We start from the raw sequence: 116,475 nt of genomic DNA, 5'->3' as shown, positions 1-116,475 counted from the left end.
AGTCTTTCTGAATAAAAAATGGAGACATCTGCCTTAAGGGTTTTTCAATTAAAGAATGTATAATTAAAAATTGCAGGACAGATTGAAGTTGTGAGTTTGATCTTACAGAGTCATCAATGCATGATCGTTTACCAGTAGTCAGATTTTTCTCTATGGTGCCATGCTTGTTTGTTTTTGAGAGGTATCCATAATAATAAAAGAAAATGTGCCCATTGACCCCACCCACCATGGAGCCCTGTGAAGGGATGCACTACAGTGCCATATAAGATCACTGTAGCAATGCCAGGGTTTCATGAGCACTATACCCAAACATCAGTATCAGACATAATGTCCACTACACCTGTTGAGGGCATCCTATGCTGGCACTCACTTGATCCTGGCCCAAATAGACTAGCCAAATGATTTTGAGGGAGCCATCCCAAGACTGCCCATCTACAGGAATTCAAGGCCAAAGTGGTGTGTTGGAGTTAGACCTCTCAACCACCAGGATCCTCTTCTCCCTTTCGTGGGTCACTATGCACGGCAAACATACAAGTGGATATTTAGATCCCAGAGGAGGTAAACAGAAAGTACAGAACACTCTCTGAGAGGTCCCATCACCATGTACAGAAATCCACATAGAGGGGACAGTAGGGGACTCAAACCTCATAGATAATGATATTTTACCAAAATAAACTATATATAATAAATTATTTTTTCATGTACATACACAATCTTGCTATTATAATAGATATCAGTACAGTACTTACTATATGTAATCATTTAAGAAATGTATTTTTTTCCTGTTTCTATTTTTTTTAGCAATTGAACTCATTCATCAATGTTAGAACTTGTACAGAATAATTTAATTCACATGAATTAAGAAAATAAATATTTACCATTTTCTTTTTTCTTTCTCAGTAGTAGTTCTTAATAAAGCATGTTTATTGTTGTTCTACAAGAGTTTTGATTGTTTTAGGTATTTGCACAAAGCTCAGAAAAGGCAGTATAGGCTAACCACCTCCAAAACAGGAAATACAACCAGTCAGCAATGTCTACAGACCCAAACTAGGAAGAAGTTTTGCAATACCAGTAAGTAAAACACAAACTACGAGGAAATGCAGATTCAACAAGTTTTGTAAATTATTCCAAACAACTCGGAAGCTAAGATTCTAAATGTATAAGGCTTAATGATAAACATATGGCATGCTTTAATCAATATATGCAAGAAAAGATTAGGTTATGCATGCCTACTGAGGGTATATCCCTTTTTGTTATGAATACAAAAGGATGAACAATGAAAGATGTGTATTATTATCTCGTCTTTTATTTAAATGTTTGTTATACAATGTTTTAGGTTCATTTATTGCTTTGATATTCTTTTAGGGTGGCATCTGTTTCTTTTTGGCCGACCCCTTTGTAAAAGTTTTTCACAGTAGCATTTAAAATAAAATAAAACCTGCAATTTTAGACTAAAAAGCTGGAAATACATTTGGAAAGTTATTTTTACTTTTATTAAACAGCATAAAAAATAGAAAAAAAAGCTTCTAAACAAATGTTTCTTGTAGTCTTTATCTGCCCCACACTAACATTATTCTAGCAATGCAATAATACTTCTGTATTTTTCTCACTGAATACATTCCATAGTATATTTTACATTAACATCACTTTCAATCTAGCTACTAGTCAAAACCTGATTCTCCAGCTGCTGGTTTAATATTTAATTAAATATTAAGTATATTTTACAGCCAAAACATTTTTAATCTGGCTACTAGTTAAAACCTGATTCTCCAGTGACTACTTTAATATTTAACTAAAACTTTTAAGAATCATGTTGTATTAGTGGAACTTATAACACACTTTTCACTAAAGCTTCCATGCATTTTCAAGTAAAATATGGCACTGAATGATTTGTAAGTGTTACTCTAATGTGTTGTTTTACCACAATCACAGTAATCCTGCTTTTATTGTCCTCCTTACAATTGTTTTATAACTTTTACTCAGTCAAGAATGATTACTCACAAAACAATTATTAGTATGGAAATATTACAACCTTTTAAATTAACCTTAGATATCCATTTGAAACACAAATATTACATACTTTCATGAGCTAATTTCCCAATATTTTATAAGTATAAAATACACTATTACTCTACATATACATATTTCATGCTTTCAATGCATTATTGTTCACTATAATTAAGACAGAACAATTTTTATAAATCCAAACTAACATTTTATAACCATTTAATCATTTTTCATACTGCTATGACAGTCACTCTCAACTAATATATGATTCATGAGAATATTTTTGTTGTACCAACATAATTTTTGTTAAGCAGTTATTTATGGTTTCAGAATTGCTAAATCTTTATAGTTACTTTTTACATTACAAATGAATCCTTCCTGGAAATAAATAAATGGAGATATACAACTCCTAAACATCACATATACTTGCATTTACAGTGATTCTGCCTGCAATGCAAATAGCAATCCAACAAGTAAAACCATCTCAAAAGATACATATCATAGTTTTGATGTAAAAAAAAAAAGTTTTTTTTGAAATTCTTAATTGAAATTATGTCAGTTTTTTTTATGCATGCAGTCTGTACAGTTTCAAGGTACGACTACAGGAGTTAAGTTTCACTGAAGTGAAAAGAATATTTTCTAAGCCTATTTTTCATTGATAGACACACAACTTATACAATAATCTTCAGAAACTGTTTATTCAGAGCATTTTTATCAACTGTGCATTCAACTGATTATGTACTATTCTAATTCCCAAAATAATTTTCATATAATTCCTTAAAGTTACAACATTTCTTTAATTATTTTGTTTTATAAAACTTCCATGTTTTTACTCATTGCCAAATATTTTCTTAAAAATATAGCTCTAAAGCTGAAACAATTCAGTTACTTTTGTCAAATTTTAATTAAAAATGTAGAAATTAATATGGTCATAAGGCTTTCTTATGGGTTTTTATTAATTTTGTACAATTTTTTTTTTTAAAAAACCTTCACTGTTTTGAATGCATTTTTATTCAGTATCAAACATGTATAAAATATACTATTAAGACTTAAAATTCATTGTCAGTTACTTTTCCTGAAAACTCAACCTAAATTAAAAATGGTTGTATAAATATATAAAACAATTATAGTATATGCAGTTTAATACAACTAACTGTATAACTAAATATACCTTTATTAATTAAAAAATTATTTCATACAACCTCCACTGTTCTGTATAACTTAAACCAACATAAAATGTATATAATGTAAACCATTGCTGAGGTAGAAAAACAGGCATATAATCACTTAGTTTGCAAATTCAATTTTTTTAAAGATAATTTTAGAGTGAATAATCCAAACATTAACTATTTTTAATGCAAATAAATTTTTTTGTAAAGAATAGTACAGCACTGAAAAAGCTGATATATGTATTTTATCTGAATCTTCTAAAAGAATTAGCATCTACATTTGCTTAAAAAAACCAGGTACAAAGGGCACATTGAATTTTATTCTTCAAATTATATATTAAGTACTTCACATTTGGATCTTAAAAGGTTGAAATCTATACAGAACTTCAAAAATTAGCTTTCATTTTACTTCAGATTTTTCCACATTTATTAAAGTAGTGCTTTTAGAAATAATACAATATAATAGTGTATTTACTAATTTACATTTTTATATGACATATAATTTCCTTTAAAAAGAATATACTGATTCAGTGATACCAGAAACGTCTATTTAAACACAAGAGCCCACTTCCTTATAAGATTTTAGAATTGAAATAATCTGTCATTATTTTTTAAAAGAGTTTGTAACTTAATTATTTTAATATTTTTTGTTTTATATCACCATTTATTTCCCTTATAACAGAATACAGAATATTATTACACTTATCTAACCTATTAAAATCATGTACCACGTCATAATTATTGTTCTTTCATCTTACAAAAACATACATGCACTGTATGTACATGTACACAAGTTAAATAACCTAAAATATTTACGGAAGTTTACTACAACCATAATAAGTGGAATCCCAACAAGATAAAAATTTACAGATTTAAGATTCAGAAAACTGTGCCTTACGTCATTACAAAAACAACCAATCAACGTTAAAAACCATCAGAACAAAGGTTCAATTTATTTAGTTGGTTTCTTCAGAACAGCCTGGAAAAAAATAGAGAAACTAAGTAAAAGTATATATATATTAATTATTCTTTTCAGAATTTTACAAAACCTTAAACAGATCTCTAACTCTCAAGGCCTTACAGATTAAACAGTGTAACTCTAATAAGCAATTAAAATGTAAAATATCACATTAATGGCATATTTCTTTTAATGAAACACATATTCATGAAAAAATAAAAATTTTAAAATAAGGGTAAAAATTACCTTTTGGTGTTTTCTTATAGTACACAATTTTAAACAAGCAACTTTTTTTTTTAAAGAGAGGTGCATGCAATATGACAGTCTTAATACAGATATTTTCAATACATATGAAATGATCTCTATAAACATGTTCATTTATGGAAAAACAAAATCAAAAAACATTTTTGAATTATATGTTTATCAATAAGATTTGTTTAAATATCAGAATACTTTACTAATTATTAAATTATATATGATACAGCTGCCATAAAGTTAATAATGAAGCCTTACACATGAAGAATGTGACAAAACATTGTGTAAATACTCTTAAAATTGAAATGAAATAGCTTAATTACAAAATTTCTTTCTACTTAACATGCAAAAATGTACTATAATGCAGTGTTAGTTACAAAGAAAATTACTGGCTTCACATTTTTCACTTTGGCATGGAACATGTATTACTTTACTGGTGTGAAGCCAGATAAAGTATTACATCTGGTTTTAAAGTTAAAAAGGAATCTAAGCCACCTGTTAATTATTCTTTATGCAAACATTTGTTAATGGTGGGTACAATTTACATTCAGAGATCAGAAAGCATTAATATTATCAATTAATTCCCTAACAGTTTTTAATTCAATTAACACATCAGCATACAACATTCCAGATAAGCTAGTAATATGAAAAAAAAGGGGGTTACCCATATTTTCCATAATATTTGAACAAAAATAAGAAGTAAATAAGAAGTGTTTCTCCAAATAAAAAAATAGCAAACAAAAACATTTAATTAAATGAACTTTGAATATGGCAGTAATGAAACCTGAAGTTTTGCTCTAAAAAACTTGATTTACAAGTCGAAATGTTTTTTTATCAACTAACAATCATTTCCTGGCATAACAAATATGTTATTGATAAGGAAAAACTATAAAAACATTTCTTCAGCAATATGTTTTCCAAAATGATGGTTGCTTTGAATTTCCCAGGTACTGCCTTTCACTAATTCTATTTCCATGATTAGATTATATTTCTAATTTCCTGTTTCTAAACAAATAAAATTTTGATTTGATTGCAAAGGAATAGTATACATAACAAAATATATAATCTAACTTGACAGTCTATATTTTCAACAACATGCATGGAGTTTGATTTTACTTGTAACCTTTCAGATAGAGTAAGGATAACCATTTATATTCATATGCTTGCAATCTACTCACTAAATTTGGTACTATGATCCAAGACCATATATAACCAACCTACTTAACCCACTGGAAGATTTTGACACCTTTTTATGAAATACATGCAAACACACATCCCATGGGTAAGGAAAGCATTATTAAACAAGAACAATCCAAAAATCAAAATTCTGGCTTTCACACACTGTAACCCATTCATGAGTTTACTGTATAAATTTGATTTAATTTTTTTAAATCACTTATTTTGCATAAAACCTAATAATAGCTAACCAGTTTGACTGCTGTGTAAATAAAAACACTGTACAGTATTGTGCAAAGGTGATCTAACAGGGTCAAAAGTTTGACTTCAGACTACTGTCAAAGAACACTGGAAAGTAAATCGCAGATGAAATGTCAAAATTTAATTAATTTTTATAATTTAGTACAAGAGAAATTTAGTGGAAGTATTTGAATTCATAAAAGTTAATATCTGGTGCGTCTCCCTTTTGCTTTAATAACTGCATATAGTCTTTCAGGTATTGTTGCAACATGTTTAATTAAAGTGTCCTTTATATTTTTACTCCAAATTCCTCTAATACATTCCCATAAAGTTTCTTTGGAAGTAACCTCTGATTTGTGAAGTTTCTGATCTACCAAATCCCAGATATCCTTAACTGAGTTGAGATTGGAGATCTGTGAGAGTCATTGCATCATTTAAATTACTCCAGCATCTTCTTTCTTAGCTAAGTAATTTCTGCATAGGTTGGATGAATGTTTGGGATATTTTCTTCTTGATAGTAGGATCCTTTACCAATGGTATGTAAACTACTCAAAATATCTGATAGTAATTGTGTTGGTCTATTATTCTATCTGTTTTGCAAATATTTCCTGTTGCCTCAAAAGAAAAACACCCCCACAACATCACACTGTCTCCCCCATACTTTATGATAGGTGCTGTGCATTTAAGTATTTTTCATCTTTCTTCCACCAAATACACAACATACACTTTGAATGAAATATTTCAAACTTGGACTCATCCATTCATAATATCCGTTTTCAATCATCAACAGTCCAAATTTTTTTTTTACTTTTTAGCAAATTTCAGTCTCTTAACAATATTTGAAGATTGAAGTAAAAGTTTTTGAACTGCCACATAACCAAATATTCCATTCTTCTTGAGTTTTCTTAATACTGTAGATCTGGACACTTTTCAGTCATTTGGTAAATAGTCATTTATCTTGCTATCTTTCTTCTGTCCAAATGGTTGCATAAAATAAAAACACTCAACATCAATATCACTGCCTCTTCTTTCCTATTTTCAAATTTACCTGTCTCAGTCTCATGATTTACAGTGTATTTGACAGTGTTTGAAGAGCATTTGAAGTTTGCAGCAGTTTGTTGGAGACCCCACCCCAAACAACATTGCATTAAACTTTTATGCAAACTTCCTGCTCTAGCAACAATTCTCTATGCTTTTTAGCATGAAAACAAAAACTTTATATATATATATATATATATAGTGTTAAACACTGTTTTTTTATCAAGGTTTATTTGTGAAGTGCTATTATATTGATTTATAATATAAATATAGATATATGCTAGAATATCTTCTCTTCTAGCATATATCAGTACCTTATTCTAGCTCCTTGTTAGCTTCTTTCTACATAGTTAAGGCAATGTATGGGGTACCACCACAGTTATTTCAAAACCTAAATTTAATCATACATTCATTCAAGCAAAACCATTAAGACATGCCCTTGGTACAAGTATACGAGAATTCTAACAAATGACAAGAATTCTTATCCTGACTCACTCAACTGTCAAAGGGATCAGTGAAGAGTTCATAATGTTGAAATTTACATTCTGTAGTGGCACGCAAGAATTAACCCCATAAAATGGAAGGAAAAAAGGCAAAATATTCTCTTGTCTTAATATCTTTGTACAGCATTGTATGTGGTTCTTAAAACACCTTACAACATACTCACATTAAACTTGAGGGGTTCTTCTTGAACACTACACAAAACCACTTCCACTAGCATGAATACACTGATAACTTGGACAAGCTTTTCATCATTTACCCTTTCCGCTTTCCATACTAGAGTTAGCTTTGGTAAGTCTTGTTTCTTTTTGTACTCCACTTTTTGTAATGGCAATTTCTAAACAAAAAGTAGTACAAATAAAAATTTAGAAGTTATACAACAATCAGACAATAAAAACTGCATTCCATATCTCACAACACCTTCTAGCATATTCTAAATATCTAATAAATACACTTTTAATATAGTTAACAGAAATATCCAAGCTGTGAATCATAAATTTGATGGAGATCCTTTAAACAAGATGTCAATAGCTTGGTTGTTACAGCTGCAGTCAATATTAATGCACTTATAAATACTTTTATAAAACAACAAATTTTATGTAAAAAGTTATGGAGAAATGTATTTTCATGGAATTACAACAATTAACATTTTCATGTCACTCAAGAGGTTTAATGTGAAATGTTTAATCTATCATACACTTATTACATAATTTAATTTTGAGATTCCTTTTGTACTGGGTGTTGCTATATATTATGCAAGCTTAGAAGTACAAAACATTCTAAATGTGATTAGTTATAAATCATAAAATTCAGTATAGTCTTCGTTCGACTGATTGTTATAAAAATACATCTCGTATCTGGTGTAGATTTAGAAATTAAACAAATAACTACAATTTGAAAGTGATTTTTAAGTTATATACTGGGTTGTAGAGCAGTTATTGACACCACTAAAACACTCCATTTCAAATTTCTAAAAAATTTAAAAAAAATGCTAGAAAACTGTTTCACTTTCTTCTCCAATTATTCATCTGTGCATGTAGATTTCTTTTACTGTTTCAACCCACACATCCTGTACACACAACTTTTTATACTGTTTTAAATTCTGCATCACATCTATATGGGTAATAACTTTCTTTTAATATCTATCTTACACATCCTTACACAGATGACTTTCTTCTAGTTCTTTAACTTCCACATCCTATGTACAAAGAAAATAACTTTCTTCTAGTTTTTTAACTAGCACATCCTACGTACACATATAATGCCTTTCATCTAGTTCTTTAACTTACACATCCTATGTACACAGATAATACTTTTCTTCTAGATTTAAACTTGCACATCAAAGACCTTAATGACTAAAATATGTACCAGGACATGTATATAGATGTTCAGACAAATGAGAGAAACTAACCCAACTACACTTTTTCAGATCATTAAATAAACTCTTTGGAGATGGATGTGTCTGAGAAACACATTAGGTATATAATGCTTTACGAGTTTAAAAAAGGCAACAGTGGAACAGAAACTATACAAAACATTCAAGGCGTTTATGGTGCAGTGTCTCTCAATGATAGAAAATGAAGTTCAGACCAGATGACTACAGCCTAAGCAATACAACACATTCAGATCGTCCTGTTGAGTTTAAAAATTACTTGTTGCTGGCTGCACTTGATGAAGATTGTGCTGTAACAGCTGAAAAACTAGCACAGAAGCTTAATTCAGCCCATTCAACAGTTCACTGTCATCTGCAACAACTTAGAAAGATGTCAAAACTTGGAAAGTGGGTCCCCCCATGATATGACAGAAGCCAACCTTAGAGTAACTCTTGTGAACATAGCTCACCTTTTTTGGACAGGTTAGTAAATGGAGATGAAAAATGAATATTTTATAAAGATGTTAAGTGCCACATACAATGGCTCAGTGCAAGTAAATTGGCTAAAGCACAGCCCATAATGGAACTTCACCCTAAGAAATTCTTGTTAAGTGTTTGGTGGGATATTAATGGTGTGATCCACTTTAAGTTGCTGCCACTCAATGTAATGATTACATCAGACTTCTACTGTCAATAGTTAGAGCACTTAAATGTTGCACTGAAAGAAAAGAGGCCTACTTTGTAGATGTAATTCTTGTTGTATGGGGCCATGCACTGATCAAAGACTGAATAGCTAGACTGGGAAAAATTTCCACATTCTTATTATTTTCCAGATGTTGCCCCAATCTGATTATCATCTGTTCCAAAGTTTGCAGAATAACCTTGATGGAAAATAGCTTGGAACACATAAAGATGTCAAAACTACACTGTCTACATTTAAGACCATACTGAAACAAAGCGTTAATCGGTAAACACGTAACGAAAATTAGTCATTTGTGTTCAAGTATTAGCATTGTCAACATCTCCCACTGATATCTCCTGTGTTACATTGGGTAAAAATATGGCAAAGGCTAAAAAGCTGGCAGAGTTTGAAAGTGGCAGGATTGTCCAGCTGCAAAAGCAAGGTCTCTCTCAACGTGCCATCACTGGTAAGATTGGGCATAGTAAAACTGCTGTTGAAAATTTCTTAAAAACCCTGAGGGATACAGAATGAGAATTTCAAGCTGTTGGCCAGATAAAATGTCACCGGTGTTCAGCAGGAGGAATCGACGGGTTGTCCAGCAAGACCCCAGCCGATCGTCGAACCAAATTAAGGCCCTTACAGACACAGAATGCAGCTCAAGAACAATAAGACGGCATCTACGAGAGAAAGGCTTTAAAAACCGTAAACGCCTTCAAAGGCCATGCCTCCTTCCACACCACGAAACAGCTCGGTCAAACTTTGCCAGAACTCAGAACCAAACATGGGACGTAGAAAAGTGGAGGAAGGTTTTGTTCTCTGATGAGAGAAAATTTAACCTGGATGGTCCAGATGGCTTCTAACGTTACTGACACAATTTAGGATATCCCACCAGAGACATTTTCTACACGACACAGTGGAGGAGGTTTCATCATGATCTGGCATGCTTTCTCCTTCCATGGAACAATGGAGCTGCAGGATATACAGGGGCGTAAAACAGCAGCCGGCTACACTGACATGTTGGAGAGAGCATCCTTATTGACTGAAGGCCCTTGCTTGTGTGGAAATGACTGGATCTTTCAGCAGGACAACACTGCAATCCACAATGCCCACATGACAAAGGACTTTTTCATGGCAAATAACATGATTCTTTTAGACCATCCAGCGTGTTTGCCAAACTGAACCCCAATGAAAATGTTTGGGGGTGGATGGCAAGGAAAGTCTATAGAAATGGACGTTAATTCCAAACAGTGCATAATCTTTGTGAAGCCATCTTCACCACTTGGAATAACATTCCAGCCAGCTTTCTGCAAACACTTATATCAACCATCCCAAAGCGAATGTTTGAAGTTATTTGTAATGAAGGCCGTGCAACTCACTACTGAAACCTCTTGTTGGGCATTTCCTACCGTGTTTAGGACTTCTTTTTGGTATGGTCTTAAACTTTTGATCAGCTAGTATTTAGGCTAATTTCATAGTGTTCGCATTTTCCCTATTAAATGCTAAAAAGTTTATTTTTATTTTCCCTTTTCTTATTTTCATCTTTCAAAGCTATACTCAAATAAGTGGTCGAGTCTAACAATGCAAAATGCATATTTTTTCTTTATGTTCATTGGCCTCAGGACTTTGGGCAGCAGTGTATATATATACAAAGTTTTTCTTTACTTGTGATTGATCTTTCTTTCAAGACCTAAATGCTATGTTATTCTTCAGTCATTTTAAGTATCTTAAACAGCTTGTTTACTGAGAGATTTACAAAATAAATCAGTAGCATCAATGTTACATACTTTTAAAACTACATATAAACATTAGTTCATGGTAGTGACTAAAAAACAAATACATAAGATATATAGTCTACCTTAATAAGAAGAGGTGTCTCATTTTTTCTCAATTTGCCCTTGTTAAAATTACTGACAAGATATAAAATTCTCTTTCACCAGTGTAACTCAGTGACATGCAGTTTATTGAATGATATACTGGGCTTCATATATATTTTTAATATTTTATTATTTATGTCTTAAAATCATTACTAATAAACAATGTTTATGCAAGAAAAAAGTTATGCTGTTTTGTTTTCTACAGCAAAATAAAAATAATTCAGAGCTTACATCCAAATAAACTCTCTTCAAGGTTCCCATCCTCAAAATCAAAACATCAAAAGAGTGATCCATTATACTCATGACCATTGCTCGCTCTTCTAAAGGACCACATTCCTGAGGGCAAAAATCATAGTAGTAGAAACAAAATTGATCATATTTGTGCAAGAAACAAATTTACAAAATCACAAAGAAATGCTTTATCAAAAAATTCATATCATAACCAAAAAAGACAATTTGGTCAAACATATTAGTGAAGTACTAAAGAACATATGTTTCAATGCATATTTAAGATGACTAAAAACAACAAACCACAATAACTTTTCTTTATGTCAAAGTTATCTTCCTCTATTCCTTTACTTTGAAATGTCAACCAGTAGAAAGAAAACTGGCTAGTGTCACCCAATTCCAATGTCTGGGCTACTCTTTACAATGAATACCAGGAATTGACCATCACATTATAATGCCACTATAATCTACATGTTCAGTGCAAGGTTTTGATCTAAAATCTACAAGTTGCAAGTTAAGTGTTCTAATAAAAAAGACAAATAACATTCAAGATCATACATGTAATGCATGAAAACATGTACCATAAAAAACACTATATCATGGTATTAAAGCATGTTTTCAAATGTAATTCCATCATTAATGTTTGATTAAAAAGGAACATGCCTTTTAAAGGAATATTATAGGTGTTACAAATATTTCTAATAATCGTATAAATACAAGCATTACAAATTAGGTTTTGTAGTCAGAAACAACAAACAAACAAAGTATCTTTGTTTTAGGCATATAAGTAAATAACATTAGTTCACTTGAGATTGTACAATATGCAGTGGAAAAGCTTAAAAAATACTGTACTGTACTGAGTAGACTGGAAATAGACAACAGTTTTGAAAGTAAGCTGATACGATACCAATGTGGTAAACTTAGTGGCAGTATTGTTTAAGCTGTTATTTTAAGTGTTTTGCTGTTTTTTAACTTTGTTTTACAATCACTGAAAAGTTTTATAGTACATTCAAGATCATACATGTAATGCATAAAAACATGTACCATACAAAACACAAAATGAGAGGAAAAATATTACTAATTTAAATTTAATCTCACCTATCACATAAAGTATAATTTACAATGCACCAGCAGTGGAATTTTTTCAATCAATGTTAATGGTATGATTTTTGTTTTACATTTATAAATATTATAGCTTTTACTACATAATGCTCATAACCAACAGAACCTATCCAACTGTTCTAGAATACAACACTTTATTGAAAAATTTAACAGCTTTACAACAGATATTTTTAAGGCTGCTGTATTTAGAGTTACACAATCTGCAGAGTTACAGTATTTTATTAACATTTTAATTGGTCTAATGTTGCAATCACATAATAACATATTTGATTGATATTTCAAATGTAATAACTAGAGTATAAAGCCACTTTTAATATCTGTGATTTAAGTTCCAATGATTTTTAAGGAAGATTAGCTATCATATGAAACAGGATTTGACACACTTTTGACTTCAATGGTAAATAAATGAATCTAGTAACTTTTCGAAATGTCTGTATATTGTCCACTATTTGTGTAACATGTTGGTTTGAATAGCTGCATCAATTCTCACAGGTGATAAATTATTTGTACAGTAAAATCTGTCTAAGGTGGAGTCACATGGGACCAAGTAAAATTTCCAGATAACATGCATTTCCTTAATTACATATAATTTTTGAGCATAATGTTATACTTGCTTAACTCAAGGGCAGTAAGATGTTTGTGAATAAGGTTATCATACTATTTATGCTATATTTATTAGAAGAACAACAAAAATAGACATTCAAAATACACACAAGTACACAAAATCTTAATCAATTTATTTGAAGTGTCCAATTTCTACTGTTTCGTTTTTTTAATAGACTTTCTCATGCAGTTAAAAGAGAATGCCAATTCTACAGCCTTTTCATTAAGTTCATTTTTCCCCCTTCATTTTTGCATATAATTTGATAGTGTTAATATAACTTAACGCTTGTGATGAAGTAGGAATTTCTATTTCCTCACTATCTTTTCCATTTTGTTAAACTTCTGAATCCCTCACATTGTTACCATCTTGCAATTCTATTACAGATTGTAAATCAAATGCACCAATTTCTGTTAAAACATTATTGTTAATGTTCACAAAATTTTCCACATTCACAGAATCATCTGCACCAATCTTCTCAATCAGAGTTTGGATTTCTCTAAAATCGTAATAACAAACAACTTCTCCACAATCTCTGCCATTATCAAAAATAAGTCCACAATTTTGAAAGCACTTTATTATGCATTTGATTGAATGACTTAAAAATGCAATTACATCTTGCATATCAATTTCCATGGTCATTTCACATGCTCTCTTGCAGTTGTCAATATTTGCAATAATATACTGAAGCATCAATTTTCTGTATTTTAATTTTATACACTGTATAATTCCATTATTTAGTGGCTGTAGAACTGATGTTGTACATGGAGATAAAAAGACTAAACAAACATTTGAAAAATTGAACTTTTGGGTGACATATTTTCTTGCTCCATTCTTTTCTTTAATTTGTTCAAAAATTCCACTTGTTATCCATGCTTTAATATTCACTTTCCATTCCACAGGAAGTTAATTCTTCCTTAACTTTTTGAAACAGCATGGATTTTCACTTTTACCTATTACCCATAGTTTCTCTAGTTTTCCATCAGCAAATGCGACCAAAAGTATAGTCAATCGTTCTTTTGAATAGTGACTTCCTGAATAATGACAGCAGAAAAAAGAACAGAATATATTTAGCCAATACTTACTGTAACAAAATATCAGAGAATTTATTGATATTTAAACAAATTATTAATTAAACAAGAACTTATTAATATAAAGAAATTAATATTCAATAAAACATTTGTTTGTTTTTTTTGCCTTACTCAGGTTCTAATCTTACTCGTTGATAGATGAGGTAAGTGAAAGATAGTTTCCTGTCCTTGTTATCCATGTTCTGCCACAAAGAAGGCCATTTTATAAGAGAAATCTTAAGATAATGCTGCAAAATTTTGATATTTATGGCTTGTACAGGTTTCTGTTCTATGCAGTTTCTGGCTTAGACAGGTTTTACTATATTACCCACACTGTAATACATTTAAGCATGAGCCTTGATGTGAATAACTATTTTTATTCTGCAAAGTATAATCTCAGACTCCAACAGGTGTCTGGTATAATTTCTATGTTGTTTTATAAGCTTAGCCAGATGCTTATGACTGCATAAATGTGGTCAAATCCTGTAAATGAACCTCACCAAATGATCCCAAAAATGTTCTATTACTTTGGACCAGTTGCTGCAAGAGATTTACAATATTTCAAAATCTGGTATGATATTTGGAAAAACATTTTAACCTTAGGTCACAGAATATGTTTATTTAAGATATCTACATATACACAGGCATTTTGATGTGCACATACTTAACAGAAATGTTTAATGGTAACTAAGCATAGTGGTGTTCACACCATACACCTCCATTACAAACCTTCCTATCTGAAACAGTACAATTGTTAAGTATTAACCCACTTTTGTTTAACCAACTGTTAACTTAACTGTTTCCTTCAGTGCAAAAAAATTGAAGTCAAAATCACAGTGCTGGCAGACTTAAACACAAGTTGTAGAGAATTTTGAGGGTTATTTATGGTTCTATTGCATAACCCAGCCTTTTCAAAATACCTATATTTCTGAAGTCACAGCAGCACAAACTTCAGATAGTACCTATTCACATGAAGCCATAGTAGATACACTAGAGCCATTGTGATTTTTTGGCAAAGATAATTTTTGGTATTTTTTCACAATCCCTACATTTGTAATAGAAAACCTGTCAAAACCTCCATGTAAATATATAATCCACCTCTAACCATTACTTTCAATGAAGTCTTAACATTGGCAAAGGAGGTAATGAATATTTGTTATGTTCCAACAGCACTTTGAACATCCATTAGATATTTTACTGATAAGTTTCTAATGCTGTTGAATGGTTTCCTGTTCAATTCATGATATTTTCAAATCTTTTACAATAATGATGTATCACAGATGTATTCCTGTACTTATATTCACCAAATTTCCTTGCAGAATACATTCGCTTGGCATTGTCACATGTTTAAGGAGAGTCAAGATACTTTTAAGAGAGCAGCATATATTTTGCCACAAGAATTTTTTCATCTCTACACCATTTCATGTTTAATAAATCAATCAAGGATCTGACAAAGTGAATTTACTTCATCTTTTACTTCTAAAGACTTGAATATGTTTTTCCTTCTTTCCACTTTTCCTGTTCACATTTTGAAAAGATCAATACATTTTGTGCCACCTCAACTTGGTAATCAGGAAAACACTGTTCCTGAACTTGATAAAAAAATTAGTAATTCAAGTTCCTTCCCTAAAGTCATAAGTTGTAACCTTTAATTTAAAGCATGTATTCTGAGATGAAACTAAGCATGATCTCTGTATTCCAATATTAGTCACAACTTATCACTATAAAATTCAATTCAAAACAAATTATTTATGTGACACTGTTTTCTCTTTCATTCTAAAAAGCAGAAGCAGCTCTTGGACTAATTACGTGATATTGCCCTAAAACTGTTTCTTAATGAAATAGCAGTATCTCCCACTCCTTAAATGGCATGGCTCAACTTTAGCATTCAAATATAACTTTGGGCACAGAAGTAATTTCTCATTATTTAAACCTCAATGTATTTGCAAACTAAGTCACACAACTACTACAATACACAAAACACTAAAGTACAAAGTTTATTCTTCTTTTATCATAGCACAAATTTATTAATCCAGCTAGATACCTAATTGCAATTTTTAAAGAATCATTATATATTTATGAAAAAAATACCTGATTATCACAAAACACAAATACAGAGGTATAACTGATTTGAGAAACACTTTTATAAAAACAATTTTTGACTCACCTTGACAAAGATGGAAAGGAATAAATCAGCACTGAGCTCCTGAACCCGTTTTCCTGCCAATTTCTTGTCATTACAGTGACTGGCTTGTCTTTGAAGATCCTCAACACTGATGCTGGGAGGTGACTGGTAGCCTAAATTTTAAACAAATTACATGTCATACTTTTATATAATCAAATATTTCCTTTAAATCTTGCACAAACTATATTTCCCCTATGACACTGTTGTTTTATATGCGTAGTCAGATTTATTGTTCTGAGAAAATGTTAGTAAATATTTTTAAATCCCAAACATACTTTCAACATATTTCAGGTGTTGTATGAAGTTCTTGATGCTGTTGAATGGGTGCCTTAAAGTATATAACCTGACACTCTGGGACAGAGATATTTTTTTGATAGCTAGAGTCAGTATACTACAATCCTTGGAAGCTATAACTGTAATAAATGCTTAATAATCAGAAAAGTACAGATATTTTGACCAGGAATGTTTATAAATTTTGAACATTAGAAATTTCAATGAATTAACTTCGGATGTTAGTATTTCTAGGAGGACATTAAATATCTTCATCGGTAAAAAGGCAGCTTGTAAGTAGTATGAGAGTAGCCAAGAAAAAAAGCTAGCTAGCTAGCTTAAGTGAGGCATAACAATATCAACTTAGAATTAATTTGCTCGTTGTGGACCTGGACCATCAATAAAATATTCAATTCTAGACCAGATAGAAAACTCAGTACAGTTTGTAAGTTTATAAAACTCTCCTATATATAAACCAATAATTGTAATAACAGTTTGTAAAAACCATTATTAGAAGTTGTATTATTGTTTGTATATTAAAATGTATTTGTGTTAAGAAAGAAAATTGTGTGCAGCCTTGTTGGCAATTATCATATATTTGATACATATTGACATTAAGTTAATTAACTTCTAAATTCAAATTCAAATTTCCAGCTATTTGAAATCTCAATACATAGTTTACACAATATAATAAATTGAAGACTTGTCAAAAATTAATTATAACACGTAACAACATTCACAACTCTGGCTTGGCCTGCATACTGTATTGTATGCTCAAATTAATAAATGAATAGCAAGCATTACAGTAAAGTTAAAATATATAAAAGCACATGCATATTTCATCTGTACCTATCTCAATGTATATTATTTTATAGGTATGCCCAGGTAGATATTCATATTAAAATAATTCTGAGTTGAACACACTGATATAATGCTATCCAGTGTAGCTGACTGTGGAACAAATTTTAAGCTATGTTATGCTGTACAACACATTTTCAGAGGTATTTTTGGATAACTAAACTGTACAAGATTGTGTAATTTTGGACTTCTCTGATAAATGTAAAAATAAAAAATGAAAATATAAACAAATATTCATACATACCAAGGTTTTTAAGGGCACCTGGCTCTATTTAGCATACTTTTAAAATTCAAAGTTTGTAATTCATGTATACTAACATGCTTTTTTTTCTGCAAATTAACAGTGATATAAACACATATTTCCTTGAAGAAAGAATGAAATATTTATTGACAAAAGTCTCAAACTTACCTAAAGCAGCTGCCAACAAACGATGGACAATGACATCTGCATATCGTCGTATAGGAGATGTAAAATGTGTGTACAGTGGCACATTAAGAGCATAATGATGAAAACATTTAGGGTCTTTAACCCAACCACAACAAAAATACAGGGCACGCTGAAAAGAAACACTATATGCATCAATTTCTTGACAAGCTAATTACTATAATCAAAAAGTAACTCTTAAATACAACTCACACATTTTTTTTGCTCTAAAAAATTTACCTTTTCACAACATTCAAAAGCTTTACACTAGAAACTCACATTATCTTCTTCACATCAAAATAAATCCTTTTTTTACAATTCAACTTAGAAAAAGTTATCACTAGTTTATTTTTTTTATAAAAATAATTACATGCATCAATTTTTTTAAAATTAATTCAGACCTAGGTACAAATTATAAAATGTTTCATAATGATCAATCTCCCTTTGAATAATTTATTTTGGGAAATAATTTGTCCATTAAAATAATAAAAAAAAAGTAAGTGCTTTAAAAATTATGGATTTGTTTAACATCTTTATTTCCACACAAAGGCACACTGCATTGTACTCATGAGTTGTTGACACAAATTTTCAACAGATGTAAAACCACCAATTATCAGCAAAACTAAACAAAATTGCCTTGCATCAGAACTAGGCAATTAGTAGAATTTACTAAATGATTAATTATCTGGTTAATTATTGATTACATTCAACTAACTGATTACTTATAAGGCCTTTGATAGTTGGAATATTGACAATTACCAATAATCTGAAACAATTTCTTGATCAAAGCATGTGGTCTAACTTCTATTAATAAAGCTCAACTCTGAAAATACCTATAAGCAAAGCTTAAATTATCTTGAATAAATCAGATAATAAACTATTTATGTCAAGGTAAAATGAATATACATGTGTGAGAAGTAATTTATGGAATCAGAAGGAAAGTTCAGGTAACCTAAATAAGAATAAACCACCAATCTAGAATTTTTTTGTTTTTTATTAGTTCTCTTTGGACATTTTTACTGTTTGTGAAAACATTTTAATGTTAAGGTATATCTGTTTGAAAGCTACAAAACTGCATTACAAGATAATATAATGATTCACAGAAGCATCATATGGGAAACACCAACCTACATTATCAGTTTCACTGACATACAACAAAAGCCTCAGTTATAGCAGTGAATCCATGCTGAGTTTATAGGCTTACAATGCCAAGAAGTGGATCACAATACCTATGATGAGCATTTTTATAGCTTTGAACTCTTTCATTTAATTTTTATAAGTAGTAATTATCTGTAAACTTCCATGGCAACCAAAACAAACCATCAGGTTCAAAGTAAAATTAGTTTCCTCAAAAGAGGGTCAAAAGCCACCTAGAGGGATCATGTTTAAACTGCTCTCACCATTATATAGTAGTGTGATGTTTGTCAGTCAATCAGGAGACATAAAAACGATGTCACAAAGGATGATTAATGTTGCAATTTGTACAGCTGTAATGTCAGTAAAACATAAGCATGTCATGAATCGAGAAGAATTATGCACTCTGGAGGCTACAAAACAGCATGACATACAAGCTTCAAAACAAGAATTAAAAATATTTGTTACTCTTAACATAGTTTTATTCACTCTTTATGGACATCTTGCACAGGTACATCTAATATAAATGTTAGTTTTTAATGACCAATCTTTAATAATGTGATTGCATATTTATACTCCATCTGACATTACAATAAGAAAAAAGAACTTGGCCAAAACATTTTATACTTGTATTTATTTTGATTCACATTTTACTAAGCTACACAATAAACTGGTATCCAAATACCACTTCTCTTTATGGAAATTGCCACAAAATCAGCAATGTCATCACATCAAAGATTTGATTGTTTGTAGTTAAGCACAAAGCTACACAAAGGGCTATCTGTGCTCTGCCCATCATGGGTACTGAAACCCAGTTTCTAGTGATGCAAGTCCACAGACATACCACTGTGCCACTGGAGGGCCAAATCAAAGAAACCACCTACTGTTGCAAAATTAATTCCAGGAACAATAATTAGAGTTTGGTCAATGAAACCTTCTTAGTGAGGTATAAATGGCCTCTCAGTTGTGTTGTATTTATCAGTAAGACCAGTCACTACTGCTGTGTGATCTTTTCAGGAATAAGATAATTATCTAAAACTCTAGATAACCTCTAGTGTAAATAATTGTTTTGTATGTATGTTTGACTTGTTTTCAATATATAGTTTAAAACAAATATATTGTGTGGTGTATCTCTTCATTTATAGTACACAACCAAACAGCAACTTGTTGTTATAGGATTATTTGATTACTAAACAAAAGTAAATATGAGAAAAAATAATATCAAATAATACCTGTGCTCTTTACTGTAACTTTTATCTGCTATCATAAGCAGTTTGTACAGGATACTATATATTACCTTTACTGTATTCTGTGTGTACATCATCATATGATAATATACACACTTAACCTGTAGTGTGATTTATTTACATTTTGCCATAACTAATTTATACACTTAAGTCCTATTACCCTTATGAGTATTTGACCAATGACTGAAAACTACATAATTCATAACTTTTTTCATGCATAGCATAGCAAATACTTTGCAGACTTACAGCTGCATAGTTGTACATTTTGGCCTATTATCATTGCCACTATTTTTGTTTCAGTTTTTTCTTTCTATGAATAGTGCACAATATTTTAGTCACTTTGATAATATGCTATCAGTGAAATTTTCATTGCCTAACACAAGATGCTAAGGATTGTATTTAACAACATCTCTTGCCTCAAAACAGATGTACATTTTCTTAGTCATTATGTATCTAGCACCATTTTCTGGTGATGGTAAAGAATATTTACCCATTATAACAGTTTTTTAGATGAACAACATTTATTTCAATATTTTCTTATTCAATGATGTGGAAACATGTCTGTTTCATGTCTATTTGTTGATAACCATTCAGTTAATGCTCCAAATTTCAAATATTATTCATGCAAGTTTTATTTTAACAGTATAGAATAGATAGATTTTTTAACAATTTTCTAAAAAAATCAATTTCACCAGAAAAAGTTCTTCAGTGTACAATTATTTCCCTTTTGAATAACCATGTTAACAAAATATATATCCTGAAAAAAAATGAAACACCAACAGGTTTAATCATTTTACAGAAATATGTGAAATCAGCTATAAATTTTGACTTTAAAAAGCATAAATGTTTATTATTGTATAATGGATTTTTTTTAGGTGATGTACATAATAAGACATAATACAGATTCTCAGTTATAGTCATCATGTTTCCTTACTGAATAACCATCACATCAATAAGTTATGTGAAATGAAAGTTCTGAGTTTTAGCTGTGGTAAGCCAAATCATAACCATAAGTTATCTTGAAGTATTATCTGAACTAAGGTTTTATACATTATTAATTGCTGTGTTTCTAAATTTAAAGAGCTTGGATGTGAACATTTTGGTTGTTAGACAAAATATACCACTTATTTCCACTTTTCTATTTCTCATAAAAAGTGTATAAAGTAAATGAAATTCTATGATATATCATTTTGTTCTTTACTTTTTTTGTTTGGTAAAAAGATATTCTATCAATACTTCATACTAATTCAGAAGTGACAATATTGTATTTTAGGAGCTCCTTCAGCTAATTTTACAAAATCTTCAATCCCCCTTCAGTTAGCATGTAAAGCAATGAGTGTCAGAACATTTATTTATCAAAAGAATGAAATTAGTAATTATATTTTAACTACAGAAACCCATGTCTAACAATGCCACAGGATAAAGAGCTTGAACATTTAATATATTTAACTCTTTGAATATAGGGAGGAAGATAGGTATTCAATGTTTATTGGCACAAAGCTACAAGGTTATCTGTGCCAGACAAGATGTGGTACAGTATAGGTATAGGGCAATTAAGGTAAAAAGTAAAATATGTAAAATTAGGAACTGCAAGAAAGACTGAAGCAAAAAATACACCCTTGCTGTCAGTCACCTGAAGTTGGCTTTTCCAGTCCTGGGTTTGTTCAAGTCAAAATAAAAATTGAAATGTGTAAAAGAAATGAAACTGTGTTAAAACATTAAAATGTGTAAAAGAAATCATGCTAAAACACTATGTAGTCCAATAAAAAACCTTAAATTAAGTGTAAAAGACCAATGGCTCTTAAAAATGTAAAAACATGAGTGAGATGGGCAGTATCACCTATAACATGAGCCAAAGTCAAGAGCAAACCTGCCTTAAAAATATCTTTAAAATGGTGTCATCGTTCTAGGGTGTAACGACAGCATGATAATAAAATGTGGATGATTGTGATCTGAGTGCCACATAGATCACACATTGGTGCAGCAGTACCAGATAAAAGAAAGAGGTCATAGTTTTTTAACCCACCAATGTGTAGCTTTGCCAAAACAACCTCCTCTCTTCAATCCTGACAGAAGCGAGAGGGCCAAAGACCAAGAGAAGATTTGATTTGAAAATGCTTGTTATTGTATTGCTCATTCCAGATTGCCTACCATCTGGTGTACAGTCTGGATTTGATAACTGGACCATAGTCCATGTATGGAATGGGTACTGGGATGATAGATCCAGAACAGACACACATTGCTGCTCTGTCGGCCAGCTCATTCCCACAAATACCAACATGACCTGGTATCCAAAAGAATTAGACGAAAACAAATGAGAGAGTAAGATGGTCCAGTTTGTTTTTGCTATTGATGAGAAGAGGGTGGTGACTATCATGGAATGATTCCAGGGCCAATAGACAGCTGACTGAGTCCGTACATATTGTACAATTTGTATATTGCATTAGTTCAAGGGTTTAGTTGTAGGGCAAGAGAGATGGCATACAATTTGGCAGTGAAAACAGAAACTGTAGGGGGAAATCTGTGTGCCAGAATCAAACTGTCACAAACCATGGCAGAGTTACCCGATTTGGAACCATCTGTATATATAGGAATGGATGGATCATATGAAAGATGTTCAGCAAAGAAAGAGTGATATTTCCAATCAGGTGTATCTGCATTCCTCAGATGAGTCAAAAATAGGTTACAATTGGGGACAGTAATTTGCCATGGTGGAACAGGCTGATTTGAAGAAACTGCAATGTTATTCAAGAAGAAATCCAATTCTTCTAATTGTGCCTGGATGCAGAGACTGAAAGGAACAATGGCAGGTTTTCTGTTATTAAAAAGTGTGGTCCATTGTGGTTGGAAAACACAACTCCAGGTAGGATACTGTGGTAAAGATCGAAGGTTGAAAGCATACATTAGAGACAGTTGCAAATGGCAAATATATAGGTGGGTTTCATGAGATTCTGCATATAGACTTTGCACGGGAGAAGTATGAAAAGCTTCAATGCAAAGCCGAAGCCCCTGGTGATGGACAGGATCCAACATTTTCAGTGCTGAGGTTCTGAAAGAACCATAAACCATAGACCCATAGTCAAGTTTAGATCAGACAAGGGCATGATAAATTTTGAGCACGGAGTATCAATCTGCTCCCCAAGAAGTAGAAGAGAGGACACGGAGAATGTTCAAGGCTTTTAGACATTTGATACAAAGTTGCTTGATATGCAATATAACATTTAATATACAATCAAGTATAAGACCCAAGAACTTTGCCTCAGGGACGACAGGAAGTACAACATAATCAAGACTGAGTTCTGGATCTGGGTGGATTCCCCATTTGCAGCAGAAATGTATACAAATGGTTTTAGAGAGTGAATGTTTAAAACCATTTGCTGTAGTCCACTTCAGTATCTGATTGATTGCAGTTTGTAGCTGCCATTCAATAAACCTCATGTTTGATGATTGACATGAGATGTGAGAATCATCAACAAAAAGTACCATTTGCAACTGTAGGTGGTAGCTGTTCACTGATGGCATTAATCTTTATAATGAAAAGTGTAACACTCAGAATACAGCCCTGAGGGACCCCAAGTTCCTGTGGGAAAAAATGAGAGAGTTTTGAGCCCACATGGATTTGGAATCGGCGCTTCATTAAGAATTGCTGGATGAAAAGGGGTAAGTTTCCATTCAATCCATACGAGTGAAGGTCTCGTAAGATGCCATATCTCCATGTTGTATCGTAAGCTTTTTCTAAATAAAAAAAACAGTAACAAGATGTTGTTGCCTTAAAGAGGCTTCTTTGATTGATGTTTCAAGGCAAATTAAGTGGTCTATTGTAGAGCATTGTATTCAGAACCCACAATGAGTAATTGAGAGGAGGTTGTTTGATTCAAGAAATCAAACGAGGCAGGTATTGACTATCCTCTCTAAAATCTTACTGAGACAACTTGTCAAAGTAATGGGAATCATTGGATCCTTCCCAGGTTTAAGAATAGAGAGTATGATAGCTTGTCGCCAAGCATCTGGTTAGACATTTTCCTGCCATATCTGATTAAAGACAGCTAGGAGAATAGTAAGAGAGTTCTGGGAAAGGTGAGGTAACATCTCATAATGTACATTATCAGGTCCGACTGATGTATTGCCAGACCAATGAATTGCAAGTTTGAGTTCCATCAGTGTAAGAGGGCAATTGTAGTCATAGGAATGGTCAGTTGAAAAGGAAATAGGCAGATGCTCTGCCTGTGTTTTAATGACTAAAAAGGAAGGAGATAAGTTCGAAGAGCTAGATAAACGAGAGAAGAAGTCCCCAACAGTATTGGCAATGCTCTGTGCATCTGTAACTTCGTGGCCATCAGATATTAAGATAGAGAGGGGGGCAGAAGTATATCTTCCACTCACTCTTGGATCTTACCCCATACAACTTTTGTGCTGGTGGTTGAAGAAATGCTGGAAGTGTATTTAATCCAAGATTCCTTCTAGCTTTGACGTCTAAGCTGAGTGTGTGCATGGGCTTGCTCAAATGCAATGCGGTTTGAGAGCGTGGGATATCTTTGAAATTTATCCCAATCACGTTTCTGAGTTTTTTGTGTTATAGAACAGGCAGAATTCCATCAAGGGCAGGGATGCCATGGGGAACATGTCAAGGTTTTAAGGATGCATCGAGTAGCAGCTTGTATAATACCAGAGATGACAACTACTTCAAATTACTTTAGACACAAGCTATTCAAAATGAATACTTAATTTATTAATGGACAAATTTTTATTTTTATTTATTAAAAATATTTCACTAAAAAACAAGATTTTTTTTATAAGTGAAAGATTGCCAAACTTAGTGAAGATATGCACACTACATTGACAGAGATGCCAACTATTTCAAATGACTGAGCGTAATGATTGTAGACAGAGCCCTTTCACAGTTTTAGTCCTTTTGGATTTGCCATAAACAAGACAATCTGGTGAATGAGGCTTCTTTTTTCCATCTTGTGAATGATTGCATTGGTGTTTCAATGCTGATTAGAAAACGAGAAATACCCATCTACATGAGCACTAATTGGCTGACAAGCACTGATGACGTAACTATGGATTCCCCCTCGTACTCAGTATGGAGAAGCACCGCACTCAAACTATTGTTAGACGTTAGAAATACAAATATTTTTTATTATTTCAAGCACAAACATGATCATTGCAAATAGTAATTTGAACTATGTCTTTTATTTATTATCAAAATTTATTTGTATCTCACTAGAAATTTTCTTTTCACCCCTTTCAAGCCCTGGGTGAACAATTTATCACTTTATTGTATTGGCCTATATAATATATAATACTTTGGGAGTTGCAACAAGTCATTATATTTGTCTGTATGAGCATATAGTCGTAATGTATACACTAAAATCATAATGATTATGCTCAAATTGTGATGGTTGGCATCTCTGTAATACTGTTGGTTACTGCTGCTATACAATCACCTATGGATGATTTACATAAGATGACAGGGTCAAGTTCCAAGAGAGTAGTGAAAAAGGGCCAGTTGGCCTGGACCAACTTCCACCAAGGTACATGGGTCAGGTGGTACTTATCATGGCCAATCTCTTGTAAGATGATGGGAAAATTTTCACTACCTCGTGGATTGATGTCAAAATCCCAGGAAAAGTGAGTGAGTAGCAAAGGGGAACAGACAGAAAGATTTATAGCTGTAAATGACTGATGAGGTGCATTAAAATATGTGTAAGAGCCAGTATTGAATAGAGCCAGGTTGTGGTTCAGGAGCATATGCTCTATGATGCATACTCTCATATCAATACTGGAGCCACCCAAGAGGGGATTATGCCTATTGAAATCTCCCAAGATTAAAAAGAGGCTTGGCAGTTGCTCAATGAGGGTTTCGAGGTCTGATTGATAATAATGTGTTTCAGGTGTAAGGTATAGAGAGCAAATAGTGATGGTACAACCCAAGGAGACACGGATGGCTACAGGCTCCAAGGGTGTGGTCAATGACAGGGACCGGGTGAGCACATGCTGAGCAACCAGCAATGCAACTCCCCCATGTCTACCGTCCCACACATAGCCTGTCATTCTGGTATAAAGAATAGTATTGGATAGTAACTGTATTTGTAGGCTGTAGAAATGTTGCCTGCAAAGAAAGACATGTGGGATGATAAAAGTCAATCAGATCTTTGATATCAGTCACATTTGATTGGAAACCTTGAAAGTTCCTTTGGATTAGTGTGGCCATGTGTAATTATTTCAGAGGATAAGACAGTACAGAGTCCTTTCGCTTATGACCACATTTTTTTCTTTATTGTATGTTGGTCTATCGCCCTCCATGGATCCTGCTCTAGTTTGAATGGTCGGGTCGGAATTTATCGGTACACATACTAATGATTGAGGGTGCAGACAAGTTTTTTGTTTAATTTTTGGGTTATCAAGAGAAGGAGACCCCATAGAGACATCTTGACTTGAAGAAGGTGAAGTTCGGCAATGACTGAAAGGTGTGGTCAGGACAGAGATGGAAGGAGACACATATTCGTGAACTGTGTTGATTTTGGGAAGTGTTTCATTAAGATATGCTGGTGAAGATTGTGTAGGGGATATGGTAAGGTCTGTGTGGACTAGGTAATAATAATATTTGAGCCTTTGTATTAGTGAGATTGTTAACTGTCTTGAGACATTGTACTTCTTTTTCTTCTACCCATTTAGGACAAGAGGTAAAAATAAGAAGGATGCGTACCATTACAGTTTATACAATGTGGTTCAAGTTAACATTCGGTAGCATTATAGTCTTTACCACCACAACAGGCACAGGTCAAGAACCACAGCAAGGTTGTTTTGAATGACCAAATCGTTGACAATGGAAACATCATACAGGATTTGGAATTTAAGGTTGCACCTTACAATTCAGATATTCTGCTTTTATTCTGGTGGGAGGATGTGGTACAATGAATGTTAGTATAAGAACATTTGTTGGTTTCAGAATTCCATCTTTTTAAGTGAAGATTCGGTGTACTGCTGCGACACTTTTGCTGGTGAGACCTGCAATGATCTTCAACTCGGGGATATTCCTAAAATCTCTTTAATGGGTATGTCCCCAAGGCCTTTGACGTCAGGAGGTGTTTGGAATGCTGTGATGAAGATGTTTCCACTAAGATGTCTCCCGAACGTAGCACTTTACCGACTTAGGGGAGCCAGCAAGCCCTTCTAAGTCCTTCTGAATAAAAATGGGGACATCTGCCCTAGAGATTTGTCTCTTAAGGAATGAAAAATTAGGAATTGCAGGACAGATTCAAGTGGTGAGTTAGGCTGTACAGATTCATCAATGCACGGTCGTTTTCAAGTAGTCGGGTTTTTCTCAATGGTTTCAAGTTGTTGTTTTTTTGTTTTTTTTAGGAGAATCCATAATAAATAGAAAATTTTTCAGTGCCCACTGACCCCACCCAACATGGAACCTTAAGGGCACTGCAGCAACACCAGGGTTTCAAGAGCACTATACCCAAACACCAGTGTCAGACACAATGTCCACAACACCCGTTGTGGACATCCTATGCTGGTACTCAGTTGACCCTGGCCCAAATGGACAAGCTGATTGATCCTGGGGAAGCCACCCCAAGACTGCCCATTTACAGGAATTCAAGGCCAAAGTGATGTGTTGGAGTTGGACCCCTCAATCACCAGGATTCTCTCCTCCCCTTCACGAGTTACCACGCATGGCAAACATGGAGGTAGATGTTTAGATCACAGAGGAGGTAAACTGTAATATCAGAACCTTCTCTGGGAGGTTCCCCAACTACGTACAGGAATCCACATCGAGGGGCTTTAAATATAAACTGAGTCAATTTGACCAACCACATGATCTCTTTGCACTTATTTAAAGTATTTTTAGATTTAATACGTGTAACTTTCAATATAGTGTATGTTTTCACAAAATTTGGCAATCTTTCAGATCATATCATACGTCTTTCATATATAAAACATCATATTCTTAAGTGAAGTATTTTTCATAAAATTAAATTACTTAAAGATTTGTCAGTGAATACACTGAGAATTTGTTTTGCATTGTCTGTGTGTAACTTTCAATATAGTGTATATTTTCACAAAATTTGGCAGTCTTTCAGATCATATCATATACGTTTCACATATAAAACATCATATTCTTTAGTGAAGTATTTTTCATAAAATTAAATTATTAAAGATTTGTCAGTGAATACACTGAGAATTTGTTTTGCATTGTCTGTGTGTAACTTTCAATATAGTGTATATTTTCACAAAATTTGGCAGTCTTTCAGATCATATCATATACGTTTCACATATAAAACATCATATTCTTTAGTGAAGTATTTTTCATAAAATTAAATTAATTAAAGATTTGTCAGTGAATACACTGAGTATTTGTTTTGCATTGTCTGTGTGTAACTTTCAATATAGTGTATATTTTCACAAAATTTGTCAGTCTTTCAGATCATATCATATACGTTTCACATATAAAACATCATATTCTTTAGTGAAGTATTTTTCATAAAATTAAATTATTTAAGATTTGTCAGTGAATACACTGAGTATTTATTTTGCATTGTCTCTGGCACTGCATGAGTCTACTAATCTCTCGAGTACGTCACAACTTCTTGTGTTCATTCGTGGAGTTAATTTGGATTTTCAGATCATGGAAGAGTTGGCATCAGTTTGCAGCATGCACGGAAGAACAACTGGAGAAGACATTTTCATGGAAGTGCATAAAACTTTGCAAGACTATAACCTTCAGTGGAATCAGCTCAGAGGTGTAACAGTTGATGGAGGAAAAAACATGGCTGGAGTAAAGAAGGGTCTGGTGGGGCTGATCAGGAAACAGTTGGAAGATCTTCAACTCCCAAGCACTCTGTTCATACACTGCATCATACATCAGCATGCACTCTGTGCTTAGATATTTCTTGCATACTGAAACCAATCATTTCTGCAGTGAACTTCATTCGTGGTCATGCACTTAATCATCGCCAGTTCAAAGAGTTTCTTGAAGAAATTGATTCAGATTTCTGTTACTTGCCTTATCACACGACACTGAGGTGACTCAGCTGTGGTAAAGTCTTGTCTCATTTTCATAAGCTGAAAAGAAAATAGATATATTTCTTATTGAGAAATATACAGCCAATCCACTTCTATCGGATCCAACCTGGTTGTCAAAGTTGTCATTTTTGGTTGACATCACATCCCACATGAATGAATTGAACTTGAAACTTCAGAAGAAGAATAACTTTGTCTGTGATCTCTATAGAATCATTAAAGGATTTTGGAGAAAGCTGTCATTGTTTGAAGCACATTTGGAAGGAGGAAACCTCTCTCATTTTCAGTGTTTCAATGAGTTTCATGCTGGAATCACAGAAGATGTCAACTTGGAGTTTCAGAAAAAGATTATTGGTGATTTAAATAAGCATTTTTAGAGAGATTTTTGAATCTCGATAGAATCGAAAGTGACATTCTCCTTTTTCAGAATCCTTTTGATTGTGCCATTGATGACGTGCCAGTGGAACTTCAGCTGGAGGTCATCGATTTGCAAGGAAATGACTTGTTGAAAGCAAAACACAGAGAAGAGCAACTTACTGAATTTTACAGCTGGATACCTGAAGATGATTTTCCAAAGCTGAAGCAGTTTGCATCTGGTATGGCATCAGTGTTCGGAACAACTTATATCTGTGAACAAGCATTTTCAAAAATGAAGTATCTGAAGTCGGTATATCAATGGTTGACTGATGAACATTTCAAAGCAATTCTAATGATTGAATGCAGCAATTCAAAACCAAACATTGAATATATTTTGAAAGCCAAATGCCAATTTCATAAATCTCACTAACTTTTTTGTGGCTTAGTGAAATTCAGATATGTACTCACTATGTGCAATGTGACAATTGTTTTTGCTAATGTCACCTTCTTTGATAACCTTTTGGTAAATAAAAATGTTGGTTGTACTTCTGTTTGTTTTTTATTATATGTGTGTATTGCATGCTACTCTCACATGGCTAATGTGGCATCCTAAACTTAGTGTTAAGTCTTTTACAGAGAGCTTTCGTTCTAGCTTATGAGTACTGAACATAATGATCATGCGGCCCACGCTTCTCATTCCCCAAGTAATCTAGCCCCCTGTAAAGAAAGATTGGTGACCCCTGATCTAGACTAAAACATCCAAAAAGAAGACAAATTCCTCTACCTCTCAAAATTTTTCTCACTTTATAACTATGTGACAAAAGTTGTTAAAAATTTATCCAAACTAGTTGTTAACTTTTTCACAGGTATAATGTTGGTACTCTGAGTGAAACTGATATTTAACCATTCAGAATGTAATGTTATTCAAAATGTTATTTCATAGATGAAAACATTGACTTTCTATTGGTTACAGGTAATATATAATTAAATGTAAAAGATAACTGTTAATTAGTTTTGAAATAGAGGATGTAACACAAAGATGTGGCAGGAGAAGTCTATTTGTCTATTTGATAGCACTTTAACCAAATAAAATGGAAGACTACAAAAAAATGTGGGTTGTCTGAGCAGTGACAGCTTTATAGAGTAACTTATATTTAATTTCATACTTTTTGGAGAGGTTGTGGATAAAATAGAGAAGATGGCATGCTAAGAGATAATTTGTCATGTATGTCACACCAGGAGATATTTGGGATTTTTCTTCTTTTTAATATTGTCTTGTAGAATTAAAAACTTAAAACTTATATGCTATTGAAATATGGCTTATTAGCTAAGATTTTATGCTATTCTAATTGGTATAATATAAAAAGTAGTTTAATAATTTATTTAATTCAGTAATGCACAAGAAAATACAGAATAATAACAGAAAAAGGCATACAATGTTCCACAACTCCCACAATTATTCTGGCTTTCTAATTATGTGACAAGCATATTTAAAAATTCAACTAAGCTCATCAACATGTTTCCCATGAGAATAAAGTTTGAACTTGACAAAATAATGTACTTTAATACATCATTTGATAGGATAAATCTTTGGCTTTTGATTGGTTATAAATAACATAGTCTGAAACAACAGATATAACTATTGGACAACTTGTGAAAAAAGGATGTGACAGGTGTAAAAGGCAAGAAGAGTCTCAGTTTCTAGCTCATGGTTCTGTAACCAACTATAAATGAAGACTATAAAAAGTATTCTTTGCCTGAGTGATGACAAAAGTAAAAATGAGTAATTTATGTTAAATTTCATCTTCCTTGGAGGTATGGTAAACAAATTAGAGAACAAGGGACGTCTAGAGAGCAAGTGTCATTATTGTCACATTAGGGGCAACACGATTTTTTTTTTTTAAATATTGCTTTATAAAATTAAGAATGTAAAACTTATATGATATTAAAATGTGGATTATTAGTTACATTCTATGCCAAGCTTATTTACATACTGATAAAAAAGTAGCCTAATTAATGTTTGAATGGAACTTCCTAAAAACTCATGGCATGCTCAGAAAACAGTGCCTGTAGTTAAAATGTTAAGTTTTTTTTAACCCACAACAAAAATACAAACAAATGCACAAAAATAACATTTTTTCATACATAGCCAAAGGTGTTATCAGAATTAAAGTATTAATATTTTCAGCTTGAATGACATTTTTATACATAAAGAGGCTTCACAGTCAGGTCAAAACCCTTTACTGTTAAGATACAGCTAATAATCCAGTTTTAAACTTCTGACCAGAATAATGACAGCATATCTGTAGCACCTGTCACCACAAGGGTTATGTACAACAAAATTATGTATAAGCTACAAAGTTAACACACATTCAAAGTTTCCAAACAGAAGACAAGAAATGTAAGATTGTAAAAGTTAGTGCTACCACCACCAAAAATGACATAAGTGAAAAAAACATTTTACTTCAGTTAACTACTACTCCTGATTACTTGAAAATCAGATAGTATTCAAAGAGTAATTGCATGTAGACTTAATCCATATTTTAATACAAATCAAAAAGGACTTTATTGGTCGAACTAATGAATAAGTAAGAGTTTCTCACATAATATAAACAGTAACTTCACTTACATTCATAGGTTTGGAACACAAGGCTGTAAGAACCTGAATTCGAGCTGCAGAATATAGATCTTCACCATAGTATTCAGCCAAAGAAGCCTAGAGTAAAAGGAAAATATGATTATAATTGCTAGCACAAATTTTAATACTAAAAAAATGTCAACTTTTCATTACACAAATTTACATAACTTAAAAATAGTCTCACAAAAACATTAACATTTATTAAGAAAAATGTAACATGATGTGTAGAATACAAGGTTTTAAGTTCTTTTTGAAATTATGAATACAATAACAACTCAAATATTTTATTACTTCATACATTTCAAAATGTGACAATATCAAATTGTCCATTATTCTTTTACACATATTATTTCACACTAAAAAAAACATTTGTACTAATATTCAAACAAACAGATAACTTTTGGCATCTTTTGTTTTTCTTTTTTATAACTGAAAATTAGTTACCTGATAATCATGCAGCAAATTAACTTGTTGTTAATGCTTATGAAATATCATAACTGAATTACACATTACATAGTGAACTAAGCTCTTGCTTACTGTTCCAATTAATTTTCATACTTGTCATTACTACATTTATTTATAAAAGTTCAGCTTATAACTTACTACAATGATATTCCCTATTATGTTCAATACAGATACATCAATGGTGTTCCTATTAAGTTAATTATTTAGTACAAATACACAAATAATACTAGTTACATTACAATATTCAGTACAAACATACAAATCACTTGAGCAGTTTTTTTCATTATAATGTTCAATACAAATAATAAACAAATGATGAAACTTCAAACCTACCTCGTCAGGAATTTCAATACACACATTCAAATGTAAAACCTTTGTGATTAATGTAGATAAATAGTTCTTTAAACATTTAGTCACATATGCATGTAAAATACTTCTTGTGAATATCGATTTGTCACTAGGTAAAATCACTAATAAAATATTATTAGAAGTACTTATTTCTTGTTTTCAGTTTTAATTAGATTTAAGTTTTCAAAAGTTAAAACACAACTGAAATTAATACCAAAAAATTCCTTATGCCACTAAATTTTTGTATATACAAGTATGTTCCTCATAAAAAAAACAACACCCCAAAAACATACTGCTGTTATTCTATCAGAAATACCTTTGTACATTTTCACAACAGTTAATAAGAATACTAAATAGGGAACTTCATGCAATTGTATAAAGTTATTTAGTACAAATACACAAGTAATACCAGTCACATTATAAAATGTTACAAACATGTCACTTGCATGGAGAAAGGTTCTAACTGATTACATCTTCAGTTAATAAGATTGCATGAAATAACTCCTATGGATCCTTTCCAAAACATTTGAAATAGATTTTTATATATAATGTGCTAACAAAATTTTTCTAACTCATTTGTATTTTGTTTTATTGACTTTTTACATAATTCATTAGTTGTCATATGATAATCCTCCTGCACTTAAGTCTTAGCTTTTTCTCACTAATTTATCATTCTTAAATATTTTCATTTTCATATCTCTTTATTAACCTCACAATTCTTCTTCCTTTTTGATATTAGCTGTTTTTGACTGATCTGGCCCACATCTTATATTTGGAAAGTATTAACTAAAGTTATGTATTCTCATCAATGATCTATGGAGTGGATTATATTCTGTGACAAGCAATTAATAGTAAAAAACTGTTAACAACATAATTATCTAACAGAAAAGTTTCTACTTTAGAACAATATCTAGTACAGACTAGTACAGATCCAACAAAGCAATTACTAATTTATAAGCCACTGGTTTCCAATGCAGTGGTGACAGTATCTAGATGCTGAAAAAATGTGAAAAGATGAATGAATGATGTCATATGAATCAACTGGCTCCCTCAGGAGTTGTTTCTGGTGCTCCTTACAACATGGGAATTTGCATGCAGAATAGACTGTTCCTACCTGTATACTGCATGGGATGCAATGAGTTTGTGTCACATGCATTCCTGGGATCACACTGTTCTTTCCAGCATACTGCAAGTAATGCATTGGTTGGATTTATATGGAGTGCATTCCTCAGATTTAGATAACAACACAATTTGATGATCATTAGTTTCAAGAAAAGATGCTATCAAGAGTATTAGTTGGTTGCCTATTTCCTAGACATGCAACTACTGCATGTGATTTTTGAACCAAGCCAAAGTGTATTTCCATTTTGTGACTATGTTTTAGTCTTTCAGTATCCTTGCACATCTTTTTCACAGACTACAGATGAATTCAAGATGTGGTATAAAAATGTCATATACCCATGTTAGAAAATTATGCCAGCAATTGTGTTCTTTCATCAGTTTCATTCTGTCACTGCAGGTTTAAAGAACTGAAGCTGTAAAGCATGTACTTGGAGTAACTATTACATACGGTAATTCCTCTGATATTAGGAAGGAAAAATGGAAATGCCTGAAAGACACTTTGAGATTAATACCACTTTCTTGTCCTCTGCTCAGTACATCTTGTCTATTTAGACTTTCTCATTTGCACAAAGAATGATAACTGTTTTCAAGCTGAATTATTTGATAATGGTTTTACAGTTGAGCAACTCATAAGCCCAAAAGAGTGGATAAATGTGGCCCATGATGTGACTGAAATTGAGCAGTAATGAGGTTTTACCAGTGGTATCAATCATACCAGTTTTTCTAAGTGTAGGTTGGACCTGAGATCTAGATATTAGAAGAGTTCTTTGTTGAAATATGGTTTGTAGACTTGCAAAATGGTAAAGTGTCATCCCCCACTGCTTTGATTATATTTTCATTGTAAATGTTTCACACAAGAAAATATCTACAATATGTACAGAATATTAATACTTTCCACATGTTCATGCCCTATTTTGTTAGTTTGGATTTCATACAAGTAAATAATGCTTCTCCCATAAAATTGAATTCACCATTATTTCATTGAGATCTTAGACAGGTTGTAGAATCTTTAGGCTCATGTTGATTACTAAGCTTTGTTTCAAATCATTCAGTAAAGGGACCAATATTGACTTATTACGTAGTTTAAGAACCATTAATTTAGCTATCCAGGATTATGACTACAACTTTGTAACTTGAAGCTTCTGATTGCAAATGTTAGAAAATTGAAGTTTAAATATTTTTACTGTTATTGTTTTTAATTACAAAAAATATATATATTAACTACAGGTTGACAAAATGTATACATAAATATTTAACTTATAAAATTGTTACTTTCAACCCTTTTGCTGGGGTTGCTTTAAATGAATATAGATTTTTTGGGAGCTATACACAGCATATTTGCATTCAACTGCCAGAAGACATATCCTATATAGCAAATCAGCAGTCAATGGGCTAAGAGCACTAAGTTATATCAATTCCACTTTACATAAAAATTCAAAGGCTATAATAAATTTCAAAAATCAAATAGATACATAATTTATGTTTCATGTACATTATTGTAATGCATATTCAGAATTTGTCCCACACTTTTTATATAACTAATATATATGTAACATTATAAACACTCTCAGAAAAAAGTTTATGGATGACCTTCATCTTTTACAATTCACCTTTATTTTGACAAAAATTATCAAAATTAAAAGAATATCTAGCAAAATATTAGAAAAAAATTAATGTTAATTATCAGTGACCTTACATGCAAAAGTAAGTTTTCTCTAACATTTCATTAGAATAAATAAAACATAGCATTTAGAACAGTATTTTTCATACAAAAACAAAATATTTAGTGATAGTTCCCAAATTAAAACATGTTTTTTGTCTGAGGAAAAAAAATATTCATAAAAGTATTTCCCATACTAATTTTGTTTTTCAATTCAAAGAATCAAGCAGATATTTCAGTATAAGTTTTAGTTTGTTTACTTGATGAATCACTTTGAAAAAGTGATTTAATACAGTACAAAGAAATTGTTACCTGCAAAGTTCCAGCTGAAGAAGCATTCAGATGAATCCCCACAGCAGCACAACTATCAACAATATCTTCCATCATTTTCATTTGAGGTGGTGGATGGCATCGAAGAAAGGCTTGCTTGGGAAAATGTTTGTAAATCTTGTGTGCCACTGCCATATTAGCTAGTAGCATGAATTCCTCTATTAACCTAGGTAAACAAAATTATTTTTCTAAATCTAAAATCAATACTTTTTATACCAAACAAATATGGGATAGATGTAAATTACATTCTTTCTAATGAATTGTTGAAATGCTACAATGATGGAAATGAAATAAAATGCATCTACCATAAAACCTTTTGAAACCTCATTTTGATATGCATGATGAATGTGAGATTGATTGCAAAAAAAATCTTTTATATTTAGTCAAGGTTCATCCAGTGTAAATGCATCCCAGATCCATAACTTATTAGTTTTGGACTGAAAAATATTTTGTATACTGCTACAGCTCACAGTAACCAAATTGACACACACACACTTATAAAACAGTTTATTTATATTTATTAAACATAGTACGGCTTCTAGATAACTGAAAAGTATCTTAACCTAGAAACGCTGTTGTCAGATTACAATATATATATAACATACATATGCTTTTTCCTTCCTCTCCTATCTCTCAAATAACAATAAGATATACTGTGTAAAACTTGATAAGTGTTATTCATATTAAAAATAACCTATGAACTTTCTTGAGGGGGGGGGAGAAGAGTTAATTTCCTAGGTAAACTCAAGTTTAATCACAAACTAGAATTCAAACTTAACAAGATATCTGTTTTGAAGATTTCATGCAGAGTAAAAACATTCAGTTTGATGTCTAAGTATTTTTAACAGCTTCAAACATCACATGTAATTACAATGAAACTTGTGTATGTACAACAAATTACTGTTAAAGAAATATTAAAGTGATAAAGGTTATTACATAGTCTGCTTGATTCTATCTTACCGGTTACTATCTTTCTGTTCATAGACTGAGTAGCCAGAGGGAAGTCCTGTTTCTGAGTCAATGGAAAACTGTAGTTTTGTTTGATCTAGGTGAAGAGCTCCATCTTCAAATCTTTTTCGTCTTAGATTGACAGCTATGCTATGAAGTGTACATATACTCTCTTCAACGTCTTTTATCGTAAATCCTCCACTAACAGGAGGAAGTTCACCTGGACCCCAAGTTTTTCCAGAATGTTCAATCATGTCCTGAAGATAATGAAAGGAAGTTTAGATTACCAAATATATTTTCAATATTCCATTAATAAATACCAGCAAACATTATTTTTAATTAATAAACTCAATAGTACAAAGTACTTAAATAAAGGGGTAAATTTTCTTTAAGTCTTTCTACAAGGGCATCCTTTACTTCACGTCACAAGCTTTTAGTGACTGTCATTGACAGTTGACAGCAAAACTAAAAATAAAAACCTGGTAAGTACTTTATTTCTTGTTTTTTATGTTTATTCTTTATTTATTATAAAAGTAGCTAAAATATACAAATATGAATATCTTCAGTTAAGGTTACATCAGGAAAAATAATCATAATAACAAAAAAATGTTTCACAAGGCATGTACACAAGCAGCTTATGCTACTGTAGTGAATGATGTAACATACAAGCTACTTGAAGCATAAATCACAGTGTGACATTTTTGCATTATATATCTTAATCCAACCTAACAAGTTCCCAATGTTTACAGCCTAGTTACATTTATAATTGTAAATAAAAAATATGCATAAAAGAAAGTAACTTAGTAGCTATGTTTGACCTTTTTTGCTGTTGGCCTACTTATGAAACCTAAACCTACCATTTTGTTTTTTGTTATGATAGTACTAGTACAATCTTTTTCTTTTTCCAAATATGCATTAAGAAATCAAAATAGTAACATGTAGAAAGCAATGTCATGTAATTAATTAAGTTGGCTTTCACACTAAGACATAAATGGCTTAAAATAATTCCAAGTTACTCAATATGAACTTGGCAATAACAGCTTTTATTCTTTGTGCAAAATAACTAAAGATGCCAAATGAGAAAAAGGTAGAATTATATATAATTTAGTATTTTAAAACCTTGTCTTTCTATTGTTTATTATGTAATACCAAACATCGAGAGAGTTCTCAACATTTTCTAAAAGATAGTATGTGATAAAAGTTGTGGTATGTGTGCTGGGTTTTCTGGTTTGTATCTAAATAGAGAAAGATGAATAGAGGTTATAAGGTTAAATCATTTCTTAACATATCAATAATATAAATTTGTATTCAAACACAAAAACACAGACAAAGGTGAAAACATTATCAAAATTGTGCAAGTTACACAAACAAGCATCATGTCCTACAAAAAAGTCAGTATTGACAACTTATTCAAATATTTCCAATACTTCAAATATATACTATGATTTGATTTGTTAACTATGTTTTGATGTCAAGTTTATCCATTTACACAAATTAAGTAGTTTAATTTAACTCTGCATAAAAGTCCACATAACTTACACTTCGATTTACCTGTAACAAGGTTTAGTTTGATTGGGTTTGAATTTTGTGCAAAGCTACATGAGGGCTATCTGCATTAGCTTTCCCTAATTTAGCAGTGGAAGACAAGAGGAAAGGCAGCTAATCATCACTACTTAGAACCAACTTTTGGGCTACTCTTTTTCCACAAAATAGCAGTTGGTTGGTTGATTTGGTATTTTATGGCACAAAGCAGCTAGGCTACCTGTGCCAAACATCCAGTAAAAAGTTAAAATCAAAGTAAAATCAGGAAATTTCTAAAAGGAATTTAAGGTAAAATAAAACAAAGTAAAAAGCATAAATCCTACATTTACATCTAGTCTACAGCATTAAGAAAAAAACTACAGTAATACAAGTTGTAAAGGACTTTCTGTAGCATAACTGTAATAATCATAACTCGCCAGGAAGACTAACAGGTAAGTATCAAAACCACCGTTAGTCACTTCAAGTTGGCCTATCAGTCCTAGTTCCGAGTTATTTGATGTTATGGCCATTTTCAGAAAGTAAAGTAATAAAAATTTTAAAAGACTTATAGCAAAATTTTAATAATAACTTGCCAGGATGACTAACAGGTAGTTCAAACAGCAGCATTAGTAATCTGAAGTTGGCCTTTCCAGTCCTGGTTTTGAGTTATTTGACTTTATGGCCATTTTCTAATTTCAAATCTAACTAGATGAACTATGATTCTTAAAAGGGAATCTTATTTAAAAAGGTCTAATATATAAATTAAAAACTTTAAGTAGCATAAAAAGATTGATGGCCTTTAAAAAACTAAAAACATTTCCAAGGTGGACAGTGTCACCATCACCAATAACACTGTCTAACATTATGGACAAACCTTGGGACAGAATATGGCGAAAATGGCACCATCGTTGAGAGTCATAACAATGGCAAGACAGTAAAGTATGGCTTACTGTGACCTGAGTATCAAACAGACTACACATTGGTGCATGTGTTCCTGATAAAAGAAAATGATGAATTAAACATCTGTGACCAATGCATAGTCTAGTTAGAACAACTTCCTCTTTCGATCCTCATGGAAGCAAGATGGCCAAAGTCCAATATAGGGTTTTATTAGGAAAAGCTTGTTGTCACATTGCTCATTCCAAGTCAACTGCCAACTGGTACGAAGCCAAGCATTGAATACAGGATCATAGTCCATGTATGGAACAGGCACAACAGTGATAGTGCCAGAGCAGATAGATTTTGCTGAGGCATCGGCGAGCTCGTTCCCACGAATACTAACGTGGCCCAATATCCAGAAAAACTGGATAGAAGTACATGTTAAAGAGAAATGGGCCAGTCAGTTTTTAATATGGACAAGAACAGAGTGCGAACTAATGTGAAGCAATTCTAAGGCCTGTAGAAAACTGAGTGAGTCAGAATAAATAGTGCAGTTTGAGTACAGCTTAGCTTCTATGTGATCCAGGGCAAGAGAAATGGGGTACAGTTCAGCAGTGAAAACAGAAGCTGTAGAGGGGATTCTGCGCACAACCACTGAACAACAACAAACCATGGCTGAGCCCACACAGTCACCTGATTTTGGACCATCTGTATAAATGGGAGTGGAAGGATGATTCAAAAGATGTTCAGCAAATAACAGACAGTATTTCCACTCAGGAATGTCTGTGTTTCTAAGATGACTTAAATACAGGTCACACTGAGGAACTGTAAGAAGCCATGCTGAGTTGGGCTGACCAGTGGATACAGCAATGTTATCCAAAAACAGACCCAATTCATCTAACTGCGTCTGGATATGAAGACCAAAAGGAGCAATGACAGATTTCCTATTCTGAAAAAGTATGGCCCACCAAGGAAGGAAAACACAATCTCAGGTGGGATGCTTTGGTAACGAACGAAGTTTTGAAGCATATAGTAAAGACAGTTGCAGTTGGCGGAGGTGCAAAGAAGGTTCATGACACTATGTATAAGCTCTGAACTGGAGAAGTACAGAAAGCTCCAGTGCAGAGCCCAAGTCCTTGGTGATGAATGGAGTTCAGCAGAAGTCATGGCAGAGCCATAGACCAGTGTTCCATAGCCGAGTTTCGAATGAATAAGGGTACAATATATCTTTAGCATAGAACAATGATCTGCTGCTTGAAGTGTGGTATAAAGATCAGCTTACAGTAAAAGATAAGCCCCAAGAACTTTGTCTCATGAACCACAGGCAGCACAACTCTGCTGATACGGATTTCAGGATCAGGGTGAAGACCCCATTGGCAGCAAAAGTACATGCAAACAGTTTTAAAGAGAGAGAAGTTAAAGCCATTTGCCGTGGTCTACTTCAGTAAATGATTGAGGGCAGTCTAGCCATGGACAAGGATGACTGAAGACGTGAACGAATGATCGTTATGCAACGTGGAGTGGGAGAAGATGTATCCAAGAAAATGCCTGTATCCAAAACCAAAGGAAGGGGATCTTGGAATTTGTAGGAATGTATGAAAGGGACAGAGATGGGTGTTGAAGTTGATTCATCAACCTTTTTAACCATGGAAGTCAAAACACTTTTCATTTGTTTTGTAAACGATTCTTTTGGAGGCACAAAGAGATCCATTTCCACTCCCAATATAGTAGTGGAATGGAGTGCAGCAGTATATGTTGGAGATGAAGTAGTGGATAGCAATTTCCGAGCCTTAGGATAAATAATGTTATGAATCGTTTTTAAACGTTGCACCTCTTTTTCTTCTGACCATTTAGGGCAAGAACAAAAGTAGGACACGTGACAGCCATTGCAACTGACACAATGAGGGTCCATTTCACACTTGTAGGCATCATGGTCCTTACCACTGCAACGAGCACATGTCAAGGAACCACCACATGATGTCTTCGAGTGACCGAACTGCTGACACTGGAAGCATCAGAGAGGGTTTGGAATGTACGGCCGTACTTTGCAAATAAGATAGCCTGCCTTGATGGTGGTAGGTGGACATGGTGATGTAAATGTGAGAATGAGGACATTGGTCAGCATCATAATTCCATCTTTGTGAGTGGATATATGCCTCACTGCAGAAACTCCTTGGGTGGAGAAACTAGCGAGAATCTCTGACTCTGGGATGTTCTTCAAATACCCCTCAACAATAACTCCTCATGATAAATTCAAAGTAGCATGAGGTGTAACCTCAATAGGTATATCCCACAATTGCCTTTGAATGCAAGAGGAGTTCAGTGTGTTGATATGTGGATGTTTCCACCAATATGTCTCCAGATCAAAGCTTCTTTACTGACTTTGGAGAGCCAGCAAGTCCCTCTAGTCCCTTTTGAATGAAAATGGGACACGCTTGCCCTAAAGGCTTGTCTGAAAGTGAATGCAATGTAAGAAAATGAGGTGGTACAGGTGGTGAAGATTGCTGCTCAGAATCTTCAAGATGTGGTCGTTTACCTATAAACTATTTTTTCACTATTTTATTAAGATTTTTAATTGGAGTATCTATAATACAAAAAGAAAACTTTCAGTGCCCACTGACCCCACCCACCATGGAGTCCTATGAGTGGAAGCACTACAATGTCAAACAAAGACACTGCACTAACGCCAGGGTTTTGTGAGCACTATATCCAAACACCAGCATCAGATACAATTTCCACAACACCTGCTGGGAACACCCAACACTGGTACTTTGTTGACCCTAGCCCAAGTGGACCAGCCAATTGTTCCAAGGGGAGCCACCCCAACCATCAGGATCCTCTTCTTCCCTTCATGTGTCACCATGCACGGTAAACACATGGGTTGATAAATTAGATCCCAGAGGAGATAAGCTGAAAGAACAGAACCTTCCCTGGCAGGTACCCTCACTACATACAGGAATCCACACCGAGGGGCAACCTGGTAGAATACTTAAGATATTAATGCTGTTTAATAGCTGCTTACAAAATTTCAAACAGTTCTGGTAAATCAAACACAAATTAGATATATTCATTTTAAAGATACAATTCACAACTTAAATTATTTTCATTAAAAACAAAAGGCTCATAGAAAAGAGGTTATTCTGAATACTGATGAATGAAAACAAGCAACCAAAATGTTTAGTGTACAGACTGAAAGTTCAAGTATTCATTTGTCCCATCACATTCTAACACAGATGAGTGTTACAGGGTAACACTAAGTTCAATGCTTCTCACAAAACATATAATTTTGCAAAGTGTCCCAAATTTCATTTCTTATAACGTTAAGGAAGTTAACATCATTTTTCTTGTTTCTTTGGAGATATTTGTAAATAATTGCACTAATTACTGATTTGGATTTAATGTCTTCTGTAGTGGCAGTCACTATGTGTGTAAATATACATTCACAGTGACAGACTTTTGGAACACCAAAGCAAGTTTATTGAGCTTGATGACTATTTCTTTTCTTCTCATTTCAGAAGCTACTAATATTGCTTTTATTATATATAAAACACACATACATAAAATACAAAGTTTTTGTTTGTTTTGTTGGTTGTAGCTTTACAGCACAATGCACTAAGGCTTTTTGTGCCAACAAAGTTCTTGAATTGTCAGAGTAACTCATTTGAAAGATAACAACAGAATAGAAGACTTGTATTTCCTGAGACCCACACGAAAAATTATATACAACCTCTTGCACATAATGGACGGGAAAACATTAAAACATAGTTTAGTTACAAGGTATGTCCTGGATTTCCAAGGTATGTGCATGTCAGTCCAAATGATTTTTTTCCCAGCTGTAAATTAGGAATAAAAAAATCCAAATGATTAATACCTTCCACTAACACTAAAAACACTTCTTCCTTCATTTGCTGAACTGATTTTCAGAATCACCATCTTTGAGTGACCACTGAAATCAAGTTATAACAAGAAATGTTCATTGATGGGCTAGTAAGGGATGGAACATTTAATAGTATCACTAATGAAAGTGGCTCCTTCAAACACTTCTGGTAGGCTCCAAATGAATCATAATATTTTGGAAGTGAAGATTCTTTATGGATATGTTCAATATTTTACACATTACAGACTGTCCATACCCCTTTTTCAGGAATACAAGAATGACTAATCCCAGAAAACAATTAAATACAAATTTCTAACATTTACATCACCACTTCTCTCTATGTTTTCTAATGTTTTGCTATTCTCTTCAATTTTATTTTTTGCTCTGGAAAAAAGTAGAAGATGTTTTCGTAGGTAAGTACATGCCAGTCTATTGTGTATGTTCCAGTGACTTGAAATTCACAGTAGGGCTAAAATAACTTATGGGGACCCACCTTTTTGCTTTCTTTTTAGAAATATTATAAAATTTAAGTTTGTAAATTTAGCATTTCTCTCTTGGAATTAAAAAAAAAGGTATTCATAACTTCATAATGAGTGTCATGAAACTTTATTTTAACTTGAACTTCAATGTAAATTTTTTTACATGTTAAAATAAATAATCTTTTAGTAAATGGTACACAGGCAGACAAGTTGAAAACAACTCTGTTAGCTAGTTAATCTTGTATTTTCCTTCCAGCATAAATTTAAGTTTTCACACTTTAATTTTACTAATATATTAAATAACTTCACACATACATAGCTTTAAAAACATCATGATTAATGTTAGTAGAATATTTTTTTTATTTGTGGAAACACTGTTCTAGGCTTACTATATCAGCAAAAACTGCAAATACTAAGATGATTCTTTTTAGAAAATATCTTAGTTGAAAAAAATGAAACCTAAAATATCTGGTATACCAAACTACGTAAAAAAATTATTGTCCATAACCATTTTCAAAACTAAAAACAATAAGCAACTGGCAACATATATTTCTTTTTCAATATTTTGTACTTCCATAAACAAGCAGCCCTTGAGTGAATTTAATAAAGCTATTTAAAAAAAGTATAAAGAATATGGAAGTACAAGAACTTTGTTTTACGCACAAAAATCAAGTTAACCTTATATGTTTGGTTTGATCAAAGTGTGCATGTCATGATCTTTTACAAAAGTACATTTGAAATTCAATTTAACAGCTTTATTATCAATACATGCCACAATAAACTTGACATCCATCCAATTGCTATGGGTTTTCCTATGGTCAAAATTCATTCATCATGTTAGTAAACTGACATCCAAACTTTTATTGAACTACTACTTTATGAATGCATTCAGTATGTTTGGTATCAAAATGTGGATTATAATTCAATTTTTAGTATTATAAATTAGTTTATTTCCTAATTTAAAAATCAATATTAAATATCCTAAATATCAATTTCTGTGTTTCAAGAGGTATTTTGAATGCAGCACTGGTTGAGATTAAATGCTTATGATTTCCAAATACAAAAAACTATAATTTCTCACAAATTAACTCAAATTGCCAATATTGCCCAGCTATAACATAAAATAAGAACCTCCTATTTCTTCTCTTTTCTGAGATACTACTATATTTAGTGAATCAAACACAGTAAACCATCCATCTCTTTCACTTCTGTAAATAGTTCCTTTAGTACAACCAAATTCACTCGATGTTGTGTTTATAACTGATCAAGAGCTCAGAATTTCCCCACATGGTTTTCTCAAACTGTTAAAGGTGGTAAGTTTCAAAGATTATTTGAAAGGAAGGGGTAAGAGAAAATGTTTGAAAAACACTTTTTAGATACAAATACAATTTATTTAGTAAGTCTGATAAATTGCAGTTAATTGTGCAAAACTGATAAAGTAATTTATAATGTTTTTGTTATTTCAAAATGCATACATAAAACTTAAGTTACTTTGTTTTACATCCTCCAAGAGTGAAATTTGGCAAGTGTTAACAAGCAAGATACAGCAAGTAAATACAAACTTCTTTACAATTATACGTCGTAGAGTTCATCACTTCCTATATTTCTTTATTTAGCGTTCTATATTTTAAGAAAAGTAACAGAAATCTAATAACTTTTTTCTGAAAACATACACACACATATGGTCAGGCACTGGGACTAAACTCATACAGAAAAAGTTAAAATATGACTTCACTGTTTTATATTATCTAAACTTTAACTTCTTAACTTCAAAAGGAAACATCTAAATAAATTTTCAATATCCCCTTTCAATTCTCATTCATAGATATTTTCTCTTCCTTTATATTGGTTTCAATGCCCAACCAATTAGACTTTATATATAGATAATGATATGTCAGAATATAAAATTAGAATTTCCTCTTCTCTATCTGCTCAAATATAAATAAATTTGTTCAACCCACAACTGAAGCCCATTTATCTACATTATAGTCTTATTATGGTTATTTTTTGCACATATATATAGCCAATTCCCTCAGATGTTTTGGTTGTTCTTGAATTATGAGCAGCTGATAATTTTTTTAATCTATTTTAGTTTAGCTAGAATAGTTAAAGAACAATAGTTTTGAACATTCTAGTGCACAATACATTGTTTGTAATCTGAAATGCATAATTGAAAGATACTTAAATCTTATTTGAAGAACTAACTTAACAGAAGAGCCAGCCCTAGCTCATTTATGATTTGCACTTGCAAAGATTGCATGCTTCACTCGTGGTGTTTATGATACTTGGCTAGCAAGGTTCTGCTATTTATTGCTTTCAATGAAAGGATTACTGCATTAATATGTATAAAGCAAAGCAATAAAACAATAGAATTAAAGAAAAAATATGAAAAGGTTAACAACTAAAATAAGGAATCAAACAAAATGAATTATCCAGAAGAAAAAAGATATTTTATTCCATATTTTTCAAATTTTCATTTAATTTTACATTGATGATCTCACTACATTTAATGTTAGGACAGAGAAATTAAGAAGCTGTACTGAAAAACAGCTTTGGATATTCATTTAGGAGGTTCTAGAGGTTAGGAGAATGAAATATGAAAATTGTTTAAAATATTTTCATTCTTGACATTAAATCATATCGCACTGAGACTAGTCAAATTGTGAGTCAGAATAACAAAACAAAGCTTCTACAATTTAAACACAAATCTTTTTTTAAAATATTTTATTCAAATTGTGATTTTTTTGTGAAGATATATTTTTAAAGTAAGAATTATACTGAATATTACTATGTAGTTTCACAAATATATGACTGTTTTAAGGGACTGATACCATGCACACACAGAGGTGCATGGAGAGAATTGAAAATAAACAATAATAGGTGAATTAGGCTACATATTCAATATTTCTACAATTTTTAATACATGAAAAAATTAAAATTCACTGTTATCTCACATAAATAAAGTAATTGGAATGGCTAAACTCTCAAGTTTGCATTAATGATAACCTGACTTTGTGAAATTTCCTTCTCAAAAATTTTGTTCTTTATCAACTCTCTAAACACAGGCTCAATCACTTTGACTGACTACATTACCTCTTTGTACTCTGTTGAAGTCTTTGTAGATATAATACTTCTAATTTTCAATATAGTGTATATCTTCATAAAATTTGGTAGTCTTTCACATACAAAGAAATCATACTTTTCAAGAAGTATTTTTAATAAGCTAAAATAAAAATCTGACCATTAATATATTGAGTATTTGTTTTGAATGGTCTGTGTGAAAAGTAACTTTCATATGAACATTAAATACTTTCTCATTTCAAAAATCTCAAATTTCCTTTGCATAATCCCTAAGAATCTCCTACATACCTTTCAAATGTCTTTATTTCAGTAAAACTTTATATTTTATCTGTTATTCTCTCTACCCTAACTCAAAATTTGATCATTCAATTTGACAAATATCATTGTAATCACCTAAAAAAAATCAAAATAAATCTAAATTACCATTTTTTTTTCCTGGAATGACTTCAAATTGTAACATGAAACTAAAGTCGCTTTAAGCTTGTAAAATTATACAATCTATTTATAATAAAAGATTATTGTTTTATTGCTCTTTAAACTCTGTCTAATAACCATCCACTCTATTATAAGTTATAAATCAGTCAGGCCATGTGGAGTTCACATTATACTATTGAATTATATCATTCACATGTTGCTCAAATGCTTGCAACATGAAACATTTTTATTATATTATTACTCTTACTTATTTTACCTAGTCTTAACTAACCTGAAAAACCCTATTTTTACATTACTTTTATGATAATAAATAGAGAAGAAACATGAAAAAAAGACTTGCTCAATCTTACCTTCAATTGTTGAGGAAAATTAATCCTACTTTTTTTACACTAATAATAGTAATGCATTAAATAGCTTTTATTTCATTAAATAATGCCCTGAACAACATAGACTAATAACATGCAAAAAAGCAGATAATTTCCCCTATCTCCCATAATATTTATAGCTTTCTAACTATCTGACAAGAGCTGTTATACATTCATCCAAATTGGTTATTAAGTTTTTTGCTGAAATGTTACTTGCACTCTGAGTAAAACTGATTATTATCTGTTCAGAATAGAGCATTATGTAATATGTTGTTTGATAAATGAAAACCTAGATTTTCTATTGCCTGTATATAATTTAAAAATCTCTATGACAGAACTATAAAACCATCTTGAAAGACAGAACGTGACAGTTGGGTGTGGCAGGAAGTGTTTGATTTTCTACTGATAGCTCCGTGATTAAACATTTAAGGCATGTCTGAGCAATAACAATTCTACAGTAAGTAATTTACATTTAATTTCTTACTCTTTCAAGGGTGATGGAAGAAAGAGAGATGACAAGATAGCAAAGGAAAATACGACATGTTTATACTAGGAAAAATTCAGTACTTTATTTAACAAGATTTAGAATGTGAGGCATTAAGACATGCATAGAAAAGAACATTCAGGTTGAAAGAGATGAGAGTTTAAAATGTTGGTTTTAATGATAACCCATAATAGATAGAAGTATCTACAACTTGCATGTTTTTAAATGAAATCATATTGTAAAAAAACAAAGCCTTACCTGTGCATGCTTGTAGCTAAGCTTCGTACATGAACGTATAATAGAACGGCCAAACCATTCATTAACTACAGTGCCTTCTCCTGTCAGAGTCCATACTACAGAAAATGTTAGCCGATTTTCACCTGGATTAAGACTACACAGTTGTTCACAAAGAATTCGAGGTAGCATTGGAACAACCTGTTGGAAAAAAATAAACTCATTAACAACAGACCAGATGTATACTCCAACTGGTGCAAAATGTTTTCTCTAACCACAATGAACTTTGTTTCTACTACCAACTCATGTATCATTTTCATCAAGATCAAAGTTGCATACCTGCTCATGAAAAATTCAAAGTAGCATTTCAAAAACCTGAAGTGAAAAAACCAAACAGACTAAATGTATACATTAATTGGTGCAAATTTTTCTGTTCACAAAAACTTTGAAACAATATTTTAAAAATTTGGAATGAAAAACAAGCACAGTGCCCTGGATGTTACAAATCTTCTTCTTTAACTGTTTGAAGTTTACTCTTAATTCATATACTTTCTTCATCAGCAAACACCTGTGCAGATGCTTATAAATAATTCAAGGTAGCTTTTCAAAAACACTAGGGTGTAAAAACTAACTAACAGACTAGGTGCATATATAAACATTAAATTGTGCAAATATTTTTCATTAACCTGCCATTACACTTTTTTTTTTGTTCTATTTCATTTTTTGCTCATATACATATTCTTCTACAAGTATATGCACTTGTCAGAAGGTAGAACTCATACGAAAATATGAAAGGTGGCCATATGTTCAAACACGTCCACCTGAATTTCCAAGTTGTATATTAAAAAAGTAGTTCCAGAAGCAGTTAATAATGGTGCAATTAAAATAAATTTTTTCATTGCAAATCGTAACTGACCAATACAGATCACTTGCAAAATTGTACCAGAAAACTTAAAAGTAACACTAAAACAACTGCTTTACACTATTTTTTGTTCTTATTATCACAGTTTTTATAGTCAGAAGTATATAAAGAAGACAGCCACAGTTGAAAGACTACAAATACTTGTTTTAACTCAGTTTTTAGCTCAGGATAAACTGAGGTTTCAGATCTATTATTGAGGCATATATGTAACACTGATAATAGTGTGAAAAAATGTTATTACTACTTGTTTATTTTTAGTGTGAAGCTACACAACTGACCATCTGCATTTGTCGACTGTAGGAAGCTAAACCATGTTGTAAGTCTGTACACTTACCATTGGACCAGTGCAAAGGTAGAGTTTTGAATATTTGAAGAGTTTCATACAGAGGGTTGTACCAATAACATGCCTGTGTGAATCACATTTTTGCTCTTATATATCCATTAACTATCTTCTTTTGTTTATTTCAAATTATTTAAATGCTGAAAATGTAGAAAATGGAAGATACTGAATTGATATTTATTTTTATGTGTATGTGATTTTTACTTATTTGTTTTAAGTTAATGATAATATAGTTTTAAGAAACATTTTAAGATATTTTTATGTTGTTTCATTATAATTAATCACTTCCCTCAGCAAAATATACTTGTATGTGTGTGTGTTTCTCTCTCACTCTCTCTTGACAGGTAGATACAACTTAACAATGCTAATTTACTTCACTGGTTGGAGTGGTGTGTATCTTTGCCTTGGATACCTTGTGGCATCACATAGTTCTACCAGTAATCCAAGATATTTCAATTTCATCTGCACTTGCCACAACTTTGTGTCTGTTGGAACTACTTGTATATATTATTGCCATGTAGTCTTTTTTTTTCACCTTGTTTGAACAGTTGTAAATTTATTACCGCAATGACTTGGACTTTAACTAACGTATTTTTCACCACACAAAATATCAATTTTCAAAGAAACTTATTGAAAATGCATGATGTCACCATATTGTGTTTCCTTAAGGGAGTTCTGCTTAACACCTCTATAAACAAAGATTAAACACAAGTTTATATACAAAGGCAACAGACTTAAAGGATTATTGTACCTTGTATTTAAAAATAAGCTGTGTCTAGTTATTCACAGGTAATTATCAATAAACTTTAAATTAATTAACAGAGAAAAGTTAATTATCAATATATGCACAAGGACAATTAAATACATAAAATGAAAATAAAAAAATTAGACACTTTTTTCAGAACTGTCAAATTTTGGTGAATATCTTACTAATAGTCTGTAACATCTTTATTTATTCTGTTAAATTTTAATTTAAAAAATATTTACAATATTCAACTAATAGATTATTTTTCAAGTTTCCATTCTGTGTTATTATACCTTATAAACAATATCCATTTCTTCTTATTTGAGCTATATCTAAGAAACACAACAACATATTTTCACTGATTTGTGAATCGAATTTTATGTATCCTATCGAACCTATGATCAAATTTCAATACTGTAGTTAATCAACCATGGCTTGGAAAACTTAGAAAACCTCTCTCTTAAAAACATTAACAACAGGTAAACAATTTCCAATATCAATCTTATTTCATTTTCTTACATTATAATAATAACTCAATAAAATTACTATATATGTAGAAATGGCTTGTTTGGGTTGAGAAAATTTTTTACATAAAGGAGTGAACAACGTTTCGACCTTCTTCAGTCATCGTCAGGTTTTCGACATCACTGACTAATAAAATTACTACTTCCTTTACCTTCTGAACTAAATACACACTGGTGGCTCTACTTCTTGCTATCAAATCTAATGGTGAGTTTTCCTTTAAGAAAAAAGTGACATCAGCAATGTGGACTCCAATTTCAAAGAGGCCATCTCCAAGAGGGTGGCATGAAAGAGCATCATCCAAATCCCGTGCAGTTGAAGGGTCAACAGTGAAAACACAGTGGTTACGAAAATCTTTCCGCTGTACAAGCTCTGTCTGAAGGAGAAAAAAAATATAAATATTGAGATATTAAAATTTATCACTAATCCTTTCAGAAATAATCAAATTAAACAAAAGCAATTATAATTAATGAATTCAACTTTATACTTGCATTTACTTAATAAATCTTGTGTAGAAATTTCAAACATGTTCTTTTTAATGAATCTCTCTTTTCATAAATACAGAATTAAATTAGCCCATTATTTCACACTCAAGTTTTTAACTAACAAAATTGATAATTTTATACTTACAAATGAAGAGCTAAAAACAAGTTTGTTTTTTTTAATTTCACGCAAAGCTACTCAAGGGCTATCTGCGCTAGCCGTCCCTAATTTAGCAGTGTAAGGCTAGAGAGAAGGTAGTTAATCATCCCCACCCACTGCCAACTCTTCAACTAGACTTTTACCAACGAATAATGGGATTAACTGTCACATTATAATGCCCCCATGGCTGAAAGGGCGAGCATGTTTGGTGCGACCAGGATTTGAACCCACAACCCTAAGATTATGAGTCTAATGCCTTAACCCACCTGCCCATGCTGGACTGCTTAAAACAAGATTAATGCAATTTTATTTATCATTAAAAACTCAAATGGTACCTCAGGTATCTGCCATGGGATGTCTGAAGGTAATCCATGCAAACTCTCTTCTGGAAATTCACTATAGTCAACACCATTCTCCATAAGAATTCCTTCTGTCTCTGGTTCTATCTGTCCTGCCTCTCCAAGGCTACGCTGCAATGTTCTGAGATGAACACACACACACAAATGCCAGTTTAGTAACACTACAACATCAAATATATTAATTAATGAAATAACTTTGTCTTGAAAGAAAATAGCTAAATTACAGAAAATAAATTAGACATTTCCTTAAATAATAACTATAAATCAAACTACACCATAAATCTAGCCAACTAAATAATGTTTGAGCAAATGAAAATGGTTTAAATGTGTTTTCAGTTCTCTGGTTTATTTTCTGAATGTTTGTTATTTTTCAAATACTTACACAAAACATCAACATGAATAATTAATATATGAGTATTAAAGAATGTATTTTCACAATGTCTGTGACAGTCTTTAAGCCACTATGTTTGATTTGTCCATTTTGTTGCAGAAGACTTACTAAAACCAAGGAAATTTATAGTAATAGTGTGTCATTTAGAGACATCTTTAGTCACACATACACACATAGGAAAAAGAACAACAAAATTTCTCTTGAAAATAAAAAGTTATAACTAAAGATAAGTAAAAACAATTGACTTCGCACTGAACACATAACCAGAGCTGTAAATCTGAAAAAAAAAACCTTCATTGAAACTTAAATTATGATTTTAAATTCCCGATGTATCAAATTTAATGGAACTGCTCAGATAATTAAATTCAGGTGAAAAATTAAGTTGACTGTTTAATGTATATTCAGTACCCTGAAGTTTAGGAGAGATCATCACAACATATTGAAATTTCTTACAATTTCAATTAATGTTTCAGTATCTTTTCAATCATATAATAAATAATAGAACAGCATGACACAAAATCATCAACAATAAAAGTGGTGGGAAATACATGGAAGTGGACATAATTCTAGAAAAGGAAAAAAACACAAAAAGAGTACAAACAACAAACATTCTGGAAATACAACCCAAATTATCATGTGAAAATAAAAGTGCAACATAACACAATAACATGATGAGAGCATACACAATAAGAGATTGTCATTCAATAAATTAGAAAGGACACACCAGTATAAAGCCTACAGGAGTTCAGGCAGTCAAATTATGCTAAATAGTAGAAAGGTGGTTCTAGTCATGAATCTCAGGACTGAAATACAGCACAACTTTTTGTAAAAAATCCGTGTTTTGGTCAAAGATACTCAAGAATAAAACTGTAGTAAGATTACATGTTTTAGCAAGAGATGTAGTCAAGACTACAAAAAGAGTGCATACAACTGATACTGTTAATAATAGAAGAAGCAGAAGTAAAAATACAAACTCTTTCTGAATGTGATATTCAGCATTTCAACTTAACCTTTTATGAAACAGATAATGGTTGATTACAGATTTAGCAATAACTTTACTTTAAGAATAGTAAGATATGAATTAGCATGAAGTGATCTTAATGAACATGTAACTACTCAAAAACTGTTGCTAAGAGAAGGAAACCAAATCAAAAGGTTGAAATGGTCACAGAAATACAAATGATAAAAATGAACAAAACTGGAAATGTATACTCTAAGTATTAATTCAAGTTTCAAATATTCAGTAACATTTCATTGAACACAGTATCTTATTGTCAGTGTACATTTACCATGAAGTATGGTGGACTATAAGTACCAATTTGGAACTGCTTCTAAGATAATGGCATCAATTAGCTACAAAAACTAATTGTACACTGATTGCTGCCAAGCACAGCCTCAGTAACATTATTCAATGGGTGAGGATTCATCTTCCAGCAAGACAATGATTAAAGCATACAGCATAGAGGGTAAAATAATAAAACAACTTTATAAAATTACAGTAAAAAAGGCTGATGAAACACACATAACCATGGTTTGAATTTCACACAGTTCCAATACGAACATTTGTGAGAGTGTATAGTCTTATGTAAAATCTGAGAGGGTCAAAAGACAACAAGACAACTAGACTGAATCATAGAAAGTAATAAAGGACATATGCAACAATATTCTATAACTGTACATTCATAAACTGTACTGCAACATGAAAACAAAGCATGATGCTTTGTGTAAAGCAATGAACTTGCAGAGTATTAGTGTGTTGATCTTATTCACTTTTCTCTAGTATTTTCTGAATTAATGTTTGTAGCATTAATAAATTCAAATCCAGTTATCATTATTCCTGTACGTGTACTGCTTATATGTATATGTACTTTTTTTCCACTACTGTATACACCCAATTTCAGTGGAAAAAGAAAAAACATTTAGAAAAAGAAACAAAATACAAAAAAATTAAAATAAATTTTTATAAGAATGTACTTACTCTGCATTAAATAAAATTTTAATTAACCGATAATCTTCTTTAATTATTAATTTCACACATTTCAAGAACAATAAGATATAAAACAAACAGGTAATATATTGGTACTAACCCTTTTGGAAATGTGGCACTTTTGTCCCAGTGAGTAATTCTTGCTATGAATAAGGTTTTAGCAAAATCTGCAGGTCTTTCAAAGAACCCTATTATGGTTTTTAACCAATTGTTGGAGAAAGAAAAAATTAATAGAAATAACAGAATACTATACTACAAAACTAAAATATGAAGAGTAGTTTAACCTTTATATGTAATTTTTGTCCCCCTTTCTCACATTTTGAAACAACAGAAACAATACTTGATTATTTTCTCAATGCAATACACTTTCCAACTCTTTTGGTATTATTTACAAATACTTTTTCCATATCATAATAAGATGTTTAAAAACCTAGCATCAAAGTGATAGTCTCCATCAGCCATGATGGAGCTAGCCAAGATCAAGACAACCTGTTTGTTGAGAATTGATTTTTTTCTCATACTTTAAATGTATGAAAAGAACATATAAAACATAAAAACAATAGTTCTGTGATAATTTGGATAACACCTAGGTTAATAACACCTCCATACAAGTAGGAATTAAACATATACTGTGACTCTAAAAGTATTGTTGAGTTTATATTTGCCATTTTGTCATTAGTTAATGTTTTACAAACATAAAAAGATTTAAATAATTTTATAAGCCTTTTCAGTAACCTTGAATAAGATGTTACCTCTTAAAGTCATAGACTTACTGTTAAATGATATCTTTAGGTTGTTAAGCCTACTTTGATGACTCGCTTTCCAGAATATTTCCTAGAGAACAATACACTGCTGATTTCTTAATTGGTTTCCTGTATATTCAACTCCTCTATCTGTTTTATCATTTAAGCAAAACTTTATGTAACTTCAAAAATAGTTTCATTTTATAATCACTTAAAAACCACTTGAGTCAAAATTCTGTCCAACTACATGCAGTTCTCTTTTACAAAATGGTGGTTTCAAATACCATTTTTTATTCCATCTGTTATAGTTTTGTAATCATGATAGGGTTATATTAGTACTCAAAATAAAATGTTATACAATTAACTTATATCTAAACTTTCAAACTTGTGAAGTACAGAACATTTACAAGCTATTTAGGAAATGAACAGCAGTTAGCACAAATACATGATTTTATGAACTATAAATTGTATGAAATAATAAATATCTTAATTTCTGGAAGAATTCACTTCAATCTATTTTACTTTCAAGCATTTTATGATGCAGTGCTTAGCTTATAAGTTACTGAAATATACTGTAGTGTAATACTTCTTCCAAAACAACAATAACAACCAACCATAAGTAACTTTCTTTTTCAGAATAATTAAACACATCTTTAAATATTATGTTTTCTTTGATATTTCTGGAGGGACAAATATAGAGTTTGTAATCATTATTTTAATATCATTATACCTTACTATTACAATATCATTTTCATATGCCTCATCCAAACTTGACCAGCAGTATAGCAACTTAAATACCAAATATCTTCTCACCTTGTGGACATTCATTCATAGGAACAACAATTCTGGGAATTTTTGAATCAGTGGGACAGAAAAGAGCCCAGTTAGGGTTTTTATCTTGCTGAAGTTTTATGTAGCCTGCTGCTGCCCGACTATGTTTTTTTTCTACAATGTATACCACCTGCAAGTTATAAAATTCATTATTATTAAATCTCAACAGATTTGTTTTAGACACCATTTTCATATTAGGATTATAAAACAAAAATAAAAGTTGACTTTATATTAATGCATAAAAAGCACTAAACTTGTAATTCAGAACTGTTTAAAAGTAATAAGGAGATTTTAGTATTAACAAAACAAATATTAAACAGTTATTAAAAACATCTTAAAAGTTATATTCTTTGTTGATATAATTCATTTCTGAACTATTTTATCTTGCTTGGCATTTATTTTCTCAGCTTAACTGGGTAAGAAAATTGTGTGCTTCTCTATCATTTATGAAAGTCTACTTAAAAGAAGCAACCATCACCATATTACTTGTATCATAGAACATCACTTTCATTTGGCTTTGGCTTCATGTAGTAAAACCTGTAATGGCCACTAAACTGAAACCATTCACCCATTTATTTATCCATTTAATCATCTGTTGAAAAGTCCACCAGAGCTCCTCCACCAGATATCATCAAAATTTGTTCAAGTTTCTCACAACAATTGGCAACATCAAGATATTAGCTAACTTTGGTTTACACATATTTCATTAGATACAAAATTTCATTGAGTATTTACTCAATATTCCAGCATTCATCTAATTTTGACTATTCAGATTTAAAAAAAAATTCAGACTTTTTAATACATTTTTGCACCATCATCAATGTTAAATCTCTTTGTATACTGAAATGGTTCACAATATTTCTCAGATTGCCTTAACTCTATTAGTACTCAACTCCAGTGGCTGACATTGCCAATCTAACATGGCTATAGAACTCCTTTCCAAAGATGGTGCACCTATTTTCAAGGGTCATATGCTCCTTACTCTTCTTTTTCTTATGAAATAAAATGGTTTATGTTTTATCAAAATGCAGCATATAGGTTTCAATAACTTGAGTTGGATTTATACTGAATTATTACAGCAAATTTCATATCTAGACAACATAGCAATCCACAGCAGATTAATTACACAAATTATATCATATTACAAAGCCTTTAAAACAAAGTATTAATGTTGCCATGTTCCTCAGGCACCCTCTATGTACAGTTATTGTGAGGTTGTGAATTACTACCTTGGGATGGTGTTGTACAACACTAATGGTGGAATGATCACATGAAATAAGAAGCTCAGGAACTGGAAAATTAAACTGTGATAAAGAATAAAGAAAACAAGTATGTAGATGCCAAAGATCTACTGTTGAACCTTTCCTATAAATTAGTAAGTTTACACATGGAATAAGCTGATTAACCCACTTTACAAAAAAATGAAACAAAAATGGGCTTCAGGGCTAATATGCAATTTGCTAAAAACAATAACCTGATTTCACAATAAATTTATCAACTAACTATTGAAATAATATTAAACTACCTAATGGATATTAAACATTATACATTTATTTACTATAAATTACATTCAGGTAAAAATTGTTACATTTCTAGACAGAATTACACAGCTTTGTCACTGAAACCAATAAATATAAATAAATTCATTGGTATGATTAAAAGAACAGAAGCTTTAATCTTAGAATATTCTTTACTAGCAGATGCCCATTGAAATAACTCAATGATAATTTTCCTAAAAATAGTGGTGAATAAATATAAAATGTGCAGTCAACTCAATACCTTAGATCAAAATGGATATAGGATGTGATTGTCTGGTGCACAGTTCACAATAAGGAAAATTGCATTTCATTTATTTTTAAGCAAAGAAGTCTCAACTGCATTACACTGCTCTGTCAGCAAATGTTTTTTTTTTCAATGCAACAGATGCAACCAGCACAACAGAACACTCGAATACACTAAATAGCCACACATTTTTATCACTGGATGCTACTGTTCCTTGTCTTTTTCCTGAGCATAAGAAAAAACAGCCAACAATGTGAACATTTTTAACAGTTGTCATTTCTAAAAGAAGTGTAAAAGGGAAGATATTCAACCCAAATCAAATTATTCAGTGTAGTGAAATAAAATCATGCCTGCATATAAAACCAACACAAGAAAAAATAAAAATGTATATAAAACAAACAATAACAAATAATCAAATATGATCCTCTCTTTATACACTTTTCCATTTATGCTTCTATCTTTAAAATATTTCTTTTAATCAGTCAATGAAGTCTCATTTTTATTGTGATATTAACTCAAAATATTTTTTCTTAGATTATACATTCAAATTAAATGAAGACTGCTGGATCAATGTTGGTGTTTATATGAAACTTCCTGTACTCTTGAAAAGAAGCATTTTAATATGTAATTATTTTCTTTTTTGTATGGCTTAATTATTTGAGATTGAATTATTAAAGAATAAAATGTATAACTTTCTGCATTCAATATAAAATGAGGTTATTTCACCTCTCGTACTAATGTTTCTTTAATGTAGCATTTTGTAAAACTTTTATGAAGGATACTATTATTTATTCCAGTGGTCAGCAAACCACAGTTAGCAAGCTGCATGCAACTTTTTGTGTAATTATGCAAAACTTTTTACAAATACTCCTTCCAAATATAAAAAGTGTAAATTCTCATTTGTCAGAATAAGAAAATTAAACAATTAGGTACACAAATGGAACGTTAATATAAAATTTGCTTTATTTAGTTGAATGTTTTTATTTCTTTCAGTAAAAGAAACAGGATACAATTGTTTTGCATACCTGCTTCCAATTTAAATTTAAATTCCAAAGCTTTCTTGCCAACCATTTAGAATTTAAATGTGAAATGTTAGCAGATGTACTGAGGCCTCATGAGACAGTTGGAAGTGCAATGGTACCTATATAAAAATAAATACAATATAGATGTGGGTGTTGCTTATTATAAAACCTGTCATTTTGTGCAGAGGTGGTATTTAGTAGTGGTTCATAGTACTTTTTTTTTAAATAAGCCTTAGAAAAATTGTTTCTGGAAAAATAATTCATGGTATGTATGCAACTTTTATTATTTTTCTATGGTAACATTATCATGCTATATTGTACATCTATTTACACAAATCATGAAATTGGAAAATTAACTCTCTCTATATATATATATATATATTTTTTTTTTTTTTTAAGAAAAGAAATTGTTCTACAAATGTTAGTGTCAAGATCTATCAGGTGGCAAGTGAATGGTCATTGTGCAAATTTGGCTTAGCACTTCGAAATAAAAGAGTTTATGATTTTTATATTCTTTTCCATTTTCCACTCGAACACTGTAAGGAAAAGCCTCTATCTAAGAAATAGTGCTTTGGAAACTGTGCAATAGGTGAATCAGATTTCATAAATTTTTAAAGGCAAAGTGATCCTAATTTATTCAACCTGAAGATAGGCAGGAGCAGGCAGGATCCCCTTTAGCTTTACTCACGATTGTCCATGAATGGCAGTCCATAATAAGGTATTACCATTCAGCAGGTGCCTAGATGGTCTTACGGAACATCCCATTTTGCAACCTGTATTACAGTGAAAATGGTTACTAGAATTGAGAATTGAGAAAATAAAACAAACCAGCCTGGACAACACTTATCACAGAGTGGGATCCTCTAGTTAAAATTTCACAGGTGTGGGCAAAATAGCTACAGGAGATAGTAAAAAACTCTCAGAAGAGGATACTGTCAGATCACATAAGTAATGAGATAGGAAAGTATTAGGAGTATTCCAAATAACAGCCCACACAACGTCTCTCAGACAGTAATTCAGCTGGGTGGCTAATGACATGACGAAAATGATTCCTCTCCTGTAGTAATAATCCATTACTGGCTATGTGAGTCATTTTACATAGTGAACTTTTTGAAAGTAATGGAAGATAAGCATGGGAGATAGAAAAATGAACAATCAATTCCTAGTACCTTGAAACGAGGTAGTACAAGCCACAACACTTGAGGGCCCTGACATGACATAAACAATCAGGATTTGAGCAGTCATAAAAGTGAGAAATGGATGACAAACTGATTGGAGAGAAGAATCATTCCCCCTCCCTTGCTGGCAGTCTTGGGTAAAAAAAACCTATCTGGGTAAAGCAGGACAAATGTGGAATGATAGAGTCCTGTGCATATGGACTGTAAACAACAATGATGAATAGTAACAAGAAGCAATCAATAACAAAAAATACAATTTATGGGCAGGGGTGAACAAAGAACACAAACCTAATAGTTCATAAGGAGGATGAACCAATGCATGTAAAATAACTGTAAAAGCACAATTCAGTAACCGAAAATGTCAGTTGAACCATGGAACATGAAAAGATTTTAGTAAATATGATAAAACTGGGTATTCAAAACATTCCAATATATAAAATACCTAAATATAGTGGATACCTTATCAAAAGCCACCACAGATGAAGTGACCCCCTTCTCAAATACCCATGTTAGAAAACTGGATGTGATATAGATACTTTGGATGAAGAAAGTTTAACCTCCTTTGAATACACCATTAATAATAAATATTTCACATCCATTGATAAACAATCATGGTTGGCCTATGGAAAGATTTAGTTAAGTTAGCCTTTTATGTCAAGCTAAAGCCCACATAACTCTCAAGCATGATAGTTGAGTTTCCAAACATCTGATTAGAGAATGTCTGATTGAGGTTTTCTCAACAGAGACTTCCAATGTGGAAGAAGTAGAGGTGGACATTCCTGCAGATACTAAAGAAATGGAGAAACATGCTCAAAGTGGCCAATAAGATGCAACTAAGAGAACTCAACAGTGAGTAGAATGAATCATGGACAGAACCCAAAGCAATAGCCAAGTCAGAGATAAAAACAGATATGTAAACCTGTCCAATCCTGACTGAACACATCTACTACTAACACCTGAGAATGAGTCACTAAAGACCAAAACAACTATAGTTGAGAATTCCAATGAGTCATAAAGAAACTGGGAGCAAATTCACTGAAAAACCTCATGATGTGGCATCCACAGTCAAAAGAATCTGATTGGTTCAGACAAGTGATCTGCAATAAAAATTATCACTCCTCGAACATTACATGCCAAAAGAATGAAACAATGAAAATGAAGCCAGTATAAATTATCTAAGATAAAAAAAAAACAAAAGCCAGGAGAATGCAACCCTCCTAGATGAGAATCCTGAGATACAACTGTGGAACTGTTGTTTGTTTGTTTTTGAATTTCGCACAAAGCTACTCGAGGGCTATCTGTGCTAGCCGTCCCTAATTTAACAGTGTAAGACTAAAGGGAAGGCAGCTAGTCATCACCATCCACCGCCAACTCTTGGGCTACTCTTTTACCAACGAATAGTGGGATTGACCATCACATTATAACACCCCCACAGTTGAAAGGGCAAGCATGTTTGGCATGATGGGGATGCGAACCCACGACCCTCAGATTACGAGTCACATGCCTTAACATGCTTGGCCATGCCGGGCCAGGGAACTGTTGTAATGTCTCATGACAATTTGTCCCTTCTACAAAAACCAACCTTGAAAGTTTGAGAATATTGATACAGAGGACAAACTCTTTTATCCGAGTAGCTTGGAACATCTGATCTTGAAGATAAGCCTTCCTCCACGAAAAGATGCATTTGTGAATGGACTGATCTGAGTACAAGGTGGTGGAATAGGTATTCCAATAGTAGTGTTATTCCTATCCAACAACCATTTGTAATCAAAGATGTTGCTCCTGAGTAATGAGACAGAAAGATTCAAAGGATTGAAATACATGATCCATTGGTGAAGCAATGACCACTGACAGGACCTCATATGTGCTCATCTCAAAGGAATGAGAGACTCAAGGGATGCCCATATCCCCAGAAGAGAGAGAATAATCCACACAGTAGAAGAAGAGAGAAATAAAATCCTGATAGTTCTTTCCATGACTTGAAGCCTGAGAGGGTTTGGGTGAGCACAACTTGAGTATTGAAAAACACACCCAAATGGATGAGATATTGCATCAGTGACAAAACATATTTCTCCAACTTGGTAATGAAACCCATTTTTGGAACTTCTGAAAGTAGAATCTGAGACTATTGCTATGCTAATTGATGGGATGGAGCCAGCAGTCCATTTAAAGATTTGTACACAGGCCCAAGAAATACTGGTAACAAGAAAAAGCTCAAACAACTCTGCAGAAGACATCAGGTGCTGAAGCACAACCAAAGGAAGAGCCTAAAACTGTAGCACCTAAAACTTGTGCAAAAACCTGAGAAAACCTCTAGAAATATTCTGCTACATGAATAGGAAACAAGTGTTGGTAACACTAAACATTTAAGATACAATTTTCTTTTAATAATGTTCAATTATCTGGATCACTCTTGGTGTTTATTATTCCAGCTACTTAATGCTCAACAGTATTTGTACTGCAATAATTGCACATTTTGTGAAAGATGTATGATGAACAATGAGTTCAGGGCAGGAGATGTTAAAGGAAGTCAGAAAACAATTATTTTACATAAATTATGTAAGGGAATGCTTAGTTAACTTGATAATATATAGTTGTTTCAAAACCTTTTTCAAATGGTGACTTAACAGTAACTGTGATTAACATGTTTTATTGTAAGTTAAACAATTATATGCTCTTGATGACAATAAACCCACTTAAAATAAAAATGTATCTCAGAACGACAGGTATGGATATTAACACATTTACTATTAAAGCAGAGAACAACATTTTGATCTTCCTAGGTCATCTTCAGGTAATATGCTTTCTTGCAAATACATTTCAAATATAATATTTAGTATATTTTAAACCTAGAGAAAAAAAGGAAACAATTAATATATACCACTAAATAACCAACAACTCTATAGATTTCTACATAGGTTAATAAATAAAACATTTTTAATGAATTGAAGTATAATTCCAGCTGCATAAGTATTACTGTTTAAAAACATCACAGCGTACAAGTAGCAAACTATCTTTATCTACACTGTAAAAGTATATTAAATGTTCAGATAATATACCGATTTCACTAACCTTGCCAGTTTTCTGAACAAATTTCTCCCATCCAGGAATTTTCATGATATCATACACAGTTAAATTTTCACTCTGCATCACATCAAACTTTTTGGATTGTTTTCTATGACAATGTTTATTAACACCTTTCACAGCAGTTTCTTCAACCAAACTATCGCACTCTACTGGTTCACAGATTTTCCTGTCACTTTTGTTCAAGTGCTCCACTACTTTTTTATTGCGTTTCTTTTTTCTGTTCCTAGATTTTTTCTTTTCTTTCCCAAGATCTGTGGATCCTGACGATGTTACAAATTTACAGGAAAAATCATCAAGCTTGTTGTCTGCCGACTTAATGATCACTGTGTCAGTATTAGTAAAGCTCAAGTTCTCTTCTCTATCACTAGTTTCCTTACAATTGTCTTTAAACTGCTGGCAAGTTCTTGATAAACTACTGGTTTCTATAACAACAGGTTGTTCATCATTATCTTGAATGTTATTAAATGATGAACTCATATTGTTGTTTCTAGCATCCTGACAACTTGCTAGGAAATCAGCATCTTCTAAAGTTTGTTCCAGACTGGATATACTCTCTGCACTCAAAGATCTCAGATCCTCATCAGGACTCAAGTCTTCAGGAGCAACAGCTATGCCAACTATATCTATGCTATTACTATCTTGATCTAACAGTATTTCACCATCCTCCTCACTGTCACTATCTATTCTTTTAAGCATCTGGAATGTTCCTAACTCAGTTAAGTCAAGAAGCTGTTCAGGTGATATCACAACACTATAACTTTCAGCACTGCCTGCATCAGTAGCCCAAGTGTCATAAGGAACATGATCTTCACTGGAACATCCAGTTTGTTCTCCCCTTAACTGTTTAAAATTTGACTTATTTTGTTCATCCGATATATCATTAAAGATTTTTGAACTAAAATAATTCATAGTGTTAGACATATCTACTTGACAGCAAGGAATATCCTGAAACACTCTTGAAGAATCTTTGTTTTCTAGTGATGAAACCGGTTTTGACCACTGGGAATCTACCACGTCTTCTTTCAATAATTCATGTGGTGCAACAACACAACAAGGATTTTTCTGTTGGTACTTTTTCCTGTTTTTCTTATGTTGATTCTTATTCTTTTGCTTCTGCTTCTCCAGTTGTTGTACTTGTTCAAAGAACTTGTCAACTCCCAGGATTTCCAAAGTATCTGACTCTCTCCATTGTCCAACACTTGTTGTCCAACCTGCTTCCCAATTACTTCCTGAATTGGTCCCTATTTCTGAATATGAACCAAAATCATCACACTCTTGGTTTGTTGAATGAGCAGGACCACAACAATGATTATGAAGTTCCATTTCTTGAAGTAGCATTGAACAGTCATTTACACAAGTATTGGAGTAAGCCAATGTATCTGAGCAAGGTGGCATTTTTTTCTTGTTTAAATATCCGTCATTAGAAAGATGAGACTCTTTACCTTTGTCTTTTAAAGAAACCCGCACTGCATTCTTTTGTTGGAAATTGTTTAAACTGTCCCATAAAATCTAAATGAAACATTAAGTTAGAAATGTAATGTCAAGGTTTGAAAGCTAAAAAAGTCATAACTACGAATCATAATACTTACCTATTTTTACAGTTCTTCAATTATTTGTACTTAAATGCAAAAAATGAAACTTTTCTGTGAAGAAAACAAATTACATAAAATACAGATTGTTTGTCCAAAACAAATTGTACACAGAATACAAACTAACCAAAAGATGAATATTTAAAACTATATTAATATGTGAAAACAATAAATAGTACACACATGAACAAAAAAAATTTCAAAAGAAACAATAGTTCTAACAGCTTTCAGAGAATCTCAGTGTCCAATTTTAATTTTGAACAAATACCAAGTTCTCCAAAAGCTACAATAAAAGGTAATTTTTTTTTCCTTTTTGAATATTGTTTGTTTTTATCTTTTCACTTTCTACCTACGTTTAAATCTTCTAGCCATTTAGGTTAATGCTTAAGCAAATTATCACAGTATGGAAGCTTTGTGTAAAACAATATCAAGTGGCAAATGTGCTTTCAAATTACATGATACACACACAAGGCATCCTCATGCTGTGAAGTATTATTTCATTTTTCTTACCCAACTTAAATCATTAAGTCAAACATTTTGGTTACTTTTATAGCAATAAAATATACATAAAGAACAAGAAATGTAGTACTTATATAATGGGACTGTACTTTTTTACCCTCAAAACCTCAATTAAAGTTAACAACTGCTAATACTTAATTTTTGTTTATTTTAAATATGTAATTGAAAACAAAATATTAACATGTGTAAAAAAGTGATAAAGCTATTATAATTTAATTGATTTCCTAACAAAGTTATAGGTATGTTTAAACACGATCCTTATCTTAGCAATAGAAGGTTCTGAAACTGACACCAAAACCAATTGTAAGAACAAACTGACCTTATAAGGAAAGTAGTAAATTAAAATTCTCTTTTCATTCATTATTTATAATCCAACAGCAAGTGTCAGTATGAATTATTCATGTCATTTCAAAACAGAACATGCCAAGAGATGCATGGCATATGAATTTCAGTTTATGACACGTAATTCATTAAAGCAAGAATGCATGCTATAAACTTTCAATGTAACTTGGGGACATATAATGCATATGTATGAAATTCCTCAGAAAATTAGAAAATAATATAGGGATGTAAAGAAATTCTCAAAGGGGCAATTCAAAGCAAAGAAAATTCATATGATACCTAGAAGTGAAAACTGAGAATTTACTTATAAATTTTCTTTTGAAATTAAAAAATTAAAACTTTTATAACACTGAAACTTAAATTGTAAACTTCATTTTTATATTAAATGTTTTGACAATATGGTTTAACTGAGTTCTGAATGCACCTTGGAAAAAAGTCATGACATTCACGCTTTGATCCCACCCACATATTAAGGTTTAATGTTTTCTTTTTTACTTTCTAGTAACAATGGAATAAAAGAAGGAAGACTTCTATTATAGTTTGTGTTTGATACATATAATAAATTTTTGCATCAACTTTATCTTAACAATCTGAAAGTTCTTCATACAACATTTTTTTACAGTGTATTAATTTATTTTCAAATAATTTATTCTAGAAGTCACTACTGATACTACATTATGTGTTTGATGATCAAATACTTTTTATATTTTCTTACCTCAAATTGATGTGAAAACGTTTTTTAAATAAATACTTCTACATGACATTATTTGGATGCTAACTCTCATAGTTACTGACATTTAGTCATTGATCTTGCCAGTCTTTCTCTAATTTTACAGAAAATACTATTCTGTTAATCAATATTTTAATACAGGGTGTTCGAAAAGTCACTGTGCACTTCTATATATATAGAATACAGGAGGTAAATATGAATGAAAATTATAAACAATGTTAAAAGTGACCCTCATTGGCATCAATACAGGCCTGGATCCTTCTTATTTTGTTTTTAAACACCTCTATCAGTTGCTGGCTTGAAATAGACTAAATAAAATATGATTACAAAACTGCACAGTGACTTTCCAAACACCCTATACTATAATTATTTAAAACAGAATAGTGTGAAGCCTTCTGGTTTTCAAATATGCAAATTTATTTTTTTGAAACCTTTGCTGACTTACCTTCCACTCTTCTTGTGGATTTAATTTCACCACCACCACATCTCCATTGAGGGCTTGGTTTCGGTCTCGCATCCCACTGATATATATGTCCATGTGTCCATCCTTGATTATAAGATATCTTAACAAGTCAAAAGCAAAACAAAACTTCCACAGATTTCTTTAACTCTACTGAATACATCTAACAATATGAGTATCAATAAGTAGCCATTAGAAAAACACTTTCTTTTCACCAAAGCATATTACTCTGTGTAATATCCCTTCTTTTCACCAAAACTACTACTAACATTTCAAATTATAAATTCTGCCTCAAACAAAATTGAATAAGCATGAGCAGTAAAAGGTTATTTAAGGTCAAAACCAACAAATCTATATTAATTAATAATTTATCTTTTATCATATTTTTCATTAAAACTATTAATTTTTGGTTAGCTTTTGTCAGGACATGTATGATAATAACATCCATATTTTAATTAAAGAACAATTTCAAAGTTTAATTTATAGTTTTATACCATGTTATGAGTAAAATACTACCTAGATTAATGTAATTATGGCTAATTAGACAAGTACTAGACACTGGTGAGGCTACTTTTAATAAGAATAGCAAATTTTACTTAGACAGTTCAACTATCAATATTAAATAAAGAAGCTTGAAAATTTACTGGACAATAAGTTATGTAACAAAATAAAGTAAGCAATAAAATGCAAAGAGACTAGCACCAGTGATAACTCAGTAACTACCAGAATCATACTTTTTTTTCCTGTAAACATAAATACATGCATAAGCTTATGGGGGTGTTATAAAAATAGAACAGACTCGGTGATATACTCATATCAAGAAGTTTAACATATCCATAAAACTGTTACCAACATTGCAACATAATTTAAAACTAAAATTTGATGAGATATATTACTAAATTTTTAATGTTCCTACTGTTGATACACATCTAAACATATCACAAATTTTAAGTAGTTTTTCTTCAGATTTTTGTTTATTTGAACAATATATTGAGTGTTGATATGATCACTGTCAACTATACAAAGTTAAGGCTAAAATGTATATAATGTATCTTCTTTTTGCATTTTAAATACTGATCTATTAATGAACAGTCAGTTGTTTTACAGAATTTCTAATTATTTGTAATGGCAGTTATAGTTTATTTTTATGTCAAGAGTTTGGTTAATTTGAAAATAATATGAGGAAATAGTGTTTAAAAATATACAGAATAGTGTCTGGATATATATTAATAGAAGGCTCATCAGATCTAATTTGTAAAACATCCCGATTTACTAAAATTCCTTTTTATGTTTTAGTGTAGCAACATTGTTTACTGAAATATTATGGTTATTTTTACATGTGTTCATGCATTAAAAGAGATTTTTGGCATTCCTTGATTTGTTTGTCTAATTTGCATCCAGTTTAACCTAAATGCTGGACAGCTGTTTTTAAATGTTTCCTTGAATTAAGTTTGTTGTGTAATTTTCTTAAAATTACTTTACTCATTTAACATGCACTTAGTATGGTTACTCCTCTCTTGGATATATTAACTTTTTCTTACTATATTATACTGAACATGCCACAGACACATCCTTACACAATACTTCACTAATTTTGATATAGATCTTTTCTGTGGGTTCACAAACAAAAATGAACAATACTATTATTGAAACACATACAACACATAAAGTTAATAATATTCATAAATTGAAAATATATTTCCAATAGATACTTACCTCGACATACAAAACGGCTTTCCTTGATTTGTACAGCCCTTTATGTGTGCAAAATGTTTGCCCACCACTAGCCTTTATGTTCCTGTTAATCTGCATATTTTTCATGTGGAAAAGATGTGTTGTAGCATATAAATAAGCACAAGATAACCCTCCACTAATAGGAGTGAGACACAATCTTCTAGCACAGCCAATTCTCCTTATGCAGTTGAACCCAATCTTCATATCAAGATCAAGCACAAAATACAACAATGGACACGGAGAAAATGGGTAGGAAGTGCGAGAAGTGGTAAGTATATACTGGAAATATATTTTCAGTTCAGAAAAATATTAACTTTTGATACAATAGCCTCCCTCCCTCCACAAAGCAGCTAGAATTCCACATTGTTCCAGTAGAAGTGACTTAGATGAATCACTCTTAGAAAGTTTAGGAAGAGGATTCAAGGAGTGTGACATTTCAATGAAGAGGAAAACACACGTTGAAGACCACACCATATTTAAACTAGGTAGAAATAGCTAGAATTCCACACTGTCTCAGTAGAGGGGCCAGTGTAAAAGTAACTTAGATGAGTCACTCTTAAAAAGCTTCTGAAGAGGACTCAGGGAGTATGACAACTCAACAGAGAGGAAACACACATGGGAGACAGCACCACATTTAAATCACATAGACTCCTCACCCGAGATGAATAAATGTGTCAAGAAAATGGGCAGAAATTAAGTACACCTAATAAAGTGCAACTGGCATAGAGTAGCTAGGATGTGTCAGACCACAAGCGGATCAACTCTTGTTCAAAACCAGTGGCATCAAGATTGTATCAATCAGCCTACGGAAGAAGGGCTTTCTATCATTCACTTCAGACCCATGAACTAGAAGGAAAAAAATACTTCAGTTCCAAAAACTCAAGCCATTACATGTGCATAACCAACACCATTATCCCTATGAAACTGACATTCTTACAATAACAAGATGGTGGAATTGTAGTGTGAATGAGCAACTAAGTCTGAAGCCCTGCAGCATTGGGAATGTACCATCAAGTTCATGGCAGGAAGAGGGTCCCAGCCTATTCAAATGTAAAAATATATGTTGAAAATGATATCAAGGGAGCAGTAGGAAGGAGGGTTCCCAGTCAGAGGGACAAACTGCATATAGAAAATGTGACACAAAAATCTAGTCTACATTGCACATCAGATTCATAGTTGGGAAACAGTCGCACCACCCACACCAGCAGAACACTACTGCCCTAATCAAAACTAAGTGGAATTGAAAACAGGATGAATCCTCCACGGTCTCCCACCCCAGCAGTTAAGAGCTGATAAGTGATAAGAACTCCCATACACTACTAGAAGAGGTAGAAAATGCATTGGAGAGTCCAGAGAAACACATCACTAGATAAAGTACAATGGGTGACTATGAAACCTTATATTGAAAAACATAGACTGACCCTAATTTGTACAGTCAACAGAAAGGCAGGTGAGGGCAGTATTCCCCTTCTGCTTTACTCACATTACTTCACAAGTGTACAGTCTAGGGCAAACATAATTATGAAGCAGAACACCACAAGAATCAACATACAAGCAGTCTTGTGGAATACTTCATTTCCAGAGTAAGTGTTAGTCACAGAACAGTTGCACAGTGTTGATATAAGAATTAGCTTGCTAGACAAGTACCTTTTAACACAAAAAAAGAAATTTAAAGAAGCCCCTATAATATGAAAGAAAGAAGAAAATAACACCTACACTACTCAACCAATGAGTGAAGGTTGGCAACATAACATAGACAATATCTGGCTGTGAAGAAAACTGCCAAATGATGCAGCAGATAATGTGACACAAAGATAGCTGTGGTTCACATGTCAGCTTGGATAATAAGGATGATGCAGACAATTAGCCAGACATTGTTAGGAGATGAATCTGATGGACAGGGACATGAAAAAGGCAACAGGAGTTAGAAGACAAGGAGGAAGAGGCTATATAGATAAGATACTAAACCAAACAAGGCAGGGTAATAGAAGAAAGGTTTCTGGAATTCACCAGTTTCCAGTGTATAAACAAAGAGAAATCATGTAAAGAAGTTCTGCAAGCCACATATCTCAGACATCTGATAAGACATAGAAGGCAATTGGGAACAAAATTAGAGTATAGATGTGAAATGGAAGGAAGAGATATGAGTGACAGTAACCTCACCTTACAGTTTCCAATCTGACAAGGAAGTATGTCAAGGAAAATTGAATGGAAAGTAGTAAAGAGAACCATAGTTGAACTGGCCAGAACAGAGACAACAGAAAAACCTGACCATAGAATGGTATGGACAGTGGAAAAGACCCTGGGAAGAGAATAAATGGCATAAATGTAGATGTGTTTCCAAATCCTGACAAAGGGCATCTATTACCATAGCCAAGAAATGAGGAACAGGAGATAAAAATAGAAGGAGTTTGGTATTCAGATGAGTGACGAACTAAGAGCATAGTCATCTGAAAACTTGAGGATTGAGAGACTACTCCAATGGGAATCCCCTCTCAGGACAAGATTGAAAGCACCCAAGATATTACAGGCCAGCAAAGGAATGCTTTTACTGTGGGCTCATAATACCATGTTCAACATGTGAAAACAAGGTGAATGTGATTGGATGCCCCCTTGCCAAGTGATATAAGAAAAAACATTCTAGATGTCAGAGTGGATCATCAGTGTCTAGACATGCAAAGCTGAAAAAAAAAATTATCCATTACCCAACAAAGAGCTAGAAGTTCCAAAATATTAATGTAAAAATTCAACTTGACTGAAAACTAAAAGCTCAAGATCTCTTAGGTGCCAAAATATACCCCCAAGCCTGACAGAGAAGCATCTGTAAAAAATGCACTCCCAGTCATTGAAGAGGAAGAGGAATACCAGCCAATGTGTTCTCCCTCTTCTACTACAATATAAGATCAGTCTGGAAGGAAGAAGGAAGGGATACCAGGTACTCAAAGGAACCTCCAGTGAAGTTCCATTCATCCTGAAGGACCCACTGAGGAGACAGAATGTGAGCAAGATCAAAAGAAATGAAAGCCTCCAAAGAAGCTCATATACCCAAAAGAGAAAGATCATCTCATGCTGGAAGAAAAAGTAAGGAGTGTGCCTTATGAATCATAAGCTCCTTGGAATTCTGTTTGAAGGAAAAAGGCTTAGCCCAAAGAAGATGAGAGTTGAAGAATACCCCAAGACTAATAAGGTATTAAGTCACTGTGAGAACAGACTTTTCCACCTTGACCAGCCACCAACTTACCCACACACTTTACTTAAGAAATTGCATGTTAATGGAAAGTGCAAAAAGTAAAGAATCTAGAAGTACCCAATCATTCATATAACAACTGAAACAAAACCTCTGTGAACAGAGTTGAGCATAGGCTTTAACTATCTTACAAACAGCTCAGGACAGCCTGAAACTGATAACATTGCACAAAAAAGTTTTTGCTTCTTGAACACTGCTGGGTGTTCCTTATATATTTTTGGCTGCTGATCAGGAAAATTACATCCATATTTGCCCACCATGTATCATTTCATCGAATTCTTCAGTTTTGTCATGTTTTTTCTTATATTTGTGTCCAAAAATTCTCGTTTCTGTGAACAATGTTTTGTGCAGTCTGGGCATGTCCAGGCATGAAATCAAGCCAGGTTGGAAGCTGTTCTGTGGAAGTATAACACTGTCTCAGCAGGCTATAAAAGTGGCTTGCATACACAGATGCTGCTCATTGAATTAATATAGACCTTATAATGTGTACGTATTGTTTCACAATATAGCACTGCCTCAGTAGCACTGTAACAAGTAAGTTAGATGTTATAGACATTTTACAGGATGATTGGTGTCGGTCAATATGTCTCATCAATGTCGTAATAGCCGCAATACATTCTGCTATATTTGTGGCAAGTATACGCTTGTTCATCAGTCTGAGAGCTTTGTTCAGAGGCACTCGAAAGACAATGTCGTTCGCTGTCCCAATGATATGGCGAGAACAGAAAGACAATGTGAACTGTTACTTTTATTTGAATAATGTGTCTGCTTTCTCTACCAAAAACAAGAAGTCAATTGAATACCTTAATCTGCTTTCAGCAATGAGACCTGTGCCACATGACGACAGTCTTCCAATTCCAAAACCACCAGAGGAATGGACCTTAGACGAACCAGATGAAGAAACTGCAATGCAGTGAACTGACAGTGACATTGATCCGGATTTTGAACCATGCTTCTCAGGCAATCCACATCTCATAACACAGAAATAAACGATCTAGTCAGAGATTTGGGTCTGTCAAAAGAAAGAGTCAAACTGCTGGGTTCAAGACTGCAGGAATGATGTTTGATGTCACCAGGTACGAAAATTTCTGTTTTTCGAAGCTACCAAAATGATATAACCAAATTCTTTGCACAAGTTGACAGTCTCTGTTTCTGTGTTGACATCGAAGGATTGTTCTCTGCTTTGGGTTGTGACCATGACCCACAAGAGTGGCATCTCTTTATTGATTCATCAACGTTAAGCTTCAAAACTGTTCTGTTACACAATGACAATGTTCACCCTTCAATACCTGTTGGCTATGCAGCACACATAAAAGAAACCTATGAGAACATGGAAATGTTGCTAAAGCACATGCAGTACAGCAAGTACAACTGGAATATCTGCAGAGATCTGAAAGTTATTGCTCTGTTACTGGGACTGCAGCTCAGCTATACAAAGTACTGTTGTTTCATTTGTGAATGGGACAGTCATGCCAAAGAGTCACATTACTCTAGACAGAGCTGGCCACTCCATAAAAAGTTAGTTCCAGGTCAGAAAAATGTGGCGTATGAACTGCTTGTCGACCTGGCAAATATTTTTTTGCCTCCTCTTTACATAAAATTGGGACTTATAAAGAATTTCATGAAAGCAATGAACAAAGAAGGCGAAGATTTTCGTTATTTTAGACAGATGTTCACAAGAATAACTGAGGCCAAGATCAAAAGGGAGAATTTTTGTTGGTCCTTAGTTCAGACATGTTATGAGTGACACGTGGTTCGAAGATCTGTTAGTTGGGCCAGAAAAGATTGCCTGGAAAGCCTTCAAAGACGTTCTTGACACTTTTCTTGGCAATTACAGAGCCCCACATTACATTCAGCTGGTAGACAAACTTCTCAAAGCATACAAAACAATGAAGTGCAACATGTCACTCAAGATTCATTTCCTCCACTCGCACTTGGACTTCTTCCCTGCAAATCTCGATGCTGTCAGTGAGGAACACGGTAAAAGGTTTCACCAGGACATTGCTACAATGGAAAAACAATATCAGGGCAACTGAAATCCATCAATGCTTGCCGACTACTGTTGAACACTGCAACGTGATGCACTGGACATTGAATACAAATGAAAATCAGGAGCAAAACACTTTTAATTATGTTGAACTTAATAGCATATTAGAAACATAAATACAATTAAATACATTATTGCCAGTAAACAGTTAACTGTCTATTTCTCAGAGTTCCTACGTGATGAAGCAAAACCAAAACTATATTTGTATTTAACCACTAGGTACCTGTCACAATCAGCAAAAATTTTCAGGAAACAAAACTTTTCAAAAAAATTGTTGTGCAGTGTAATGTACAGTCCCTGTGACCAAAGAAGATAATGACAGGATATGAAAAAAATGAGAATGTGAAGGTAAACACCTAATAACAAACAACTTGAATTTCTTCATCTAAAAACACCTGAACGAAAACCCCTGAAAAAAAAAAACACAAGACACTTCCAAATAGTGGTTCATACAAGTTGTTTGTTTTGAATTTTGCACAAAGTTACACAAGGGCTACCTGCACTAGCCATCCTTAATTTAGAAGTAAAAGACTACAGGGAAAGCAGTTAGCCATCACTACCTACTGAGAACTCTTGGTTTACTCTTCTACCAATAACTGGTGGAATTTACCATCATATTATAATTCCCTCATAGCTGAAAGGGTGAGTGTAAGTTTGGTGGAATGGGGATTTGAATCTGCATCCCTCAGATTATGAGTCAAGCACTCTAACCACTTGGCCAAGGTTCATATAGGAGAGGTTGATAATAGGACACCAATATATTCTCTTTTCAGGGACCATAAAATGATGGGAATAGAAAATGGGAAGAATAAGAAATACCAGTTCTATAATGGATCCTGAGAAGAGAAAAAAAGGGGATGAGTGGAGATGGTGAAAGAAAATCTAGGGAATCCAAGAGTCAGTGATAAATGATACCAAAATGCAGCAATCTGAACCCTACCGAATCAAAAAAAAGATTGTCACTTAGACCATTAGCAGCATGAAGATCAGCAATGAACAACATGCTATGAAGGCATGAGCCATGATGAAGGAAGAAGAAAGAAAGATGAAGGAGGTGGCTGTGACATAGGAACAACAGCAGGGAAAGTTTGTGATAGGAGGCTAGAGAGAAAAGGTAAGTATGCAAATAGGTAGATTCCATTCTCAACCCCAATAAGGTTTGTCATAAAAAGGAGGCCATGCATAAATCACACAAAGAGATAGAGTTAAGAGATTTTCACTACCTAAGAGGTCCCAGCAACAAAGGAATCAAATGTGAAATAAAAGGGCAAAAGAGGACAAATTTGCCAACATAGAAAAGAATGGGGAATGAGCATCCACCAAAAACAATAGATAGCCTCAAACAAAAGATACATGGGGAAAATATAAAATATGTCAATTTTAGACAGTAGCAGGAAAAATGTGTCAAAAATGCATAGAAACATTAGGGTTCAATTTTCAAATGGGGAGGTTCCTTGGCCTGCACAAAGATAGTAGTGGTAACATGGAACTGTGAATTCATAAAGTCATTCACAGAAATTATTCAAATATGAAATTCACTTAAAGTCCAATAAAGCAAAAACCTGAACTTCCAAAAGATTTAAAAATTAAAAAAATTAGTCTAGAATTTTTTTTCTTCCAAGTTCAAAAACGTTATACACCACCACCAATAACAACAACAATAAAAATATGGGTGAATGAGTAAAATGAAGTGAAGACTAGATTCTACTACATAAAGGGTGGTGTGCCACAGTCCTATTGGTGGAAGGCTCTTGAATGATTTTTTGCATGCTACATTGTAGTTATATCACACAGAGATTAGTGAAAGTATAAAAGCAAATGGTAAGCAACAGTTTTATGCATATAGAGGGCAGTACAAATTGAGAAAAAATTGTTTGGGAAAAGAGAAAAGTTATTATATCATAATAAAGACGTACAATGCACTATTAAGAATGAAAATAATTTTCTTAATAAAACATCACCTAAATCCTTAAGATTCCAATATAAATCTCACAAAACACAGACATACAGTTGAAAATAGAAGAGTTTTCTTACCATGTAATATATCAGTAAATAGGCACACTAAAAGGCCTCCTAAATCTAGCATGTATCTCATGCACCACAAAAATATAAATGAAAAAATCCTATACTTTATCATTTGTTTCACTAATACTTGCCAATTCTCTACTAAGATAGTTACATACAATGTAAATTAGTTTTATAAACCAGGCAAAACAATATAAACACACATACACAAATCCAAAAATTACAAATTCAAACACACTGAGCCTAATTACCAGCACCATTCCTTTTGTAGAAAACATTAACATATCCCTTACAGAAATCTCATAAAGTTAAACATGAAATCATGAATTTGATATAACAACTACACCCATGTTTACTCCAGGAATAAAAATCAAATACATGCTACAAAAACTACACAGCAAACCAAACTCTCCAGGAAACATTAACAAAATACAATGCAACTACCACCAGATGTTTTGCATATGTAAAACAGAATGTACATTAGACAGGCAGATTAAAGAACATAAAAACCTTCCTCTCTAGTGCATGAACACAAAAATAAAAACAATCATAAAGTTTCATTACAAAGCATCACACCCGAAGCAAGAACCAGACATTAATTTTAAAAAAATAAATTAGAAAAGCCTTACTAATTACACTATGTCACAAAATTTTTACTTTTTCTTGTTCCTGGGCAGAAAGTGTTATTTCCCAATTGCTTATGCCTAAAGTAAATGGAAAAGACCTATTTTTCTCTTCAGATTTTGCTTTCGTGACCTGGGTAATGAAATTTCAAATTTACTCATTTTCCAGAGCATTCCAGACAGATTCAGTGCTGAGTAGCTGACAGAGAATTTTCTTGAACTTACAAGAATTTTCTAGAATGTTGTAGAACTTGCAAGAATTTAAGAACCTTTTAGAATGTTCTAGAACATTCCATATTAATATATATACAGGGGCTCACCACTCACCACTTCAGTTTAGTTCTAGCTGCCTACGTGAAAACATAGACCTATCCAAGGAGGCTTTACCAAGTTTCCCTGTTATCTTTGCCTTTGGGACAGCAGGGATACTGCAGCACACAACAAAAGGAAGCACTAGTCACAACAGACCAAGTTTTCTGTGGGGAGGCACAATGTCAAGTGTGAGCCACTAGGCGACCTCCAGAAGGTGTTGTTCCCACCATTGCACATAAAACTGGGTCTTATGAAACAGTTTATCACAGCTCTTGATAAGGAGTCTGCAGCCTTCAAGTAACTTTGAAACTTCTTCCCTAGGCTGTATGAGGCAAAGATCAATGCTGGTGTCTTCATTGGACCAAAAATAAAGAAGATCCTGGAGTGCACAGAATTCCTCAAGAAGCTCAGTAGGAAGGAAAAAAACTTGCAGTGGTTTGGGATTTCTTGGGCAATCACAAGGCTGAAAATTATATGGAACTAGTTGAGGCTCTGGTGAAGAACTATGGCAAAATGGGCTACAGGATGTCCCTGAAAGTCCATATCCTTGATGCTCATCTTAATAAATTCAAGGAGAATATGGAAGCATACTCAGAGGAACAAGGAGAGAGCTTCCATCAAGATATATTGGACTTTGAATGCCTCTACCAAGGAGCATATAACAAAAACATGATGGGAGACTATATATGGAGGTTGATACATTAAAGTGACTTACATTACAGTTGCAAATCTGAAAAAACTACTCACTTTTAACATTTTTGTACATTATTGAATAACTTTAGTACAATTACATGTAAATCTTGATCATATGTTGTTTTATTCAGACCTTATGTAAATGAAAATGTGCAAATTTTCCCATTTTGACAAAGAAAATAGGTTAATTTCTAAATTTCATTATCCAGTCACAAAAGCAAAGTTTGAAGGGAATAATAGCCATTTTCTGTACTTTTACAACATAAGCAATTAAGAAATAACACCTACTATCCAGAAACAAAATTTGTGTTACATAGTGTTATTTAACCTAATATAAATAAATATCCTACTAAGTATCCTTCATTTTCTAAGATTATTTTCAACTCTACCAAAATACCCAACATAAACAATCACTACCCACACATGAAATTTGAAATGTACCAATTGTTCCAAGGTAGATCATTATTTAACATACAAAAAAAAAAGTTATACTATGTTTCTTACCAACCTAAGCTTTCTCTACTTGATGGTAATTATCCTACAGATTAAAACAATGTAGTGCAAGTAAATTCTTAACAAAAAACCTACTGAAAAGATGCGATTTCTTTAAATTACTAAATGTTATTAAGATCAATACTTTATGTACATTATGCTCTTTTTTAAAATTGTTTTGATGTCCAATTTTGCTTTTCTACTAAATACACAGACCTCAGTTTTTAGATGAGTTTAAAATAAATTTCAAATTAAACAAAAAAATCAAAATTTTAATTAAGTAAAATTAATTATTTATTGTTTCTGGCATCACTCATTTGACTATTAAAAAAACTTAAAACATGACTGCAAAAAATTACCAGTGAACTGATAAATGCATCATTGTAGTTCCTTGGATTGATTCGGATCATACCCTAGTGAATGAAAAAATATAAAAGATGAAATAATGTGCAGATAAAAATTACAAAATTATGTTTCACAATTTCATACAAACATTTGTATTTGAAAACAATATATACGAGGTTTCAAAATGTATTTCACACTCATGACAAAAATAGTCTGCATCAGTTCTGTTAAAGCTTTTGCCCCAAGTATCCTTTAGTGCCTTTTTTTAAAATATATTTGTCACATTAGCCACAAATTCCCTAATTGTAAAGAAAATTATACTTGCACCTTATTTTCAGCACTTTTTATAGCTAATGCAGGTTAACTCTTTATTATACATCTATACATGACACTAAGGTTTAGTCTTAAGTTCAAACTACTTTTTGTTTACATTATGCCAACTAGTACAGCATAAGATATTAGCTAATAATTCATGTGTTAATAGTATATAAGTCACAAGTTCCTAATTCTACAAGAAAATGTTTTAAAAAATCCTGAATTTCCCCTAGTGTCACACGACATTTTTTCTAGGTATCTTATCTTGTCTGTCTCTTCGATCACCCACTGAAAGAAATTAAACACAAATTACTGACCAAAGAATCATCATTGCTCAGGCATGCCATAAATTTTATAGCCTTCACTTTTGTTTGTTTATAGAGCTATGAATAAAAAAATCAAACCCTTCCTTCCATGCCCATCTGTCACCTCCTCTCTTTCAGGATATATTCCTAGTTTTCCTTTACATTTAATTCATATTTTATATAATTGATAGAAAGTCAGGGTTTTCATCTATCAAATGATATACTGCATAACACTGTGTATCTATCATGCTGTTGAACACAAAGATTTAGAACAATCCATTACACTTATAAGCAAATTTTATAAAAAACCTGGTTTAACTATATAATTAGTTTCTGAAAAAAACACACACACAAAAAACTATGTTATTTGACTTTTTTAGCAAGGCCAGAGTAGCTTACAGCAAAGTTGTACACATTATACTACTCTAGACATAAATAGGACACTCATTGTTTATTGAAATTAGCAGTACAAGAATTAAATTGCCTTTATAAAGGTTATAGCAAAAAAATCATTTTAAAACAATGTTTCAATGCACTCAAATCACTGAAATTTGTTACTTCCTCTACCTTCATTGTATTATAAAAAAACAAGAGCATCCATTCCCAGTGATGGGAAATGTTTAAGTTAATATATCAATTTAAAATTATTTCCTGGGCTTTTGACTGACTTCTAACAATTTAGTGTGGAATATCCCGCTTGCAAAACAAAATTTGGCATTAACATTATTCATGCTCTCTCTCCACATCATGCAAAGGGCTATGGAAACAGTGATATCGATAGTCAACAATTCATCCAGAAATATCTTGATTTGGGTTCATAATTTCACTGTTTCCAGTCACACCATGTGAAGGACACTATACTTTTAAAGGTAGTTGAAAACCATCCTGTAAAATATCATATGTGCAAACAAAAATCACATTCAAAGTTGCTTAAAACACAAATTCTACTTCTGTTGTTCTCATACTGCAAGCTACTGAAGGTGGTATAATGATGTGAAGAATGTTCTGGTGGTGATGTTAGAATCTTTGACCTCCATGAATCCTTGAAAAATGTATAACATATTATATATTTGTATATTAGTGGTGATCCTGTATACTCAAATATGCAGCATTTCTTCCTTGTTGGGCAAGTTCTTTTCCCAAATGATAATGCAAAAATATACTCTTTTAATATTATCCCTAAACAGCTCAAAAGCACATAACTGAATTCAATCACCTACCTTAGCCAATCACTTGATCAAAGTCTGACTGAGTACCTTAAATGAACACTTAAAAGATGAATTTTGATCTAACAGAGGACCAACTTTTTCCATAAATGAACTACAAAAAATACATCTTTCATCATATTGAAGGCTTTATAGAATACTAAGGTAACCAGTGAATTTTCTAACAACATTTCAGGATAGAAGGTGTGTGTGTACAGAGATAGACACACACATGTACGCACGTACACACACACACACACATACATATGGGTACAATTTAACTAAGTATAAAATATATTTAAAATTAATCTTGTCAAATGCAAACACAAGGCTAATTAAGCACATATTTGAGTTGCACTTGTCCTGTGTGTATCACACAGAGGTATGGATTGATATTAAAAAGGTCACATAGTAAATAGTTTATTCCTCCATATTAGATTTCAAGTGCTTAAATTCATCTTGGGTGAAAAATGAACAGCTTTTCTTCTAATATTGTGTTAACTAATACTGTAAATGATCCTAACAACACACATAAAGAAAAAATATACAAGTAGAAACTGAATAACGACAGAATTTTGGATTCATATATTTTGCTAAAGGTAGTGTTTATACCATCGACATCATGTACAGCTTAAGCAAATCTGTACTGATATGAAATGCTGTTGACTACTTCAATAAAATGTTCAACATTCAATAAATGAAAAACATTCTGTGACATCACATGTAAGGCCTATACAAATTGTGTATGATATTTAGTATTAGCCAATCCCATTGAACAATAGCTGTATCTGTTTATGTATATAACTCTGTTTGGTTGATGTGGTTCTTTGTGCCAAATGGGTACTGTTGTCTGCATCCATTTTGGTATATAATGATCATGCAGACACACACACACAAACAAATTACCTGAAATATTACAAGTACTGTTAGAAACATTGTTCACTGCAGTTTTTAAAAGGTCAGAACAGCTTTATGAGGTATTAATACAAGTCTTTTTATAAGAAGGTTGTATTTAAATCTGTGTCAGTAAATCTATCATCACACAAAAAATGCAAAATGTCTGCATAAGCAAAAGGTCTGACTTCCAAAACTATCCAATTAAACATAAACATCTAATAGTGTATATCAAATGCTTTAAAATTTAATTTCTCAGATGCCAAACTTATTTCATACACTGTTTGATATTATGTTGGTTTAATCAGAATAAATTGTATATTTTTTATGGAAAATAAACTGCAATACTTCTGATATTCATTATTTTGGCTGAAAAATTCACTAGTGGAATAGAAGACAATAAAGAAACACCTTTGATGGAGAGCAACAATGAAAATATAGTGCTGAAATTTTGCAATGAAAGAAAAAAAGGATGAAGATTAAAACTGGCATTTCAATTGCCTATAATAATCTCTTCTACTCATCTACTTTAGAAAATTTTAAGACAACAAAACTTACAAACTCTTCAAATTAGAAAGTACAGAGAAATTTAAGGGGATAAAAAATAAGCTATATTACTAAGTAAAATGAATCCATATTTTACCCACTAACCTCAATCAATACACCCTTCTTTAAACCTTCTTGGACTTCCGATTTGGATAAGTATTCTTCAAACTGAAATAAACCTCTCAATTACTAAATATATTTAGAAAGTATTATAAAAGCCATATAAAACAACTAAGATGCTAAAACAAAACATGATATGTAACTGATAATTTTAAATGCTTATAACAGTCATAACTGGGTCACTAGTTAGAATTTAATGAATGGACAAAAATAACCAAAGCTGAATGAGTTACTATTACACAAAATCTTTACAAGTTCTTAAAATAAAAACCAAAAGCACTTTGATTTATTTTAACACTAAATAGTAAATTCCATTTGAAAAGTAAAGCTGTTACACAGCACTGAATATAGAAAAGAACTGATTCCTAGAAACAGGTAGTTTTATATTACAAAAACAAGAACATCTAATGTTAACACAAACTGACAGATTCACAAATAGACAAAAAAAAACATACACAAGTGATTTTCAGGTTTTAAGAATTTTTTTAATTGTTAAAACAACGTTAACTAATTTCATATTAAACAAATAAGACAAGGTGTATGATAATGCTGGGAAATTAGTGGTTTTGTGATCCTCAAAACATGGTTATACTTATAGCAGATATTGTCAGCTATTTGCCTTCTGTCTAGTTAGTAGTTCAAATGAAGAAAAATCCACTTTATATGAACTAATTTTAAGTAAAAGAATACAACCTATAAGTCTAAAATTATGCAGTGCACAGAAATTCCATTAATTGTCTTTGTACTTAATAGCAAACACAATAGCAATATTTCCATTACTCAGATAGTTAAAATTATCAAAAACAGTAATAATCAGAAACATTAATTATGATTAATCACTTGTTGAAATAATTAAGAATTGTAATACTTAGAAAAACATTAATTTCAATTAGTTGATTAGTTTACATCATATAACCAATTTTATCAAAAACACCTTAGATATGAAAAAAAGGTGTACCCAAAAAAAATTCAGCATGTGATTTAAATGAATGAAATCAAAATTGGTAGCCAAACTGGTAGTTACATTTATAGTATTGATAAGAACTTTAAGCAAATAGTCATTCTTTAGTTAGTCAGGCTGCATTTGTTTTGTTTAACTTTGGGCATAGTGGTGGGTGAAATAAAATGCAGAGTCTAGCTAATTTGAGCTAAAGAAGATGGAAAATGACTAAACTATTACTTCTGTCAATAACACATGGTATGCCCTGCAAGTTGTTTTTCTGGTCACAACACACTAAAGTGCATCACGATGTAACCCATTAAGTTACCCAGCTCTAGTTGTCAGTTTTATGGGGAGGCCAAGTTCTTTATAGTAAACATCTGTAACTTGTTGGTGATAAATTTCAAAAATAAACAAACAGCACACAATTCACTTGTTTTAAAATAATATATTCACAACAAGTTAACTGTATGAACAAATTTTCATTAAACTATTTGTTATCACTGTTGTATTCAAATTGTATTCAAACAATTGTTCCTTCTTCATCAAAGTCCATTTTAAAATCACCACCACAACTGCTAGTTATCACAGTTGTGTCCAGAGCTTTAATAATTAAAATTAACTGACTTTAACATTTGCACTTTATTGCTATCTAACTCTTATATTAAATTTAAATGAAACAGTTATGTACATTTAACACTAACATACATATGAACCATGTGTACAACATATACTTAGAAAAATGTTAACTCCTTCTAATGAAGTATCTTTTTCTGCTCATATTACATTTTACAGTTCCATCCAAAAGTTAATCAAAAAATCTTACTATTAATGTTATCAGTACTATAATATGGTTTATAGTTCAAAATAAACTATTTAAAAAAATTTAAACTTCAGTTTTGTTGTCACATGACATAGAAGCTTTCACAATTTTTATTAGCTTCATTAAGTTGAATAATGTTGTACATGTATGTCTAGACACAATCTAACATTTATATGTGCTTGTTTTAGAATCCTTTGGTTCAATATGAGTACAAAAAATAAATCTTTCCACTCCATGACAGAAGCCACATTCACCTTCAATAACTTAAAACTAGATAATTTCAAACTACATTTACTTACTTACTTATGCAAATTTACAACAAACAAAGAGTTTATTTTAAAATATAAGCTTTCAATGATCATTTTAAAAATGGTAAGCAGAATTCATTATCAAAATAGACTAGCTTCCAACAGTGGCGAATGTGTATCATCTTAATAACATGTACATTTTTTTTTTTTATCTAAATAGATATTAGTTAGATTCATTTAAATTGTACTCAAGTTTTACTTTTATACTTTAGTAAACTAAGTATTATTTAAAAGTTTTAAATTGCATATTTGAAAAATTTAATAATTTTTTTAATATAACCTAAACCTTGGCTCTGTTCTCAAGGTTTAAATTATTATACAAGTGCAAAAACTTTTAACTAATGGCTTGAATTTCTCTGCTGACAATACCATAATATGCTGGGATCTTTCTTCTGTGGTAAGCTGAGATGAATAATAAATGGTAAAAGGCAGGCCAAAACAATACATTATTAAAAATAAACTAAATGAAAAGGTAAAGTTACAAAAATGACTAAAAAAAAAGTATTTTAAGGTTATTTGACAAATAATTAAAAGGCATATATACATTTTATTCCTTAATTCTAAAAATTTCATTACATTATACATTAAATGATATTAGCTACAATGAGTAATATGGTTGAAAAAATGAAAATAAAAATTTATATTTAGAAAATTCTAGAGATTTGCAAATTGAATTTAAAAAATTGTTAGATCATAAAAATTATTTCTAATCTTATGATAAAAATCATATTGCAAATGCAAAATTCAGTTCCAGTAAAACCAATCAAAATAAATTCAGAAACAAATCTTTGATACAAACATTTAATAAAATCTAATTTTTGTAAAATTCGTAAAGAAGCTCAGATTTATAACCTATAGTTCCACATACACCCTGTTATCACTAGCTTGTGCAATTTACATGGGACCATCTAAAGTGTTAGAAATTTCTATACCTTATCCTTTGAGCTCCCTCCTTGATACTGCTTTCTTTTTGGTTGTCCTTTTGTGCTGTGGTTTTGTTCTAGATATAAACACATGATAAAACTTAGATTCTCTTCTCTACTCTCTAGTCATTGAAAAACATTGCTCAGTAGTAAATCAACTGAATAATATTTAAAAGATTAAGCATAAAATAGTAATTTAGAAAACATATTGTAATCATACTTAAGACAAAGCAACATTCTGATAATAAGCATCATATTCAACCATTAAAAACAACATGTATAACAAAAACATTACATGGAAGTTAAACAGTATGTATGTTTATTAAGAAATTCAATTTCATATACTTATATATTATTATACAACTCTTTAGTTAAAACATTACTCATTTATCATCACAACTACTATGTAACACTATCTCAAGTTCAAGTAGAGCAAATCTACAGGAGAAGCAAAGAATACTTTAGTTTCATAAATCTACAACATGCTGACATTTTATTAACATCACATGTTTGATACTGTTTTTTTTCATTATGTTTACAACACAATTTTCTTGCATTCTAAAATTCTCTAAGCTGTTTTAAACAAGAGTAAGTCTACAATTATATTACTTTTTGAAGAATACATGAACATTTAGAAGGATAAATAAATCTCATTTTGTATAGCCCGTTATCATTAAATACTACCTCTCATATCACATAAACTACTGACAATAAATGCTGCCTTTTATATTATATAATACCTGTCATGTATAAACAGTACCTCTCATATCACATAACTTAGTAACAATAAACAACCTTTCATATTATAATATTTGTGTCAGACATAGATGACTATAGTATAAGCAGAATTAACTATTCTGTGAGCAAATATTTCAATAATATTTTTTTTAATAAGACAGTTAAAAAGTTGAGTTTATAATTCATTGATGTTGAGGTAATCGAACATTGTGTGAAATTTATCAATGTTGAGGATGCAAAGATTTCTAGAAGGCAGGCAGACAACTGAGGGATAAGTGAATTGTACATAGAATATGAATAAAATAAATATAAAGAAGGTAGTCTGGCTTGTCAGTAGAAATTCCAAAGGAACTGAATAGGCCTAAGTGAACTTTTGTCCAGTTGGATGGTTGTTTAGCATTTACTGGCACAAAGCAACTAGACTATCTGTGCCAAACAACCAGTAAAATCATTATAAAATGTAAAAATGAATCAAAGCAAAGCTAAACAAACTTCAAATGATGGGTAAGAACTTAAATGGAATTAAAAAGGCCAATGGCTCTTAAAAATTTAAAAACATTAGTAAGGTGGACAGTGACACTATCCAATGTCAGTGGTAGACCCATGGTAAATTCATCTAAAATAGTGCCCTCTATAACCATAGCATAACAGTAAAATGTGGGCTGTTGTGACTTGGGTGTCACAAAAGCCACACATTAGTGCATCAGTGCCAGATATAAAAAAAAAAGTTAAAACACTGTGACCATTGCATAGCCTACCCAGGACAACAACTTCCTTCTGATCTTTACTGAAAGAGGACAGTCAAAGAGCAACAAAGTTTTATCTGGAAAAGCTTGTTATTTTGTTGCTCAATCCAAGTTGACTGCCAACTGGCACAGAGATTTGAGCCTTAAATACTGCACTGCAAGCCCATGTATGGGACAAGCAAGGCAGTGGTAGCACCAGAGCAAATAGACTAAGCTGCTTTGCTCATTCCAGCGAATACTGACCTGACCTGGTATCCAGATAAACTGGATAAAAATGGAAGATAAAACAAAATGACCAGTAAATTCTGAATTTTGACAAGAACAGGATGAGAATTAACATGAAGCAATTCCAGAGACAGTAGAAAGCTAAGCAAGTAGGTATAAATAGTAAAACTGGTGTACTGTATATCTTCTACATGATCCAGGACAATAGAAATGACATATAATTTGGTACTGTACACAGAAACTGTCGGAGTGATACTATGTGCAACCACCAGACCACAACAAAACATGGCAGAGCCTACAGAGTAACCTGATTTCAAACCATTCATATAAATTAGAATGGAAGAATGGTTCTAAAAATGTTCAACAAATAGAAGATGGTACTTCCAATCAGGAGTATCTGCCTTTCTCAGATGACTCAAAGTAAGATTGCAGGTGGAGATCGTAATAAGCCATAGTGAGATGGGCTGACCAGCAGAAACAGCAACTTCATCCAAGGGCATACCCAATTCAGCCAACTGCACATGGATACAAAGGTCAAAGGAAGAAATGAAAGAATATTTATTCTGAAAAAGCATAGCCCACTGAAAAAGACACAAGCTTAGGTGGGATTCTGTGATAAGGATCAAAGTTTTGAAACATAAAGAAAGTTGCAAGTGGCAGAGGAAAAGAGGAGGTTCGTGAAACTTAGAATGGAGAAGTGTGGAAAGCCTCTTTGTTGAGCCAAAATCACAGATAGTGAATGAGGTCAAACATCTTCATGGCCGAGAATCTGGCAGAACCATAGATCACAGACCCATAGTCCAATTTGGATTGAAAGAGGGTACAATAGATCTTTAGCACAGAACATTGCTCCACTCCCAAGGTGGAAGAGAGGACACAAAGAGCATTCAGTGCTCTTGTATACTTGACTCACAGCTGCTTGATGTGCGAATAAAAGTCACAGTCCCAAGAACTTTGCCTCAGGGACTACAGGAAGAACATCATCATCAAGACAGAGCTCTGGATCAGAGTGAATACCCTGTTTGCATGCTCTTTTGGTGTGGTCCACTTCAGTAAATGACTAAGGACAATTTGAAGCGGCCTCTCGATAAGCCTCATGTTCATGACTGACATAGAGTAGTGTAGTGATGGCATTAATCTTCACATTGAAAAGTGTGACACTCAAGACACAGACCTGAGAGACTCCAAGTTCTTGTGGAAAAGAACAGGAAAGCATCAAACCCACACAGACTTGGAATCTCTGGTCCATTAAAACATTGTGGATAAAACTAGGTGAATATCCATCCAACCCAGACAAGTAGAGGTCTCACAAAATGCTGTACATTCATGTAGTATCATGAGCCTTCTCAAGATAAAAAAAAATACAGAAGCAAAATGTTGTCACTTAAGAAAGGCTTCTCTGATCAATGTTTCAAGTTGAATCAGGTGGTCCATGGTGGAGTGCTGTTGTTGGAGCCCACAATGGGTGGGCGATAGAAGGTTATTTGATTCAAGGAACCAAACAAAATGAGCATTAATCATCCTCTCCAAGATCTTAAGAGACTGCTCCTCAAAGCAATTAGACAACAGTTGGAAGGAATCTCGAAATCATTCCCAGGCTTAGAAAAATGGAGAATAATAACCTGATGCTAAGCATCAGGAAAAGAATTCTCCAGCAAAATCTAGTTAAAAATAACCAGAAGAATAGCAAAACAGGCAGGAGAAAGATGGCACAGCATCTCATATTGAATATCAACAGGTCTGACCAATATACTGATTATAGTCTCAGAGACAATTGAAGTGAAAGAAAAGAGAACTGCTCTATTGAATTATTGTAAGAAGATGGGGATGAAACACAAGTGCTAGATGCATGAGTAAAGCTTTCACAGAGTATTGGCAATGCTCTGAGCATCAGCAGCTTCTTACCCATTGGAAAGTAAGATCAAAAGGGTAAAAGAAGTATACTGCCCACTGACCTTCCAAATCTTGTCCCACATGACTTTGGAACTGATGGTAGAGGAGATGCTAGTTGCAAAATTAATCCAAGATTCCTTCTAGCTTTGATGCCTTACCTGCTGAGTATGTGCATGAGCCCACTGAAAATCAATGCAGATTAAAAGTATGGGATATCTGAAAAAGGTATTCCAGGTTCATTTAGGAGTCTTCTTCCCATGTGTGACTATTGAAACAACTGTTAATTTCACCACTGTGTAACTACTTAAAAATGTAATTTTAGTAACACACAGTAAATTGGTTTTTTTTATAAATTTTCATGCAGATGTTCTATACGTAGTTACATTTCCATGATCCTTGTAAACTAAATGTTAAAAGGTAATAATCCTTTTGGTTATCCTACAGAAGCTTCTACCAGTTTGACATGCTATCTATGGAACAAACTCATCTCAAGAGATACATAAACACTCATACAAGTTCATATGAGTTGGAGGTTATATACTTTAAATATGTTTTGTTGATATAAACTTGTCTATACAGTTAAGCTGAGAATTGTGGAATATGGGAGCTAGGACTCCTTTGTCTGACTTGAAAGTGCAGTATAGGATTATTTTTCCTGTCCTTATTATGTACAAACATACTTAAAGAGATTCTTTATACCAGCAACCAAATGAAGCTAAAGCCAGCCAAAATACATTTCTGTATTAAAAGATTTAAGTTACTTGTTACCTTAGGTGTTATTGCTTGCATTTCCTTTGCTGGTGGAGTTCTATTTATTCCCTAAATAACACTTAACGACATTGCATTTTTGCTTACACTTTTCACTACTTGTTCAATGTCAGCATAACTTAAGGTTAAAAATTAGTCAAAATGTAAATTTTGGTGCCATTACCAAAAGCCTTATTACTGAAGAATTTAAATATACTCTTGTTTTCTGTTTGACTCTCTAGACACACAGAATTTAGGGTTAAGCCAACAGCCAGTCCTTGGTATACAGAAGAAAATACAAACATTCTGAAGCAAAACATATGCTCTACAGCTTCAATAACACCAGAACCTTATCAAAGTCTGTCAAGAAATTCATCTACTAAAGAAAAATTAGACTGTCATTTTCTCTGAATTGAATGAAACTGATCATATCAAATAACATTAAAAAGGCAATCACCACCATATTTAATGTTGTTGTTAACTTTGGTGTAAAGTACATATACTCTTCAAAAAAAGAAACACAAAATGGATATTTTTGTTATTTTAAAGAGAAATATATGTAATAATGTTACAAGCTCAGAGTATGTGATGTTACACGTGTTAAGGCACTGATTGTCAGACCAAAATGACAATAAAAGTTGTGCACTTTGAAAACGGAGGAAAACATTGGGATTTTTCACCAAAACGCATGCGTCGAATAAATTTGTTTGAGAGATCTGCATGTTCTGCAAGTGCAACATGCATAAAATCCTTATAAAAGTGACGGGTTCTTGGTTTCCATAGCTCAGTGTTAAGCCACCGACACGCAATACAGTTACGCCAAGACTGACTGAAGCACAACGCAATAACGCCATTGGTCGCTTGGAAGCAGGCGAATCTCGATCAGATGTTGCCAGAGCTGTGAATATCCACCCAAGCACTATCACAAGGCTATGGAATCGTCACCAATAACATGGATCAACTCGTGACCGTCCACGATCTGGCAGACCTCGTGTGACCACGCCTGCACAAGATCGCAACATCCGGTTACGTCACCTTCGGGATAGGACCACCACTGCGACGTCTACTGTCTCAACCATACCAGGGCTGCGTAGGATTTCCGATCAGACTGTACGCAACCGTCTACGAGATTCTTAGGCCCCATGTGCAACCCATCATGGTGAACGTCAACGACGTTTTTAAACATGACAACGCCCATCCTCACACAGCCCGACTCACCACTGTCTTCTTGAGACACCACAACATCAATGTTCTTCCCTGGCCCTCCAGATCACCAGATTTAAACCCCGTCAAACATCTTTGGGACGAGTTGGACCGACGTTGCAGCAGCTTTGCAAGCTGAGTGGACAGCCATTCCACAGGATGTGATTCATCATCTCATCGCTTCCATGGGCAGGAGATGCCAAGCAGTTATTGATGCTCACGGGGGGCATACTCGTTATTGACGTTGAGTGACGTTAAAGTTCAACTAGTGAGCGTGGACTTTGCCTTTGCAGACTTTGGATGTTAAGTAGTGAATGTGCAAAGTTTCACACGTCATACAGAACTACCCGGAATAAACTTGTTAACAATTTGTCTCATATTTTGCCTTTTGCGTTTCTTTATTTGAAGAGTATAAATTTCAGTGCAATGTACTAAGTCCAACAGAAGATACAAATTACTGTGTAACAATCTGATATTCCATAGCAAATGCAAGAACTCCCAAAATGAGAGTATATGGTCAGAGTTGGGTTTCATTTTCAATTTACCACCACCACTATTACTAATAAAAACAAAACAAAAAAACCTATCTACCTTATTATCTGAACATTACCATAAACATCTTTTTTTTTTGCCCTTAAAAAATAACACAGGACAAATATTTTCTCTACATTACTATATATAATGTAGAATAATGTTATAAAAATACTTCAGGGTTGACTATGTACAAGTATAACATAACTGCAGTATAATCTCCATTAAAACATTGCTTCCAGTGCCTCAACTAACTCTGATAAAGAAAAGGGGCTCCAACCTTAAAAGTTTTATGCCTTTTCTTCCAAAAATGTCCAGAAAATGGAACAATATGTTCATCAGTTTATAATGTTTATCACCCCTTTACTTCATGCAAGCAAGTTTTGTAATAAACCTGTTCACAAAACATAACTTTGTCTAGAACTAACTTGAAATTATGTCAGACAAAATGTCAGCACTTTAATGATTATAATAAATTTAGGTTACAATATTAATAATAGTTGTATTTTATCCTATAAATTTGATATTAACTTTTATTAATAAGCTTTACAATTTTCCTGGTTTTGTTGCACTAAAATTTGAAATTATATTAGTACCTTTTTGGAGTAACAGTTTCTTAAAGTATCAGTCTCTAATTTCATTTAATTGTATGACATAAATTAAAAAATACAATGATCTGTGTACTACTAAACAAGTAGTAGCAATTAGCTTATTACGTTTGGCAATGTGTCTCTCTTTGCACGTCATTCCTAAATAATGAGCTTCCACATTAAGAGAAATAGCTTAATCTGTAGGTATTAACAGACCTCTCAAACCTGTGTTTTCTCATGTTATGGCCAGGAATTAATATGTTGCTTATTTCAAAATTCTTGAAACTCGTCAAATACTTTTTATGCATTGTGCATAATTATCCATCTCCTCTGTAGAATAATTCAATTGTTAATTTTATAGAAAATTTGGAACACTAGAGATTAACTTATAAACAGTCAGTGGCTATACAAAATTTTAGTTAAAATTAATGTATCAAAAGTACACAGTTGTATATACAGTCCTTAAGTCCAACAATGCCTATACATTACTGTGAAACAAGAAAATTAACACTTTACAATCTTTATGATGAAATTAGTTAAAAATTATTTTATTAATTTGCATTTTGGTAGTTTGCATTAGAGACGTATAAAGTTATATGATGTATTGGGTTGAGGAATAATTCATGAGCATTTCTTCAAGTTAACAAAATATATTCATAAATGAAACACTTTCGCAAAATATTTCATGTCATTTGGTAGATAATTTTTTGCTCTAATAGATGGTGTGTTTGATTTTCATGTCTTTAATTTTTGCTTTCATTTTCAGCTAATTAAATGGAATGTCAAGTGGACAAAATCGAGCATTTTCGACACCATCTGCTTTGCGCATTTAATTTCTTGCAATTTCGTTTAAAACAATGCATACTTTATACCTAGGTATTACATGAAATAAAGTATCATAATAAATGTTTTGGGTGTAATGTGTTCATGTATTGAAGTATTGTATAGTCTTGCATGTAATGCTTGAATGAAATTATTTAAAAACGCTCACGAATTGTTCCTCAACCTAATAGGTCTTTTTCATAAATGATAATTATATAAAGAACTATTAAGTGTTATTAAAAAGAATTAGTTTGGAGCATATAAATAAACTATAATTATTTGTTTCATGGTGTACTTAAAGCAAAAGTCTATTCTGGTAAAAAATTAGAAAATATGGCTTCAAACAAATTATAATACATAGGCCTTATGGAAAATAAATACTCTAAGAATGAAATCAATGCACATTTGCTAGAAGTACAGATATGAAACTTTAGAAAACTGAAAGAAAATTTAATCTTTCTTTAACAAAATGCTTGAAAAACATTCTAAAATTTCAAAATGGTGTGCTTATTTATAGTACTTTTGCATTGAAAATAAAAAGTTGATTTAATAAGATTGGTAAATATTAGTAGGATTAAACATACTAGAGTTTGTTGGTGTAAGTATTACTAAGTTACTTTAGATAAGGCTTAGCTCTAGTTGTAATACACCTATCTGTAAAGTTATAAAACAAGTTAAAATAATATATATACTGTATTACTAAATAAATATCATCTGATAAACTAGTTATTAGTCACTTCTAAATTTTACAAATAAAACTAATTACTTTGCATGAAGATAAATTAATGAAAAAGTTAATACATTTAATACTCAAATGTTAAGGTTGTTAGTGTAGTAAATAGACTACTTGTATTTAGTGCTGATTACCAGTTCACAATCCCAAGTACCAATGGTTAAGAGAAATACAGGTGTGAAGTGCTCACAGTTTGTACAGTGCAAGGAGTGAGTTTTGTTTGGGAACTGCTAGTAGCAAATGTTTATAATTTGTTTGTAGTTTGAAGGATAAAGGAGAAATTGGAAACTATCTTAAACAGAGTAGAGGCAATAAACAAAGACAATATTAAATTGGGTGAAATAACAGCAGTATTTAAAAGTTTAGATTATAGTTATGGTTGATTCTTTGGTAAGGCACATGAATAGGATAGTCTGTGAGTAAACAGGAAGATAAAATGGAATTACAGTATCTAAGGACAGAGGCAGAGTAGGTGATATAGTAAAAGGAGCTAGTAGTAATGCAATGAGTTTCTCAAACTTAAGATTACAAGAACCGATACACAATTCAAAACAGAAATCCATAGAAAAATCCCCCATACTGGATTAAAGATTCCCTAGAACTTAGCACATGAAAAAAACAAAAATTCAACGTATTAAGAAACCAAATAAACACAGCCACAAAACTATGCTCACCCAATAAAATTAACAATGAAATCAACAAAATAAAACAACACTTCATCAACATCAACAAATTTCCTCCAAAAATTGTTAAAGAAATCATACATACACACCTACATCAAAAACATGGCCAATAACAAACAAACAGTAATAAATCCCAAGAAACAAACTACAAAACTTTACTCTGCTGCATACTACATATTCCTGATAGCAGTGAAAAAATAACCAACATTTGGAAAAAACTTATAATACAACATTGCTGTAAACACCAAATTCATTCAAAAGCCAGGTACAAAACTAAAGTCCATACTATGTTAAAACTACACTGAAAAACACAACACCAACATTATTTATAAAATACAATGTAACAACTGGCACAACTTCTACGTTAGAGAAACGAGCAGCAAACTGGATACCTATTCAAAGAACAAAAATAAACACATTTACATATTTTTTGAACACTGCAAATCAAATAAAAACACAACACAACCATAGAAAATACCCAGATACTAAGTAGGGAAACAAATATAAACAAATGCAAAATCAAAGAAGCCCTACTTAAACAAAAACTCAAACCGAAATTAAACCAATATAAAGGAACACCTGTTTACCTACATTAATTAATAACCTAACATATACTGAAACATCCCTACAGTCCAATACCCTAGTGATGTGAGGAAAAGAGTAGATGAACGGCACTAATCAGCAAGTACACGGGTTGTTAAAAGCAGTTAAAGAAAAGGATCATAATTTAATTCTGTTAGGGATACTAGAAATGAGGTCTCTAGAGCTGAACCTAGACTTAGATTAATATTTTAGGATGAGCATATTATCTGGTTGACCTTTAGGATTAGCTTGATAGAAAAAGGAATTTTTTGCAATAAATGATTTACATTTAAACAAGTTAAAAATATTTTGTAAATGTCAAATGATGTACAGATGACTGTCAAAAAGAATAAAAACTACAATATAGGGATGATACAGTTATACACAGATCATCCCTGCATCACTTTCTTCATTAAAATTTAATGTTACACTGTAAAATACAGAAGCACAAAATGGTCCTAAGGTCATCCAATTCAACCAACCTCAAAGCAAATGGCTGTAAGAGATGTTTTGACTCATCTCGGTATTCTTTGTATGTACATCCTAGGTACTTAGTTACATTATAATGATGCCTTCCTTAACATAACCATGACACAAGAAATCAGGAATATGGTCAATGAAATATACAACTACCAAATGCAGTAAACACTTATTTCATTTAGAGATGATCTACAAATTATTGTATCATTCCTATATTTATGTTTGCATTCTTTTTGGCACTGTCATTCCTACATCATTCCAAATTAACAAAATGTTTTATTACTTGTTTGTGGCATTTTTGCCCCTGATTGAAAGTTAGTGTACTCTACGAATGAGCATGATAAAATGTATTGATTTTTTTTTTACTCCTTCATTTCATATACAATGTAGGGGTCAGCTCCTTAAAGGACCAATTGTGTAATGAATAAAGCATTATTACAATTATCTAATATTCACCTATTATTGGCTAGTTATTCCCACTTCATTCTGCACTTAAGCTTTAAGAGAAGACCATATTTCTGTAAGAAAGCTAACTTAAAGGGGTAACAATAACATTGTTTACACAAGAATTATATTTTTGTTGTTTTTTAGTTACTACTAGTTATTACAACTAAGCAATGAATGTTATATGTATAAAAAATGACTGGTATGGGTAGAGAAAGCACTATGTAGAGGAGCAAACAATGTTTCAACCTTCTTCAGTCATTGTCATATTCACAAAGGAAGAAAGACGTTACACTGTTCACTCACCTACATAGTGCTTTCTCTACCCATACCAGCCATTTTCACATATATAATTTTCTCTACAAGTAGGTTTTCTTATCATCACAGATTAAGCAATAAATGACACCATACACTGACCAGAAACACAGTGTGGATTTTAGTTTATACTGAAATTAGTGATAAAGTAGCTGCAGAGTTACCTGACTAAAACAAAAAGAAAAACGAACAATTTAGTGGGTTGGTCACTTTCTGATTTGGTAACTTAGCAATGGTTTCTTGACTTGTTTTGGGGCATGTTGAGTACAGAGACAAAAGAAGGTGAGTGGCAATCACCTTTTGAAGCAAAATTATCTGTCACTTTTGATTTTTTTGGCATGCATATTTGTATTATACCTACTGAGTACCTGGGCTATCCCTACATACCAAGTCTACCAAATATGACAGCATGGAAGCTAAACTGGTTGAAATGGGTATTAATACAGTTGTAACTTTAAACTTGAACTAGGCAATGGTGAGTGCCAGGATAGAAATAAATGTAGAGAATAACATAGCATAACAACAGAAGTAATTTTAAGAATAAGCTAACTGTTACTACTGTAAAGCTAAGGTATATGAAATAAAATAATTACTTTTAAAGGATTTTAACAGAATGGTATTAAACAAAAATCAGTTAAATGACAACAATTTTGATTGCAAACATTTCTTTTAAATAAAGTCATAAGCTATTTAACAGGAATAGAACACTTAAAAAAAAAAAGGTAAGAAATGAGTTAACACCTGTTAAAATTAAAGGATAGTAAATAAAACAGTAATGAGATTGAATCTAATTGAGTTTCTGATAGTTTACATTGGGAGATATCTTTTAGTTGAAAATTCTTACATATTGCCAGATAAAATTGAAGTAATTAATGAGAAATTATAAAGTGATATTAAGATTTCAGCTACTTTAAAGTCATAGTTGTGGGAAATTTGAGGTTGAGACAAATTTGGAAATGTTACAGTCAAACTATGATAGAGACAGGCTTTTAGCAACTGTCCAAAAATGTTTTTCCTCACCAGTATGCAAGAAAACTTAACTGGAACAATACTATTTAGATTAATTATTAACTTCTATACAAAATTGTTGAGAGGTTGAATGATGGAGGACTTCTCCGTTCAAGTGGTCATTATTCTATTAAGTTTGATGTTTTAATGCATAATAAAATCAGGAATAGCTTTGAATGGATGCAAAAAATATTACCTCTTATGAATTGGGCAACTGAATTGAATGTTGATACCAATCAATTTGGTTGAACCTATTTTAAAATATATCTTTATATAATAAAAAGTAGATAAATTCCTTGTAGAAAAAGAAAGGATAGCTGCAAGCACAAGACCAGGATGGGTTATAAATGGTATAAGAGATGAAGCTATAGAAAAGCTTCACAGATTTAAGAAGTTCAAACTGACTGCTAATTAACTGTATTTTTTCAAATATTAAGATCTCTTCTATATTAATCTTCACAAAAGAAATATTAAAAGTTCCTTCTTTTTAGTATATACCACCTAATATGTTTCACTTCCTCATACAAGTTCCTTTTATGGACAAACATACTAGCTTCTTTCACACTGGAACTGTTTGTCTCAAAGATGGCTTTTGAAAAACAACTTTATTTGCTTTCAGAGGGCAACACACCTCTAAGTAAAAAAATTCAGTTCCACTATTCCTCGAGATTTCCAACTACAAAACATTTAGAGTACAATAACAGAAGTACTATTTGTTACATTATTTTACAATATTTGCAGCAACCTCATGACAATTATCATTAATTTGAACAAAATGAGTTTTTCATAAAACTTTAACACTTTGTTCTATTTAAGATATCAGTTCATTGAAAAGTTATACTCCTAGTGGAATGTCACTCTAGATTATTATAGCTATGTTTCCCTTCCTAAAGACACTTTAAAGTTAATTATATGGCATGCATAAAAGTTATTACTGAAATATTCCTATCAGTCATATAACTTGTTGCATCAATATTACTTTACATAATCTAAGAAGCAACAAAAGAGGTCTCCTAAAAATTATCTGATGACCAAAACTTTATATCTATGTATTCAAAATAACATGTTCTTACTTGCATTGTTTCTTGGTGCATTCAGATTTGCCATTTTATTCAGTTAACTATTTGAAGTATTTCCTTGTCCTTTTTACTTCAGGTTGAAGCATACGGTATAATAAAACTGAAAGTAAAAATAATTACCGAATTAAAAACCATGAGCATGGTATATTAAGCACACTGTACACTATAATTCAAGGTTATACTTTTATAATAGTTAAATGCATTTTACAGATGGAAACTTCCACTAGAAAGATGAACTACATCTCAATATACTTAGAATTAAATCAGCTAGACAAATAGAAATCAAGTGGATAGCACACAGTTGCTTTTTTTCCTATAATGATCATTCAGTTAATTTAAGCAAAATTGCACTGTTAAATATTGATAACAACTGCTTATCAGTCTCTCAGAAAACATAAAGCTTAAGCAATTATAAAAATAAGATTACTTATAGCACGAGGATTTTGTAAGATGGAAAATAACACAGAAAACTCATCACAAAATAAGGCATAAAAATAAAAAACATAAGACTGAATAGACAAACAATTCAACTAAACAGAGAAAACTATAAAAAGTAGCAATCACACAAACCTTTTTAGCTTCTCAATTTTTCTGAAGCTCTTATTATATGACCATTGTTTTAATGTTATAGCATTAACTTATAACAAGCATAATCAGGATTGTTGTTTTTCTACTTGTAATGTAGTCTGGTACTGCAATTATTTTTTGTATTAACTTTTCTTCTGAACAAGTGCTTCATTAATATCAAGTGTACAGTTTAATCAGATTCCATTCAAAACAATGTTTTGCTTTCTGTCATACAACCATGCTACAATACAATCAACTAGTCTTTCCCCAATTCATTTAATATTCTTAGCTTATCTTTTAACTAGAAATCCTGACTAACAAGGCTACTGATGTAACACTTATTGGAGATTTCTAATTTTAGATCCATTGATTGTGACTGTAAAAGGTAAAACAGGATGTCAAAGGTTTCCTGAAATGATTCTACACCAAACTGTCAGACAGCCAAAAGGGAGGAGGGAGGTATATGAAAAAAGGGAGGTTAGTGGTAAATATTGAAAAGTTGTTCCAATAAGTGGCAGTACTAATTGACAAATTTTACTTTGTGAGGGGAGATATCTTATTAAAAAAGCAAATCAGAACAGTGGAAAGTGTAAACATTTTAGTCTTTGACACAGTCCTTGTCATCAATATCCTTTAAGGGCTCAATCCTACTTTAACACTTTACTTAGCTTCAAAATAACTAAAATAACCCTTACTATTACATTATCAATTATCTGTTCTTACAGGTCCTTTTGAATTTCATGTATTTTTTTAAATAAATCCCTAGCTTTCCTATGGTTCTATAAAATCTTCCAACCTATTGACCAATTTAAACTTCTTAAATCATATGTTCCATAATATCTGACAGTGATTGAGTGTCCAAGGGAGTTGGCATTTGCTAATATTCCTAAGTTTTAACCTTAAATCTTTAATGCCTTTTTTGTTTCTGTAATGTATTCTTTAATGCTCACAGGTAGGTAGGTTTTGTTGTTTGTTTTGTTTTTTTTTACTTTTGTTTAATTATATTTATGTGTCCTGCTTTTTATCTGGAAGATGGTTCAAATTTTAAACTTGCCACAAATATGGCAAACTTTTGATACAAATAGTGGTAAAATAATTGTAGGTAGTTTTACCAGTTTTGTTGCACACCCAGGTCCCAGATACATAAGCCATCATAGAACATGTGGTATTGAAACCTAATCTGTGCCATTTTTTAAGTCATCACACAAGAATAACAATAATTATTAAATTCACAAATTCCACTAATCCTCCAGCTTTAACTCTGAAAAAGCAGTTAATATTTCATTAACCTACACATATGGATGGATCATGGGACAAAATGCTCATGACAACCTTTTTTTACTGATTTACATTCACAATTTAAACAACTTTTATTATACTTGTAATTATATAAAATTATCATCAACCCAAGTTTTACTTTATTAATTTCAAATGAAAATATTTAAATAAATACTTAATCTTCACTCCTCTACATCATGTGGTACCTTCATTCTGAATTTCCCCCTTGTACAACTTTCAAGTGTTCAATCAATAAGAAACATAAGCTATAGATAGTTACAGGCCAAAATATAAAATTTAAACCTCCTACCTTTTGGATTGACTTTGAAATCAACAAATGTAACAAATCCACCAGACATACATCCTCCAATCTTATCATAGTATACAATGATCTTAACTAAATCACATGTACTTATTTGATGGACATATTTGTAACAAACAGAGCATTTTTTTATCTGCCAAAAATTATGCTTATTTATTGTCACCAGACTTATGTAGACAGATGGCTTCCAATGCTTTGTTTATGTCTTTTATTATTCAGCTCTAAAAAGCCAAAAAAATGTATTTATAGTTTAGTTATAAAGCATGTTAAATTGTAGTGATTTGGAACATTCTATTCTAGTATCTGATATATTTTGTGTTCTAAAATGCATATTTAAAAGGTACATAAACTACTTTTTACACAACCAACAAAACATCATCCAAGTGCAAACAGGCTTAACATCTAAAGTGAATGCTAAATTCCTCATTTTTATGTACATCTTTATCTGTTATATATTTTTTAACATAATTAAAATGTAAAAAGTCCTTAAACTGGATAATAAAAATAACTTAACATTTTATGAACTTAAGAATTTGAACTTGCAAACTTAAGTTATGTGTAACTTGAATACTTTGTTCACTTCATCTGTATGTGGAGGAATACATGAGCTGTTGCTGTAATTTATTGCTTCACACAGAGAAGTAAACAACTTCTCCAGAACAAAGTTTGAGATTAAAACAAGAAAATTTACCAAAAACAGATGTGAAAAAATTAACAGCTGAAACTGTGAAAAAATTAAATTGAAGATCTAGGAGCAAATGATGCATTCAAAGAAGATAAAGGATGATATTCACATTATTTCATATTTTGAAACTTTTCACTTCACTGTACACTGACCAATTTGCTACAGTAAATATCAGGGAAGAGAAAACAATAGATAAAATAATTTTTGCTGGAAAAATTTTCAATATTCATTTATAATATTACACATATTATAAAATTGTAGGATGAATATAAATATTTGTATTCTTAACATGAAAACTATCTTTCACTAAAAGTGACTTAAAAAAGGCTTCACAAACTTACAGATACAAATTTATTTAATAAATCTGATTTTTTTTATTTTTGTTTTCTACAATACTTGCAATATTTACCAAAATCTTGACAAATTTAGCAAAGATACACTTAGTACATATAGTTTACCAGTTTCAGGTAGTTACAAATTTGGTCAAATTGACCACGCATGCATGCATTGGGTTGATACTGAACATAGTTAACTGGCTAAATGTCTTTCTGAGCAGCTTACCAAATGCAGTGCCTGTGAATAATCAACTGCATCCTCCTCACAGCCAGCAATTCCCAAAACCTTATTATCATTTCAAATGTAAGTTATTAACCATTCTTTCATGATGATACCAATATAAATTGAAAAAAGAAATGTCTTAACACAGAGCACTGATGTACTCTGTGACATTAATCCAGTTTACCTAAATTCCATTTACAATATCCTCTTCTTTCATCCTCTCATTCCCAAACACACAATTTTATGTGGTATCCTTTTAAATGCTTCCCAAAAATCCAAATTACCAATTCCACTCTTTTTCTCTCATCAACAAAAGCAGTAACCTTTTCAAAAAATGTCAAAAATTTAGCAATACAAGTTTTCTCCTAGTAAAATCATGTTGTCTATCAAACAAAGTTTCAAACATTTTTAATTACTTTGCAAATAATCTTTTGTAACTTAAAAGCTTTTCCCACCTCTGAGAAGACTAACACCTGTAATTGTGTGAACAATTTTTATTGCCTCTATTCAAAAGGCAGACAACATTAATAAATTTACAATTCTCTAGGCACCCACTCACTAAATAATGACTTCCAAAGGTTTTGACAAATGGCTTAAATATCCTATTCCTTAAACTTCCTTCATTACTCTTAAGGAAAATATGTGGTCCAAGAGCCTTGCCATTTCTTTCTCAACAAGCTCAAAATCTTGTTCATCATGCATATTTTCCTCTAACAACTTTTGAGGATGAAGAAAATTATTTAAATCTTTTATAGCAAAATAAAAAGTAAAATTCAGTAATTCAGCCATTTCATAATCATCAGAAATAAGCCATCTGTTATCATCATAAAATGACCACATTTTTATCTTTCAATTCTGCTGATCTGTAGTTTATTTAAAGAAATCTTTACTGTTATTACACATATTTTTTCCTTCTCATCAGTAGAACTAGTCAATTCAATCAATTTACCAATGAGTAGTAATTACATTGATTATTATATTGTAATTTAATAATTAATAAAAATTACAATTTATGGATTCATGTTATGCAAATGATCAACTAGCTAAAAGGTATAATTTTTCCTTACTGAAAACATGTTTTATATAGGTACCTACTTCATCTCATATAAGCAATTCTTGTTCACTGCTGCCCTCTATATGCATTTTTTTTTCAAATGCCACAAGCCTTGAGCTCCCATGTACCTCATATTTAACTGGTTTAACTGTGACTTGCAGGCAGATCATCATAGAACAACCTCCACAAAGAGAAGTGTGGCACACTCTCCTGATGCATGAGACTCCTTTTATTGGGTTCTACCGAACTATCACTTAATGTTTTCACAAAAAAAATGGAAGAACTAGTCTACAGTGGGTAAAAATGGTAAGAAGTGTGAGAAGAGGTAAGTACCTATTGGAAATATGTTTTCAGTATCGGTAAATTATAGATTCTGATATAGTACATTACCTCCATTACCATAAATAGCTAGATGAACCAATGCAACGAAAAACCAAAAACATTCAAAGAAGACCATAAAAAGAGTAAATTCTCACAGTAAAGGTTTATCATCGAAGTTAAGGTTTAACATTGAGGTATAGCATAAGAGAAAGAACCATTCTTAATTACATGTCAAATCACCATGACCCACAACAAGAGTGAAAGAAACACAAGTATAACCAAGGGAGGCATACAGACACCTATAAGTCATGTGTAAAGACTTGGATTAATTGGTTCATCTCTGAATAAAAAAAAATCACTGGGAGCCAACATCATTATGGGGGAAGATGAAGGATAAAAATCAAAAGGAAGAACTTTATTTTGATGGCTCTCTCCAAAGATACATCTACTTGGATAAAAAACCCATACAAGGCTGGAGCATCAGACTAAGAACACACCAACTATACCAGTAGAACACCATTGCTATACTCTATACTGAAGGGTTGTAACATTATTTGTATCACACATCAATATCACATTTAGAAGGATGCCCCCATGGTTCACCACCCTTGTGGTTCGGAACTGGACAATGGTAAAAAGGTAGAAGAAAATGCAGTGGAAAGTCTGGAGAAATGTCAACAATGAACACAGTGCAACAGATCACCACAAAAACCATATTTTGAAAAGTAGACCATACATGATTTATTCAATCAGAGGCATAGCAAGAATGAGCAGTTATCCCTTTCTGGTTTATCCATAAATGAGTGTAGTCCAGACAACCATATTAATGAAGTAAATATATTGCTAGGGAAAACTTATACTTGTGGTAATCCCATCTCAACAGTGAGTATATTATTGCTATGGAAATTAGAAATATGCAATCAACATGCCCTGACAGCATTGATTTGACTATTTGAAGCACACATGGTCATGTACCACTCACTACAGAGTGGGATCCAAACAGTTAAAAACAAAGTGGAAAAGCCTCTGAAAATAGAAGATAGATATAATTTACCCAGTCATAGTCTCACCAAAGTCTGTAAAACGGCTATAGGCAGAAAATGACAACTCACAGATGAAGACAGCAATCCAATGCAGACAGTGAGATTTGAATATATGTATGGTAGTCCACGTGTTCAACTAAAGAAATTCCTCCAAGAGACAATGGAAATGAGACAGCACAGAAAATATAACAGACTGATCGAATAAAGAAAACATCTGAAACAAATTACAGGAAGAAGAAGATAAGGGAGAATAAGCATATTGAATTAAAATCAAACCCAAATGGTCAAGGTGGAAGAACAAACATTATGAGCAGATGACATCTGCCAAGGAGTAAATAAATGAGAAGAGGTACCATGGAAATAAACAGTATGTGAAACATAACAATGAAGAACACAAATGTAACATAGTAGCTTATCTGACCAAGGATAAAGGTGGGAAATGGAGAAAAGTTAAATTGACAGGAGGAGGAGGATTCACCCTCCTGAGCTTCCAAAAGTTTTGGGAAGATCAATTCAGATAAATGATAATATATATGGAATGAAACAGAGTACATGAAACATCAATGGCAAATAAATGCAACTAATAAAATCCACCAGCTAATAGGTGAAAGAAATAAGTTTCACAAGATAAGTGAAAAATAGAGCACAAAGACAGAAGTTCAAATGGAGGTAAAGTAAAGCAATGAAGAACTACATTAATGTCCCAGGCAGGAAAAGAATACATGCTGAGGTTAACAACTAATCCAGAAGAAATTCAACAACAGAGAAATAGTTTGGGAGAGGTAAAAACTTTGTGGTGCCTAGAAAAATGAAGGGTGGAGTAAGGCAGCACAATAACCCATGACTTAGGAGATAAAAAGACCCCTGATCAAACAACCAAGTAAGGAAATGGGTAACATGAAAAACAGTTGGTCATGCAGGTGAAAACACTTGACCCAAATATAAATATCCCTAGAGAAAAGCAAATGGAACAAGCTAAATAAAGCAGAAGCTCACCAGGATAAAGCAGATTTCCTCATTAGAGACTGGAAAAAAATCAGCCATGAAGATGAAAGATATAAAGGACCAGATGAAGCATCAGTGACCAAGACTGATGCAGAAGGGATGGAGTAAGAGGTAATAGAGGGGCAGGTAGGTAGCTAGGTATTTCATGTTTACTAGCACAAATATACTAGGCTATCTGTGCCAAACAAGATGTAGTATACTACAATGGTATATGAAAGGTAAAGTATGTAAAATTAAGATCCAAGAGGAAGACTGAAGCATTAAGTTCAATCTTGCTGTCAGTCACCTGAAGTTGGCCTTTCCAGTCCTGGGTTCAGGTCAAAATAAAAATTAAAATGTGTAAAATAAATCATACTAAAACAGTATATAGTACAATAAAACCTTAAATTAAGTTAAAAACGGTCAATGGCTCTTAACAAAGTAAAAACATGAGTGAAACAGCCAGTATCACCTATGACATTGGCTAATGTCAAGGGCAAACCTACCTTAATGTTTAAAATGGCATTGTCATTCTTAGTTATAACAATAGCATGATAATAACATATGTATGATTGTGGTGCATCAGTACCAGATAAAAGAAAGTGGTGAGTTAAAAAACTGTGATCAATACATAAACTAGCCAAAACAACTTCCTCCCTTTGACCACAGTCTATGTATGGAACAGGTATGGTGGTGATAGAGCCAGAGCAGATGGACTTTGCTGCTTTGTCAGCTAGCTCATTCCCACAAATACCAACATCACCTGGTATCCAAAAAAACTGGACAGAAAGAGATGATAGAGATGGGCCAGTTTGTTTTGGATATTGATAAGAATAGGGTGGTATCTAATATGGAATGATGTCAGGGCCAATATACAGTTGAGTGAATCAGTAAAGATCATACAATTCATATATTACCCAGTTTCAATATGATTCAGAGCAAGAAAAATGGCATACAATTCAGCAGTGAACACAGAAACTGTAGAGGAGATTCTGTGTGCTACAAACAAATTGTAACAAACCATAGCAGAGCCTACAGAGTCACCTGATTTTAAACCTTCTGTATATATATATATATGGGAATGAATGGATCATCTGAAAGATGTTCAACAATTAAAAAGTAAAATTTCCAATCAGGAGTACTGGCCTTCCTCAGGTAGCTCAAAGATTGGTCACAGTTGGGGATAGTAATTAGCCATGATGGAAGAGGCCGATCTGTTGATACTGCTATGCTATTCAAAGAAAGATCCAATTTTTCTGATTGTGCCTGGATCCAAAGGCTAAAAGGAACAACAGCAGATTTTCTATTATAAAAAAAGTGTGGGCCATTGAGGATGGAAAACACAACCCCAAGTAGGATGCTGTGGTAAGGAGCAAAGTTTGAAAGCATACACAACAGACAGTTGCAAACGGTGAATATACAGAGGGGGTTCATGGGACTCCACATACAAACTTTGGACTGGTGAAGTATGAAAGGCAACAGTGCAAAGCCAAAGCCCCTGATGGTGGATAAGATCCAACCTTTTCAGTGCTGAGGTTCTGGCAGAACCATAAATCACAGACCCATAATCAAGTTTGGATCAGATAAGGGCATGATAAATTTTAAGCATGAAGTATCAATCCACTCCCCAAGATATGGAAGAGAGGACACGGAGGATGTTTAGTGTTCTCGTACATTTGACATGAAATTGCTTGATATGGGAAATAAAGTTTAATTTACAGTCAAATATAAGACCTAAGAACTTTGCCTCAGGGATGACAGGAAGTACAACATCATCAATACAAAGATCTGGATCTGGATGAATACTCTGTTGGCAGCAGTAATGTACACAAACAGTTTTTGGGAGAGAAAGTTGAAAACCATTTGCTATGGTCCACTTAATTATATGATTCATTGCAGTTTGTAGCTGCCACTCAATAAACCTCATGTTTGATGATTGACATGAGATGTGAGAGTCATCAACAAAAATACCATTTGCAACTGAATAGGGTAGCTGTTTACTAATAGCATTAATCTTTATAATGAAACATGTGACACTCAGAACACAGCCCTGAAGAACTCCAAGTTCCTGTGGGAAGAAACAGAAAGTGTTGAGCCCACACAGCCATGAAATTGGTAGTTCATTAAAAATGCTTAATAAAAAGTGGCAAATTGCCACGCAATTCGTATGAGTGAAGGTCTCGCAAGATGCTATATCTCCAGATCGTATTGTAAGCTTTCTCTAAATAAAAAAAAATAGAAACAAGATGTTATCACTTCAAAAAGTCTTCTCTGACTGATGTTTCAAGGTGAATTAAGTGGTCTGTCATGGAGCATTGTCTTTGAAACCCACACTGAGTGGGTGAGAGAAGGTTGTTTGATCCAAGGAACCAAATAAGATAAGCATTATTCATCCTCTCTAAGGTCTTACTGAGACAACTCATCAAAGCAACTGGATGGTAATTCAAAGGAATCTTTGGATCCTTCACAGGTTTAAGATAAGGGAGTACAATAGCTTGGTGCCAAGGATCAGGAAAGACATTATTCTGCCACATCTGGTTAAAGACAGCCAGGAGAATAGTAAGAGAGGCAGAAGAAAGGCAACATAGCATCTCATAATGTATATCATCAGGTACAACTGAAGTACTGCCAAACCGATGAAGCACAAGTTTGATTTCCCCAGTGTGAGAAGGCAACTGTAGTCAAAGGGATGATCAGTCAAAAAGGCAAGAGGCAGATGTTCAACTTGTGTTTTAATAGCTTCGAAGGAAGGGGATGAGTTTGAAGAGCTAGATACATGAGAGAAACATTCACCAAGAGTACTGGCAATGCTCTGAGCATCAGCAACTTCATGGCCATTGGATATTAAAATGGAGAAGGGGCATAAGTATACCGTCCACTGACCTTCCAGATCTTGTCCCATATGACTTTTGAACTGGTGGTTGAAGAAATGCTGGATGTGTATTTAATCCAACATTCCTTCTGGCTTTAACGTCTAACTCACCAAGCCTGTGCACGGGCTTGCTCAAATGTAATGTGGTTTGAAAGCGTGGGATATCTACAAAATTTATCCCAAGCATGTTTCTGAGCTTTTCATGTTATATAACAAGCAGAATTCTACCAAGGGCGAAGATGCTGAAGGAAAGATGTTGAGGTTTTGGGGATGCACTGAGCAGGTGCTTCAATAATACAGTTAATTACTGCTGCTACACAATCATCTATTGATGATTTACATAAGATGGCAGGATCAAGTTCCAACAGAGTAGTGAAAGATGGCCAGTTGGCCTGGTCCAACTTCCACTGAGGCACACGGGTCAGATGGCACTGACCATGGCCAATCTCTCTTAATATTATAGGAAAATAATCATTACCCCATGGATTGATGTAAATATCTGAAGAAAAGCAAGAGGGGAGCAAACAGCAGTAAATGACTGACTGGGTGCATGAAAATAAGTGTAAAGCCAGTACTGAAGAGAGACAGGTTGTGATTCAGGAACATATACTCTATAGCATGACCTCTCACATCAATACTAGAGCCACCCCAGACAGGATTATGCCCATTAAGATCCCCCAAAATTAAAAAGGAAGTTGGCAGTTTCTCAATGAGAGCATCAAGGTCTGAAGAATTATAATTTTTTCCAGGGGTAAGGTACAGAGAACAAACAGTGACAGTACAACCCAAGGAGATACGGATGGCTACAGCCTCCAAGGGCATATTCAATGAAAAGGACTGGGTGGGCACATGTTGATCAACCAGCAGTGCTACTCTCCCATGTCCTTGTCCTACACATGACCTGTCATTTTGATATAAGGAATATTGTCGAATTGCTACTGTACTAATAGGTTTTAAAAGAAAGACATTTGGGATGATAAAAGTCAATCAACTCCTTAATGTCATTCACATTTGACAGTTCCATTGGATTAGTGTGGCCATTTTTATTTATTTCAGAGGAGAATATGGCAAGGAGACCTTCTGCTTGCAACCTCGCTTTTTTTCTTTACTGAATGTGGGTAGGTCACTCTCTAGTGATCCTGCTCTGGATCGAGTAGGAAGGTCAGTGTTTGTAGACAAATGTTCCAGTGATTGAGGACACGAACAAATGATTTGTTTATTTTTTGGGGTGTCAAGAGAGGAAGATCCCATGGAAACACCTAGCCTTCAACAAGGTGAAGTTGGGCAATGACTGGAAGATGTGGTACAGACAGAGATAGAAGTAGATACTGATTCATTAATTTTGATTTTGAAGGGTACTAGATTAAGATGTGCTGTTAAGGATTCTGTAGGAGGCACGGAAAGGTCTGTCTGGACTCCTACTGTAGTAGTGGAACAGATTACAACAGCATAAATCCAAAACAGAACTGGGAATAATAATTTCCAAGCTTATGCATAACTAATATTGTGAACTGTCTTCAGACATTGTACTTCTTTCTCTTCTGCCTAATTAGGGCAAGAAGTAAAATAGGAAGGATGTGGAACATTACAGTTAATACAATGCAGTTCTAGTTGGCATCCAAAACCATCATGTCTTTACCAGCACAACAGGTACATGTCAAGGAACCACGGCAAGATGTTTTCGAATAACCAAATTGTTGACAATTAAAACATCTAACAGGGTTAGGAATATAAGGCCATACCTTACAAATCAGATATCCTGCCTTGATTGTGGTAGGAGGACATGATGTTGTAAATCTTAATATAAGAACATTTGTCGGCTCCATAATCCTGTCTCTACAAACTTCAGCACACAGTTGTAACACCTTGGCTGGTGAAACCTGCGAGGATCTCTGACTCAGGAATGGTTTTAAAACCCACTCAACTATAACTCCTCTGGAAGAATTCAAAGTAGAATGAGGAGTAACCTCAATGAGTATTTCTCCAATTACCTTTGGTTTCAAGAGGAGCTTGGAATGTTGGGATAAAGATGTTTCCACTAAAATGTCCCCAGACCGTAATTTGTTTACCAATTTAGGAGAGCCAGCAAGCCCTTCTTAACCCTTCTGAATAAAAAATCCACCCTGAGGTTTTTCAGTTAAAGAATGTATAATTAAAAATCACAGGACAGATTCAAAATTTGAGTTTGACCTAACAGAGTCATCAATGTAGGGTCAATTGCCAGTAGTCAGATTTTTCTCTATGCTGCCTTGCTTGCTTTTTTTTTTTTATTTGAGAGATATCCATAATAAAAAAGAATATTTCAGTGCCCACTGACCCCACCCACCATGGAGCTCTACAAGGGATACGCACTACACTGCCATATAAGGTCACTGTAGTGACGCCAGGGTTTCATAAGCACTATACCCAAACACCAGTATCAGACATAATGTCCACTACACCCGTTGAGGATATCCTACGCTAGCAATCAGAGGGGCAGATTGGAGCTGGAGCAGCTGTAGAAACCACTGATATGCCAGCCAGAATAGAGCAATCAGAAGAACTTGGCACAAATGATCAAAATCACCCTGTAAAGAAGAAGGATGGGAGGATAAATACCCAGATACTTGTTGGTCTGATCTTGACTAAATGAACTGATAGCCAGAGTAAGATGGTAAATAACTAGAAACCAAAACAGAGGTAACTTGGTTTTGAGATGTGGCAAATGCACCCAGGTGAAGAGTACCCCAGTTAAAGCATAGCCACAGAACCCACCTGAAGTTCAGAACACAAAGAGCTGGGAAGGAGCTGGATGGAAAACAGTAATGGGGTCATGTCTTGGTTCTGAATGAAACAAACAATCCACCAAAGAAAAGGTAACTTGTTATCACACCAACATCTTATAAAATTCCAGTCTCAGGATTATTATGAAAAACAGAGCTCTGTAGAAAAGAAGCCATACACAAGTCTCAGAAATTAGTAGGACAAAGCAGCATTCCTCCCAGGAAATCCCAACCATATAAAAATTCATTAGATGTTTTTATTGGTGTATTTATTTCTTAATATAGCTATAAAATCAGTGTAAAAAAGTGAAAAACTCACTGCAAGATTAGTGTTTGTTGCCCCTTTTCACCCCCCCCCTTTATTTTGTTTGCATTACCATCCAATGCAATCATTTTTCTTTATTTTCTTAATATACACATACCCTTTATAACACAGCTTATCATTGCCCTTACATATTTTGACTGCCTCTTGACTCTTGTTTTAAAACAAGCTAGCTTTTGATGTTGAATTCCTATTCATATAGTTTTACAAAAACAATTGGTGTCTTATTGGAAAAATTTAGTATTACTTTGATAAAGCACAAGATTCATACTTTGTGAAAAATAAGACTTGAAAATGCAGAAAATTAAATGAAGTTGACCACCAAAATTTCTCTAATTTTTATAAATATTCAAAAGTTTTTTGAACAATGTTTCAATAGTGGACAATCACTAAATTTTTCTTTACAGGAATTGCATCATCATATTTTTTGTTTTGTGTTAAGACAAAACTGTTTTTTCATGTCATTTATATTTTTCAATCATTTTTTGAAAATTTTTAGTGTTGTATTTGACTGAAAAATGTATTTGACAAATTTTTTCTTGAAATACAACCATTTCTTTTCAATGAAATGCCAATTTTTTTGCAACATTGTGTAATTTCTCATATTGAAAAATACAAGCTATAATTACCAAATTACCTACCTAATTAGATTCTCACTTAGAAACAGACACTCTTTTGAAACAATTTCCTTAAAATAATTAAGTTCTTATTTTGAAACAAACCAACCTGAAATTGCAACCAAACTTTCAAGGTGTCTTACAAAAAAGAAAAAAAGTAATAAAAATAAATGAAACTATACTATACTACATATACTACATAAAAAATATTTAGGCAAGACATTGTCTGTAGAAACAATGTGTGTATCCCTCTAACATTTAACTTAATTTGAAATACTCATAAATCATATGTTTGAAATATTTTAAATACAAGTGCTCCATCTAAAAAACTTTGATATTTATTTTCTCTAAGAACTTCTGTTTTGTTCATTAAATTTCACATATTCATTTTTTCCATGTTTTAAGAAATAATTTTATTTCCAACAATGAAAAAAGCTGTCAAATACCTTGCACATGATGCAGGCCTATAACCAAAATTAGTCAGGTTTTTAATACTTTGTTGGTGATGTTTAAGGTCACAAAGGTTATTAATTTTATGAAATATTTATTGTTTGATAATGATGCAAAGAAATTATTTTTATCAACAGAAATTGACTACTTTTTAAACATGGTAGTCTTGTGGAATTTTGAATTTGTGTATATTAATTGCATTTTAAGATAGTTACAGGTTTTGATCTACTTAGTTCATATGATACATTTTCAGGCACAACAGCTCAAGATTAAAAAAGTAACTTACTCCTAAGTTATTGTACCTAAACACAAAATTTCTTATTGCTTTTCATATATTTTCACAACTAAGTTTAAAACAATTTTATACATTAATTCTATATTGATTTGAATAATTTTAACTCAAAAGTATTTGAAAATTGACATACTCTCATTTTCAGACATTTGTTTTTGTAATTCATGAAAAGTTCATATACATACTTCTGTATAGCCACAAAGTGTTTGCAAAAATGATCCACTTTTCAATTTTTTTTCATAATTTTTCTGCCTATCCTAAGAATAACAGCATTTTGCTATGAAACTACTGTCCCTATAAATATATTATCCATTTCTTAATTCCCAAATGTTTCCCTTAGTTTTTGTACAGGGCTTGAATGAAGCATTCTTATGGTGCTGTGTTAAGCAGTTTGAGCATTTACTGATCAAACAACTTTGAAACCAGTTATAAAGAAATATATGATTGTATAAAACAAGAATTATATTATAACATATTTCACCAAATAAAATAAAATCACCACATCAGAAAAGTTTATCAAATATTGTAGGTGACTGCAAAATATTTTAATGACTCAAATCTTTGTTGAATATTTGTATTCTAAAAATGGCTGACATGGGTATTAAAACTTTAATTAAAATAAAGTACTGAAGATGATCTAAGATGCTTGAAACCTTGTTCTGTATTTTATTTTAATTAAAGTTTTAATACCCATACTAGCCATCTTTAGAATACATTTTTACTTCAAGCAGGTTTCTTGTCGTCATGAATTTACTGAATATTATTTTTGTTTATCCTATTCAAACAACCTACTTAAATAAATTGGCTAATGAGCAACTTAATTATTAATAATTACAACTGTAATATGTTTTAAATAAAAAAAAAACATAACATTATGGCCCTTACTGCAAAAATCAGCACAAAACACGACCTACAAGTTCTGAATCTACAACACTTCAGACTAAAGTTATAATCAAAAAGTAAGTGTACTGATTTAGTAGTACTGGGCCTACTACTACCCTAACAATATCAATAAACTGTACCTGATGTATTTACTAGTAGATGTAGTACAAACGCCGTATCTACTCTTATGAAATGTATCGTAAACTCAGTTCAGATTTCATGCTCTGCATCTGTTTTATCATTGTGAATAAAATAATAAAATTAATTTTATTGTAAACAATTCCAACATCAACACTACCACTAGCCATATACAGTTATGCAATATATTAATTATGAGATTTACTTATTTACTAATAATAATATTTAGTGTACTGCAATAGTTACTTTCTAGCCCTAATATCAAAAACTCCGAAATTAAAAATCGCTAGACTCAGTCATAGAATTTACAAATTAAATATACTAATAACAGTAATGTTATAAACTTACGTATCAATATTAACTAGCGTAAACAACATAACATAAAAAACAAGACGTTTAGATGACGAATAACACACTCGCGTTCACACGGTACAACTTGTAATTTGTATAATGCGACATCCTTATATAATAGTAACTAATAATATCACTCGAAAGTAGCTAATTTCAACGCCGTACCGGAGATCTAATCTTACCAAATAACTGCTAAATTATATTTAAAAATAACAATGACCTACTTACTATTATTACATTAAAATTTATGTTAAATTAGTATTATCATTATTGTGGTACATCCAAGTTACAAGTCTGTTACAACTGCTTATTTTAAATAGCGTATAAAATACACTTTCTGCCAATATTATCTGAATGCATATCATATGTATACAAATTTTACTTCTCTTAGCCAACGACTTACCTAACTATGACATGGAGTGTCGTCAACAGTATTTATCACAAATACGATATTTTCTCAAGCATCCAACTGGACAATTTAAAATCAAACCGAAATAAAAGCAGTACTGACGGAAGGAAGGAAGAGGTCCAGTCAAACCTGACCCTCCCTGGTCTATAAGACCAAAAACCCGACAGAGCAAAAAAAAATGACTTTCATAATTGCTCTTTTATAGCCCACCCTCTAAACTAGAAACCTGCACAGTTTAATTGAAATATTTAATGCGTCAAGTGAATCGAACAGAAGTAGGGACATAATGATTCTAAAATCATAATGAAGTATGCACTATTCATTGACACAGTTAATAATAGAAACCATACCTGCAAATAAGTTACTGTGAGTTAAAGTTAGCTATTACAAAGAAAAAAAACAGATAAGAGATCTCGGAATAAAACAAGTCCAAAAAAACTGCATCCAACGACTCTGAAACAAATCAAAGCGACTTTTAAAAAACAAGTTCAATTTAGGTTGTTATAATAGACCTTCATAAGGTTAGCATCCACCCACTATATTCTTGATCTTGATACGTCCACCAAGAGATTAATACCACTGAGATTCAAGAATGATGGAACCTATTGGCATAATATTGAAAAGAAGAAGAAACTTTTACTATAGACTTCAAATGCATAAATTAATTTTAAGTTACTGTGTTATAAATCAGAATGAACTCAAAACCCCTAGATGTAATTCACAGTTTAGTATGTAATTTGATATTTTAGAACGCGACTCAAAACACAGCAAATGTGTTATAGAAATGCGATTAATTAATTATGGATACATGTAATGAAAATATTATTTTTGTGTGAACTTCATACAAAGTCCTTTACAGAATAATCAGTGATGACGAGAAAACCCAGTTGTAGAGAAAATATATATGTAAAACGACTGGTTTGGGTTGAGAAAATTTTTATGTAGAGGAGCAAACAAAGTTTTGACCTTCTTCAGTCATCGTCAAGTTCACAAAGAAAGAAAGAGGTAACTGACCGATAGCTGACCACATGTTTGACGGGGGTTCTGTAATTGAGTGTAGGATTGTAGAGGGCGTGATTAGATGTTTGTTATATTTATTAATATAGGTATAAAGGTGTTCCTTTGTATTGACTTATTTTGGGTTTCTTTAATTTTGCGTTTGTTTATGTTTCTTTCTTTCTTTCTTTAGTATTTGGGTGTTTTTATGGTTATTTTATGGTGATTTGCAGTGTTCGAAAACGTGTGAAGGTGACTTTTGATGTTCTTTGAATCTGGCTTCCATTTTTCTACTAGTTTCTCCAATATAGAAGTCGTGGCAGTTGTCATATTGTATTTTATAAATAATGTTGGTGTGGTGTTTGTCAGTGTAGTTTTTACATAGTATAGACCTTAGTTTTGTGCCTGGTTTTTGAATAAATTAGATATTAACTGGAATATCATATTTTGTTACTAGTTTTTGCCAAATGTTTGTTATTTTTCTGCTGATGTAGGGAATATACGGTATACAGCAGTAAATGGTTTCGTGGTTTTTTAATTTGTGTGTATATTTACTTTTGTTAGTTGATGTTGCTTTTTGTCTAGATGTGTGCATATAATGTTTTCTACAATTTGTGGAAGAAACTTATCGATGATGATGAAGTATTGTTTTATTTTCTCTAATTCGTCGTTAATTTTATTTGGTGAGCATAGTTTTATGGCTGTGTTTATTTGGTTTTTTAGTATGTTGAGTTCTTGTTTTGTTTCATGTTCTGAGTCCCAAGTAATGTATAGTCCAGTATGGGTGATTTTTCGGTGGATTTCTGTTTTAAATTGTGTATCGATTCTCGTAATTTTGAGGTTAAGAAATGATATTTGATTGCTTTCTTCCTGTTCACATGTGAATTTAATGTTGGGATGTACAGAATTAATGTGACTGAAAAAATTAAGTGTGTGTTATGTAGATCAGAATCCCACAATCGTGTCGTCTACATAACTATACCAGTATAGTGGTGGATGTAATGCTGTGTTAATTGCTTGTGTGTGTTTCAACTTGTGTCATAAAAATATTGGCTAGAACAGGTGATACATGGTTGCCCATGCCTAGGCCATTTGTTTGTATATAGTTGTGATTGTTGAACATGAAGTTTGTCTTCATCGTGGTGAACTATATGAGGGTTGCTAACTGGTTGCTTGGAATGCCTATTGATAGGTTAGGGTCTCGAATATAGAGTTCTAAGGCTTCAATGGTTGGGGCTTTATGATTAAGTTGATTAAGATTATACTTAAAATTGAAAGAGTCTTTGATGAATGAGCTGGCTTGATTTGCTAGTCCTTCTATATTCTATAAATCACGTCATTGATTCTTTTCACGCAACGTAGTGTCCTTTTCAACGTCTATTTAAATTTGGACATCATCAGAACTCTCATGAGAATTGTTCAAACAAGCTATGTCACTTTTATTAATTTCAATCTTATCAGCATTAACATAATAGTGACTTTTTATTTTATCACAAGCTGATTTAAACATTTCCAAGCTAGAGTCAGATACACCCAGAAGAGCTTTTCAAACTATAAATCCCTCAAGACATGCAAGAGTGTTTGGTTCCATTAAACACCTATCACCACATGTAAATTTAGTACCAATAACTGCTCTATTGGTATATTCAATTAAAAACTATTTCCTGACACGTAACAGATAGAATATCTACAATAATAACATAATCCGATCAAGAAAAATTACAACAGTTCTTATGTTTAAACATATTTGATATTAGTGTTTATTTAGTATGAAAATAAATAAACTGTGTAAACGATAGGTACAACAAACGTGAATCTTTAATAACAACAAAAAAAGAAAACTTAAAATGCATGTCTGCGATGGGGATGTGTGACGATAGATTTGTTTTGTTTGTAATTAAGCAAAAAGTTACACAAGGGTTATTTTTACTTTGTACACCACTGGTATCGACACTCGGATTATAGTGTTGTAACTCCGCAGACATACCGCTCTGTCAC

At 32.4% G+C, this 116,475-nt stretch overlaps 1 protein-coding gene across 3 annotated transcripts; it reads right to left on the bottom strand.

The window, feature by feature from the left end:
- Positions 1 to 1,470: 1,470 nt before the first annotated feature.
- Positions 1,471 to 113,622, bottom strand: Dis3l2 (Dis3 like 3'-5' exoribonuclease 2). 3 transcript variants are annotated; one of them, XM_076514854.1, is made up of 21 exons: positions 113,070 to 113,201; positions 112,724 to 112,813; positions 97,569 to 97,674; positions 84,765 to 84,832; positions 81,747 to 81,809; positions 78,391 to 78,444; positions 66,844 to 66,945; positions 63,204 to 64,727; positions 56,132 to 56,279; positions 54,676 to 54,763; positions 52,174 to 52,318; positions 51,351 to 51,572; positions 48,692 to 48,868; positions 37,325 to 37,569; positions 36,347 to 36,530; positions 32,431 to 32,517; positions 18,016 to 18,163; positions 16,461 to 16,591; positions 11,504 to 11,608; positions 7,511 to 7,681; positions 1,471 to 4,155 (listed from the first exon to the last, which is right to left on the bottom strand). In XM_076514854.1, the coding sequence occupies exons 3-21, from the start codon at positions 97,600 to 97,602 to the stop codon at positions 4,129 to 4,131; spliced, it is 3,723 nt and encodes a 1,240-aa protein (XP_076370969.1). In that variant the 5' UTR covers positions 97,603 to 97,674; positions 112,724 to 112,813; positions 113,070 to 113,201; the 3' UTR covers positions 1,471 to 4,128. The 3 variants fall into 3 exon arrangements, with proteins under 3 accessions (XP_076370969.1, XP_076370988.1, XP_076370978.1); XM_076514873.1 differs by lacking the exons at positions 112,724 to 112,813; positions 113,070 to 113,201 and adding an exon at positions 113,476 to 113,622; XM_076514863.1 differs by lacking the exon at positions 112,724 to 112,813 and having other exon boundaries at positions 113,070 to 113,193.
- Positions 113,623 to 116,475: the final 2,853 nt, after the last annotated feature.

This window comes from Tachypleus tridentatus, chromosome 1, assembly GCF_004210375.1.
Source record: "Tachypleus tridentatus isolate NWPU-2018 chromosome 1, ASM421037v1, whole genome shotgun sequence".
NCBI classification, from domain to species: domain Eukaryota; kingdom Metazoa; phylum Arthropoda; class Merostomata; order Xiphosura; family Limulidae; genus Tachypleus; species Tachypleus tridentatus.
This window is presented reverse-complemented; position numbering and strand designations above follow the sequence as displayed.

What these genes read in the sequence shown, in the direction of transcription:
- Dis3l2 (XM_076514873.1), bottom strand. Translation starts at nt 97,602, where the DNA reads ATGGCAAATCTGAATGCACCAAGAAACAATGCAA. An exon ending in TCCCATGGCAGATACCTGAG is followed by an intron (nt 51,573 to 52,173) that starts GTACCATTTGAG and finishes TTTCTCCTTCAG; the next exon opens with ACAGAGCTTGTACAGCGGAA. An exon ending in TGTGTTCCAAACCTATGAAT is followed by an intron (nt 18,164 to 32,430) that starts GTAAGTGAAGTT and finishes GTTTCTTTTCAG; the next exon opens with CGTGCCCTGTATTTTTGTTG.